Source organism: Lissotriton helveticus, chromosome 4_1, assembly GCF_964261635.1.
Source record: "Lissotriton helveticus chromosome 4_1, aLisHel1.1, whole genome shotgun sequence".
Taxonomy (NCBI): Eukaryota; Metazoa; Chordata; class Amphibia; order Caudata; family Salamandridae; genus Lissotriton; species Lissotriton helveticus.
Genome location: NC_136063.1, coordinates 154901039 through 155045217, shown reverse-complemented (window position 1 = coordinate 155045217; position 144179 = coordinate 154901039).

Genomic DNA, 144179 nt, shown 5'->3' with positions numbered 1-144179 from the left:
GAGTCAATGGTCTTGCTCGCCTGTCCCCGCAGTGGCCGCCATTAAGTAGGGGTCGGGGAGGGCTGGACAGCTGGGAGGCGGGAGCGGGGAGGGGAGCTGGATTGGGCCGGTCGTGCTGGGGGGGGAGGGGCCGCGGGGGGAGCAGCGGCGGGGAAAGGTAAAGGGAGGAAAGAAGGGATAAAGAAAAAAGGGAAAATAGGCAGAAATAAGGCACAAAAGAGAAGAGATGCAGAAAAGAGCAGAAAGATGAAAGATAGAAAGTGTAAAAAAAAACGAGTGAAAACGAGAGAAGGAGCAGAGGGAGAGAAAGGGAAAATGGGCAAGAATAAGGCACAAAAGAGCAGAGGTGCAGAAAGGTGAAAGATAGAAAGGGGAAAAAAACGAGTGAAAACGAGTGAAGGAGCAGAGGGAGAGAAAGGGAAATGGGCAGAAATAAGGGGCAAAAAAACAGAGGTGCAGAAAGGTGAAAGATAGAAAGGGGAGAAAAACGAGTGAAGGAGCAGAAAGAAAGAAAGGAGACAGAGGTCCACTGGACCACCAGGGATGAGGCGCAGGGAAACCTGCGGGTGGAGGAGGGCCTCGATCACCAACACTCAAGAGTGCAGGGGCAGGGGCACCTCACTTAATGGTGGAGCTGCGAGGGTGGGAGAGCAATTTCACTGACAATGAGTCAATGGTCTTGCTCGCCTGTCCCCGCAGTGGCCGCCATTAAGTAGGGGTCGGGGAGGGCTGGACAGCTGGGAGGCGGGAGCGGGGAGGGGAGCTGGATTGGGCCGGTCGTGCTGGGGGGGGAGGGGCCGCGGGGGCAGCAGCGGCGGGGAAAGGTAAAGGGAGGAAAGAAGGGATAAAGAAAAAAGGGAAAATAGGCAGAAATAAGGCACAAAAGAGCAGAGATGCAGAAAAGAGCAGAAAGGTGAAAGAGAGAAAGTGTAAAAAAACGAGTGAGAAGGAGCAGAGGGAGAGAAAGGGAAAATGGGCAAGAATAAGGCACAAAAGAGCAGAGGTGCAGAAAGGTGAAAGATAGAAAGGGGAAAAAAACGAGTGAAAACGAGTGAAGGAGCAGAGGGAGAGAAAGGGAAATGGGCAGAAATAAGGCGCAAAAGAACAGAGGTGCAGAAAGGTGAAAGATAGAAAGGGGAGAAAAACGAGTGAAGGAGCAGAAAGAAAGAAAGGAGACAGAGGTCCACTGGACCACCAGGGATGAGGCGCAGGGAAACCTGCGGGTGGAGGAGGGCCTCGATCACCAACACTCAAGAGTGCAGGGGCAGGGGCACCTCACTTAATGGTGGAGCTGCGAGGGTGGGAGAGCAATTTCACTGACAATGAGTCAATGGTCTTGCTCGCCTGTCCCCGCAGTGGCCGCCATTAAGTAGGGGTCGGGGAGGGCTGGACAGCTGGGAGGCGGGAGCGGGGAGGGGAGCTGGATTGGGCCGGTCGTGCTGGGGGGGGAGGGGCCGCGGGGGCAGCAGCGGCGGGGAAAGGTAAAGGGAGGAAAGAAGGGATAAAGAAAAAAGGGAAAATAGGCAGAAATAAGGCACAAAAGAGCAGAGATGCAGAAAAGAGCAGAAAGGTGAAAGATAGAAAGTGTAAAAAAAAACGAGTGAAAACGAGAGAAGGAGCAGAGGGAGAGAAAGGGAAAATGGGCAAGAATAAGGCACAAAAGAGCAGAGGTGCAGAAAGGTGAAAGATAGAAAGGGGAAAAAAACGAGTGAAAACGAGTGAAGGAGCAGAGGGAGAGAAAGCGAAATGGGCAGAAATAAGGCGCAAAAGAACAGAGGTGCAGAAAGGTGAAAGATAGAAAGGGGAGAAAAACGAGTGAAGGAGCAGAAAGAAAGAAAGGAGACAGAGGTCCACTGGACCACCAGGGATGAGGCGCAGGGAAACCTGCGGGTGGAGGAGGGCCTCGATCACCAACACTCAAGAGTGCAGGGGCAGGGGCACCTCACTTAATGGTGGAGCTGCGAGGGTGGGAGAGCAATTTCACTGACAATGAGTCAATGGTCTTGCTCGCCTGTCCCCGCAGTGGTCGCCATTAAGTAGGGGTCGGGGAGGGCTGGACAGCTGGGAGGCGGGAGCGGGGAGGGGAGCTGGATTGGGCCGGTCGTGCTGGGGGGGGAGGGGCCGCGGGGGCAGCAGCGGCGGGGAAAGGTAAAGGGAGGAAAGAAGGGATAAAGAAAAAAGGGAAAATAGGCAGAAATAAGGCACAAAAGAGCAGAGATGCAGAAAAGAGCAGAAAGGTGAAAGATAGAAAGTGTAAAAAAAAACGAGTGAAAACGAGAGAAGGAGCAGAGGGAGAGAAAGGGAAAATGGGCAAGAATAAGGCACAAAAGAGCAGAGGTGCAGAAAGGTGAAAGATAGAAAGGGGAAAAAAACGAGTGAAAACGAGTGAAGGAGCAGAGGGAGAGAAAGGGAAATGGGCAGAAATAAGGCGCAAAAGAACAGAGGTGCAGAAAGGTGAAAGATAGAAAGGGGAGAAAAACGAGTGAAGGAGCAGAAAGAAAGAAAGGAGACAGAGGTCCACTGGACCACCAGGGATGAGGCGCAGGGAAACCTGCGGGTGGAGGAGGGCCTCGATCACCAACACTCAAGAGTGCAGGGGCAGGGGCACCTCACTTAATGGTGGAGCTGCGAGGGTGGGAGAGCAATTTCACTGACAATGAGTCAATGGTCTTGCTCGCCTGTCCCCGCAGTGGCCGCCATTAAGTAGGGGTCGGGGAGGGCTGGACAGCTGGGAGGCGGGAGCGGGGAGGGGAGCTGGATTGGGCCGGTCGTGCTGGGGGGGGAGGGGCCGCGGGGGCAGCAGCGGCGGGGAAAGGTAAAGGGAGGAAAGAAGGGATAAAGAAAAAAGGGAAAATAGGCAGAAATAAGGCACAAAAGAGCAGAGATGCAGAAAAGAGCAGAAAGGTGAAAGATAGAAAGTGTAAAAAAAAACGAGTGAAAACGAGAGAAGGAGCAGAGGGAGAGAAAGGGAAAATGGGCAAGAATAAGGCACAAAAGAGCAGAGGTGCAGAAAGGTGAAAGATAGAAAGGGGAAAAAAACGAGTGAAAACGAGTGAAGGAGCAGAGGGAGAGAAAGCGAAATGGGCAGAAATAAGGCGCAAAAGAACAGAGGTGCAGAAAGGTGAAAGATAGAAAGGGGAGAAAAACGAGTGAAGGAGCAGAAAGAAAGAAAGGAGACAGAGGTCCACTGGACCACCAGGGATGAGGCGCAGGGAAACCTGCGGGTGGAGGAGGGCCTCGATCACCAACACTCAAGAGTGCAGGGGCAGGGGCACCTCACTTAATGGTGGAGCTGCGAGGGTGGGAGAGCAATTTCACTGACAATGAGTCAATGGTCTTGCTCGCCTGTCCCCGCAGTGGCCGCCATTAAGTAGGGGTCGGGGAGGGCTGGACAGCTGGGAGGCGGGAGCGGGGAGGGGAGCTGGATTGGGCCGGTCGTGCTGGGGGGGGGAGGGGCCGCGGGGGCAGCAGCGGCGGGGAAAGTTAAAGGGAGGAAAGAAGGGATAAAGAAAAAAGGGAAAATAGGCAGAAATAAGGCACAAAAGAGTAGAGATGCAGAAAAGAGCAGAAAGGTGAAAGATAGAAAGTGTAAAAAAAAACGAGTGAAAACGAGAGAAGGAGCAGAGGGAGAGAAAGGGAAAATGGGCAAGAATAAGGCACAAAAGAGCAGAGGTGCAGAAAGGTGAAAGATAGAAAGGGGAAAAAAACGAGTGAAAACGAGTGAAGGAGCAGAGGGAGAGAAAGGGAAATGGGCAGAAATAAGGCGCAAAAGAACAGAGGTGCAGAAAGGTGAAAGATACAAAGGGGAGAAAAACGAGTGAAGGAGCAGAAAGAAAGAAAGGAGACAGAGGTCCACTGGACCACCAGGGATGAGGCGCAGGGAAACCTGCGGGTGGAGGAGGGCCTCGATCACCAACACTCAAGAGTGCAGGGGCAGGGGCACCTCACTTAATGGTGGAGCTGCGAGGGTGGGAGAGCAATTTCACTGACAATGAGTCAATGGTCTTGCTCGCCTGTCCCCGCAGTGGCCGCCATTAAGTAGGGGTCGGGGAGGGCTGGACAGCTGGGAGGCGGGAGCGGGGAGGGGAGCTGGATTGGGCCGGTCGTGCTGGGGGGGAGGGGTCGCGGGGACAGCAGCGGTGGGGAAAGGTAAAGGGAGGAAAGAAGGGATAAAGAAAAAAGGAAAATAGGCAGAAATAAGGCACAAAAGAGCAGAGATTCAGAAAAGAGCAGAAAGGTGAAAGATAGAAAGTGTAAAAAAAAACGAGTGAAAACGAGAGAAGGAGCAGAGGGAGAGAAAGGGAAAATGGGCAAGAATAAGGCACAAAAGAGCAGAGGTGCAGAAAGGTGAAAGATAGAAAGGGGAAAAAAACGAGTGAAAACGAGTGAAGGAGCAGAGGGAGAGAAAGGGAAATGGGCAGAAATAAGGCGCAAAAGAACATAGGTGCAGAAAGGTGAAAGATAGAAAGGGGAGAAAAACGAGTGAAGGAGCAGAAAGAAAGAAAGGAGACAGAGGTCCACTGGACCACCAGGGATGAGGCGCAGGGAAACCTGCGGGTGGAGGAGGGCCTCGATCACCAACACTCAAGAGTGCAGGGGCACCTCACTTAATGGTGGAGCTGCGAGGGTGGGAGAGCAATTTCACTGACAATGAGTCAATGGTCTTGCTCGCCTGTCCCCGCAGTGGCCGCCATTACGTAGGGGTCGGGGAGGGCTGGACAGCTGGGAGGCGGGAGCGGGGAGGGGAGCTGGATTGGGCCGGTCGTGCTGGGGGGGGGAGGGGCCGCGGGGGCAGCAGCGGTGGGGAAAGGTAAAGGGAGGAAAGAAGGGATAAAGAAAAAAGGGAAAATAGGCAGAAATAAGGCACAAAAGAGTAGAGATGCAGAAAAGAGCAGAAAGGTGAAAGATAGAAAGTGTAAAAAAAAACGAGATAAGGAGCAGAGGGAGAGAAAGGGAAAATGGGCAAGAATAAGGCACAAAAGAGCAGAGGTGCAGAAAGGTGAAAGATAGAAAGGGGAAAAAAACGAGTGAAAACGAGTGAAGGAGCAGAGGGAGAGAAAGGGAAATGGGCAGAAATAAGGCGCAAAAGAACAGAGGTGCAGAAAGGTGAAAGATAGAAAGGGGAGAAAAACGAGTGAAGGAGCAGAAAGAAAGAAAGGAGACAGAGGTCCACTGGACCACCAGGGATGAGGCACAGGGAAACCTGCGGGTGGAGGAGGGCCTCGATCACCAACACTCAAGAGTGCAGGGGCAGGGGCACCTCACTTAATGGTGGAGCTGCGAGGGTGGGAGAGCAATTTCACTGACAATGAGTCAATGGTCTTGCTCGCCTGTCCCCGCAGTGGCCGCCATTAAGTAGGGGTCGGGGAGGGCTGGACAGCTGGGAGGCGGGAGCGGGGAGGGGAGCTGGATTGGGCCGGTCGTGCTGGGGGGGAGGGGCCGCGGGGGCAGCAGCGGCGGGGAAAGGTAAAGGGAGGAAAGAAGGGATAAAGAAAAAAGGGAAAATAGGCAGAAATAAGGCACAAAAGAGCAGAGATGCAGAAAGGAGCAGAAAGGTGAAAGATAGAAAGTGTAAAAAAAAACGAGTGAAAACGAGAGAAGGAGCAGAGGGAGAGAAAGGGAAAATGGGCAAGAATAAGGCACAAAAGAGCAGAGGTGCAGAAAGGTGAAAGATAGAAGGGAAAAAAACGAGTGAAAACGAGTGAAGGAGCAGAGGGAGAGAAAGGGAAATGGGCAGAAATAAGGCGCAAAAGAACAGAGGTGCAGAAAGGTGAAAGATAGAAAGGGGAGAAAAACGAGTGAAGGAGCAGAAAGAAAGAAAGGAGACAGAGGTCCACTGGACCACCAGGGATGAGGCGCAGGGAAACCTGCGGGTGGAGGAGGGCCTCGATCACCAACACTCAAGAGTGCAGGGGCAGGGGCACCTCACTTAATGGTGGAGCTGCGAGGGTGGGAGAGCAATTTCACTGACAATGAGTCAATGGTCTTGCTCGCCTGTCCCCGCAGTGGCCGCCATTAAGTAGGGGTCGGGGAGGGCTGGACAGCTGGGAGGCGGGAGCGGGGAGGGGAGCTTGATTGGGCCGGTCGTGCTGGGGGGGAGGGGCCGCGGGGGCAGCAGCGGCGGGGAAAGGTAAAGGGAGGAAAGAAGGGATAAAGAAAAAAGGGAAAATAGGCAGAAATAAGGCACAAAAGAGCAGAGATGCAGAAAAGAGCAGAAAGGTGAAAGATAGAAAGTGTAAAAAAAAAACGAGTGAAAACGAGAGTAGGAGCAGAGGGAGAGAAAGGGAAAATGGGCAAGAATAAGGCACAAAAGAGCAGAGGTGCAGAAAGGTGAAAGATAGAAAGGGGAAAAAAACGAGTGAAAACGAGTGAAGGAGCAGAGGGAGAGAAAGGGAAATGGGCAGAAATAAGGCGCAAAAGAACAGAGGTGCAGAAAGGTGAAAGATAGAAAAGGGAGAAAAACGAGTGAAGGAGCAGAAAGAAAGAAAGGAGACAGAGGTCCACTGGACCACCAGGGATGAGGCGCAGGGACACCTGCGGGTGGAGGAGGGCCTCGATCACCAACACTCAAGAGTGCAGGGGCAGTGGCACCTCACTTAATGGTGGAGCTGCGAGGGTGGGAGAGCAATTTCACTAACAATGAGTCAATGGTCTTGCTCGCCTGTCCCCGCAGTGGCCGCCATTAAGTAGGGGTCGGGGAGGGCTGGACAGCTGGGAGGCGGGAGCGGGGAGGGGAGCTGGATTGGGCCGGTCGTGCTGGGGGGGGGAGGGGCCGCGGGGGCAGCAGCGGCGGGAAAGGTAAAGGGAGGAAAGAAGGGATAAAGAAAAAAGGGAAAATAGGCAGAAATAAGGCACAAAAGAGCAGAGATGCAGAAAAGAGCAGAAAGGTGAAAGATAGAAAGTGTAAAAAAAAAAGAGTGAAAACGAGAGAAGGAGCAGAGGGAGAGAAAGGGAAAATGGGCAAGAATAAGGCACAAAAGAGCAGAGGTGCAGAAAGGTGAAAGATAGAAAGGGGAAAAAACGAGTGAAAACGAGTGAAGGAGCAGAGGGAGAGAAAGGGAAATGGGCAGAAATAAGGCGCAAAAGAACAGAGGTGCAGAAAGGTGAAAGATAGAAAGGGGAGAAAAACGAGTGAAGGAGCAGAAAGAAAGAAAGGAGACAGAGGTCCACTGGACCACCAGGGATGAGGCGCAGGGAAACCTGCGGGTGGAGGAGGGCCTCGATCACCAACACTCAAGAGTGCAGGGGCAGGGGCACCTCACTTAATGGTGGAGCTGCGAGGGTGGGAGAGCAATTTCACTGACAATGAGTCAATGGTCTTGCTCGCCTGTCCCCGCAGTGGCCGCCATTAAGTAGGGGTCGGGGAGGGCTGGACAGCTGGGAGGCGGGAGCGGGGAGGGGAGCTGGATTGGGCCGGTCGTGCTGGGGGGGGAGGGGCCGCGGGGGCAGCAGCGGCGGGGAAAGGTAAAGGGAGGAAAGAAGGGATAAAGAAAAAAGGGAAAATAGGCAGAAATAAGGCACAAAAGAGCAGAGATGCAGAAAAGAGCAGAAAGGTGAAAGATAGAAAGTGTAAAAAAAAACGAGTGAAAACGAGAGAAGGAGCAGAGGGAGAGAAAGGGAAAATGGGCAAGAATAAGGCACAAAAGAGCAGAGGTGCAGAAAGGTGAAAGATAGAAAGGGGAAAAAAACGAGTGAAAACGAGTGAAGGAGCAGAGGGAGAGAAAGGGAAATGGGCAGAAATAAGGCGCAAAAGAACAGAGGTGCAGAAAGGTGAAAGATAGAAAGGGGAGAAAAACGAGTGAAGGAGCAGAAAGAAAGAAAGGAGACAGAGGTCCACTGGACCACCAGGGATGAGGCGCAGGGAAACCTGCGGGTGGAGGAGGGCCTCGATCACCAACACTCAAGAGTGCAGGGGCAGGGGCACCTCACTTAATGGTGGAGCTGCGAGGGTGGGAGAGCAATTTCACTGACAATGAGTCAATGGTCTTGCTCGCCTGTCCCCGCAGTGGCCGCCATTAAGTAGGGGTCGTGGAGGGCTGGACAGCTGGGAGGCGGGAGCGGGGAGGGGAGCTGGATTGGGCCGGTCGTGCTGGGGGGGGGAGGGGCCGCGGGGGCAGCAGCGGCGGGGAAAGGTAAAGGGAGGAAAGAAGGGATAAAGAAAAAAGGGAAAATAGGCAGAAATAAGGCACAAAAGAGCAGAGATGCAGAAAAGAGCAGAAAGGTGAAAGATAGAAAGTGTAAAAAAAAACGAGTGAAAACGAGAGAAGGAGCAGAGGGAGAGAAAGGGAAAATGGGCAAGAATAAGGCACAAAAGAGCAGAGGTGCAGAAAGGTGAAAGATAGAAAGGGGAAAAAAACGAGTGAAAACGAGTGAAGGAGCAGAGGGAGAGAAAGGGAAATGGGCAGAAATAAGGCGCAAAAGAACAGAGGTGCAGAAAGGTGAAAGATAGAAAGGGGAGAAAAACGAGTGAAGGAGCAGAAAGAAAGAAAGGAGACAGAGGTCCACTGGACCACCAGGGATGAGGCGCAGGGAAACCTGCGGGTGGAGGAGGGCCTCGATCACCAACACTCAAGAGTGCAGGGGCAGGGGCACCTCACTTAATGGTGGAGCTGCGAGGGTGGGAGAGCAATTTCACTGACAATGAGTCAATGGTCTTGCTCGCCTGTCCCCGCAGTGGCCGCCATTAAGTAGGGGTCGGGGAGGGCTGGACAGCTGGGAGGCGGGAGCGGGGAGGGGAGCTGGATTGGGCCGGTCGTGCTGGGGGGGGGAGGGGCCGCGGGGGCAGCAGCGGCGGGGAAAGGTAAAGGGAGGAAAGAAGGGATAAAGAAAAAAGGGAAAATAGGCAGAAATAAGGCACAAAAGAGTAGAGATGCAGAAAAGAGCAGAAAGGTGAAAGATAGAAAGTGTAAAAAAAAACGAGTGAAAACGAGAGAAGGAGCAGAGGGAGAGAAAGGGAAAATGGGCAAGAATAAGGCACAAAAGAGCAGAGGTGCAGAAAGGTGAAAGATAGAAAGGGGAAAAAAACGAGTGAAAACGAGTGAAGGAGCAGAGGGAGAGAAAGGGAAATGGGCAGAAATAAGGCGCAAAAGAACAGAGGTGCAGAAAGGTGAAAGATAGAAAGGGGAGAAAAACGAGTGAAGGAGCAGAAAGAAAGAAAGGAGACAGAGGTCCACTGGACCACCAGGGATGAGGCGCAGGGAAACCTGCGGGTGGAGGAGGGCCTCGATCACCAACACTCAAGAGTGCAGGGGCAGGGGCACCTCACTTAATGGTGGAGCTGCGAGGGTGGGAGAGCAATTTCACTGACAATGAGTCAATGGTCTTGCTCGCCTGTCCCCGCAGTGGCCGCCATTAAGTAGGGGTCGGGGAGGGCTGGACAGCTGGGAGGCGGGAGCGGGGAGGGGAGCTGGATTGGGCCGGTCGTGCTGGGGGGGGAGGGGTCGCGGGGACAGCAGCGGTGGGGAAAGGTAAAGGGAGGAAAGAAGGGATAAAGAAAAAAGGAAAATAGGCAGAAATAAGGCACAAAAGAGCAGAGATTCAGAAAAGAGCAGAAAGGTGAAAGATAGAAAGTGTAAAAAAAAACGAGTGAAAACGAGAGAAGGAGCAGAGGGAGAGAAAGGGAAAATGGGCAAGAATAAGGCACAAAAGAGCAGAGGTGCAGAAAGGTGAAAGATAGAAAGGGGAAAAAAACGAGTGAAAACGAGTGAAGGAGCAGAGGGAGAGAAAGGGAAATGGGCAGAAATAAGGGGCAAAAAAACAGAGGTGCAGAAAGGTGAAAGATAGAAAGGGGAGAAAAACGAGTGAAGGAGCAGAAAGAAAGAAAGGAGACAGAGGTCCACTGGACCACCAGGGATGAGGCGCAGGGAAACCTGCGGGTGGAGGAGGGCCTCGATCACCAACACTCAAGAGTGCAGGGGCAGGGGCACCTCACTTAATGGTGGAGCTGCGAGGGTGGGAGAGCAATTTCACTGACAATGAGTCAATGGTCTTGCTCGCCTGTCCCCGCAGTGGCCGCCATTAAGTAGGGGTCGGGGAGGGCTGGACAGCTGGGAGGCGGGAGCGGGGAGGGGAGCTGGATTGGGCCGGTCGTGCTGGGGGGGGAGGGGCCGCGGGGGCAGCAGCGGCGGGGAAAGGTAAAGGGAGGAAAGAAGGGATAAAGAAAAAAGGGAAAATAGGCAGAAATAAGGCACAAAAGAGCAGAGATGCAGAAAAGAGCAGAAAGGTGAAAGAGAGAAAGTGTAAAAAAACGAGTGAGAAGGAGCAGAGGGAGAGAAAGGGAAAATGGGCAAGAATAAGGCACAAAAGAGCAGAGGTGCAGAAAGGTGAAAGATAGAAAGGGGAAAAAAACGAGTGAAAACGAGTGAAGGAGCAGAGGGAGAGAAAGGGAAATGGGCAGAAATAAGGCGCAAAAGAACAGAGGTGCAGAAAGGTGAAAGATAGAAAGGGGAGAAAAACGAGTGAAGGAGCAGAAAGAAAGAAAGGAGACAGAGGTCCACTGGACCACCAGGGATGAGGCGCAGGGAAACCTGCGGGTGGAGGAGGGCCTCGATCACCAACACTCAAGAGTGCAGGGGCAGGGGCACCTCACTTAATGGTGGAGCTGCGAGGGTGGGAGAGCAATTTCACTGACAATGAGTCAGTGGTCTTGCATGTGCGGATAGCAAGAAAATCACGTGCTATCACGTATCTGGCAGAAGTGATCCGGTGACCATTAAGAAATTTATGAACTGTCTGACACCATTTGTTGTTTACTGTCTGATTTGCCCGTGTGGCCTTAGATATATAGGGAGCACAATACACCCAGCCAAGATCCACATTTTGGAACATCAAAGGGCAATACAGAATAATGACAGTAATTATCCGGTAGGGCGTCATTTTCTAATCCATCATAACAGCAACCACAAACTTCTGAGTTATTTCTGTATAGACCATGTAGCTAGAGACTCCAGGGGTGGAGATCGAGAGAAACGCCTTAGGAGACTGGAGTCTCGCTATATTATTGATTTGGCAACAAAAACCCCTTTGGGACTTAACATGGGGGAGGAACTGAGAGTACACCTGTAAACACTGTAAATATTGTATATAACATTTGTCACTAACTTTTCTGCCTCTCACTGGGACCCAAGGCCACAAGCGATGAATTGAATTTCTAGATCAAGGGTGTATCTGCAATTATGAATTTTTAATTAAATTTAGTTAATTTCGATTTGGAGATGAGAAGTATTATGTTGATAATTTAACTTCTAAATTGTGTACAACAATTTTTGCATTATCTAATTGTGTCCTATTAGCCCATCAGAGGGCTTCATCATTAATTGGTTCACAAAGGGAGAGACCGGGTTAATATGCATTTGCCAAATGAAATGATTTGAAATGTTGTATAATCAGTTAATTGGTCTCCCAACTCAGAACCAAGTGTATTTGCGTAATCTATACTTTGAATTTACAAGTGTATTATTTGGACACTTCTAATGCACACCTCCATTGTCAGTAACATGTTTCTTTTCATCGTGTTGATATCTGTGTTGCCTGACCATGTAATGGCGTCTTATAGAGACAGATCCCAGGAGATTTTGTGAGGTGGTTTTGTTTATATTCTGCGTCATGGCGGCCGCCTGATACTGACGAAGGCGTACCGCCGAAACGCGTCTGTTCTTTGAAATCTTTGTGTGCAAAATAAATCCGACTTGGATTTAAACCCGTCGTGAGTGCAATCATCTTTTCTCGGAGCTCAGTATATATATTCCTCTCAATTGTCCCCATCACAGAGGGAACGCTTCTGTTGGTGCCCGCGTCCAAGACCGGGAGCGTGTCTTAGTTAATTCCGATAACAAAAAAAGGTTGACGCGGCACACTTCTTGGCAGATAAATCACGATTTATTCACACAGGTCTCTAGCAAAACTCCTACGCGTTTCGAACAAACGTTCTTGGTCACGGCAGTGTTCTACAAAGCACTGCCGTGACCAAGAACGTTTGTTCGAAACGCGTAGGAGTTTTGCTAGAGACCTGTGTGAATAAATCGTGATTTATCTGCCAAGAAGTGTGCCGCGTGAACCTTTTTTTGTTATTGGGATATATATATATATATATATATATATATATATTTTTTTTTTTTTCTTCTCCTCCAGCTACGCGAATCTCTTCGTGGGCTGGTGGGAGAAGCACGAGGCATGGGGAGGAGTGAATGACAGTTGGAGTGACAGAATACTCTTATGGACCAGATACATTGACGATTTGTTTATTGTTTGGAGGGGGGACTATACCTCGGCTGAGGAGTACATCGCCACTCTTAACAACAACAATCTTAACCTGAGATTCACCAGTACAATTAGCCCCACCAGCGTATGTTACTTGGATTTGGAGGTGTTTATCCACGAAAATACCCTACAGACCAGACTGTATAGAAAACCTACAGCGGGGAACACCGTGTTACACGCGGCAAGTTTCCACCCGAAAAGTCTGATCAAAAATGTACCCTACGGTGAACTATTGCGACTAAAAAGAAATTGTTCTGCAAACACCGATTACCATCATGCCCATATAGAGGCTACTAAAAGACTTCAAAATAGGGGGTACTCCAGTAACATTCTAAAATCAGCAGCAGAAAAAGTTGATACAGTGAACAGGAGGGATCTCCTGGTGGTAAAAGAGGCTAAGAAGGAGGAGGATCAGGTACGAATGATCACCAACTTCAACACAAAGTCTGGTGAGCTGGTACAAAGTTTCAAAAAGAATTGGCATATTTTATCCACAGACAATGTACTGAAAAAATATCTTTCGGATAGGCCTTTAATAACATACCGCCGATGCCAATCATTGTCGGACCATCTGGTCCATAGTCACTTTTCTTCTAAAGTCCAACCCACAAATCTGGCAGGTGTAAATGGATTTTTTCCTTGTCTCCGCTGCAAAGCCTGTAAATTTAGCAAAAAAACTACTTCTTACCCTGGTAGAACAGGAACAGATGCACCCACCAGAAAAATAACCAAACTCCTAAATTGCAATTTGGACTATACAATTTACTGCTTAGTATGTCCATGCAAAAAGCGATATATAGGGAGTACAATCAATCCCACGAAGCTCAGAATCCTGGAACATATGTGAGCAATTGCTAATAAGGATAGATCCTATCCAGTTGCTCGCCATTTTTCAGAAGAACACCAAAGTAATAGGGATCTTCTGAGCTATTACTGTATAGATCAAGTAACAAGATCGGAACGCGGGGGAGACAGAGTTAAGGCACTCCGTACCCTGGAGTCTAAATACATCATCGACCTTAAAACATTAACACCATGGGGTTTGAACAATGATGATGAGATGTGGGTTCACCTGTAACTTAAGGATATACATGGGAGCATGTATAATGAAAGCTGTATTGACTATGATGGGGAATTAGATGTTTTTTCTCTTATCTATAATGAATAGGTCACCTGTGATATTTAATAATGAGACAGAACCACTCAGCAGAAAAGAATAGTGCAGACACTGCCCATACAGGGCAAGAATTGGCTGTTAAACACATCCAGATAGGAAATAACAAATATAAGTTAAGTGGAGAACTGAGGTTTAACAGATTTCGATGCACTTTAATATCTGAATAATGAAATGTAATCAGAATTGTTTTATTTGTGGTTCCATACGCATTATTTTCTTTTAATATGAGCACTTATGCACTTTATCTGTCGCCGTTTATAACCCACGAAATGTAAAGTGAATTTTACACATTGTAAGATGGCCACTGCTTTTTACAATTGAAATCTCTCTTCTATTTTGGAGAATGCAAAAAGTGGGTGGGGAGGGTTTAAAATGGTGAACTCTGGCAATGCACAAACTGACACTGACGAAGCTAAGTAGAGCGAAACGCGTCTGTCTGGGCGAGGGGGGTTTGCAATAAAGAAATTTGAAAACTGGATACCAGTGTGCTGACCATTTTTGCGACAGGATTGAGTTGCATCGTGTTGGAATATATATATATGTATATATATATATATATATATATATACATATATATATATATACATATATATATATATATATACTGTATTCCCAAATTCTAAAGCCCCAACAGTCTTCCTACCCCACCCATCCTCCAGGGCCTTGACCATACACATCCCCATTGCAGGCAAAAACAAATTTGGACTATTTTAGGCGTAGTTTTCACATATGAGCCAGCAGAGAGGGGTCGATCCCAATGTCCTCACAATTGCTATGGTGAAGAACAGCTGGCAACCAGGGTATCTTATGAACCCTGGGTATTTCTGGAACCTAGAGGCAGAGGCAAATGCAGGGTGGTGTAACTTGCATGGACCCAGCTATGTTTTCTTTCCCACAATGCAGTTCCATACTCAAACTTTGCTAAATTAACACATTTCCTCACATTTCTGTGAGGGAAAGTTCCATAATCTGAAAGGATCCACAAAATTCCTAGCACCAACTGTTCCTACACTTCTACCGATAAAAACCGTCATCCCCCTAGAATGGGTGGGCCTAGCATCGTGAAATGAAGGAATGAAAACCGTGATCATACAAAGTCACTATGGCTTTTGCATGGTGCGTGGCTTGATCTGTACCTGTCACTGGCACTAGGCCCAGTCACTCAAGTGGGGTACTGCTTTTATCGGGAGAAGTGTGGGAATACAACGTGGTAGGAATTTTGTTGATCTTCACAGACTAAGGAGCTTTTCCTCACAGAAATATAAGGACATGCTTTATTAGTATGCAAAGTTTGTGGTTGTAGGGCATTGTGGGTAGGAAAACTTGGTGGAATACACACTACTCACACCACATTAGACTCCTGTGAGTGGCTAGTTTTCAGAAATGTCTGGGTTATTGATTTTCTTGGGTGGTGGCCAAGCCAAGGTCCAAATACACTACTACCTGTATCACCAAAGTGGGTCGATTTTGATAGCAAAAATGTAATATCTCCATGTTGCGTTTTGAGGTCATTCCTGTCACAGCTGCTAGGTCCAGTCACACAGGTGGGATACCATTTTTTTTATAAGAGAAGAGATGGAATTCTTGGTGGGAGGAATTGAGAGGACTAATGCAAATTCCGAAACTATCCCTCTCAGAAATATGAGGAAGCTATGTGCCAAGATTTGAGGTTTGCTGGGCATTCTGTGTCTATGTCTGTTATTCCAAACTGAAAAAAGTTAGGCAACTTAGCCAATATGCAAGGAATGGAATCTAAGCTGCCCCAGATTCTCAGTAACACGCTCATGGGTTTGTTGGCCATTAGTGGTGACTTTTACCCTGTCACCCAACTTAGCCCCCCACTAAGAAACTGCAAGCTCACAGCTCCTCAATGACGGATGAATTTCCAGAATTTGAAATCTTTAAATTGTATTCATGTTGGTTTGTCCCTATATCATATAAATCAAACATATAATACATTATCTAAAGTAATTTATTTATTTAAAAGACTTCCTTACTTGCTGGTGTTGGTACACACGCTGGGCCCGCAAGAACTTCTCCGAAGAGGCCAAGTCCGAATAGAAGAATTGTAAGAAACTCCATACTGTGGAGAAGAGAATATTCTATTAATGCGAGGTTCAACTGGTCCCCATCGCCCTACCTATAACCCGCGTGTCCAACGAGCACCATGTGCTGGAAGGTCCTCATATTTATTACACGATAATCAGCTGGCCCTCGCTCTACAGCCAGTATCTCATTTTTCAGCCACATGTACTCGTATTTTCCTTGAAGATCAGTTACACTCAATGGCTTGAAATGAGGCATGGAGACATGTCGTGAATGTAGACTCAAGTTCCCACATCTGGGCGTTCTGATGCGGAGGGCCACCTTCTCACCCCTAGACTCAGAGTTAAGCTCATGAAATGCCATCATAATGTATCTTTCTCTTCTGAAGAGTGCTCAGTTCGCCAGACTTTGCCGTGTTATGGGTGTGCACAAGAGAAGCTCTCAAATGTTACTGGGCTGCACAGGGATTTTTGAACTAGAGAACCTAAAACATCTATTTGACTTTAGGACATACCAAAAAGCAACCAATGGAGTAAACACTTACATGGACCCATCTCTCATGAGAAAAAATCTATAACCACTGAATGCCAACATTCCAGGTAATACTAATGCATCAATATATCTTACTCAAGATTCCCAGAACTCATCAGGGGAATACTTGCTGGTGGGCTGCCCTTACTTGAGCGAAATGTTATCAAAATGTGAAAGTTTGAACAGTTCATATACATGCATTAGGGAACATGGATATTATCCATTTGCTATTAGCAGTAAGGTTTGTGCTTTCGAGGCATCCACCTGGCAGGCTAAGTAGGAGGGGAGACTAAAGATGCTTAAGATAAAGGTCACTTTGCCTCAACCCCCTGTATAGGGGAAGCCACAGAGGGAACCCAAAGATTTCTTAAAGGTATCTTTAATATAAATATACCTTTTAGCAAGGTTATTCTGTGTTAAGGGATTCCCCATTGGAAGTCTGTTTGGGGGTGGGCACTGGGTGCAGCAGCTCAGACAACCATTCAGCATTAGGAAGGGTCTGAGGTGGGCTGCACTAGTATAGTGCAGAATTCCTCACCACTGATTTACCTTTAGAGATTTCTTATTTTCTACCTCTATGTAGATTTCCAAACAGGCGAGAAGGCCAAGAAGCTTAGACCTTTACTTTCAGTCACTTTTCCTATCATTGTCACATTTCTCTTTTGGAGGATATGTCTTCAGTTGATTTTAAACTGTTAAAACATAAAAGGGAGAAAGGTAAGCGAATTGTAGCTTTTTACCAATTTATCGAAAAGTTAAAAAAGGCTTGGGTAGCATCGTTTTGGCATCTGGTGCACAGCCAACAAAGTTTGATTATGTAATTATATTATTCATTAATACATGTATTTATAGAAGTAAATAGAATGCAACATCTAGATATAGGCTGCTGGGCAAGATAACCTCCCCACAGTAACTATTAGTCAAATACAGATTGGAGGACTTCATCTTATTCCAGTTTTTCCTTTGGAATGCAGACATTTTTCAGACTCTTGGAAGGGTGCTGTGAATAAACCAATACATAAAATGATAGTCTGTCCCTTTCTAAAAGCTATAGATTTATCAGCCTCATTAGATCATTTTAAATCTGTTTATAGAGTAGATGGAAGAGAGCAATCTAATTACAACTGAGCAGGGGTTTCAGATGGGGTCATTCCACTCTTTTTCTCTTTTATAGATTTTGAGTAGTGTTTGATCTCAGTGCCTGAGAGACCCCATGGCAGGAATCTGAAGGGTGGGATATCCCTGGAGCCTCTTAGTTCTCAGAACTCGGCATTCTGCAAATTGGGCTCAGTTTGAAATGGTTTTTCATAACAGTTTGGCTAAAAAAAATCCTATAATAAATTGTCCACTCTTCAAGATTATTTGTTTTAAAAAGAAATATAACAATACATTTAAACAGCCAAAGATGTGAGTGTCTGGCTTTAAAAGAAAGACCTTTTCTTTGTTTTTAGATGTCATCAAATTGCAGGAGGTGGGATCTTATAAATACTTGGGCTTGACCTTCCACAGATATTTGAGATGGTCCCATCATCTCGGGCAGTCAGGGGTGCGGCTCGGGCAAGCATTGCAGGACCGCAGAGATTTAACAAGGAGTATGGAGGTCTCTCTTTGGATCCTTTAACCTTGGGGTTTAAAAGTACATTTCCTCCAAAGCTTTGTATGACTCAGCACTTTTAACGCTGGAGTCAAAGATATCTTGGGAGGGGATAGAGAGTGGTGGTTATAAACCATGACTCACTGTCCTCTCAGAGCTGTGACACATATATTAAGATTGCAATCGAATATAATATCATGAGGGGGTTAGCTTCAATGCTCACTGTGAGGTTCTTGCACTCTCTCTCCTGGCCAGATCTAAACCAATATCTGGACTGCGCTGGTTGGAACTAAATCATCGTGAACTCAGTTAGGCTACCTTCACCACCCGCCACGCAAGGCAGGACGTGGTTGACACAAGTTCAAATGTGTTTCGAAATTCCAAAATTTTACCTAGGACTCAATCCCACATTTTCGACTCCTTTCACTGCTTGCAAATTGAAATTATAATACTGGTTTTTTTCATGTAAAATGTACTCGCCCTGATGTTAATTATTAGATTGTGTGTGTTTTCATCCTTTCCATCCTTCATTGTTTTAAATGACTATTTTATTAAGTACGGTACAATGTCTCATGAATCTGTTAGGTCGCTGCTGGTTGATATGCAGTGTTTGTATGGGGGAGTACTTCTTAATGTCTTGATTTTGATGTCTCAACTTTTATGTTTGCTCTTATTTGTTTATTGCACGATATCTTTATTGTATGCTATTTACAATTCATGTTGTTTGATAGGCTTTCGTCTCAATAAACACAACTCTAAGTGTCTGACTGACCTGTTGTGTACATCTCATGGAAATGACAAAAGTGTGGTGTAAAGTAAAGTAGAAAACATTATTTGTACCTCTTCATGAACCCTCTCCTTCTGAAACTCAAGGTGAAAGTCCTCCTCGAGATAAACGCGACAACGTTCGAGGCCTGGAAGGCAAGTGAATATGGATGAATGGTGCAGTGATCATTCATGTGAAGAAAAACTTTTCATCCTTGAGAGAGGAGCGTCAGAGTTCATGCTGAATGCATCCGCGCATGCGCGCTGGGTGTGCCTTGTGTGCATTCAGCTCTGTGCTTTTTTTCTCCAGTCCCTTTGATTTTTTGCGGTAAATCGTGGTTTGCGTGTGTGCTCTTGGAACTAAAAGGATAATGATTAACACTTCGGTACAAGCGCTTTTTTATACCACTTTCAATTAAAAAGAAAAGGAAGAAGGATGGCAATGTCGTGTACAAGTTCCTGAATTATTAAGTCTCGCGGCAGTAGCCACAGCCCTCCGTACAATGTTAACCTGCCTTTATTGTTTAGTTCACAGCAAAACGTCACTGAAAGAGAGACACACGAGAAAAGGCAGGATACGGCAATTAGGTGGGCCAACTACAAACCTTCCATTCATCTTTTATTGGCTACCTTTGCATTATGTCCCACCATATGCTGGCGGTTCCACCAGACCGCAAAAGAAGAAAAATACTACACACCCCTTTCTCTTCGCAGATATTATATATATATATATATATATATATATATATATATTTTACTAAACACTCTGGAATAAACAGTGAGTGCAGTTTAAAGTGTTACGTTTTACTTTTAGCAAATTAAGAACGGAATACAACATTTTTTTTGTTCTACTAATGACTCTGCAAGTTTACTACTATGACAGCAGAGTATGGCGAACATTTCTGCAGATTTTGGCCATGTTTTCTCCATGTTTGGACTGATACAATATGTAAGTACCATGATGTGCACTAGAGGGACTTGGACCAGTATTTAGGACCAGTACACAGGACCAGTATAGAGGACTGGTATTTAGGACCAGTATATAGATCATAGATCACACAAGCACAACATTAAAAGTTCAGAAAAAGCAGAAGTACAGGAGCTCCAGTGGGACTTGTTAAGTGACTGCATCATAACAGCCTTCCAAATACAATAAGCAGGTCCCAGAGGTGTGTAGTTGTAGTTTACCATGAATGCATCTTTATTTACCCTGGATCAGCTTAAGGGTGAGTTGTAGAGCGGCTGCAAACAGGTCAAAGTCCAAAGATTATTCTTGAAGAAAATCCCTTTAGATTCAGCAACACTCTGCCTCCTTATAAAGCACTCTTAAAACGCCATATACTCCTAGGACACAGGAAAAGGACAATGCACTGGGACACTTTGGCTTTTCAAAGTAGTGAGGCTTACAATGTGCACCTCAATTGTACTGAGCGAGCGTGAAAGAGCAGAGAGAGCCTCACTCACTCCATTTGGGTTCAGAGTGCCTCTGCCCCAAAGAAATGCTTGAAAAACACAGGGTCAAATTGTGCCTTTTAGAGCACAGTTTCCGCATTAAATTGCTGAAACCCATACTTTCTGAAGGGGCACAGAGGAAATATTCCAATATTCTCACTATGTGCAAAAAGTCAGTCTCTTCTCAAGACAACTTTGTTAAATGGTGGCAAAACAGTGTATTTTTCAGCATAAATTGCCTAAGTGGTGTCTGAAACGTTATACATACATTCAAATAAAATGCTAAGTATGCAATTTCTTATGGCTTTACATTTGGAAAATAAAGGTATATAGTATGTTTCTTCATGTCTGTTACATTTCCTTTTAGTTTTCTATGCTATCCCTTCCCAGTATATTTTCAGTCATATAGTATGACTGGGAATCTATTTAGAAAGAGCAAGATGGAAAACTGCAAGTTTAGCCGGATTTTACAATGTGTGGCCTTAGACCAACTGAACTAGACAGAGGACATTGGCTTGTACAGCAGAGCTACAGCTCAGGGGACAGAGACATGGCAGGTTCAGATAGCAGACAGGTTAAGCCAGTCTTATAGGCCTAGACCTCAGATAATAGCTAGAATAATGTCATAAAAATACATTTTGCAAATAGAAGATGAAATGTCTCTAAACTTTGATTCATGCTGTGCACAGCACCAATGTCAGTGACCCTTGTAGTAGAGGACTCAGGCAGCTCACTTGACGAACCATTCAGAAAGTTCTGCTGCATTTATCGTGGCAGCCAGCAGATGGCGCTGCCTCCGTGTTGAGGGTCCTTCATTAAACCAGGCGAAAGTGCTTTATAGATGAATGCAAGCTAAAATCATTGGTGGGAAATGAACCCTTTGACACTATTAATACGCAATTGGTTAAGGCAATCACGGCAGATGTATTGGGTGTAACCAGACTGTGGCAGAACTGAATTCTGGTTGGAGCAGTGGGGAATAGTGACATGTATTTATAGTGCTACAAGTTCAAAGCCTGCAACTGAAAGCACAATGACTATGGCAGTCATCATTTTAAAATGACTATTAATGGACCGCTATTTGTCTAACCTGGCCCTTGGTTCTTGAAAAAAGTCAGTTTCACAGCAGGTGACAATCAGCATAACAAATATCATACAAGCTTGCTTTGCTTTCTACAGAAGCAAAAGATCAAAAATGTATTTATCACATACTAGTCACCAAATAATATTTACAATGAAGGCTATATGGATTCTCTATGTCAATCTAATGTAGAAATATTAGTTTTATTAGGGTAGAAACTCATTAAGTAAAAGCTCCAAGAAGCCACAGGTGGTATGTAAGCGCTCAAAACACCATAAAGCAACCCTGGGCAGAGTCCTAGTTACAGTTCAGAGAGGATAATAAAGAGAGGGTTACCTGTCAGCTTGTGGGTGGCTTCTGAATGCTGTAGTCTCATGTCAGTATTTATGGCCTTTCTGGTATGTTTGCACGCTGGACAAAAACTATTCCATGAGTAGGGGCACGATTCACCCTAGCATGAACTAAGGTGTGGTTCACAAATCATAATTTGTCTAAATAAGGAACTTATTATCTTTATTATAATCAGATATTGAGATCTTTACTGTGAGAGGTTAAAACTGTCAGGCCTGTCGAGTGACTCCTTAAACCTATAAAATGTCTGATTCCTCAGAACTGTTGTGGAAACAAAGTATTCTTGGACTCTGGACAACTCAGAGGGAACAGCTGCCAGAAAGAAGGCATTAATGAAAGTCAAAAGAGGCCTACTCTGTTGGGACCTAGTGTGTTTGCTGGTGGCTGCATTCCTAGGAATTTAAATTTTAAAAAAATGTCTGCATGTTGCATAAATAGCAGGTAGACATATCTGAAAATAACCTGCCATCTTCTGAATGATCTGAATATCTCAAAAAATATCCTTGTTTCTAGCTCTGATTTTATTAAGCTGCTGCCTATGGAATACAACTACGGAGATTGATCCCGTGGCTTTGACCAGAGTACGTTTTCGAGTGAATCCCCCTATCAGGAAATGATCTTATTTGGAACGTCAGTGAGAACGACGCGCTGTTCCATTAACGGGAAACCACATCGTGATTAGGTCCCGAGATTGCCTCCAGTCCCGATTGATTGTTCCTCATTGGTCGCATGAACAGACTTATGCACTGTTTACCTATCTGAAGAATTTGACGACCTTGGCAGTGTCTGTATGAAACGAAGTTACTTGATTATCGCGTGGAAATTAATTACTCCACCCACCATGAATTCCTAGTGTACCCTTGGGTTTCACGTTCTGTGTCCTGATGAAGACCCCGGTGTAAGGTTTCAACTACGCCTAAAGTTGTAGTGTGGGGTCGAAACGTCGACGGCTACTCCCTTTTACCTCAGTTGACGCCGCCCCTATTTTTGGATATTGAATACCAGCGTCATACACATGATTCTTGATGAATTGATGGAAATCAGTGATTCCATTTTTTGGCTCAGGGACCTGAAGCCAATTTAGTTTTACATGTTAATTTTGAAATAATCTGTGGTCACATTTACTATCTTTTCTTACACATCCTTCTTCTTCACAGCATCACGCTAATCCTTTCCTCCCCCCTTTACCTCCTCTTGGAGCACTATGATGAATGTATTTCTGTCTAATGTATTGTAGTTTTTGCCCATTGTGATTAATTGCCAATGTGCCCTGTTTAGTGTCTGCATCTACTGTTATTGTGAATAAATGTGATTAATGTTTAATGGTTCACTGGGACCCCCCTTTTTGTATACTACATAGCACCCAGGTCCCCAGTGACTTATTTGGGTAAAGCCCCCCTCTATTTATCTATGGAATACAATGCAGCACTTGATCCTTTGCAAAAATAAATTGGTCACAAAATGTTGCATACCCAAGCATTGGAGAACATCTACGTGTGTGGTGCATACTGCTCTGTTCCATATGAAATGTAACTGCAACAAATTATGGATGGAATGCTGAATGATTCAAACATTCTCTCCCAGTCAAGAGATCTGGGTTAAATCCATCGTTCTTTTGCCCTCTACGCCACCACAGTTTGGACCCAGCCATATGCAAATCAGTCTTGACCTTGTGCCTCATGGGAATAGTACATATCGAACTGCCAAGCCAGGTCCTCCCTGGACCGGAAACAAGTATCCTGGGACCGGTTTGGGGTTATGTCACCCTTCATCAGCAAGGCTAGCTTCAATCCAGTGGCACAGTGAACAAGGGACCCACGTCTGGGCATACACGTCCCAAGTAGGGCGAAAAGTGTAACAGCAACAAATGATGGACGAAATGCTAAATGATTCAAATCCATCGTTCTTTTGTCCTCTACGCCACCCCAGTTTGGACCCAGCCATATTCAAATCAATCTTGACCCTATGCCTCATTGGAAAAGTCCCTACCAAACTGCCAAGCCAAGTCCTCCCTGGACCACAAACAAGCATCCTGGGACCAGTTTTGGGGTATGTCACTCTTTTTCAGCCAGGCTAGCTTGAATCCAGTGGCACAGTGAGCAAGGGGCCCACATCTGGGCAGACCCATCCCACTTAGGGTGAAAAGTGTAACTGCAACAAATAAGGGACGGAAAGCTGAATGATTCAAACATTCTCCCCAGTCAAGAGATGTGGGTAAAATTCTTTGTTCTTTTGCCCACTATGCCACCCCAGTTTAGAACCAGCCACATGCAAATCAGTCTTGACCCTGTGCCTTATGGGAACAGTCCAGACCGAGCTGCCAAGCCAGGTCCTCCCTGCACTGGAAACAAGCATCCTGGGACCGGTTTCGGGGTATTTCACCCTTTATCAGCCAGGCTAGCTTAAATCCAGTAGCGCAGTGAGCAAGGGACCCACTTCTGGGCATACCCGTCCCACTTAGGGTAAAAAGTGTAACTGCAACAAATGCAGGGCGGAATCCTGAATGATTCAAACATTCTCCCCCAGTCAAGAGATCTGGGTTAAATCCAAAGTTCTTTTGCCCACTATGCCACCCCAGTTTAGAACCAGCCACTGGGACCCCCCTTTTTTGTATACTACATAGCACCCAGGTCCCCAGTGACTTATTTGGGTAAAACCCCCCTCTATTTATCTATGGAATACAATGCAGCACTTGATCCTCTGCAAAAATAAATTGGTCACAAAATGTTGCATACCCAAGCATTGGAGAACATCTAGGTGTGTGGTGCATACTGCTCTGTTCCATATGTAATGTAACTGCAACAAATTATGGATGGAATGCTAAATGATTCAAACATTCTCTCCCAGTCAAGAGATCTGGGTTAAATCCATTGTTCTTTTGCCCACTACGCCACCACAGTTTGGACCCAGCCATATGCAAATCAGTCTTGACCTTGTGCCTCATGGGAATAGTACATATCGAACTGCCAAGCCAGGTCCTCTCTGGACCGGAAACAAGTATCCTGGGACCGGTCTCGGGTTATGTCACCCTTCATCAGCAAGGCTAGCTTCAATCCAGTGGCACAGTGAACAAGGGACCCACGTCTGGGCATACACGTCCCAAGTAGGGCGAAAAGTGTAACAGCAACAAATGATGGACGAAATGCTAAATGATTCAAATCCATCGTTCTTTTGTCCACTACGCCACCTCAGTTTGGACCCAGCCATATTCAAATCAATCTTGACCCTATGCCTCATTGGAAAAGTCCCTACCAAACTGCCAAGCCAAGTCCTTCCTGGACCACATACAAGCATCCTGGGACCAGTTTCGGGGTATGTCACTCTTTTTCAGGCAGGCTAGCTTGAATCCAGTGGCACAGTCAGCAAGGGGCCCACATCTGGGCAGACCCATCCCACTTAGGGTGAAAAGTGTAACTGCAACAAATAAGGGACGGAAAGCTGAATGATTCAAACATTCTCCCCAGTCAAGAGATGTGGGTAAAATCCTTTGTTCTTTTGCCCACTATGCCACCCCAGTTTAGAACCAGCCACATGCAAATCAGTCTTGACCCTGTGCCTTATGGGAACAGTCCAGACCGAGCTGCCAAGCCAGGTCCTCCCTGCACTGGAAACAAGCATCCTGGGACCGGTTTCGGGGTATTTCACCCTTTATCAGCCAGGCTAGCTTAAATCCAGTAGCGCAGTGAGCAAGGGACCCACTTCTGGGCATACCCGTTCCACTTAGGGTAAAAAGTGTAACTGCAACAAATGCAGGGCGGAATCCTGAATGATTCAAACATTCTCCCCCAGTCAAGAGATCTGGGTTAAATCCAAAGTTCTTTTGCCCACTATGCCACCCCAGTTTAGAACCAGCCATATGCAAATCAGTCTTGACCCTGTGCCTATTGGGAACAGTCCAGGCCGAACTGCCAAGCCAGGTCCTCCCTGCACAGGAAAGAAGCATCCTGGGACCGGTTTCGGGGTATGTCACCCTTCATCAGCCAGACGAGCTTGAATCCACTGGCGCAGAGAGCAAGGGATACAAGTCTGGGTATACACGTCCCACGTAGGGCGAAAAGTGTAACTGCAACAAATGAGGGACGGAATGCTGAACGATTCAAATCCATTGTTCTTTCGCCCACTACGCCACCACAGTTTGGACCCAGCCATATGCAAATCAGTCTTGACCTTGTGCCTCATGGGAATAGTACATATCGAACTGCCAAGCCAGGTCCTCCCTGGACAGGAAACAAGTATCCTGGGACCGGTTTCGGGTTATGTCACCCTTCATCAGCAAGGCTAGCTTCAATCCAGTGGCACAGTGAACAAGGGACCCACGTCTGGGCATACACGTCCCAAGTAGGGCGAAAAGTGTAACAGCAACAAATGATGGACGAAATGCTAAGTGATTCAAATCCATCGTTCTTTTGTCCACTACGCCACCCCAGATTGGACCCAGCCATATGCAAATCAATCTTGACCCTGTCCCTCATTGGAAAAGTCCAGACCAAACTGCCAAGCCAGGTCCTCCCTGGGCCACAAACAGGCATCCTGGGACCAGTTTCAGGGTATGTCACCCTTCATCAACCAGGCTAACTTGAATCCAGTGGCGCAGTGAGCAAGGGGCCCACGTCTGGGTATACCCGTCCCACTTAGGGCGAAAAGTGTAACTGCAACAAATGATGGACAGAATGCTGAATGATTCAAACATTCTCCCCCAGTCACGAGATCTGGATTAAATCCATTGTTCTTTTGCCCACTACGCCACCCCAGTTTGGACCCAGCCATATGCAAATCAGTCTTAACCCTGTGCCTCATGGGAACAGTCCAGACCAAACTTCCAAGCCTGGTCCTCCCTGGTATTCCCAGACATGGGTCCCATGCTTACCACACCACTAGATTAAAGCTAGCCTGGCTGATGAAGAGGGATGCCCGGAAACCAGTCACAGAATGCTTGTTTCTGGTCCAGGGAGGACCTTGCTTGGCGGTTCAGGCTGGACTGTTCCCAAAAGGAACAGGGTCAAGATTGATTTACATATGACTGGGTGCAAACTGGGGTGGTGTGGTGAGCAAAAGAATGATGATTTAACCCAGATCCATGTGACTGGGGGTGAATGTTTGCATTGTCCAGCATTGCGTTCATCAATTGTTTCTTTTGCATATGTCGCTAACTCTACCAAAAAAAGACTATAGGGCACATTGGTCAACCATACCAACTGGAAATAGAGAATGTCGACTGTGTCAATACCACACAGAATCAGCAGAGCATATCATCTGTTGTTGTCCAACGTTGGAAAGTCCGAGGCACAAATACTTAAGGGCAATCTATAATCTAAATAAAGTAAGAACATGCTTGGAGACCTTAACGCACATATATACCACAACAGTACCAATGGAAGTTCTTTGCCACTGCTGGAAAGATATTATGTCAAACGCAAAGTACAGAAAAATAACAGCATAATAACAATCCACATGCCAACCGTCGATGAGCATCTACAGCATCAATAGTGACCCTTTGCTAATTCCAATGGTCAAGAACATTGCCACTCTCATTGAGCAAACAATAAATAAAGCATCTTATGCCCATCAGTGATCTGGTACCAAACCCGATAAGTTAAGATGAACTGACACTAGGGCACTGACTTTCCAACCCGATGTATATGTATATGCTTTTTTTTCTTCTCTTTTAAATCCCTCTGCAATTTCAATGCTTTTAAATGTTTTTCTTTGATCAATTTTCTGTTTTAACCAAGATCGTAATATGTATCGATTTTGTAAATGATTTTAGGTAATCATACAGTAAAGTATCAATTCATTCATTCATATGTCGCCCTAAGTGGGAAGGGTATGCCCAGACGGGGGTCCCGTGCTCACCACACCACCGGATTCTAGCTAGGCTCGCTGATGAAGGGTGATGCCCTGAAACCGGTCCCAGGATACTTGTTTGTCGTTCAGGAAAGACCTGGCTTGGCAGTTTGGGCTGGACTGTTCCCACAAGGAACAGGGTCATGACTGATTTGCATATGGTTGGGTCCAAACTGGTGTGATGTGGTGAACAAAAGAATGATGGATTTAACCCAGATCCTTGTGACTGGGGGTGAATATTTGTAGTGCCCGGCATTCTGTCCATCAACTGTATCTTTGGTGTATGTCACCCTAAGTGGGAAGGGTATGCCCAGACGTGGGTCCCATGCTCACCACACCACTGGATTCAAGCTAGCCTCGCTGATGAAGGGTGATGCCCTGAAACTGTTCCCAGGATGTTGTTTCAGGTCCAGGGAAGACCTGGCTTGGCAGTTCAGGCTGGACTGTTCCCACAAGGAACAGGGTCAAGACTGATTTGCATATGGCTGGGTCTAAACTGTGGTGGTGTGGTGTGCAATAGAATGTTGGATTTAACCCAGATCCCTGTGACTGGGGTTGAATGTTTGCATTGTCCAGCATTCCGTCCATCAATTGTATCTTTTGCATATATCGCCCTAAGTAGGAAGGGTATGTCCAGACGTGGGTCCCGTGCTCACCACACCACTGGATTCAAGCTAACCTGGCTGATGAAGGGTGATGCCCTGACACCGGTCCCAGGATGCTTGTTTCCGGTCCAGGGAGGTCTTGGCTTGGCAGCTCGGGCTGGACTGTTCCCACAAGGAACAGGGTCAAGACTGATTTGCATATGGCTGGGTCCAAACTGGGCTGGCGTGGTGAGCAAAAAAATTATAGATTTAACCCAGATCCTTGTGACTGGGGGTGAATGTTTCCATTGTCCAGCATTCTGTCCATCAACTGTATGTTTTGCAACTGTTCCATAGGAAAGCATGTGATCCACACCGGGCAGTGATTGCACTAAATCAATATTTAACGCCTATATGATGACGGGTGAGGCCCTGAAACTGGTCCCAGGATGCTTGTTTCAGATCCAGGGAGGTCCTGGCTTGGCAGTTCGGGTTGGACTGTTCCCACAAGGAACAGGGTCAAGACTGATTTGCATATGGCTGGGTCTAAACTGTGGTGGTGTGGTGTGCAATAGAATGTTGGATTTAACCCAGATCCCTGTGACTGGGGTTGAATGTTTGCATTGTTCAGCATTCCGTCCATCAATTGTATCTTTTGCATATGTTGCCCTAAGTGGGAAGGGTATGCCCAGACGTGGGTTCCCGTGCTCACCACACTACTGGATTCAAGCTAACCTGGCTGATGAAGGGTGATGCCTTGAAACCGGTCACAGGATGCTCGTTCGGATCTAGGAAGGACCTGGCTTGGCAGGTCGGGCTGGACTGTTCCCACAAGGAACAGGGTCAAGACTGATTTGCATATGGCTGGGTCCACACTGGGGTGGTGTGGTGAGCAAAAAAATGATGGATTTAACCCAGATCCTTGTGACTGGGGGTGAATGTTTGCATTATCCAGCATTCGTCCATCAATTGTTTGTTTTGCAACTGTTACATATGAAACCATGTGATCCACACCAGGCAGTGATTGCGCTAAATCCATGTTTACTGCCTAGTCTCCGCACTGACAGGCATGATTTCATATTGATAGCGATATGGGCTAAATTGGAGATTTCCCTAGCTTAAGTGAAGGAAAGTCTCGATTGCTTTAAGGACACAGGGGCGAGTATTATGCTTTCTTTTATTGCTTTAATTTAATAGTAACCAAGTTAGACTAAAGAAACTTCTTAACCCTTGAGTGACAGGGAAACTAACTACCAGATTACATCAATAAGGCTTAACCAATCAGCAGTAACCGCTGGTAAAAAAACAGTCCTGACAGCGACCAGCAATCCCTCTTTTCTTGTGAGAGCAGGTAAGAGTGATGTAATAATGGAAAAATAACAATAATACTAATGACATCAATGAGAAGAGAAAAGAAGTCTTTAGCCAAGGCCAATTTGAACGTATCTGTAGGGTGCAAGGAACGTTGATCCAGCAACATTGAGCAGTCCACCGAAACAGGACAAGACTGAGGGATTCTTTAGCATATTCAAGGAATTAATTAGTTGTAAAAGTTCCTTAAGAGAAAGGAGCTGTTGGTGGAGATGGCACTATGAAGAGAAAAAGGTAGGGTTAGATAACAGTGGTGGGATAATACTCTCCGCCATATTTTTTAAATAAAATCTGAACTTCCTGTCAGTAAAGCTAGGGAAATCTCTATTTTAGTATAAGACCAGAGGCTCCTATTATGCTTTTCAACGCATTGACACAAAAGCATTTTCCAAGTGGGTTACAGATTGCAAGACAAAGTTTTAAAAGTTGAAACATCCGATCTGAGGATATCCTGTAGTCTAGCACCAGCTCAAAAGGTTTTAAAAGCCATGGTGTGCACCAAAGGTGGATGTATCAATACTTGCTAAGACCATTACTCATTTGACACAGTGAGCAAAGGTAGTAGAAGATACAGGTGGTGATGTTTCTGAAACAAGTTCAATAACTGGGCAGAAGAGGATTTTCTAAATTTTGTGGTTCGAGTGATGTAAACTTTTAAATACCTTCCAACTCAATATTATGGTTGAGAAGGAAAATAAGGGTATTGCAACAACAATAAATTAATTTTAGTCTGTTTCGGGACTAAAAAACAAACATCCGTAGGAGTATATTAAACAGAAGACACATCTAAAGCTATCACATCCGAGAGGCGTTTAGGGAAAGGTTAACACAATAGCATAGTGAACTTAGCAGACAAATATTTCAACGAGAGGTCAACATTATCCTGCCAAGAAATAATTAATTTAGCACCCTATTAACATCCCACGTGTTATTAAATTTAGGTAAATGGGAGTTAGACAATCTTACTCTATTTAAAAGTCTGCAAATCAACAGAGGTTCTCTGATGGGTTTCCAATCCATCCACTCTGACGTGCACTTTTAACCCATAAGTACTTTTTGTTCTATAAGCCTTTACTTGGGAAAGCAAGAAAAGCAAGAAAGTTACTGATCAGAGTTCCAGCCACTGATATCTGGCACACCAATCTGCTATAACATTCAGAGTTTCTGGAGTAGTGTGGCTCACTGGTTAGAGGCGGCAGGCCTGAGAGCAGAAGTCAGCCTGGGACCAGGGTTCAATTCCCGACGCGGCAGGGTTGTGGACCTTGGTCAGCGGACTCGATAATTCTCGCTTCGGTGCTTACTCTAATCAGGGGTTCCACTTGGCAACTCTGGGCATTAGCTTGCCTAATCTCCACAACGGCCCCACCAATTCTGGGGATGCCTGGCTCCACCTTGGGGACTCCCAGCAAGGGACCATCCCACAGGGAAAGCCAGGACGGGTTCCCCAGAGTTATACAGCGCCGGGACGCCCCGTTGCTGGGGCAGCTGTGCGCTTTACAAGTATACTACTACATACTACAAGATATTCTGCCTGAACCAATAATTTTGCTGAGGCAGATGTCCCAAAAACATTTGGCTTATTCTGCTCCAGGCTTGGATTTCTTTCCTCCTAGGTGATTAATGTATTTCACAGCAGAGAGATTGTCCATACAAAGAAGAATTGAACAACCTATCCTGTGCTTTGCAAATGTCCAGAATTCAAAGAAGCCTGCAAGCATCTCTAAACAGTTGATGTGCAGAGATGACTCATATTTTGAAAAAGTACCCCAGTTGAGAACTCACCACATCTTGCCCCTAACCCATACCTCCTTGCATCGGATTGTAAAACAAGATCTGGGGCGGAAGAGAAAATGTTCTGCCTTTCCATGGATTCAGGTAATTTAGCCACTAGTAGCGTTCCTAATGGGATTCTGAATCCAATTGAATGTTTTCTGAATAGGAGAGGCCCATAAAAAGATGACATATTTTTAACCACTGAAGAGCTCAATAATAAAGTGGTCCCGGAAAAATGGCCTTAATTGAAGAAGCTAATATGCATACCAAAAGTGCTATGCACCTTAAGGAGATCTGATAGATGTAAGGTGTGCTGAATTTCCTTTTTCCATCAACAGAACTTTGGGTTGAGGTAAGTAAAGAATGGATTTTTCTGTATCTATTATGGAACCCCAACACTTGACTTGAGTTGAGGGACTGAGAGAATATTTGTCTGTATTTATCAAGAAACCTAAACTCTGAAGCAGATGGATACATGTGTATAACTGGCATTGTAACTGGACTTTGTCCTGGGCCATTAGGAGGAAGTCGCCTTGACAATTAAACATGTTCCCTGAGCCCTCAAATTAGCTACTACTTGTTACATTATCTTTGTGAAGTACCATGGTGCTTGTAACTGTTGGTATTTTCTGTAATCCAAGGGTACTGGAATAGCTAAATAATTATGAAATGGCATTCTATTCCAGTCATGCCTTAGCGTTCTATCATACGTCTTGTAATTTCACTTCAGATCGCTACAGTGTACAAGAGAAAGTGCAACCCCTCCACTTTCATTTCATACTGTTACAGCGCAGAGGAAGGTAATGCATAGGAGCTACACGCACGGGTCTGAGAATTATAACAGTAAACTAAAGTACTGTGTAACTTTCATTGGCTGATGCTAAAATTATGCTGTGACTATTAAGAAGTGCTATTTGTACTGATTTGTCTGAAATATCTTTACTAAGTGCCATGAGGGGTGTAAAATATATTTATTGGCATTCCTATGACTCATCACCCCGACAACAGTGACTGACTACTTTTGTTACCTTTGTGTGTAACTTTTGTTATTTGTGCTGTGTAACAGTGAAATATTATTACTCTTAACATTTCTAGAACACTTCTATCACCATTTTTCTTGCTTCGCTGGATGACCCACTAATTCATTGGAATGTTGAGTGTGAGAAGTTCCCGGCCTGTGGAGGTGTTAGAGGGAGATAATTGTACCCCACAAAGGAAGATTCCTTATTAAAGAACTGTTTGAGTGGCCAAGAACTCAGGAAATGCAGTCTACTGTCTTTTTTGGGAACATACCACCAATGTGAATGTATTCTACTATAAAATAGAGCAATTATCATTCAGCTATGAGCACATAATCAAAGCTGTAATGGAATGCTTCAAGCTGTGTTCTAGGGAGCAAGAAATTGGTAAGTCTATTAAGGACTATGTGGTAGCTCTAAAGGCCCTTGCATCATATTGCAGCTTCAAGAATATTAATGATGATGACAAAGTTCTTATAGATTACATTCTAATTAACATTTTATTAATACGGTTCAGGAGAGGTGTTGGGCTGAATCACACCTCACACTCAGTGCTAACATATTAAAACAAAAGGAATCAAGTCATCAGAGAAATTTGTGGAGGAGATTACGGGTCCACAAAATGCCCACTTTTTTGCCATCAGTTGGACTACATGGAGAACCATATAACAATTAAAGGACTCCTCATTCTGTAGCAATCACATGTGAAATTCTGATATTTGTCCCTATGTTGAAAACGTTTGTAAAAATATGAACAAAAAGGGGGCCACTTCAGTAGGTAATGCTAAGGATTAAGGATCTTTATGGTCACTGAGATGAAGGATAATAGTAGCTTGGATCTGAATCCCAATGTAATGTTGAGTGAGGTGTGAAGAGGACATGTAGTGGCTGCCGAAATGCGTCCTTCAAGTTGACGATAAAGATGTCAAAGTTATTGCTGACTCCGACTCGTGTGAATGGTTTACCACTTTTTGAGCAGCCCAAATTCGAAAAATGTGGAAGAAGAGAAAACTGTGACCTGCAGATAGTCACCTGAACGATTACACAGACAATAATACAAAGATTATTTTAGGATATTTCTGGGGTGATAAGAACTTTAAAGAATAAAGAACTAATGATAAAATGTACGACGCAGTGGGTGCTGTGGCAAACTCATCTTGGGTTTGCCGCACCAGGAAGAAATGGGAACCAGGTTAAACCCTAATCTTAACTCCCCAGGTCACATGAATTTCTGGATGGAGAAATATCACCAAGGTGAAAGCCTTGGGGGAAGTGTGGACATTGTGTATGTAGAAAATCTATGAGAGCGGTCTGATGATTTTTTCTTAGCAATAAATTGGGGCGATGCAGGGATTTTGAAAACTGCATCATATTGAAAGAGGGGGCAAATCCTGTGAGACATTACAGTTTATATGCTTCCATGACCTATAAAGGGAAGTTCAAAGACATCCTTAAAGAGCTTTTGTACCAAGGACATCACTGAACCTATTGAGTGTCCACTTTGGTTCACCACTGTAGTCATTCCCCTCAAAAGTTCAGGTGATCTGTTTTTATGCATTAATTTTCAAAGTTTAAACAATGTGATCTACGTAGACCATCTCCCCCTCGCAACAATATCCACTTTCGCTGGTGCAGCAGTCTTTTCAACTTTGCACATAGTAAGTGTCTGCTATCAATCAATCAATCAATCAGAGCATTTATATAGCGCACTACTCACCCGGAGGGTCTCAAGGCGCTGGGGAGAGGGGGTCCGCTACTGCTCGAACAGCCAGGTCTTGAGCTGCTTCCTGAAGGCGAGGTGATCCTGGGTCAGGCGGAGGTGGGTCGGAAGGGAGTTCCAAGTCTTGGCGGCCAGGTAGGAGAAGGACCTTCCTCCTGTGGTGGCTCTTCGGATGCGGGGGACGGCGGCGAGGGCGTGGCTGGTCGATCGAAGCTGGCGTTTGGGAGCGTAGAAGTGTCGTGTATTTCTATAGGTTCTGAATCGATCCCCCTATTCCTGACCCTATTCTGGTTAAACTACCTAGCTAGTTAACTAACAGTCAGCCCATGAGGCAAGAAATTCCCCATGATGCAGATACCGTTATCTGACGCAGTCACACTACGGCACAGGAACGTGTTATCTGATTAGGTCATAACGCTTGAGATCTAATTAGACAAGCGATATTCCTCCAGCCCCTGATAAGGCATATGACGTTCTCATAACAAATCAAACCTATGACAACCTGGATAATCCGTGCGGCCATTGTTTTGATTTCACAGAGAACTTTAGTAAAGAATGTGCTAACGAGCAAGTCGTATGACATCTTTATTGACGTACCTATGTCCATCCTTACGTCAATCCCGGCACCTTTAAGGTATAAATATTGCCGATCTTGCCCTATGCAAAACACACGCGTGGTGACAAGACGGAGCAGCCACACTTGCCGAAGCCGAGAGCAGAAGCAGACCCCGCAGGCAGCAGCCCCGCCTTCCTGACGCGCTGAGAGACGCGCTGCTATCTCAAGCCGAGAGACCCAGCACCGGCGCTTCCGGGTAGCCCTCGCAGGCAGCCTGGAATATCGAGAGCAGAGAAAGAGATACCATTCCTCATTCATCCTAAATTCCAGGTACAGAACTGAATAACCCCTCCTAGAGAATTCTTTAGTTATTCACTTGGCAAAAACAAACTTAACTTAAACTGTAACTTTCTATTCCCGCCCACGCATTAGACTTAGGTCAGGTACACGGGGTAGGCGTATTTAGAAACACCAGTTGAGCACGTTTAGTCAAATGTATATGTGTATGTAAATATATTTTAATCATTTTAAACATCATATGGCTCAGAAACCATATCAATGTTTTTACAGTATTATTTTATACTATTGCTTTTAATGTATGCACTTTACTTAACTATAAGTATCGCAATAATATCGATCCATTTCTCTTGTACGAGAAAAGAGACTGATCAATAAATAACACCTTTTATTGAACACGCCCGTCTCTTCCTTTTCTCTACATTCTGATGAGACTAAGAATGCACGTACTGACTGAGTAAAATAATTGCCTTGTGCTCACACGACTCTTGAGATTGACTCTTGATTAGGGGAGAGCAAAGTTGTCATGTTCTATGGTTGTCAGAAACTAAATCCCTTCTTGTCTAATCAGGGAAGTTAATCCTTCCTTGAACATTCGAGAAAGTTTCTAGCGAACTCTGAGCTTAGCTGGCAAACCCAAAAATTAAGTCTAGTATCGACAGTAGTAGACCTAGTTAACGTCTGGCCTAGGCCTTTACTGCTGTAGGTACTATTCCAATGCGCAGAGCCTATTGGGAAAATAGGAACTACACTACATGGCGCCCAACGCGTTTGGAAAGGGCGATAAAACTAACGTAAGACATTTAGAGTAACTCAGTCGTGCTTTCTCACTCAGACCCCTTTTTCCAAAATACTCCAAAGACGTCTGGAGTGGGTGAAAGGTTATTATATCCTCCAAAACCTCGCAGGAGGGAACTCCTATGTATGGTTCTTGGTCTAGTCAACGTTGAAGGATAAAACAGTTCCAGAATATTGTGCATCTAATCTCTGTTTTCATAAAGAAACCTGATCTGCAAATAAAAATAATACCATCCTGTCAGTAAAATGGGAGACAGTGATGGAGAAAGAGAGGCAATTAGATTAGCTACTGAAATAGCAGATGCTGATGCTTCCATGCAAACAGCAGACCCGGATATAATACTCATCCAGGTCGCCAAACGAGATCTATAACCTTAAAACTTATAGAAAATGGACTGACACCTAGAGGTGGCACAGTCATATTCGTAATTGAGGCACACGAATATCGGCAGACAGAGGTATACTATACATGGATACATTTTCCAGCAGCAAATGCTGTAACAAAGTACTTCCACTATTACAAAGTAGAGGAACCTCCTGAAACGTACACTCCTTTCGAGGAGGTGGAAGTACCACTCAAATTCCAAGAGCATTTGCTCTTATTTGATGGCGCCCTAAAACATAATAATCACATTACAAGGCTCGGTCCTTTAGGAAGACCAGGAGCAACGTGGCCGGTCTTAGCCGGATACACACCACATCCAGACATCGACGAGATGACTGCACCAGAGCTATTAATACAGCTAAAACAACTACTAAAAATTCACAGACAATTAGTTCAGTATGTAATGCGGACTTCAACAATTCAGCCAGCGATTAAACTTCCACAGCTGACCCCTCACCAGGGGAACACAAATAAAATTACACCACAGAACATCCAATCCTGCCTAGGTAAGGTTCCAGCTAAAAGGGAACAGATACCATTCTGGTTGGCACAGAAAATTACCCAAATAGAGGCGGTGTTTCCTGACACCACCCCGCTAGAAAAGCACAGGATTCTGACTATATGTCTCCCAATGGGAATCGCACCACACATTGAGGACTGTGACACTTGGGGTACAGTCTTTGCTTCCATCTACACAAAAACGCACGGTGTCCCATCCATTTCGGTGATACCAGATGTGCTAAAACAAATTCAAGATGAATATGGTCCAGAACCTGCTTTAACTCTTGGTATGAAATTACTGAAAGACTTCAAGCAGGTCTCGGCTATATTACTAGCCAACATAAAGGGTGAAGCAGCAAACGTGGCGATCCGCCAGAGGTTAAAAGAGACAGATATAGCAGACCAACCAGCTGAAATTGCCAGAATCATAGAAAAATCCTATGAAGAACTAGGCAGAGATAGTCTAGGTGGAATACCAGTAAAACCGCAACTGACTACAAGTCCAGAAAAAATGTTTTTTAATAATAATAATAATTCACCAAAAAAGAACTGGGATGGGAACAAACAATCCAATCCTAAAGAAAAGAAATTCCAGTCCAGAGGAAGGTCTCCTAGGCGAAGAGAGAAATCTCCAAACCCGAGACAAAGGTCACCTCAGAGTGAACCCTCTGGGAATAGATATAACCTTAGAAATAGGGATAATATTAAAAAACCTGATAGATATCAAGACATTGATACACGTCCCTCTCAATCTTTTCAGAATTCCTCGCAGAAATCGGAAAGAAGAGGACGATCAGAAGAGCACGCCAAGTCCAAAGACAAGGAACCTGCTCAACTGAAAAAGAAATCACAATTTCCAAAAAAGAAGGTAGCCAGTATCAAGGTAGTTAACAATGCCGAGAATACTGAGGACACAATTGAAAAACGGAGAGTGGGCTCAGACAATGCTAGACAGCGCAGCAGAGGTGAGCATAGCTCGCAAAGTCCTTATGAATCATCTGGAGACAGTGGACACGAATGAATACCTTCAAGTGGAAACTGCAGATACCAGAGTTAGCAAGCCCCACAAAATATACGAGATAACATTACGTATAGAGGGAGATAAGACTAGGAAAATAAGGGGACTATTTTGGGATAACCTATCCAAGGGCTATGACATCCTTCTAGCTGAAAAAGACTGGCCACCAGAGTTTGTCAGGGAGTGCCCTCATGGCGAAGAAGTAATTATGCCTGCCTTCTCGAATCAAATACCGATTCATAAAAAATACACACTTGCTAGAAAGTGGGCAGTGGCCTTAGCACCTGCTTTATATAAAAATCATGTAGGATGGGATGAGGATTCTCCTCCTCACAAAGTCCAGTTAAAATCACAACCAACTGCACAAAGGCAGTACCCAATTAAGCAAGAAGCTAAAAAACAAGTAAATGAAATACTAGATCAGCTAGAATACCAAGGGGTGATTGAAACTTGCACCTCACAAATGAACAATCCTTTGTTTCCGGTCTCCAAACCAGACAATTCGTACCGTCTAGTTTTGGATTACCGACACCTTAACACATGTTGCAAAACTTTTGCAGTGCAAAACTCACACAGTGCTGCACTAATGAATAACATAGTGCGCAAAAAATACAAAACAACCTTGGACATCTCCAACGGATTCTTTTGTCAAAACATAGCACCAGAGAGCAGATATTTAACTGCATTCTCAGTAAATGACACTCAAAAACAATTCTGTCGGTTAGCCCAGGGGTACAAGAATAGCCCGGGGGTATTCTCAGCGAGAGTAACAGAATTACTACAACAATATGATGATGAAGCATTATCTTATGTCGATGACATTTACTTAACAGATGATGACTTGGAAACTCACTTGAAAAGAGTGAACACCATAATACTTGGTTTCGCTGCAGAGGGTTACAAATTCAACTTCAAAAAATCCAGAATTGCCCATCTGAAAATCCAGTACGGAGGATATGAATTATCAAGTATTGCCTGGTTGACAGTCTTTTAAGAACTAGAAGAATTGAAAAATCTTAAATATGAAAAAACGTATCCCCTGCCAATCGACATTCTGCCTCTAAGACATTACGCCTGTGTAATCTATACAGACGGACATGCTCAACCCTCCGTTTGGGGAGAACATGCATACAATCCCACATGTGAGATTACAAAAGAAGTGTGGCACGGAGGTAAACTAAGACCTCTATTAACAAAATCACACTCAGTAGAAACTAATTCAGAACTGCAAACTGAAATATTAGCTTTGAAAATGGCGCTAGATAATGCGGATCGCGAATTCCCGACGCTTATAGTATCAGATTCATATTTCTGCGTCAAAGCATATAACAAGGATTTGCAGACATGGATTCAGAACGGTTACAAAGATGACACAGATGCACCAATAAAGCAGAGACTTCTCTGGGAACAAATAGCTCTTTTGAAAAAAGAACTACCAAAGACTCACGTGACTCACTCACTGAGTCATCAGCGTGATGGCGTTCACGTTGTGGGGAATTCATTGGCTGAGACAGCCGCAGCGGCAGCCACTAAATCGGCTCCCGTAGATCGAAAAAAGCGTACATTAAAATACATTGACGGCGAAACATTGCTGGCGGTGAAAACGTCATCAAAAGGCGACTGCTCAGCGTTACCGATCAACTATCCACTCAATTATACATACATAATCGATGCAAACTCCGTCCCTTTTGCTCGAATCCCTGGAGTGGGGGATAGAGTGATTCCAAACATGGACAGGAGAAACTTGTTAATCGCAGACGCACACATGGGCGAGGGTCACAGACACCTTAAATTAAAAGATTCTCTGGAAGAATTACAATCACGGTACTGGTGGCCAGGCATGAGCCTGCACTACACCATGTTTGTAAAAAACTGCCCAAACTGCAACAGAGATCGCAGTGGGGAGAGAAGCAGTTTAATACCTCGTCGTATCAAGGCAGATAACATCTCCACTAAAAAGAATGGCTTGCGATTAACATATACAGGCTAGTTCCCACTTATAATGTAGATCCACAGCACTCGGCTGACGTCCGGACTGTTATACAAGATTTGCGAGTCTAAATGGCATATACGCTAAGAGCATGCTACGTTCGACCATTTTTTTTCTTTTTCTCAGGCAATCCAGCCTGGGGGGGGAAAGAATGGCCAAATGAGCACAGCCCAGCGGGAATCTTCTCACTTCCTTCCTGAGGGTATGGGATGGTGTAAAGAAAAAACCAAGACAGAAAGCAATCTATAATAGAAAGGATACTAGGTTCGGGAGCTTGGTGGGTCAAACATCTAATAAGTGTCCAACGTAGTCTAAATAACTTGCCAAGAAATTCTCTGAAGGGATTCAGTCCGTACGAATTATTATTCGGAACTAGGATGTTGATCTCTGACCTTGATAGTCAGACTTCAGTGGTAATAGAAAAAACCTTTGATGTCAAAGACCGTTTGGCTATTTTGCAGGACTTAAACAAAACAAGAAAAGACCTGAGCAACATACAGTTGAAACAACAGCCAACAACCACTGAAGAATCACCACCTGTCCCAGCAAGACCTGTCTGGATTCCAAAAGTCGGGGATCTAGTCAGGGAAAAGATCGCGGTAAAGAAGGAATTTGGGCCTTCTTACAGAAAAGCAGTTCCTGTCTTGTCTGTCAACGGGACAAGATCAGTTGTACTACCGCCACTTGCTGGAAAAAAGGAGAACCGAGTTGTATCCATCGACCTGGTAAAACCACAACATGTGGCCGATAACAAACAGTAGGCCAAGTGGACTCCCAATAAGTAGCAGAACACCAAGGTTTGCTACCAGTACAGAGGTCCTATCAAAGAGGCTCATCACATTCGAAACGCCTACAGAAGAACAACAAGGACTATGCAACAAGGCAATAGAACTTAGACCTCTGAAAACCCAAATAAAGACATTTAGTAGAGACACACCAATCTATACAGAAGTACCAAGTGAAAATGCAAGAAACAAAAATCCTGAACCAATTGGAACAATTGACAGAACTGCATCCGGTTACTTCATCAACTTCGATGATTCCTCTGACGGTTTCAGCGAACAAAAGACACAGCCATCATCAAAATCCTTTAAATACAAAGCGAAGGAACTTTTGAAACAACTAAAAGAAACATATCTGATTTCTCCATGGATTGAATTTTGGGTGGGTTTTGGTGCATTTATCCTCATACTTTGGCTCATCATGGTATTTACCTTGGGACGCTTCATTGAGGGAAAATATGCTAAAATGGACACAGCAAGTCAGAACATCAACTTGGTCCTCAAACCACACACATCTTCACACGTCGAGAAAAGAGAACTTTCTTCAGAACTTTCTTCAGCCAACTTCACAGCAATTCCAATACCTGTTGGGGTAGCCTGGGACAACACTGACTATGAAATTTATGGTCCGGTCGAGATCCTGAAATATCCACACCAAATCAAGATCTCTTTGAGTGACTTTGCAAAACCAAACTCATTTGCTGATGATTGGGACTTTGAAAGTATTAACAATATGATGTCTGACTTAGTAATGTCTGCTAAATTTACAAAACATGATTATTTGCAGGGTTCTACAAATTATGATAGTATGTATTGCTATAACCATTATGGTAACCATTTCTTGCATAAATCTGCACAACCTAGAAATGTTTTAAATTATAATCAATGGGAACATTGTGCTACACCTCCAAAAGGGAGCTCTAGAACCGTATATGACAAATATTCATATTTTTCAGGTTTTAACATAACTAATGCTGAAACATTTTATTACAAATTGTCAAACAAGACAGGGATGAAAACCATGATAACCAACACAAAATTGATATATTCAGATTCATTCTTTGAAAAAATGAATACTTTTGGATTTGATTATTGGGACAAAAATGTTGATTTGAAAAGTGTTTGGGGTACAAAAGAATGGCAAGTACAGGGTATAGAAGCTTTGTTTAGAGCCTGCATGATCCCAGAACAAATGATATTTTTAAATGACACTGTTCAACAAACCACCTGTCTTGGCCTAGCAAAAATCAAAGATTTAAATAACCTATCTATTCCAAAGCCAACAATGTTTAGCAATAACTCTGATACAGATGAAGGAATAGACATAAACCATATACTTAACCAAAACAGAACACATCCTGATTGGAAACAATGGTTGATCTGGCCCACAGATACAAATAACTGTCAAGATAGATTCCTGAATAAAACACAGGGTTTCAAAATGACCAGGCCAGACCCTAGATATCCCCAAAGACATCACCCAGGGATAATAACAACCTACAGTGTGGGCAAATTATGCCTTCAATGGCTACAAACTTCCACACTGCCTGAAATTAAGCAACACCTAACTTTACTTACTGATGGTGCTGACTTGCGTGATTTCATACTGGGACCACGCAAACAGCGTCATAAGCGTTTCATAGCAGCCTCTGTATATGCAGCATACAATGAGGCCTGGAAGGTTACTCAAATTGAAACAGCAGAGAGAATACGTGAAATTGATCGTATTAATTTGGAAAAATCACTTTCTGTAGTGGACAATGGGTTAATGACTCTGTCCTCCAGAATATTTTCATTGGACAGCATTGTGTCTTCAGCAATCGATATATTATCGCAAGACTTACTGTTATTACAACATGGTCAGTCACAATTGCGTTCTATCGTACAGCTTGGCTGGACGTTACAAAATCTTCGTTCAGGCTATGTGCCTTGGCGTTTAATCAACACTACGTCACTATTCCAAATCTTTAACCTTACTGATAGACAAATCGGTATGGCGCAGAAGGGTGCTGATTATACAATCTTGAGCATTGAAAAACTAGAAAGATTACCAATGACAATGTCAGAACGACCTGTCAGTGAATGGATAATCCACGGAATCATAAATATTCCAATCTCAACCTTCAGGTTTCAATACTGCCAAAAATATATACAGGCTGGCATGTACGAGAAATTGGGAAAAGGGTACCTTAAAACAACTTGGAACCTGCCCTATTCACATGCATGTGTCAGTAACAAAGGACAGAAAGTGTTTCTTAGTGGCAACAATTGTGCTATGTCACTGAGCGGCACGCTTCTGTGTAACGGTATTAGTTTGCACGGAGCCTGTGAAGGGAATTCATACAACCTTTCATGTCACCAGCAAGGCGCACCTGCAACTGAAATAGAACCATTCTTTCAAAGACTCTATAATGGGAGTTATATTCTTATTGTAGACCGCAGATGCTGTAGTCTTATGCCCGGGACTCCTTATCTCGTCACTACGACGGCGAAGGTCAAGTGCTGTGGACGTTCTTTGTTCCCCAGCTCCTTTCCAGACAGGGAGGCAAGGGCATGGCCCGGTCTGAAAATTACTTCTATTCGAATAGACACTTTAAGCAGAATGAAAACAGTGCTTCTTCAGACGCCTACGAGGCTCACGTCATCTAAAGAAACGTATGATATACAAGTCGCAAGGACGACTGCAGAGATACATACATTATTATCAACCAATTCCCCCGTACATTTCGCGGAAATCCTGAGCGAAATCTTAAATATTTCTGATACCACAGGGTCTCAAAGGTATTTAAGACAGTATTTTCGATGGCATTAACACCATTCAAAGCCATACTGGGTATTTTTCCAGATTTCGTCCATTCGATTTTTGGCGGACTTCCCCTGATCCTAGGACTAATTGCAGGAATCCTATTCCTAGTCCTTATTTTTCGTTATGGCAACCCATGTCACAGAACAAAATCTCACGACAATGGAAGATACGATCCTAGCCATTGGATACCGGGACCGGATATCAAAAATCCTGGGACTCTCCCGGCTTAGAGACCTAAACATGACTTGGTTTCTATCATTTCGACCAATGTGGCAAAGGTGTGTTTTACCTGTACTAAGGTGTCTGCTATGCGGAGAAGAATGCGTGTTAGACACCTGTCTGACGCTACAATCGGATGCGCCAGTGGATGCAGATACACTGTTGGTTCCTACCAAGGTTCACGCACTGTGCTGCCCTCAAAGGCTGCCAATTCTGATGACGGCATTCCTGGAATCTTCACCACTGCGATTGAAGAGTAGTGAAGTTCAAGATGAAAGCAGCATCGAACAGGTACGACCTTCTGTCAGCAATGCAAATCAGAATGTCAATGGAGACAATCATGCGCATGAATGCATGGTTACCCCTATTTCCGACTTAGTGGAACTTTCCCATGAAGCTGTTGACAGTTTTTTCGAAAGCCTGAATGATATGATGTTCTCTCCGGAACAGAAATAGAGACTTTTGAGTAAACTCGCACACGGCGTTCCCTGAATTCGGCCTTCAACTTTAAAAATAAAGTCACATGAACAATTACGATCCAGTTCACGGACAGCAACTTTTTTCAGCAAGCCCCTAAAATATTTTTCTATATATTTTTTCCCGGGACACTGATCTTCTGCTTAAAGTAAGAAACTATTTCTAGAGAACTAAGATTTCTATTTTTTTAGATTCTTTATAGACTTTATATAGACTTTAGCTGCCCACTGGTATGTTCACAGTATATTTTATGTGATGAAATGGTTTCGACTTTTTTCTGTATAGCCATATTAAGAGCCATTTCATGTGTATTTCTCATATACCAACAAGCAATAATGCATAACAATGCGTGTTTACTTTTGCATTTAATTCATAGCTTAAGTGCATACGATATATATGACTGCAATTTTTCAGTATATTTGAAAATTTCAAAATGCATTTATGTATTTTGGGGTGGTAAGGTATACACTATACTCTATAGTATGTTGTACTATGTTATACTATGCATAGATTAGTAGATATGACCATAGTTAGCGTGGAGTGGGTGTCGTGTATTTCTATAGGTTCTGAATCGATCCCCCTATTCCTGACCCTATTCTGGTTAAACTACCTAGCTAGTTAACTAACAGTCAGCCCATGAGGCAAGAAATTCCCCATGATGCAGATACCGTTATCTGACGCAGTCACACTACGGCACAGGAACGTGTTATCTGATTAGGTCATAACGCTTGAGATCTAATTAGACAAGCGATATTCCTCCAGCCCCTGATAAGGCATACGACGTTCTCATAACAAATCAAACCTATGACAACCTGGATAATCCGTGCGGCCATTGTTTTGATTTCACAGAGAACTTTAGTAAAGAATGTGCTAACGAGCAAGTCGTATGACATCTTTATTGACGTACCTATGTCCATCCTTACGTCAATCCCGGCACCTTTAAGGTATAAATATTGCCGATCTTGCCCTATGCAAAACACACGCGTGGTGACAAGACGGAGCAGCCACACTTGCCGAAGCCGAGAGCAGAAGCAGACCCCGCAGGCAGCAGCCCCGCCTTCCTGACGCGCTGAGAGACGCGCTGCTATCTCAAGCCGAGAGACCCAGCACCGGCGCTTCCGGGTAGCCCTCGCAGGCAGCCTGGAATATCGAGAGCAGAGAAAGAGATACCATTCCTCATTCATCCTAAATTCCAGGTACAGAACTGAATAACCCCTCCTAGAGAATTCTTTAGTTATTCACTTGGCAAAAACAAACTTAACTTAAACTGTAACTTTCTATTCCCGCCCACGCATTAGACTTAGGTCAGGTACACGGGGTAGGCGTATTTAGAAACACCAGTTGAGCACGTTTAGTCAAATGTATATGTGTATGTAAATATATTTTAATCATTTTAAACATCATATGGCTCAGAAACCATATCAATGTTTTTACAGTATTATTTTATACTATTGCTTTTAATGTATGCACTTTACTTAACTATAAGTATCGCAATAATATCGATCCATTTCTCTTGTACGAGAAAAGAGACTGATCAATAAATAACACCTTTTATTGAACACGCCCGTCTCTTCCTTTTCTCTACATTCTGATGAGACTAAGAATGCACGTACTGACTGAGTAAAATAATTGCCTTGTGCTCACACGACTCTTGAGATTGACTCTTGATTAGGGGAGAGCAAAGTTGTCATGTTCTATGGTTGTCAGAAACTAAATCCCTTCTTGTCTAATCAGGGAAGTTAATCCTTCCTTGAACATTCGAGAAAGTTTCTAGCGAACTCTGAGCTTAGCTGGCAAACCCAAAAATTAAGTCTAGTATCGACAGTAGTAGACCTAGTTAACGTCTGGCCTAGGCCTTTACTGCTGTAGGTACTATTCCAATGCGCAGAGCCTATTGGGAAAATAGGAACTACACTACAGAAGTTGAGGCGGCTGTTGAGGTATCCTGGTCCTCGGTTGTGTAGGGCTTTGTGTGCGTGGGTGAGGAGCCGGAAGGTGATTCTCTTGTTGACCGGGAGCCAGTGCAGGTCTCTCAGGTGTCCGGAGATGTGGCTGCGGCGGGGGATGTCCAGGATGAGTCGTGCTGAGGTGTTCTGGATCCGCTGGAGTCTTTTCTGGAGTTTGGCGGTGGTTCCAGCGTAGAGGGAGTTGCCGTAGTCCAGACGGCTGGTGACGAGGGCCTGGGTGACCGTCTTCCTGGTCTCGGTGGGGATCCATCGGAAGATCTTTCGAAGCATGCGCAGGATGTTGAAGCATGACGAGGAGACGGCGTTGACTTGTCTGGTCATGGAGAGGGAGGAGTCCAGGATGAAGTCCAGGTTGCGTGCGTGGTCTGTTGGTTTGGGTGCGCTGCCCAGGGCGGGAGGCCACCAGGAGTCGTCCCAGGCGGAGGGTGAGGATCCCAGGATGAGGACTTCCGTCTTGTCTGAGTTCAGTTTCAGGCGGCTGTTCGACATCCATTTGGCTACGTCTGTCATCCCTTCGTGTAGGTTGGCTCTGGCGGTGGCGGGGTCGTTGGTGAGGGAGAGGATCAGCTGGGTGTCGTCGGCGTAGGAGATGATGTTCAGGTTGTGCTGGCGTGCGATGTCTGCGAGGGGGCTCATGTAGATGTTGAAGAGTGTTGGGCTGAGCGAGGAGCCTTGAGGAACGCCGCAGATGACTTCGGTGGCTTCCGATCTGAACGGGGGGAGGCGGACTCTCTGTGTCCTTCCGGCGAGGAAGGAGGTGATCCACTCCAGTGCCTTCTCCTGGATTCCGACGTTGCTGAGGCGCTGTACTAGGGTACGGTGGCAGACAGTGTCGAAGGCCGCGGAGAGGTCCAGGAGGATGAGGGCCGCTGTTTCTCCGTTGTCGAGCAGGGCTCGGATGTCATCGGTGGCTGCGATCAGGGCGGTCTCGGTGCTGTGGTTGGCCCGGAAGCCAGACTGCGAGTGGTCGAGGGAGCCGTTTGTCTCGAGGAAGGCGGCCAGTTGCTTGTTGACGGTCTTCTCGATGACTTTGGCCGGAAACGGGAGCAGCGAGATGGGGCGGTAGTTCTTGAGGTCGGTTGGGTCTGCTGATGGTTTCTTGAGTAGAGCGCTGAGTTCGGCGTGCTTCCAGCTCTCCGGGAAGGTGGCGATGTCGAAGGAGGTGTTGATGATGTCCCGCAGGTGGGGTGCGATGACAGCGTCGGCCTTGTTGAAGATGTGATGAGGGCAGGGGTCTGTCGGAGATCCGGAGTGGATGGAGTTCATCGTGCGGATGGTGTCTTCAGTGCTGATCGGGGTCCAGGCGCGGATGGTGGTGGTGGGGGGCGGTGGTTCGGTCGTGGCGTGCGTAGGTTGAGTGCTGAAGCTGTTGTGTATGTCCGCGATCTTGTTGTGGAAGTAGGAGGCGAGGGAGTTGCAGAGGTCTTGCGAAGGGGTGATGTCGTTGTTTCCGGCGTTGGGGTTGGAGAGCTCTTTCACGATGTTGAAGAGTTCCTTGCTGTTGTGTGCGTTGTTGTCCAGTCGTTCCTTGAATGCGGTTTTCTTGGTGGCATGGATCAGCTGGTGGTGTTTTCGGGTGGCGAGCTTGAGGGCAGTCATGTTGTCCGGTGTTGGGTCTCTGCGCCAGGTTTTCTCGAGTGCTCTGCAGTTCTTCTTGGAGCTCTTGAGTTCGTCGTTGAACCATGGGGCTTTCTTGCTGCCGGGTCTGCTCGGCGGGGTCTTCAGAGGGGCGAGGTCGTCTGCGCAGTCGCTGATCCATTTCGTGAGGTTGGTGGCTGCTTGGCTGGGGTTGGTTGTGCTGGTGGGGGGGTTCTTGCTCAGGGAAGTTGCGAGCTGGTCTGCGGTGATCCTGTTCCAGCTTCTGCGGGGAGCCTGTTGCTGGTGATGGTGGAGCGTGGTCCTTCTGAAGTTGAAGTGGATGCAGCTGTGGTCCGTCCAGTGGAGCCCCGTGGCGTGGCTGAAGGCGATGTCCTTGCTGGAAGAGAAGATAGGGTCGAGAGTGTGTCCGGCGTAGTGTGTGGGGGTGGTCACCAGTTGCTTGAGTCCGAGGTTGGCGAGGTTGTCCAGCAGGGTGGTGGTGTTGCGGTCGTTGTTGTTCTCCAGGTGGAAGTTGAGGTCCCCGAGGAGGATGTAGTCGGCGGAGGGGAGGGCGTGCGGGCTGAAGAAGTCGGCGACGTCCTCGCTGAATTGTGTGCGTGGTCCCGGGGGTCTGTAGATGAGGGTGCCTCTGAGGGTGGTCTTGGGGTTGACGTGGATCTGGAAGTGCAGGTGTCGTCGGTGTTGGTCGAGATGCGGATGGTGTTCCTGTGGATGATGGCGATGCCTCCTCCTGTCTGGTTGGCGCGGTCCCTCCGGGTGATCTTGTAGCCCTCTGGGATGGCGATGGCGATGTCGGGCGCGGAAGAGGCGTTCATCCAGGTTTCCGTGAGGAAGGCGACGTCAGGGTCTGTGGTGTCGAGCAGGTTCCAGAGCTCGACGGCGTGTCTGTGGACGGAGCGGGTGTTGAGCAGGATGCACTTCAGGTGGGTGCTGCTGGAGTTAGGCTTGGTGGGTGCTGGTGTGGCGTGGGTCCGGTTGCAGGTGAACTTGCAGGAGTGACAGCTGAAGGGTCCGTGGGTGCGTCTCGGTGTGGCTCGGTAGCAACCCGGGGTTCGGCCGGTGTTGAGTGCGTTGAGTTCGGTGGCGTCGTAGGTCCGTCTGGTCGGCTTCCGGCGGTGGGGGCCAGGGGTCCTGGCACTGGGCGCGGTCCAGGCGTGGACGGGCGCAGACGGGCTTACCTTTGGCGCACCTTCGGCGCTCAATCGGTGCTCCCGCTGCGCGCGTCCGCTGCGCGCGTCCGCTGCGCGGTCGCTGAGGGGGCGTCATATGAGGGGAGCAGGTAGGGCGGGTCAGCTGGGAGGTGGGAAGGGGTGCCCAATCGTCTGGCGAGGGGGCGGGGCCGCAATCAGGAGGCGCGGGAACGGGACCGGCAGAGCGGGCGGCCCAGCGGCGGCTGGGGCGCTGCTGACGGCGTCGGCGAGGAGAGGTCTCGGCGAGGGGGCTCGGTGTGCAGGTGAGCAGGGGCACAGAGGCAGGCGCGGCAGGGAGCAGGGGGGCGACCAGGCCAGAGGCGCAGTGGTCGCTCCCTAGATGCAGGCGAGGGTCCCCTTAAGAGGGGAGCAGGTAGGGCGGGTCAGCTGGGAGGCGGGAAGGGGTGCCCAATCGTCTGGCGAGGGGGCGGGGCCGCAATCAGGAGGCACGGGACCGGCAGAGCGGGCGGCCCAGCGGCGGCTGGGGCGCTGCTGACGGCGTCGGCGAGGAGAGGTCTCGGCGAGGGGGCTCGGTGTGCAGGTGAGCAGGGGCACAGAGGCAGGCGCGGCAGGGAGCAGGGGGGCGACCAGGCCAGAGGCGCAGTGGTCCTCTGTGGTGCTATTAGTTTGTCTCAGGAGTTTTGAGACATTTGACAGCATTTGTAACTCCTGATCTAGAATAAAACGGACGCCCTTCAATCTGACTAGATTTGCATGAAAGTCGAGGGGGTGGATGGAGCCATTGTGTTTCAAGACAACATACTTGCATTTGATGTGGGTCAAGCACAACATATTGGAAAGCTTGAAAGAGGACTTTAAGCAGTTTCTGAAAAGGGATTGCATCATCTGAAACATGACAAGTGCAAGTCACTTCAAATTTGTAATATTTAGGCCAAACAATTTCTTAAGGCCATCTCAGAATCAAACTTTGTTATGTTACTGCAATTCTGGGAGGCCCTAATCTCATCTCTAAAGATCAGTTGGTGTCCTTTTTAGAAATCTCAGAATCTTATGTAAATTTTGTTGAAGACTATTCTTAGCAAATGCTTTGAACTCCTTTCTTAAGAAACATTCCACATTTCTTTGGGGGGAGTAGACTAAATAAAAAAATAAAAAATTGTACTGGCACAGTACCTTGATGGCTAAGTCAACTTAGATGTTTCTTTGGTGGGTTGAATGTATTCCCCAGACATATCACAAGCCTCTCATAAGTATTGTCCCAATTTATAATTCGGTGGATGGCCCGATGTTTCGCCAGGTGGATAGAGTAGATTACTATGGCCCCTTGGTGGAGCGACTGCCCGCGGAATTTATAAATGGCCGCCAAGCTGGCAGTTAATTAGAAAGCATTGGCAGGAACCACCATCACAGCAGTTCCTGCCAATTCTTTTCACTGTTTAGTGCACTAAACATTTTATTTTCAATTTTCAAAATAAGATCCCAAAATGGGATTTTCTTTTTGAAAATAAAAAATAAAATGCCGCCCTTGCCATTGGAGTCATCTCCCATAGCGAGTGGGGCATTATTCCTTCTTTAATGTGCCTTACCGCCCGGGTTTGCCTAGCAGTGACAGAAATAAAAATGACGGCGACATTTAAGATCATCCTAATTGGGTGGGCGGACATATAGCCATTTCTCCAAAGGCCCTTACTCAGTCCAACCATCAGAGAGGTTTGGCTATAGTAGTGATGGAATAGTCACTGCTTTAGCTGAACCTGTTGTTTGCCTGGGTATAAATCGTGCAGACGGATCATTATCTTGGCGGTAAGCATACTCCTTCGATGTTGTGACAGAGTATGGTTACCGTCAAGATATAAATCAGGCTCTATATTATCACTGTGAGTTGGTAGCAGTTTTAGAGCTAGGCTGGCCAGATTGGCTGCTAAGCTTCAGTCTTTTCCAGCTTGAGATAGAACATGTGCCGGTAAAGAATTACCTGTAGGCTCACTGCATGTCCTGTCTCCTCCTGTCTCTGTTCAAGAATTGCAGGAGAATGAAAGTGAGTGTGAGATGGCTTTCACTATTGAAGGTATTAAGCTAACTAAGAGCCATTTGTTCAATGTGATTTTCACTGAAAAAACCTGGGATTATGCCATGCACAGGCATCTCACTTTTAACCTCTTAGATGCTAGGCCTTTCCCCCGCGAACCCTTTTTTTGGCTGTTTAGGGAAGTTCATGCTTAGGCCTCTGTAACTTTGTATCCACATAAGGTATCCTCGCCAAATTTGTGTCCTTTACCTCCAACATCCTTAGAATTCTAAAGCTACCCAGGGTTTGTGGATACCCTCGGAAGGGTCTGAGAAATTAGCCAAAATACATCTAAATTTGGGGGGGTTTTGGGGAAAAATGCAAAAAAAGTACTGCAGAAGATACCTTTTTCCCCCGCAAATGGCATCAATGAAGAGTTTGTGGTACTAAAATCGCCATCTTCCCAGCTTTTAGTAACAGGCAGTCTTTTGTCACAAAACCAACATTTTCTATGCAGTTTTGGCATTTTACTGGGACATTTTCTTATATTCTGTGTGCTTTCAACCTCCTTCCAGTTAGTGGTAGAAATGGGTGTGAAACCAATAATGGATCCCAGAAAGCTATTAATTTCCAAAAATTACACAAATTTAGCAAGGGGTCATTTGTGTAGATTTCCTATAGAAAGTAAAAGCTGAAATAAAAACATATTGAAATTGAGTTAAAAAAACAGCCATTTGGAACTACGTTTTAAGTTGTAACTTCTGATAGATGTTTGAAGGCAATACACTGTTATGTCCACTGGACCCTTCTGCTTGGTTTGATACATAGGACATGTAGGTTCACTGAGATTCCGAGGTACCCAGAGCCAATAACTAAGCTGCGCCTTGCATGGCTTAGCCGGCTACAAGATGGCCGCACTTTATTGGGCTCTGCAGGCTAAGCCTTATTATCCGCGACAATCCTGCAGACTACTACATCGCATCTGCCTTGCGATCCAAACTCACCTCGCCCTCGGGCACCGCCTATTGTAACTCCTAGCCCCCTACGTTGTTGCGGAGCCGTCTTCTGCTATCCGGTCTCAATCTCGAGCCCGGGCGCCCCCTGCTGGTGTGGCCCAGCCTTTCTGCTGCTCCGCTTTTGCGGCCCCTCATTAATGGAGTGTTGGCCTGGGACCAGTCTTTAACACGGGATCGCCGGAGCCGGTGAGTGCTGCGGCCGGCAGGGGTTCCCTGCGGCGGGCTTTGGGGGCGCACAAGCCGCACCGTCTGGCTCGGGCCTTCCCACAGCGTGGGTGCCATTTTTTCTGCTATTGTCGACCGCCGCGACAGCCCACAGCTCCGGATTCTGACAACGGGGGCGGCGTGCCTCCCGCGACTCCCCGCTGCTCGCGATTCCCCGCCGGCGCGGCCCCCGGCTCCCCCCTGCAGTCCGCCACAGCTGCTTGGTGTGGTGTTTTCCACGTAAATGAATACGAAGAATAAGTAAGGGTTAAACGAGGTAAGATTTATTAGACCTCATCCACAAACAGCTCAAGATCAACTGCCAGGAATCCTGGCTTAACATTCTTACACCAGAATGATCCAGAGTCCTGATTCTATATTCTAAAAGGAATACAGACGAAGGAAAGCAAAGATGTACACAAAACTGGGCATTACACATCTCCCTTCTCAACAAAATAAAGAACAACATGAAATAAAATTAAAGACAAGTAAAGGAGATCATACATAATCATTCATGTAGGCAGGAGCCCTGCGTATTCGTTGACTCCTTGCACGGATTCCGGGAGAATTACTGGAACAAGATGGCGCAGCACTGATTGAACCAAACAAATGATTATCAGTATCAAAACTACCATGCTCTCCAAACTTGGATTTAACTACTACAACACGACTTTTGTTCCAAATTCTCCCATCATTAGTCTTAATAGCATTCTTAAAAACTTTAATGACAGATCTAACATTGGTGTATTTAGACCAAGCTTTTCGTCCCACAGGTGCTTTTATTTTAACCAAATCACCAATCTTGACCTCTTGGAAAAGAACACATTTCTTATCATCATAATACCTTTTCCTACTGGCTTGCTTCTCCAACTCCCTCTCCCTCCATGGACCAATGAGATTATCTACAATCCCTTTATTCAACTTCATCCAACCAGGACACCACATGGTATTGGGAACTCTCCCTTTGAATTATTCAAAAGGAGACCTACCCGTGGTGGAGTGAGGCGAACACCGATAGGCATCTATCCTTTCCTTGAGAGCTAATTTCCACCGTAAGCCATTAGCTCTTGCAAGTTGGATACACTCTTTCAAAGTTTTATTCACTCTCTCAACAGCACCATTGGTCTCGGGATGATACAAAGAAGATTTCTTGTGAACAACCCCACGATTGTTCAAGTACTCACTAAAAACACTAGAACAGAATTGAGGACCATTGTCCGACAAAATACTGTTAGGAAAGCTTTCCCTTTTGAAAATCTCCTCCAAAAACGTAATTACTGAATCAGAGGTAATGTCATTAACAGCGCACACCTCAATCCATCTAGAATACAAATCAATTACAACTATCAAGTAAGGAGTGTCAGACACCCCAGAAAGTGGCCCTAGGATATCAATGGCAATCTCATCCCACGGATGATTAGGTAAATTCCTGCAAACCATGGGCATGTGTTTTGTCTTAAGAATTTTATCACTTGCGGAACACTCCACACAATCTCTAACCATTCTATCAATTTCTAAATCCATTCCATGCCACCAAAACTGTGTTCGTAACATCTCCTTAGTCTTTACTATACCCAAATGACCACAGTGTGCATGCGACAACAATTTTTTCCTCAAGGTAGAAGGAGGTATAAGTCTCACACCACGTGTCAACATTCCATCAGATATAGATAACTCTTCAGAAACAAGAGACCAAGGTTTTTCCAAACGTTTCCCTCTCAACATACCCATAACCTTGACTAAATCCTCATCTTTCTCCAATTCATTTTTCCACTCATGTTCCTCCACAACACCTTCCGTAACTTCACAGACGTTTATGGCATCATCTTCCTCTTCAAACACATCCTCAACACACATTTTGTCACTTTTCACCAATCTCGAGAAACAATCAGCAGATTTATTTGAAACACCAGGTATGTACTGTACCTCAAAGTCAAACTCCTGCAAAGAAATAATCCATCTTCTAATCCTAGATGAAATAGAATCTAATCCTTTTTTACAAAAAACCTCTTTTAAAGGCTTGTGATCAGACATAACAAAAATCTTAGTTCCCCAAACAAAATTTTTAAATTTACGCAGTGCCCAAAAAATTGCTAAAGACTCTTTCTCTATGACAGAGTAATTTAATTCTGGCCCTCTAAGACATCTCGAAGCACAAGCAATGAGGGAATCCTTAACTTGCTTCCTTTGAACCAAAACTGCCCCCAGACCTTTATCACTAGCATCAGTGAATAAATAAGTTGGCAAACCTGGAACAAATGCTGGAAGACATGGAGCTTTCTTCAACTCCTCTTTAATTTCTTGAAATTCTTTCTTGCACTCATTAGACCATTCAAAGACCACACACTTGGCAGTAAGTCTCCTCATACTCTTAGTTTTATCTGCAAAATGCATGATAAATTTTCCATAAAATTCCACCATGCCAAGAAAAGAAAGTAACTTCTTATTATTCACTGGCTCAGCCATATTATCAATAGACTCCACTAACTCATTTTTTGGAAAAACACCTTGACTCTTTATACAATGTCCCAGATAATTCACTTCTTCCAGCCCAAACTTACATTTTTCTCTCTTAAGTGACAACCCAGCTTCACTCAACCTCTCTAATACCGCACATACTCGATCGTTATGCTCAAACTTATCAGCTCCATAAATTAATAAATCATCTTGATAACACTTCACTCCACACAGACCTTTGAGAATACGAGCCATAATCCGTTGAAACACTGAAGCAGCTGAAATGAATCCAAATGGCATCCTTTTAAATTTAAACGTGCCCATTGGAGTAATAAATGCTGTTAAGTCTTGACAGGATTCATCTAACTCTACCTGGTGGTAAGCAGATGCCAAGTCTAAAGTGGTAAAATACCTGGCACCTTCCTGGGTCCCAATAATTTCATCAATATTGGGCAAGGGGAACCTATCAACAACAACCTCTTTATTTAAGACACGTAAATCAATACATAAGCGAATCTCACCAGTGGGCTTCTTAGCTATCACAATGGGTGCCAACCATTCTGTGGCTTCAACAGGCTCAATAATTTGATTCCTAATGAGTTTATCGATTTCCTTCTGTACCTTATCTTGTTCGCCTAAAGGAATACTCCTAACTTTTGCAATAATCGGAACAGCATTTCTCTTTAATTTAATACAATGCTTGTAACCTTTCAAACATCCTAAGTTCTCTTTAAAAACATCTTGAAATTTCTCCGCAAACATCGAAGAAAAATCTTCCACCTCCTGTATCTGTACTTGAGGCGAAGCATTTGGATTAAGCTTGACTCCTAGGTCACGTTGATTTGTCTCCAACTAATCAAAGCATCACCCACTTTGGTTACATACATTTTCCCAGGAATAATGCGACTTCCCAATTCAATGGTAGCCAGAAAATAACCCAACAATTTGATAGGTTTATTTCCATATCCCAAAGGCAAAATGTCACTTTTTAAGAGCTTTACATTTTTGCCAACATTTTTGTGTAATAATGTTTCATCAATCATGGTAATTTGCGAACATGAATCAAATTTGAATTCAATTAATGCATTATCTATTTTCACCAAATGAGAAGGGTGTTCTAAGTGGCTTCCATTAACTTGAAAAGTAACTGTCTTCACTTGAGGTTGAGACCATTTTCTATTAACATTGTCTCTCTTGTTGATTTTAGTTCTACAACACTTTGAGAAATGTCCCCTCTTACCACAATTATTGCAAATAGACTTCAAGGCAGGACAATTTGGAGAATTCGCGAGATGACCAATATTCCCACATCTAAAACAGGAAAATTTGTTAGTATTTGAGACATTAGAATTATAACTATTTGACGTAGAGTCACTTTTATCTAAAGTTGCTTTGTCTTCTTTTTTTACTTGACAAATAACTTCTTCAACCTTTAATTCACTCTTATCTCCTGAAACGGATGCTTTTTCCTTTTCTCCTTTCAATTCATCCACACATTTAGTCATATGCTCAACTTGTTTTGCAATAACTAAAACTTCTTCCAGCGGAGGTTCGTCCTTAAGCCAAAGTTCCTTCCGGATACTGTCATGTGCACATTTTAAAACAAACTGGTCTCTTATTCTTTCTTCTAACGTCTGACCAAATTTACATGAAGAGGCCAATTTCCGTAGCGCAGAAACGTATTCTTCCACCGATTCATCTTTCTTTTGACCTCTCAAACCAAAATGATATCTTTCCATAATAGTACTCAATCTGGGAAGATAATGTCTATCCAATTGTTCTATCGCTATCTCATATTCATTTAAATTCCTTTGCTCAGACGCACTAAGTTCCGGTAGATGTTCTAGTACATCCTGACCTTCACCTCCTAAGCAATGAAGTAATAACGAATGTTTTCTTTCAGCACTTAAATTTGTTTCGCACACTCTTGCGTAATTAGCAAATATTTTTTTCCATTTTTGCCATTTTACATTAGGCTCTCCTGGACTCGTTAAAAAAAAAGCTGGTTGAGTTACATTCTGCATGCTCCTTTTTTAGGTTTCGGCTACCGTCCCACTGCGTGAGCAGTGGGTGGGCGGAGCCGAAATCTTATGTCTCTACATATGGGCTTTGGTCCCGCCTTGTCTTCCATTGGCTAGCTCCATAAATGGAGGCTAGCCATTGGAAGACACGGTTGTCCATCACTCTTTCCCGGTCAGAACGCGAATCGTGGGCGTTTCTGACTCTTTTTTTAAGTTCTGCCCTCTCCTCTTCCCATTGGCTGGAATTTTACCTTCCAGCCAATGGGAAGGGGAGAGCACGAAAAACACGCCCCCCAGCTCTTCTACCGCCGCCTTGGGTGAGTGCTTGTTTAATCGCTCATCACCTGGGTGGGTTAGCAAAACTCTCCATGTTCATAATTATCCAGAGTTTCTGAGTTAGGATGATAGATGTGCATTCCTTGCCTCGAGGCTGTGGCAATAGAGTGGCTCAAACTCAGATGAGTGATCGAGCTGCGCGTTGCTGGAGTAGCCGAGGGCGCTCCGTAGTGCTGGTGGCCAGAATACGCCTCGCATTGCCCAAAAAGCGTTAAATCAACTGAGCGCTTTTAGAATTGTACTCCACGTACTGGGCGTTCTGTTTCCTCCCACCTGCAGATTAATTGTAAGGTCCGCTGCGTACTCACCTGAACTGTACACTTCACATTGGGTGGACTGTGCGCCTTGCAAGATACGCTGCGTACCCCTCTGAACAGTACGCTTCGTTCCTTCAGTACGTCGCGTACCCGGATTCACGCGTGATGCGTGAAAGTTGGTAGGGCCGTAGGTACGCGACTCACGCGAGATGCGTGAGATTTGGTAGGGTGCCGCGATTTCTCCCGTTTAAAGCGCACAGAAGCGCTATGAAGCACCCAGAAGGCCTAAGACTGGCCTGAAGTCCTAGAAACCGCCCCAGAAGTATTTTTAGTGGACTTCCAACCTTGCCAACAAAGAACTGTGGCATTATCCTGTCTTTTTAATCCCTGTATTTATTAGGTCCTGGCATACACTTGCTTTTTAAAGAAAACTATAGCTATAAACTAGCTCCAGATTTTGCATGGCAAAGTTTAAAGCAGCCCTGCACACACTGCCTGACAAATTAATCCTGTTATAAACCGTTTCCGCCAGGGGTGGAAGCGCGTGCGCTGTGCCACCAGCTGCCAAGCGCTCCGCTCCCTGATTCCCAAAGTTCGCCACAACGCTGAGAAAGAGTGAGGTGGGGACGGGGGAGGGGGGCGGAGGGCTGTCTGAAAGGGGTGCCTAATGGTCGCCACTTGCTCACAGTAACAATAAGCAAGGACTTGATCTAAAGTAGGGCACCAATACTGCAAAGTTAGAAGGGCCTGTCGAATGAACACAAAGGTCACCGTTCGTCACTCGGGTGGGCGAGTGTACGGTTGAAGTTCACCAATCTCTGGGTCAGAATCACCCTCTGCCAAAGGCGCGTGGTCGGTCCCACTAAGGCAGGGCAGCACAGTGGACACCCTATGCTGACCTCCGTGACTGCGAGAGACAGAGGGGGCGGAGAGTACCCCAGTAATCTGTAGGAGGGGTGACGTCCCTTGGGGAACACTGAGCAAAACCCAAGCGACGCCAAGAAAGAGTCCGGACACTAACTCGCACTAACCAGGAAAGGAGCCTCCGAGCCATGGCCAGAGTCGGACCAGTATCTATCTACATGTCACGAAGTGCCACACCGTTCCCCAACAGCAGCTGGCACCAACGCCCACTGCACACCAGGCGCTTCTCTCCCTAATGGCCCGCCTATCTGACACGCATATTGACTCTTGCGCCAAGGCCGGGTTATCAGCGCGCAGGCAGGGTGGGAGCCGAAGGGAAGCAGGCGGAGCCCGTTTAAGAAATAGAGTGAACTCTCCAGCCACCTCAGCTCGAGGAACCGAAGCCGCGGCGGCTGCTCTGCGCCTGGAAGACGCGGGCACCGTCCAACGCCTGCATCAGAGGCAGCTGTGAGGCAACGTCCAATCCTCGCGGTGAGTACCACCGGATTTTCAAACTAGAAATTATATAATATTTGTGCTCGGCTCGTACTGCAGATGAACACCACAGATTTGGGGCATGAATGTCGCGTGTGAAAAAGTCCTTTCACATGGCTTTAGGTGGGCCGGGTCTCACCGGTGCAGAGCACCGGCAGTTTTTTTTAAGGGGGCCTTGAAACGGGTCCTTATCAGGCTCTGTTTTGTGCCCTGGCACAGGCGGTCCGGTTTTTTGCCAGACTGTAGTGGCATCAGGCACATCATATCGCTGCTCACACTGCTCACTTGTGTGTGTGTGTGACTGCTCCTGGGTGTGTGTGTGTGTGTGTATGTGACTGCTCCAGTGTGTGTGTGTGTGTGTGTGTGACTGCTCCTGGGTGTGTGTGTGTGTGACTGCTCCAGGGTGTGTTTGTATGCGACTGCTCCAGTGTGTGTGTGACTGCTCCAGTGTGTGTGTGTGACTGCTCCTGGGTGTGTGTGTGTGTATGTGACTGCTCCAGAGTGTGTGTGTGTATGTGACTGCTCCAGTGTGTGTGTGTGTGTGTGTGTGTGTGTGTGTGTGCGTGACTGCTCCAGTGTGTGTGTGTGTGTGTGTGTGTGTGTGACTGCTCTGGTTGTGTGTGTGGCTGGCTCTGGGTGTGTGTGGCTGGCTCTGGGTGTGTGTGGCTGGCTCTGGGTGTGTGGGTGGGTGGTAGTAATTGCTGTCTGCTGAGCTTGTCCGTAGGGTACAATAGTTCTCACATTTGCGAGAGATTAAGCTATTGGCAATGTAAAAGACAATGCCATTTATTTATCTGTTTTCAAAACCAACACATACATACAAATTTTGTCATTTACAATGCCAATAGCTCTAACTTCTCCAAAGGCGAAACCGTTGCATTGTAAATGCTTGTTCTTTTTTGAATTTACTGAATTATAAATATTATAATAGAATTTTTCCTGAAAATAACCCTATTTTCTTTGAAAATTTATCATTAAGCATACATGTATTTTTCACCCTTTTTTTTTTTTTACTGTTCTTGAATGTTTATATCTCTTTTCTTGAGCTGTATTATGCCAGAGTCTTATATTATATTTATATCTTGAAAAGGAAACTCAAAGAAGCACAGTGTCGATAATATGTATATTCTTAACTTAATATCTCTTATTATCTCGAGAGGAATGCTGTCCGCTTTTCCCTAGACGAATACTTTTTTTTTTTTTATTCGTCATAATCCGAGGAAAAGCGCGTAGTTGTCATGGAGATCTCCTCGTAGTGCGCCTTTTGACACGCAGAAGCCGATTTCACAATAGAATCTCCAACGTTCCTTTTTCCGGAGGATTTCAGTGGAACGCACACGCTCAGGATAACGTCACTGAAACGCACAGCGTTCGAGGATGAATTCTCTCGACTTCTCTCTTTTAAATTAAATAAGCTCTTTTAATTTTCCCTCCCGCTATACTCCTCACCGCTTAATTAGATGAAAACAGGGCAGCCGCTGGGAAGAATACGCTTCCGTAAAAGTCGATCAGCCGCTGGAGGAGCGATGATACGGCACGGGAACGGGAACAGGCTTTGTGTTGAGGTAGGCAGGGTTCTTCCGATCGTCGCCAAATAAATGTGGTGTTTTCCACATAAATGAATACGAAGAATAAGTTTGGGTTAAACGAGGTAAGATTTATTAAACCTCATCCACAAACAGCTCAAGATCAACTGCTAGGAATCCTGGCTTAACATTCTTACATCAGAAGGATCCAGAGTCCTGATTCTATATTCTAAAAGGAATACAGACGAAGGAAAGCAAAGAAGTACACAAAACTGGGCATTACACTTGGCGCTGCCCCTCGCCGGCTCCGTCCTCCTGACGGCCTGCTCTTCCGCCTCATCCTGCGGCCGGCCTTAGCGTCCGATATTCTGCCTGGTGTCGGGCCTCCTGCCCCTCCTATGCTGTGGCTGCCCAACTGCCTGCTTATGCCGGGTGCTGTGACCAGCAAGCACCACATCTCTCTCGCTGTGCCTTACACCGGCCTGAATACTTTCGTGCATGGGCCCCCTGGCACTTGGCCACCTGGATCCAGCGTGAGGGCCTGCTGCAAGCCACGCTCCTGAGGCCGCCCTCTGGTGCCCACCTGTTGCTTGACATTTGTCACCGGGGTAGGTGCTTTCGCTGCGGGAGTTACGCAGCGGGATTGGGGGTACACGTGCCAATCCCCGGGGCCTCTTATTCCACCACCGCTGTTGTGATATATTTGCAGCGCCCTTATTCGCTGGAACCGTTCATTGGCCCTGCGCCGGGGGTCGTGTGCCCCCCAAGTCTCCTGCTGCTGCCGCCCCCACAGTTGGGCTCTCCTCTGTGCTGCTTATGCCTGGATACTTGAGGGGCCTCTTCATACTGGGCAGCACCTAGCTCCATGGGCTCTTCGCTCTCCTCCAATAGCCCACCGATGCTATCGCGTTGCCCTCCTACATCCCATCTGGGACCTTCGGAGCTGTTGGGAACCCGCTATACTTCGCCATTGTGGGCGGCGCGGACTGCAGCTTCTCTTTGGCACCCTGCATCTGCCCTGGCTGACGCCTGCTCGCCTAGGGGCTGCACCTCTGACCCGTCTCCCTACCCGCTTGATCCTTTCTCCACTCATCCGGATAGCGTCCTCTACACCCAGGGCACTGCTTCTCCCCTCCCAGCTGCGACCTCCTCTTGACATTTGGCCGGTTCCCCAACCCGCCTCCTCCCGGACATGGGGAAGACTGACCCCAAACAGCCAAAGATAGCCTTCGACCAGCGCCGGCAGACACGCCACGATGGCGCTGTCGCTGAAGGGGGTGACCCCACTGCTCCCACAGAGATGGCCTCAATGCGAGAGGACGACCTGAAGTCCATCATGCTGGAAGTCAAATTTGCTGTTTCTGGCATTGCTGCCCAACTTAAACAGTTGTCATCTTGTCTTGACGCAGTTAAGTCCCGCGTGGACTCTCATGACGCCTACCTGCTACACGTCGAATCTAGGGTTTCCGACGCTGAAGATGCCACCACCCAGGATCGTCAAAAGCTTGTTCAAATGGACAAGATACTGGAGCTGATACGGAACAAAAACGAGGATTTGGAGGCGCACTCCCGGGGGAGCAACCTCCGCATCACGGGTGTGCCCGAATCTTAACGTTAGGGACTGCGATGCAGTTCTCCGAGTGGCCAGGGAGAAGGGCGAGATCCGGCATCAGGGCAACACCTTGTCCTTTTACCCCGACTACACCATGGCGGTGAAGGCTCCTGCCGCGAGTTCCTTCCTGAGAAACGCATTCTCCAGAAGCATGAAGGTTCATACTCCTTGGTGTACCCTGCTAAACTGAGAGTCAGGCAATGCTCCAAGATGCTCACTTTCCCTGACCCTAGGGATGCTCTGGCCTTTGCAAAAAAACTAGACCGTTCACATCGATCCTCACCAGTGAATTCTCAAGCCACGGCCGACTGCAACTTGGGCGATAATGACTGAACTGGCATGATCCACCATCCTTTTTGCTGGCCAGTCATCTTGTTGCCGGATCACATGCTTTAACTTGGTCCACTCACATCTCCTTATCCCACAGGACTACTCTTTTTGCAGCTATGCGATGGGCCAGGCGCCTCTGAACCTTTGCCGTTCCTTCTTCTGCTGTCTGCTACGACACAGCTTGGCCACCCTGCCTCCCTGGCAGGGGTGTATGCTGAGTGACGCCATGCCGCCACGGGATGATTCCCTCCTTGGACATAGACTTTCCCCTTCCCAGTTGTGGGTCCCTGGGGTGGGTGTGGGTGGACTCTCAGCCTGTTTGGGGGTTTGGTGTGGGTGGCAGGGTCGATGGTTCTAGGGGTTTGTGGTCTCCCTCTGAGGCGGAATTTTTTGTTTTGGCACACTCTGTTGTTTTACTGCACTTTAATTGCTGCTGCACTGTGTATCTCCCTTCACCATATGCTGCACGGTTCTATGCATCTCTACAAGGTCTCCTCCTCATTCACCACCTCCCTTGTCATTATTTTCCTGTATAAGACACCATAACAGACACCACCTTTTGGACCTGGAACGTTTGTGGCCTTAATGACCGTCGCAAGGCCCACCTTCTCCGGCACAAGGTGGACATCTGTCTTCTTCAGGAGAATCACCTGCTCCCTACGACCACCTCCAGACTTCTTTCCCGGCACTGGGGCAAATCACACTCCTCCTTCTACTCTAACTATTCTCGGGGGTGTCCATCCTTCTACGCAGAGGGCTCCCATGGCAAACTTCCCAGGTAGTGTTGACTTCGGGGGGCGTTTTTTATCCTCCATGGTACCCTTCAGGCCTAACCACTGACAATCACTGCGTTGTACAGTCCCAATAGTGACAACCCTGACTTCTTTGCACAAGTTTGGCACCATATTTCATCCCTGGGCCCTGCAGCGCTCCTTTGGGGAGGTGACTTCAATGAAACACTGTCCACTGCATTAGATTTTTGAGGCCCCCACGCTCCCCACCCGTGTGCTGCTATACTCCTTAGCTCCATTCTTGCTGATAACTCCCTGTTTGATGCATGGCGTCACATCCGCCTGAATCTCACAAGGGCACTTGCCGCACTGGCTCTCATGGTTGTTGGTCCCGGCTGGACATCTGGATCACCACTCCTGATGCTCTCTACTTGCTCACCTGTGTTGATCACATGGCGCTCACCCTCTCAGATCATGCACCTGTTTATCTCTGCTTACGTCTCCCCATTCCCATTGTCGCGCATTCTCCTGGCTGCTTTCCCCAATGCATTGCGGGACTCAGTCTTCTGTGACGAGATTCAAACTGCGATCACTAACTACTTCGAGCTTAACGAAGGTACAGTAGACTACCCTTCCACGCTCTAAGAGGGTTTTAAAGCCATTATTCGCGGGGAATGTATCTCCAAACAGTCTAGTGTCTTACGCTACATCCGCGGAGCTCTTGACAAATTGGAAATGGAGATAAAATCTTTGGACTCCTCTCACTCTCGGGACCCTAACCCTGATACACTAGCCCAGATTTGGGGGAAATTCACCAACTATGCTGATGAGGCCAACAAAGACTCTCGTTCCTCGGTAGGGAGGCGCCGCTTTGGCTAGGGCGACTGCCCTGGTAAAACCCTTGCCAACCTCCTCCGTACACCTCGTGCCGCGTCCTCTATAACCGTCCTTCAGGATGGTGGCCCTGCTAGAACTACTTCCCCATAGGAAATTAAGGTACGATTTGCAGCTTTTTATACACAACTGTACATGGCCGGATCTGTCCCCGCGTGAGGTCCTCTAGCAATATTTTGATACCCTTCAACTCCTTTGGCTCGATAACCATCACCGGGAGTTTCTTGGTGAGCCCTTCTCTAAAGAAGAAATCCTAGCCGCCATAAATGGAATGCCTGGTGACAAGGCCTCCGGTTTGGATGGCCTGCCAGTCTCCTGCCACAAAACCTTCACTCAGCTTCTGGTCCCTCACTTGGCCACCTTGTACAATGAGTTCTACGAAAACAGTCAATTTCCCCCCTCGTTTTGCGAGGCTATGCTCACTTTACTCTTTAAATCGGATGAACCCCCTGAACTGCGAGATTCCTCTCGCCCCCTGTCACTTATTAATACAGACAATAAAGTCTTTGGCAAATTACTCGCTTCTCATGCCGCACATTGCCCTCCCGGACCAGTCTGGTTTTATCCCCAGCCGCGCGACTTCTCACAATCTCCGGACCATCTTCTCCGTCCTCCATCAAATTAAACCAGCGCTCCCTGCAGTGGCCGCCTTTCTTTACGCCACCAAAGCCTTTAATACCCTAGAATGGCCCTTCTTTTTTTATCTCCTTCCTCTCCTGGGCTTCAGTCCGGTCTTCATATGCAAAATATTAATTCTCTACACCCTTTCCACTGCCCGTCTCCGGATCAATGGTCAAATATCTGATCCCATTTCCAACGGGCGGGGCACCCGGCAGGGGTGCCCGCTGTCACCTATGCTTTCACCATCGCGATGGAACCCCTTGCGGCTAGACTCCGACAACATCACACCCAAAGAGGCATTGGCTTCGCAGCTCGCACCCTTTTAGTCTCCATGTACGTGGACGATGTCACTCTATATGTCCACAACCCCCAGGAAAACCTCAGCCCCCTGGTTTGGGAGCAATACGGTTTGGTGGCTACTCAAGAATACAGGTGAACTGGAATAAGTTTGTGCTATTCCCTCTCACTAAGTTTGTGCTATTCCCTCTCACTGATGCCATGACGCCTTTCACCCTGGACTACCCCTTTGTGCGAGCGTCGGGCCCCACTAGATACTTGGGTATCTGGCTGAGCAGGGACATGGCCGAACTCTAGAGAGCTTACTTTGGCCGTGCTCTGGACTGGTTTGAGTCCAAGATTCCCCTCTGGAGCCGGCTGCCTTTGTCTTTGGCCGGTCGAATAGCAATCGCCAAGATAGTTGTGCTTCCGATATTTTTATATCTGTCCGCCAACATACCCGTCCCCCGCACTGCCCACTTTTTCTCAAAGTCCGCTCGTTGCTCATCTCTCTGGTCTGGGCCAGGAGACAGCCTAGGATTGATTGCGTATAACATTCTCACTCTTCCCATGTCACGCGGCGGTCTTGGCTCCCCAGATTTTAAACTCTATGTACTTAGTGCTCAGGCCAGTTTTCTGCATTTTTGGCTCTAGCCCACTGTCTTCCAGCCACATGTTATGGTGGAAGCCAATCGTGCTGCCCGTGGCCGCTTACTACCGCCCAGTTCGTCAAAGCGAAACTCCCACGCACTGAGATTGATACGGTTGAGACCATGCGCTGAGCCTGGGAGGGGTTCTGCTGATTTTCAGGTGCTGGTATGCTTTCTGCGAATACGATGCCAATCGCTCATCATCCGGCTTTTCCTCCTCTCCAGACTTCTGGGATCGATAAACACGCCACTCGCTTTGGGCTGACTACATTAACGGATCTCTTTCTCTCTCGCTGCTGATTCCCTTCCCATGGACACCTTACTCTACTATCAACTTAGGGCTGTCTGCAGGGAGCTGCACCCTTCATTTCCCCAGCCCCCTTCCTTGATGGCCACGCTCAATTTCCTTTATTCGTCCCCCTCCCCTCGGAAGCTAGTGACTAAATTATACGCCTTTACACTGGCAGCCTCTTCCATTTCCAATGACCGAGTGCTTGTGGCATGGGGTGAGGACCTCGGTATGGAAATATCTCAAGCTGACTGGCTTTATTGTTGCAATCAGATTAAGCGCCTGTCCCCAAATTACTGCCTGCGCTTTATTCACTTTAAATATTTACATAGGCTATACCGGACTCCTGTCCAACTGCACAAGATGGGACTTATCCCCAATGATAGATGCCTGCGCTGCTCTGCTCTTGTTGCGGACTTTTCCCACCTTGCCTGGCTGTGCCCCCAGGTCTCCTTGCGCGGCGTAGAGTCTCCATGTGCTGGGTCTGCAAAAACGCGCCCAAGGTCGCCCTTTGGCTTGAGGATGCATCGCACTGCCCGACTCTCCTGTTCGAATTCTGGGACCTCATGCCAGCCAGATCCCGCCCACATGACATATGGGGCCCACTCGTGTCTTACCTCCTAAGTCGTAATTCCCAGCGCCCTGCGACCGCTCCCGCGCTCCCCGCTGGGCCCCGCTCATAGCGGCCGCTGGTGAAGGCCAGTGAGTAGCTTGCCCCCTGACCTTACTCCCCCCACCTCGTTCCGTCCCTCTCCCTTGTATACGGTGCTTCTTACATGACTCGTCCCACTGTCCTGGTGCTCTTACATTATATCTGTTATGTTTTGCTCTCCAGTGATATGTACTCAAGGTTAACCTTGCTGAACTATATTGTATTCATGTACATGGTGCTTTTATATGGTGCAATCTTTTAACTTTGCTCTGGAATTTTGTTCACTAAATGTTTTTGAAAAAAAAAAAAGCTGCGCCTTGCAACAGTTTTTCATTCTTTATCGGGTACACAACAATTAATTTCGTAAAATGTAAAGAGTGGAAAATAGGTATCAAGAAAACCTATGTATTTCCGAAATGGGAACAATATATGGAGTTTAGAAGCAGTGATTATTTTCACATCTCCAAATTTGTGATACTCATACTCGCATATGAATTAGAGGGCATTTTTCAAATGACTTCTTTTTTTTTACACATTGTCTTACATTTGGAAGGCAGAAATGCATAGAAAGTCAATTGGTAATAAAACTTGTTCTTCTATTCTGTATTCTCCCAATTCTACTGATATAAATTGTACCTCACTCGTGTGGTTAGGCCTAGTGCCTGCAACAGGAAACAGCCCAAAATGCAACCTGGAAACATCACATTTTTCCAGTGAAAACTGACCCTTTTTCTCAATGTGCCTGGCTGTAGATTTTAGGCCCTAGGTCAGCCGGCACCTAAGGAAATCTAGCAAACATGTATGTTGTTGAAAACTAGACATCCAGGGAAATCCAGGATGGGGTAAAGTTTGTGGCTCTCTCCAGGTTCTTTTACCCAGAATCCCTTGCAAATCTCACACTTTGTAAAAATAAAACCATATTTTACTCATCTTTCTGTGATGGAAAGTTCGGGAATATGCCGGGAGCCACAACTTTCACCCACACAGCATTTCCCCAAGTCTCTTGATAAAAATGGTACCTCACTTGTGTGGGTAGGCCTAGTGCCCGCGACAGGAAATGAGCCAAAATGCAGCATGGACACATCACATTTTTCCAGTGAAAACTGACCCTTTTTTCGCAATTTGCCAAGCTGTGGATTTTAGACCGTACCTCAGCCGGCATCTATGGAATCCTAGCAAGCATCCATAATTGATTCAATATTACATTTGTTGTGTTTAACCTTAAGATAACTTGCCAATAGTTTTCCAGCTTTGTTTTGGCCACCATAATACTTTGCACTAGATTCTGATAAATAAAGTGAGGCATTATTTGTCGATTCCTTATTACTTTGAAACTTGCCATTAATAAGCTCGGATAAACAATATTTCCATTTAGAAGAATAATAGGAATGCACAATCTCTTTATCTTTGCTAATAGTTCTTTAGCCTGCTTATGTGAAGTATTCTGGGGCATATTTACAATACGTGGCGCATCCCTGCATATCAGCAGGGATGCGCCACTTATTGTGCGCCATGCCTCCACCACCATGGATGCGCTGCATTTACAATGCGGCGTACCATGGGCAAAAACGGCACAGATGCGTGACGCATCTGTGCCTTAAAAGTGACGCATTGCTGGAGTTTTGTCGCAAGCGCGACGCAGCTCCAGCAATGCTCTGGGGGGCCCTATCTTGTTAATGCTGCGTCAATCCTTACGTCTTCTTGAAGCAGGCGCAGGGTTTTGACGCAGCATGGGCCCCAAAGTGACTTGTAGATTTCACTCAGCCACTTTTAGAAGGCGTTCCGGCGCCGGAACGCCCCTCCCTGCGCACGAACGCCTGCTTCTGGCGCAGGGCTTTACAACGTGACACATCTCCCAGATGCGTCACGTTGTAAATACCCCGCTCCATATCGCATCTTTTGCGCCGCCGCTGCGTCTCAAAAGTGACGCAACGGCGGCGTAAAAGACACGCAAGGGGCTTGTAAATCTGCCCCTCTGTTTTTTGGAAATGTATCCAATAATTAAATCACGAGCTTCCACTTTAAACGCATCCCAAAACACAGAGAAGGGTACGCTCCCTGTTTGGTTGAAGGAAAAATATTCTTTAAAATGGACAAAAAAGATTATGTAAATATAAGGGCTTACAGAAGTGAGTTATTAAACTGCCAATGTTTAGGCATATTGGGTTTCTGCAAAATATTCAATTGAATGGAAATGGGAGCATAATCAGATATTTGGAAATAACCAATATCCGCAGCTGTTAAGGAGTGGTAGATAATGTGTGATATAAAGAAATAATCTATTTGTGATTGAGTCTTATGAACTAGTGAGTAATAAGCATATTCTCTCAGGGTGGGATTGCAAACTCTCCAGGTATAAACAAGCTTACCTTGTTGAATAGTTTGAACAAAAAATGTATGAGTTTTGTGTGGTATGAATAAGCAACAACACTGGTACTTTCCAGTGTTTAGGGGGTAGAAGAGGAACAACAAATTGGAGTATATCCTCCCTGCAATTTTATATCACTAGAAATACTCCAAAATGACACACCAGTAGCGTAATGCGGTGGTATGTACCCTGTATTACTAAATCGAATACAGGGTCCTGCTTAGGAGGAACCTATGGGTATAGTGAACCTCTAAAGGGTAGATGTATACTATTCAGAACTGTGGATGGTTATCCTAACCATAACCATGTGTAGGGGAAAAAACCTTTTGTTGTTAAATTACTCTCACACACCCTAGTGGTGTCATGCTTCATCATCGGGTCACCCCGACTCCTAAAAGTCGGGATGGGCTCAACCACACCGTTGGGTAGCTCTTTAGATAGATGAAGGGGGGGCCTTAAAGATAAAAAGATAAAAAACCTCAGTCAGACCCCTGGTTTTCCTTTATTCATGGGTCTTGCTGGGTCAATAAAATTCTAAAAGCGGGCCTTGTTGGGTTTTTATGGTCCAAAGACCCTAGTGCCGATATGTTTCGGTCCAAAGACCCTAGTGCCGATATGTTTCAGTCCAAAGGCGGTCTTAAAGGTCCAGGACTTTCTTCAGGGCAAGATCAGAACCCCCCTATATGTGTGGGGAATAATAGGATGGGAAGTCCCTATCCTCACCGTGAAGCGAGGGAAGAGTAGCTTCTCCTCGTGTAATGTACAAGTGTTACTGTGTCTGCGTGTTGCCAGGCTCCATCTGTAGGGTGAAAAACAGCAGGACACATTTGCATAGACCACAGATCATTATTCAGTACTTTTTCTTTTAGGTGAGTTGTGCGTAGCATGCCAATCTTTGTGTACATGCTGCTTATTCGGGGATAGTCCCCCACACTGTGCCACTCATTATGGATTCCTGTGACAAACTGTTCGACTGTGACAGGTCTATGGTGTGGCGATATGACTCGCATTCTAACACTAGATATGTGTTAAAACATGTATCAAAAGTAGTTACCACATATAAAATCAATCTCAATTGCAACTGGTGGAGCACCGATTTTTTTAAAAAAAAAAATGGTTTCACCATACATAATATGTGCACTCATACATCCATATCAATCACCTGTTAGTATTCATCATGGCACTTACCCAAATTGTGGGGGCCTCGCGCTTTAAAACAGGACCAGAATGATGCTAAGGGTGGTCCTAAAGGGGGTGCCAAAATTGGGTTTGTCGTGAGTTTCTAAAGAAAGAGATGGGCTACCCCTATTGCAGCCAGAGTAAGCCTTCTCAACATGGATGGGAATCCGTACTCACGGAAAAAACCTTGTGTTTCCCAATTGAAACGCTTGCGCACTTACTCCAAATTATGGTCTCACCCAGCTGTCACACCTATTGCGGTTCCCGGTCCTCGGCTACTGCAAGTGAGAGGCTCGGTGGGAGGATTTTTAACCGCCGGATTCACTGTACACCGCCGGGAGGGGGTGTGTCACTCTCGAGTAAACAGTAAATGACATCACAACATGATAACGTGACTGTCAGGAGGTTCGCGTGGCTAGTAAGAATTATGGGAGTTGTGGTCCCATACCCTCGAGGTTTTGTCAGATAGTAGCGCCTTTTGGTAGTCGCATTAATGAGACGTGTGGCACCACCAAGGTGCTTTTTTTCTGAGAGCACTGCATTAAAAGATATTGAAGCACACGATCTTGAAAAGGTTTTAAGGCAAACCAATAAAAATAGAAAATATTCCTTAAGGGGTGTATTTCAGTATATTGAACGTGTGTATCGGTTGTACTGACAGTGGGGAAACCTACACGTGGGTGCCCGATATGATCGCTATTTTTACGGGTTTGACTATTGTGTTTTGGGAATAGATAGAGTACTGAGCCATCACGAATTACTCAGGAAGTTACAGATAGTGGCACAGGATAATCTCCAGATGGCGTGATCTCATGAGGATTTATAAGGTGAACTGTAATGATGGTCAGTTCAGGTTGGGCAGAGGGTACCTGTAATGGGGTAGAGGAAGAGTTAGTGATGAGTACAAATAAATATCTTTCGTTTCAGCTATGCTCATTTGTTTAATAGGCTCCATGGAATATCGTCATTGAGTCCTACTTCATGGGTTCTCAGACGATACAACCATCGCTGCTCCTTGTCTAGGAGTCTTTTTTGTAAGTTACAGGTGCCTTTCACTTTTTCAATGATTGTCCACCATATGTCTGTGTCCTTATGTTGTTTTTCCACATAGTGAGCGGTCAGTCTTGTAGCAGTTACTGCTCTCCTTATGGTGCTTCTGTGCTCGCAGATGCGGATCTTGATTTTACGGGAGGTCATACCCACATAGGACAGATGGCATGGACATTTTATGAGGTAGATCACTTCTTCTGTATTACAATTGGTATGAGATCTTTGTTCCCATGGGGAACATAGGCCTATATCAATAGATTTCGTGTGTTCAGTGAATTCGCATGCTACACACGTTCCACACGGAAAATGGCCGGTGACTGGGGGGGCATTCCAAAGTGTAAGTTGGTTGTCATTTCTAGGTTGATAACTGTCCGTATGAACAAGCGAGTCTTTTAAACTCCTGTTCTTCTTGAATGAGAACATTGGTCTCTCATAGTATAATTCTTAGTTGTAAGTATTGGCCACTTCTTATTTATGATCTTCTTCACCTGGTTTGATGATGAATTAAAGGTCGTGACACATATCATTTGTTGTGGTTGGGTCCTCTCATGTGTGTCCAGAAGGGTTTCTCTGGGAGTGTTACGCGCTCTCTTCTGGGCAGTTTCAATGATTCTAGTGGGATATTTCTTGTCTTTCAACTTGTTCGTTAATATCTGTGCTTCCTTTTTGTAGTCCATTATTTGAGAGCAATTTCTCCGGAGTCGTAAAAATTGTCCCACCGGTAGGTTCTCTCTGAGTGATCTCGGATGGGCACTGTCAAACCTCAACAGGCTGTTTTTGTCGGTAGGTTTAGTGTATAGGGAGCTGCTCAGTGTGCCATTGTCCGCAATGATGTTGACATCCAGGAAGGAGACCATTTCCCTGTCTTTTGTTACTGTAAAGTTAAGATGTGGGTCAAGTTGATTGATCCAGTTGGTGAACTCCAGTAGACCCTCTTCATCTCCCTTCCAGACCATAAGCACATCTTCTATATATCTGTACCACTTACAGATGTTATTGGTATATGGGTTAGTGGTCCATACATGTAAGTCCTCGAAATGGCTCATATACAGGCAGGAGATGCTAGGAGCAAATGTACTGCCCATTGATGTTAGTGTGGTATGAAAGAGACAGACGAAATAAAAAATATATAAAAGGGTCAATAACTGCGAAGATGTAATTATCCTCCATGTGTAATTTGCTGAGTAAGATGAGACCAAAAAGAAGGGTCTTCAACAGTGGGAGCATAAATATTAAACACAGAAATTGGAGCATCCCTAATCAACATTTTAGTATATAACTATCTCCGATCATCATCTGAATCTTGAGAGAGCAATTTAACAGAAAGTGATTTGTGACAAAGAGTTATAACTCCTTTTTTTTACCATCTCCTGGAGAAAAAAATACTTAACCTACCCATCCCCTTCTCAACATTAAGGATTCATTTACCGTTAGATGGGATTCCTGTAAAAAAGCTATATCTACCTCAAGCTTTGGCAAATGAGATAAAACACGTTGTCTCTTTATGGGACAATTTAAACCTCTGACATTCTAAGAGTCAATTTTCATAGACATAAAAATGTTACAGAAAAAAAGAGACCATGATATAGACCATCCATATAAGAAGCAAGATACAAACCATACAACAACCCAAATGTTCAACGAAAAAAATAAAAAATTGCACATAAAGTAAGAAAAGTGAATATAGGTAGAAAAGTATGAAAACAAAAAGAAAATGAGTGCAACAAGAGAAAAAGAAAGAGAAAGGACAGATAGAGCGAAAAACAGAAAGGAGAGAAGACAAAAAAGGCAAATATGCCTACAAATTCCAGAAAATGATGGGGTTGACAACAAGGAACCGATAACACTCCCAAGCCCTGCGAATGGAGGATGAGCAGGGGCTGCAGCACATAGAACATGGAAAAAAGGCAGGCACAAACATAAACAATCCAGTAAATGAGAACAAAATGCAGTTAATATAAAAGAACTTTGTGAATATATTCAGATATAACATAACCAATGCTGAAATAGTCATCAACACACTAAATTTGAAAACAAATCTAACAAGCCAAGAACTACTGAGAAAGTCCAATGAAATTAAATGGCCTGAGATATAGATGTTCCAGAAGTTTCCGTAGACTCTTAATTTACCGAAATTGATGACACTCTTCAACCTGAATTGAGTCATCATAAGTTGTGGTTTTATTTTTAAAAGTAACTTTAAATAGGCAAGGATGAAAAAGACCATAACAGCTCCAAGAGATCGAAGATTAGGTCTCATTCTAAGAAATTCCTTCGTCTATTTGCTATGCTTTAGGCATAGTCTCGAGAAAAATAGAAAGTGTTACCCGACCATGAGATACGTTGAATTGACGTAACCACTGCAAGAACTTTAAGAAAGTCAGTGTGCTCCAGAAAGTACAAGATAACTCCTCTTGGTCTCCGTGAATTAAAAGCTACAGCAGAATGACGACCTAATCTATGAGCACACTGGATATTAAGAGCAACCTATGGAGGGAGGATTTGAAGAAAGGGAGGGAGTCAGTGACCTCCGTGCCTTCAGGTAGTCTATAGATGTGAAGATTATTTCTTCTGTTTCTGTTTTCAAGGTCCTCAACCTGTTTCGGAAGTGAGGAGACTTGATATTGAAGTGCGTTGACCTTGACATCAGTAAGCCCAAGAGAGGATACACTTTGCTCTACCACGGTAGTCTGTCATCCATCCGAGACCAGTTCCTAAGAAATTGCAGCTTAGCATTGGACTCTTCCATGTAGGGACGCAGAGCACATATCTCCTCCAACAACAAATCCAAGGAGACAGGAGAAGAAGACTTTGGTGGCAAATGTGGGTCTTTTTTCAGCTGTTTTGTGGGGGCCTTCCCTGTACTAAGAGATGCAGGAGCCATGGGAGAAGAGCCTTTAGGAAAAGAAGCTAAGGAGTCTTCAATTTTGGAAAATTGTGTGTAAATAGCAAAATTATTAATGAAGGAGTGCGTGGAGTGTGACACAGGAGGACCTGCTTTTTTTAGTCTACCCATTGAAAATGAAGGCAGGCAAGAGTGGAAATCCAAAGGCTGCAGCAAAAATAGGTAAACACTGCCCGATAAGAAAGCTTTTGTAATGATCAAGCAGCGTTAATACAAAATGCAATTTGCTAGTTTTATTAGTTGCTGGGCAAAACATGTTGAAAAGTCAGTAAAAATGACCAAGCCTGTAGGATATGCCATTAGGAAAAAAGAAGCAGCCAACTCTGCAAATTAGAAAGGAAGATAACAATATTAGGCATGTGAATGGTCAAAGGACCATGAGCGCCTCCTCAGATGCGCCACATCGCAGTGAGGAGCCGTTTCATCTTAAAATGGCAGCCACCGCCTCAATAAGGAGACTCGCATCTCCTGTACAAAGCAGAATGCAAGACATGGTACGCAGCTGCAGGGAAAAAACAGAGCTACCTCCTATGGCACCAAGACATCTGCAAGCCAGGGCGCCTCTCAAAAAATGAAGAAAATGATGTTCTGCAGCCGTCGGTCTGCTACGCTTCAAGGAGAGTCACTCAGACACTGCCATCTTCGGCAGACGTCAAACCTCGCCCCCTAAACAGATTTTTTAAGTTCTGTATTTTCCCACTGTGGCTCCTGAGTTATTGTGTTTAACTCTTTGGTCTTTTCACATGCGTTTTGGATCAAAAAGCCTTATACACTATGTTGGTTCTCACAATAAATTCTCAGTTTTATACATTTCAGAAAGTGTGTCAAATGTGTTCTTACATGAACAATTCATTTACAAAATATCCTAGACATTATATGTCTATGAATAATTAGAACAGTGGAATGTTGAGAGCCCCACTGAAGACAGTGGAGTGGCTCCAGGCTTATAGTGTCCAGTATAAGCCTTCTGCTCCAACATTCCAATATATGTCTTTCAGTTTATCCCTTTTTAATTTAAAATATTCTACCCATAGTGGGTGGAATGTTCCAATGGCCTTATAGCCCTCCTGCCTTGGGCTATACCCGCCTGTGGTGCGGGGCCTTTAACAACCAGCATAGTCCTAGATAGCGGGCTATATGGCTATCTATGAGGTTATAATGAATATATTGAAAATAGGAGGAAACTCATTGTCTATTTTTCTAGTTTGTATGGGAAATATAAGCTCAACGTGTAAGCATTTTCTCGACTGATAAAGCCCAGCAGTGGTCTCTGTACATTGACAAAAACAACTGTCATAGCAGTTCCTGTCAAGATGCAAAAGGTTGGTGGATAGCGGCTGTTAGTTTAGAAGAATATTCTCCTAATTTTACCAAAGTATTTGTTAAAAAAAACTAAAAAAACTTCCAATCTGAGAATTTGCTTTTGAAAGCAAATAACTAATGACCCCCTGTTGGAAACTGAAGCATTAGTTGTGAGGCTTGGAAAAATAATGGGTCTATGTTTGTCCTTCACTGGGAACCAAACACCCCATTGCAGTGCTTGACTCTCAGAGGGTAGCGTTGCAGGTTAGTCTAAGGTTTACTCAAGGGAGGTGGTGTGGGCTAGTACTCGCCGTTTATAGGTATGCAGAAATAACACTCAATAATTGATTGTCCAGTCTGTATTTTTCTTTATAAAAAGGAAGAGTACATTTATTACATACACACTACTCAATACTATGCATTAATTTACAAATATACATAAGCTGTTGGAAACAATTCTCGACATTGCATAACATCCCGACCCCTCCCGCAGGGGGGTCTAGTACCACCACTCACATGTATGAACATCATCTTGCCCCCAAATGCAACGGGTTAACCATAACCTGCGGTGAGGGCCCTTCCTACTGCCACCATCCCAGTGGCGACTCACCCCATTATTTCAGGAAGGATTTATAATGGGAACTCCTGCCATCTCACACTGACTATACAGTATGCACACTTAAATCACAGTGGCTGACAGTCTGTTTGTTCATCTAATGCAGTAGCAAGAATACACGTCTAAGTATACCTTGGAATGAGGGGTACTTGTCATATCTGGTAACACGTATAATGCAAGTCAATCACAGCCCCTAAAAGGCATAGTTATAATCACATGGCTTATGCAATTACAACTAGGCACCCTGGCTAGGATGCTTGGCAACATATTTCCAATTTATTTATTACTTTACATATTGTATGTGACATCCAGACCCCAAAAGGAAAAGTATTACGTAAATGCACCACCTGTGCAATTATACATTTCCACCTTTAGGGGATGTCTCCAAGAAGACAATCTATGTTCAAAACTTCAGTGTAGTCCTAAAAATCAGCTCCCAGCTGAAGAACAAAAGTTCTAGTATTAGAAAGGCTTGTAAACAAGGATCAATTCTTGATGAGTTTTTTCCCCCCCAAAAACCTTTATTCAACAAAAGTTGCGTAGCAAAATTACATACGGATATCAATGCAAAGCACCATGGATATGCACTCAATTGAGTCTGACAACTTGGATCATAATCGCGGCTTGAATGAGAATCTGTCCGTTACGGCCGGGATTTGGCCAGTCTCTGAATCACGGCAAGGATAATGAAGTGCGCCTTATCCACCCTTCGCCCAATAACTTTGTTCACAAAAAGAAGGGAAAACCAATATTAAACAACATAGGAACTCACCCGTCCCCCCCCAACCCCTCCCCAAACTCCCCCCCCCCCTTGCTGCCGGGTCTAGGAATGAAGGAGAAAAGCGTAAACGAAAAATTGGGCCTATGCCACCCCTTCTCTATGGTGGGTCATCATGTATCGTGCCGTCCTGTGTCGGGGTCTCCCGCTGTCCCATGTACATGGAATCCGGGCTATTTTGGGACTGCAGGGCATCCAGTCCCACTAGTTCCTGAAACATCACACCCCAAGCCTGCAGGACCTCCGGTTGCTTCCCGTCCCTTCTTGTGTGTCTCATGTGCGCTTCTTCCGCCAATGCCCACTCCCGTAGATCCTCCCTCCATTTCTGCAATATTTGGCCCTGTGGGGACAGCCAGTGGATCGCTATACGCCGGCGTGCTGTGACCAGGCCTAGTATGAGGAACCGCCTGCTCCCTTTCCGTTTGGTGTCTCTGAGGATTAAGCCCAGGAGGCAAGGGCGCAGGTCCAGCTCTATCCCCCACCCCGAGACCTTCGTCAAGACCTCCAAAACCGATTTCCAATAGGATTGGAGGGTAGGGCACGCCCACACCATGTGGACAAAGTCCGCCCTGGGACTGCGGCATCTTGGGCAATGGGAGTCCCTGGTGGTATCAATAACCTGGAGTCGCCTAGGGGAGAGATAGGTCACGTGTATGAGATTATATTGAATTTGTTTAAAGCGGTTGCTCACCGACACCTTCCGCACACTCTCATGTATCTTTTCCCAGTCACGGGGGTGATGTCCTGCGGACACGCCTGCTGCCATCTGTCTTCTATCGCCAAGGGCTGTAGTCTCTTATCCTCCCGCAAAGCCCTGTAGAGGTGAGTCACGAACTTCCGGCCCCCCGCCATCGCCAACATCGTGACTAAGGTATGGGTGTGTGTTGGAGCCTCTGGGAATGAGGGCCATAACTGGCGCGCGGTCGCCGCTAGTTTGGCGTAATGGAGGAATTGCCCTGGCCCCAGCTCAAAGGTAGTGACCGCCTCTTGGTAAGTGATGAATTTATCATTTGGATACAGATCGGCCAACATCAGGCAACCACCCTCCATCCATTTGTCTACCGACATAACCTGTGCAATCCGGGCAAAGGGCGGCATCAGCCACAGATCCATGCCGGGGGCAAGTGGCGTGCCGCAGATGTGGCGGCGTGTCACGCGGTCCCAGATTGCGGCCCCCAACTGAACTAACGGGGGAATGTGGTCCCTTCGTCCCCTCTCCTGCCAGAGCAGCGCTCCTCGGTGTTCACTCCCATAGGACCCTGCCAGCAGGGACCGTTCCCAGGAGGGATCCGTGTCCAACCATGCAATGGCATGCTGTAGCTGCGACGCAAAGTAGTACAGCTCTAGGTCGGGGACTTCCAGTCCACCTGTGCCCCAACTACGCTTTAGGACCTCTAGACTTACCCTACATCTCTTCCCATTCCATAACAGCAGGACTAAGAGGGAATATAATTCCCCAAAAAACCGATGCGGCAACTCATAAAAGGACCCCTGCATCGTGTACAGGCAGCGTGGGAGGACCACCATCTTGATTAAAGCGATCTTCCCCATCAGGGAGATCTTGAAGGTGTTCCAGAAGGCAACACTTCCCTTCAGACCCCGCAGTATCCGTCCCATATTATGGTATAAAAAGTCAGTCAGGTTACGACCAATCCAGATTCCCAAATAGCAAAGTGTGTCATCCACCCAAGGGAGTCCCACCTCCGGGCGCTGGACCCCCTCCCATTCCGACTTCTCCCCGATCGCATAGAGCTGGGACTTTGCCCTATTTACTGCGAGGCCAGAGGCTGCCGCAAAGTGTGACAGCTCGGACAGCAGGATGGGCAGTGATTGCGCCGGTTGATTCAGATAGACCAGGGCATCATCTGCGTATAAGGACACCACATGCTCCACTGTCCCTATTTGGATACTCTGGCCCTGCAGTGCTATGCCGAGATGGCATGCCAACGGCTCCATTGCCAGGGCAAAGAGCAGGGGGGAGAGGGGACACCCCTGACGTGTTCCCCTCGATATAGGTATCTCATCTGAGACACAGCGCCCCGTGCGGACTCTAGCCACGGGTCTGGTATATAGTAGCTGAATCAGAAAAGGGGGTGGTGATGAACAGAGTGTCTGAATTAAGCAGACCACTCTTACCCAGTCCAAAGATCAGGGCTTGATCCATCACCGTTATTTAGCTCACTGCCCCATCCCAGCTCAGAACCTGGCTATATGCAAACTAGTCTGTCCCTGGCCCAGTGCATCATGGGAACAGGGCAGACCAAACTACCAAGCCAATTCTTCACCAGAAAGGAGACAAGCTACCGGGGACCGGTTTCTGGCATTTCAGCCTCGTCGGCCCGGCTTGCTTGAATCCTGATGGAGCAGTGAGCAAGGGACTCATGTCTGAGTATACCCTGCCACACCTATAGTGGCCAAAAACGATTCAGAAAAGGGGGTGGTGATGAACAGAGTGTCTGAATTAAGCAGACCACTCTTACCCAGTCCAAAGATCAGGGCTTGATCCATCACCGTTATTTAGCTCACTGCCCCATCCCAGCTCAGAACCTGGCTATATGCAAATTAGTCTGTCCCTGGCCCAGTGCATCATGGGAACAGGGCAGACCAAACTACCAAGCCAATTCTTCACCAGAAAGGAGACAAGCTACCGGGGACCGGTTTCTGGCATTTCAGCCTCGTCGGCCCGGCTTGCTTGAATCCTGATGGAGCAGTGAGCAAGGGACTCATGTCTGAGTATACCCTGCCACACCTATAGTGGCCAAAAACGATTCAGAAAAGGGGGTGGTGATGAACAGAGTGTCTGAATTAAGCAGACCACTCTTACCCAGTCCAAAGATCAGGGCTTGATCCATCACCGTTATTTAGCTCACTGCCCCATCCCAGCTCAGAACCTGGCTATATGCAAATTAGTCTGTCCCTGGCCCAGTGCATCATGGGAACAGGGCAGACCAAACTACCAAGCCAATTCTTCACCAGAAAGGAGACAAGCTACCGGGGACCGGTTTCTGGCATTTCAGCCTCGTCGGCCCGGCTTGCTTGAATCCTGATGGAGCAGTGAGCAAGGGACTCATGTCTGAGTATACCCTGCCACACCTATAGTGGCCAAAAACGATTCAGAAAAGGGGGTGGTGATGAACAGAGTGTCTGAATTAAGCAGACCACTCTTACCCAGTCCAAAGATCAGGGCTTGATCCATCACCGTTATTTAGCTCACTGCCCCATCCCAGCTCAGAACCTGGCTATATGCAAATTAGTCTGTCCCTGGCCCACTGCATCATGGGAACAGGGCAGACCAAACTACCAAGCCAATTCTTCACCAGAAAGGAGACAAGCTACCGGGGACCGGTTTCTGGCATTTCAGCCTCGTCGGCCCGGCTTGCTTGAATCCTGATGGAGCAGTGAGCAAGGGACTCATGTCTGAGTATACCCTGCCACACCTATAGTGGCCAAAAACGATTCAGAAAAGGGGGTGGTGATGAACAGAGTGTCTGAATTAAGCAGACCACTCTTACTCAGTCCAAAGATCAGGGCTTGATCCATCACCGTTATTTAGCTCACTGCCCCATCCCAGCTCAGAACCTGGCTATATGCAAATTAGTCTGTCCCTGGCCCAGTGCATCATGGGAACAGGGCAGACCAAACTACCAAGCCAATTCTTCACCAGAAAGGAGACAAGCTACCGGGGACCGGTTTCTGGCATTTCAGCCTCGTCGGCCCGGCTTGCTTGAATCCTGATGGAGCAGTGAGCAAGGGACTCATGTCTGAGTATACCCTGCCACACCTATAGTGGCCAAAAACGATTCAGAAAAGGGGGTGGTGATGAACAGAGTGTCTGAATTAAGCAGACCACTCTTACCCAGTCCAAAGATCAGGGCTTGATCCATCACCGTTATTTAGCTCACTGCCCCATCCCAGCTCAGAATCTGGCTATATGCAAATTAGTCTGTCCCTGGCCCAGTGCATCATGGGAACAGGGCAGACCAAACTACCAAGCCAATTCTTCACCAGAAAGGAGACAAGCTACCGGGGACCGGTTTCTGGCATTTCAGCCTCGTCGGCCCGGCTTGCTTGAATCCTGATGGAGCAGTGAGCAAGGGACTCATGTCTGAGTATACCCTGCCACACCTATAGTGGCCAAAAACGATTCAGAAAAGGGGGTGGTGATGAACAGAGTGTCTGAATTAAGCAGACCACTCTTACCCAGTCCAAAGATCAGGGCTTGATCCATCACCGTTATTTAGCTCACTGCCCCATCCCAGCTCAGAACCTGGCTATATGCAAATTAGTCTGTCCCTGGCCCAGTGCATCATGGGAACAGGGCAGACCAAACTACCAAGCCAATTCTTCACCAGAAAGGAGACAAGCTACCGGGGACCGGTTTCTGGCATTTCAGCCTCGTCGGCCCGGCTTGCTTGAATCCTGATGGAGCAGTGAGCAAGGGACTCATGTCTGAGTATACCCTGCCACACCTATAGTGGCCAAAAACGATTCAGAAAAGGGGGTGGTGATGAACAGAGTGTCTGAATTAAGCAGACCACTCTTACCCAGTCCAAAGATCAGGGCTTGATCCATCACCGTTATTTAGCTCACTGCCCCATCCCAGCTCAGAACCTGGCTATATGCAAATTAGTCTGTCCCTGGCCCAGTGCATCATGGGAACAGGGCAGACCAAACTACCAAGCCAATTCTTCACCAGAAAGGAGACAAGCTACCGGGGACCGGTTTCTGGCATTTCAGCCTCGTCGGCCCGGCTTGCTTGAATCCTGATGGAGCAGTGAGCAAGGGACTCATGTCTGAGTATACCCTGCCACACCTATAGTGGCCAAAAACGATTCAGAAAAGGGGGTGGTGATGAACAGAGTGTCTGAATTAAGCAGACCACTCTTACTCAGTCCAAAGATCAGGGCTTGATCCATCACCATTATTTAGCTCACTGCCCCATCCCAGCTCAGAACCTGGCTATATGCAAATTAGTCTGTCCCTGGCCCAGTGCATCATGGGAACAGGGCAGACCAAACTACCAAGCCAATTCTTCACCAGAAAGGAGACAAGCTACCGGGGACCGGTTTCTGGCATTTCAGCCTCGTCGGCCCGGCTTGCTTGAATCCTGATGGAGCAGTGAGCAAGGGACTCATGTCTGAGTATACCCTGCCACACCTATAGTGGCCAAAAACGATTCAGAAAAGGGGGTGGTGATGAACAGAGTGTCTGAATTAAGCAGACCACTCTTACCCAGTCCAAAGATCAGGGCTTGATCCATCACCGTTATTTAGCTCACTGCCCCATCCCAGCTCAGAATCTGGCTATATGCAAATTAGTCTGTCCCTGGCCCAGTGCATCATGGGAACAGGGCAGACCAAACTACCAAGCCAATTCTTCACCAGAAAGGAGACAAGCTACCGGGGACCGGTTTCTGGCATTTCAGCCTCGTCGGCCCGGCTTGCTTGAATCCTGATGGAGCAGTGAGCAAGGGACTCATGTCTGAGTATACCCTGCCACACCTATAGTGGCCAAAAACGATTCAGAAAAGGGGGTGGTGATGAACAGAGTGTCTGAATTAAGCAGACCACTCTTACCCAGTCCAAAGATCAGGGCTTGATCCATCACCGTTATTTAGCTCACTGCCCCATCCCAGCTCAGAACCTGGCTATATGCAAACTAGTCTGTCCCTGGCCCAGTGCATCATGGGAACAGGGCAGACCAAACTACCAAGCCAATTCTTCACCAGAAAGGAGACAAGCTACCGGGGACCGGTTTCTGGCATGTCAGCCTCGTCGGCCCGGCTTGCTTGAATCCTGATCGAGCAGTGCGCAAGGGACTCACGTCTGAGTATACCCTGCCACACCTATAGTGGCCAAAAACGATTCAGAAAAGGGGGTGGTGATGAACAGAGTGTCTGAATTAGGCAGACCACTCTTACCCAGTCCAAAGATCAGGGCTTGATCCATCACCGTTATTTAGCTCACTGCCCCATCCCAGCTCAGAACCTGTAGCTGAACCCATTTTACGAATCCCTCCCCTAGTCCTAGTTTTAAAAGCACCTTCCAGAGGTAGGCCCAGCGAATCGAGTCGAACGCATGTTCGATATCCAAAAAGACCAGCGTGTTTTGTTTGGCCTGTCCCTCTAGAGTTCGCATGACGTGTGCCAGGCGACAGATATTCCGTAAGGTGTTCCGGCCAGGGATGAATCCTGACTGGTCATCATGGACCAGGTGACGAAGGTGGGGGAGGAGTCTGGAAGCCAGCACCTGGCTGATGATCTTCAAGTCCACGTTTAACATGGAATTGGGTCGGTAGGATCCGGGGAGGAGAGGGTCCTTACCCGGCTTGGGGATCATTACGATCGTCGCTGCCCGCATGGAGTCAGGGAGCGAGCCCCGGTCATAGGCCTCCATTGCCACCTCACGCAGTTTTGGAACCAGAACCTCCCTGAGCTCTTTATATAGTTCGGCTGCTAAACCGTCCATCCCCGGGGATTTTGCTGTCTGCAGATGGGCTATTGCAGCACGTAGTTCCTCCTCTCGGAGTGGCCCCCCAGGTCTTCCTGGCTATCCGCTTCAATCTCAGGGAGCTGTATCCCCTTGAGGTACACCTCCATGGTCTCGGCGCCCGCTAACGGCTGCGTTTCCGTGTATATTTTACATAGATGGGATCGGAACACCTCGTTAATCCCCTGTTGGGTATATACCAGGCATCCCCCCGATGGGGCGGGGGAGAGGAGAGCAACAACAACCACACTTCAGGCCACTCACGTCCTGCGGGCCCTTTCTCCGGTCACTCTGCCGGTGCCCCCGGCGTCGGGACATGTCTAGGCCGCTCCTCCTCGGCCTCGCGTAGGAGGGGTGCTCCGAGGCCTGCGGCAGCTCCCTCTGCAGTCTCCCCCGATCTCTATTGGCTGGGGTTTTTCGTCACTCCGGGGCTCGCGCGTCTCCCCACTTACCTCCGCGGGTGCGCACAGCCACTGCCCAGGGTCCCACAGCCACTGCACTGAATCGCCTCAGCGCGAGGCAGCCGCCATTTCCCGGCCGCAGGCGCAATCAAGTCCGTTGCCGGCCGCCGGGCCCCCTGTCTCCACTTGCGGTAATTTCTGTCCGCGTTAGATGCGGTCCAGGTCCGGGGGGGCTTCTCACCCCAGGAACAGCGGTTTTCACTCCAAAAGTGCCAGGATATCGGAGAATATTAGAACTCTAGGGCAGGAGCTAGGCTCAGACACGTCTAGCCGGCCATTACGTCAAGCCACGCCCCCCAATTCTTGATGAGTTATTTCCTTTAAGTCCCCAGAGACTTGGGATGGGGACATTCCCCTTTTGTGATGGGGAAGTCTGCGTTGCTCTTGCAGCCCCCCCTTCACCCTGGCATTCAATTGTGGCGACCCCATCTTCATGGGGTCACCACATGCCCAAAACAAGCCGGATTTCTTTGCCTGCCTTTCCAGGCCCTACAAGGCATAATGGGGCGCTCATCCTCCAGAGCTTGCTTATGTGAGCAGCGTCTCTCCCGCTGCTCTGGGGAGAGCTGTGCTGCCTCAGGGGAGAGCCGTGCTGCCTCTCATGGCTGCCTCACGCCTCATCTCCACTTCCTCAGGGGCCCAATCCCAGCCAGGCACCCCGTATTCAGGTAAGATGGAGAGCAGCTCGGGGAGCCCACCCCCAGCTGCTCTCGCTGGCTCTCTGCCTAGCTAGCACCTTCACGTGTTGCCGCAGGAGCCGGCCTTTCATTCTGGTTGGGCAGACACGGACTCTGCAGCTGGACAGGGGTGGGCTCAGGGAAGTACTGCATACCCCCCTCCTTATACTTGCTGCGGGGGAGTGCAATGGCACCCCCACCCCCTCTTCCCTGACCCCGGAGCTCAGGGATAAGATCCTGGGCCCCACCCACCTTCAAGGGGAGTGCGACGGCGCTTCTTGACTTCATCTTCTGCCGGGCTGGATATGGGATCCCGGGTCTCTGTAAACTCACGGGGAACGCAACGGCGCTACCCGGCTTTCTCTTTGGTGGGGCCCAGAGATGGGGTCCCAGTCCCCTGAAACCGCTTTGTGGGGGTGCGATGCTGCTCCCTGGCTTCCTTTTTCGTGAGGGCCCAGGGTGGCCTCCTAGGCCCTGGGGGCCAATTCACGGGAGTGCGACGGCGTCTCCTACTTTACTTCACGAGAGCCCAAGGTTGGGATCCTGGGACCCTTAGGCATCTTCACTGGGGGCGCAACAGTGCTCCGTGACATCACCTTTTTCTGGGGGCAGCCCAGGGGACCTGACCCACCCAGGGGGCACATCAGAGACCGGCGGCTGAGCCCCACGCTCTTCGTTTTTGGTCCAATTAAAGGCCAAAGGTCTCTTACCTTCTAGGGGGAATATCTCGGTCCTGTGGGTCTGATTTCAACCATATTGGCCTCTTCTTGCTCCTAATGTCCAGCCCTTGCCACCTGGAGCACTGTTTGCCTCTCTCCTGGTCTCCAAGAGGGTGAACTCAGCAAGTAGCTGTCTTCAATGGGTCCCTGAGCCAGACTTTCAGCTGGCTCTCCTTCTGGGCCTCTCTTCTCCTTGCGCAGAGGCCCAGGCTTCCTCTCGTTGGTCCTGGACTCTCTCACAGGCACAGTCCAGAGTCACAGCTGGGTCTGTTGGCTTAGTGAACTAATTCATCCACTACATGGGCCTGTGTTCAGTCAGCAATCAGTCAGCAAAAATGTGTATAGCGCGCTACTCACCCGTAAGAGTCTCAAGGCGCTGAGGGGGGGGGGGGGGGGGGTCGCTACTGCTCGAACAGCCAGGTCTTGAGTTGTTTCCTGTAGGAGAGATGGTCCAGGGTCAGCCGTAGGTAAGTGGGGAGGGAGTTCCATGTCTTGGCTGCCAGGTAGGAGCAGGATCTTCCTCCGACGGTGGATTTCCGAAATTGTGGGACGGAGGCGAGAGCGAGGCTGGCGGATCGGAGCTGGTGGGTGGGTGTGTAGAATGTGAGGCGGTTGTTGAGGTACTTCGGGCCCGTGTCGTGGAGAGACTTGTGTGCGTGGGTGAGGAGTCTGAACGTGATCCTATGGTTGACGGGGAGCCAGTGAAGGTCTTTCAGGTGGGCAGAGATGTGGCTGCGGCGAGGGATGTCCAGGATGAGTCGTGCTGAGGCGTTCTGAATGAGCTGGAGTCTTTTCTGAAGTATGGCTGTGGTTCCAGCGTAGAGGGTGTTCCCGTAGTCCAGACGGCTGGTGACGAGGGCCTGGGTGACCGTCTTCCTGGTTTCGTTGGGGATCCACCGGAAGATCTTTCGGAGCATGCGCATGGTGTTGAAGCAGGATGACGAGACGGAATTCACTTGCTTGGTCATCGTGAGGGAGGAGTCCAGGATGAAGCCCAGGTTGCGTGTGTGGTCCGTTGGTTTGGGTGCGATGCCCAGGGCAGGGGGCCACCAGGAGTCGTCCGCAGAGGGAGATGGTCCGAGGATGAGGACTTCAGTCTTGTCTGAGTTCAGTTTCAGATGGCTGATCTTCATCCATTCTGCGACGTCTTTCATTCCTTCCTGGAGGTTGGCTTAGGCGTTGGCGGGGTCGTTGGTGAGGGAGAGGATCAGCTGGGTGTCGTCGGCATAGGAGATGATGTTGAGGTTGTGTTGGTGAGCGATGTCTGCGAGAGGGCTCATGTAGACTTTGAAGAGGGTGGGGCTGAGTGAGGATCCTTGCGGAATGCCACAGATGACTTCGGTGGCCGCGGATCGGAACGGGGGGAGGCGGACTCTCTGGGTTCTACCGGCGAGGAATGAGATGATCCACTCCAGTGCCGCTCCTTGGATTCCGGTGTTGCTGAGGCGCTGCATCAGCGTGCGGTGGCATACGGTGTCGAAGGCTGCTGAGAGGTCTAGGAGGTTGAGGGCAGCAGTTTCCCCATTGTCCAGCAGGGACCTGATGTCGTCGGTAGCTGCGATGAGAGCGGTCTCGGTGCTGTGGTTTGCTCGGACGCCGGACTGTGAGGGGTCGAGGGATCCGTTGGTCTCGAGGAAGGCGGAGAGTTGTCTGTTGACGATCTTCTCGATGACTTTGGCTTGAAGGGGGAGGAGCAAGATGGGGCGGAAGTTCTTGAGGTCCGTGGGGTCCGCGGTGGGTTTCTTCAGGAGGGCGCTCAGCTCGGCATGTTTCCAGCTCTCCGGGATGGTGGCGGATGCGAAGGAGCTGTTGATGATGTTCCGGAGTTGGGGTGCATTGATGGAGTCGGCTTTGTTGAAGATGTGGTGTGGGCAGTGGTTGGTAGGGGAGCCGGAGTGGATGGTGTTCATCAGGCGGGTGGTGTCTTCGGTGCTGACAGAGGTCCAGGTGCAGAGGGTGGTGGTGGGGGGCGTTGGTTCGGTGGTTGGGTGCGTGGTCTGTGCGCCGAAGCTGTTGTGTATGTCGGCGATCTTGCGGTGGAAGAACGAGGCGAGAGAGTCGCAGTGGTCTTGCAAGGGTGTGATGTCGTTGTTGCAGGCGCTGGGGTTGGAGAGCTCTTTAACAATGCTGAAGAGTTCCTTGCTGTTGTGGGTGTTGTTGTCCAGTCGTTCTTTGAATGCTGTCTTCTTGGTGGTACCGATCAGCTGGTGATGTTTGCGGGTGGCGTTCTTGAGGGCTGTCATGTGTTCAGCTGTCTGGTCATGGCGCCAGGCTTTCCCGAGGGTGCTGCAGGTTTTCTTGGAGTTTTTGAGGTCGTTGGTAAACCACAAGGTTTTCCTGTTGTCGGGTCTGCTGGGAGGATTCTTTAGTGGTGCGAGTTCGTCGGCGCAGTCGGTGAGCCACTGTGTGAGGTTGCGGGCTGCTTCGTCGGGGTCCGTCGTGTTGGTGGGCGGGTTCTGGCCTTCGGGTGGTGTCGAGCTGGTCGGCGGTGATCTTGCTCCAGCTTCTGCGGGGAACCTGTTGCGGGTGGTGGTGGTGGGTCGTGATTCTCCTAAAATTGAAGTGGACGCAGCTGTGGTCTGTCCAGTGTAGTCCGGTGGAGTGGCTGAAGGAGATGTGCTTGCTGGAGGAGAAGACGGGGTCAAGCGTGTGGCCGGCGTAGTGGGTGGGGGTGTTCACCAGTTGCTTGAGTCCGAGGTTGGCGAGGTTGTCCAGCAGGGCGGCGGTGTTGCAGTCCTTGTTGTTCTCCAGGTGGAAGTTGAGGTCCCCTAGGAGGATGTAGTCTGTGGAGGTGAGGGAGTGCGGACTGACGAAGTCTGCGATGGCTTCGCTGAATTGTGTGCGTGGTCCCGGGGTCTGTAGATGAGAGTGCCTCTGAGGGTGGTCTTGGGGTCTGTGTGTATCTGGAAGTGAAGGTGCTCAGCGGCGGTGAGTGTGTCGTCGGAGTTGGTAGTGATGCGGATGGTGTTTCTGTGGACAATGGCGATGCCTCCTCCGGTTTGGTTGAAGCGGTCCCTCTGGGTGATCTTGTAGCCCTCCGGGATTGCTATGGCGATGTCGGGGGCTGAGGAGGCGTTCATCCAGGTTTCTGTGAGGAAGGCGACATCTGGTGATGTTGTGTCGAGGAGGTTCCAGAGTTCGACGGCGAGCCTGTGGACAGAGCGGGTTTTGAGCAGGATGCACTTGAGGTGGTTGTTGCTGGTGCTCGGCTTGGCGGGTGCGGTGCAGGTTCGGAGGCAGGTGAATTGGCAGGCTTGGCAGTTGAAGGGTCCGTGGGTGCGTTTCGGGGTGGCTCGGTAGCAAGCGGGGTTCCGGCCGGCGTTGAGTGCGTGGAGGGTGGTGGCATCGTAAGTTCGTCGGGTGCGCTGTGTTCAAACTCATGGTCACAGGTTCAAATCCCGGTGGGTCCACTCAGCCTTTCATCCATCTGAGGTCGATAAAATGAGTACTATTGAGTTGGGTAACAATAAACATCTGTTATTCAGCGCCAAGAGACCTTGTTGGGGTGAACGTGTGCTTTACAAATACACATGTTATGTCATGCTATGTAGAGTCCTGGGGCAGTCAGGGAGTTCCTCCTTACAACTGCCTATGGTGCCAGTCTCCAGCACCAGTCTTCCTCAGCAAGACCATATCCCAGAGAAAGCTCCTCTTCCTGTGCAAGACCTTTTAGGAGAAATTGGAGGGGGCTGGCAGGAATGCACTACTGCCCTATCCTGCAGTGGGAATGTTTGCAGTGAAGGGCTAAGCCTCTGTTGCCACAGCTAGGGGAAGAAGGTAATTAATTCAGCCTGGCAGAGTCACACCCAGCCGGGCTCTGGTTCAAATCGATGACTTTTTGTGAATGGAAATTTTGTACAGTCATCTTTAGTGCCTGGTGCTCACTGGTGTTACTGACAGGCCAAGTCGGTGAAGGGTCACTGCCACTTTGGTAATTCAGGCCTGCTCCACAAGGCCTGAAGCCTCGAAGAGGTGCCCAGGCAAAACAGCCAGATAGAAGTGGACACCAGGGGGTAGCTGCTAGTCATGCAACAGGTGCTGTGGTACAAGGGCCCAGGGCTTCAAGGGGCCAGCTCCATCCATTTTATGGCTATATTTAGCCACCAAATTGAGGTTAGGAGTTCAATTTTCCTTGCATTAACTGTGGCCCCATGGCCCTATTGCTGTGTCACTGGTTGGCATCTGTGGTTGTTTATGTGGGAGCATGGGTCCTTGGTATTGGCAGCCAGGCCTGTGTGCCCTGTAGGACATAAGATGCTGACCTTTAAGATTAATGACACTGGACAAGGCGGGTCCTGAGAACAAACTCTTGTGGAGTGTCAGGAGGAAAGCCTGGTAGGCAAACAGCCAATAGAATGAATGAACAAGAGAAGTTCCTGGTTAAATGCTGGCTGTTTTGAGGCAGACATGCTGCACTTTATGCAAATACTTTTTTTAAGTAGTGTTTCTTTTATTATTGGCATTATAAGTTATTTGCTCTTCGAAGTCTAAGAGTTGACTCATTTCCAGTCTATTTGCTCTCCTCGGTTCTGCTGTAATGTTTAGTTTTGTCCACAGTGCTGTTCTTTGGAAGAGATTGCACCACCCTTGTCGTGTGTGGCTACCTAGTGTAGCGCCCTTTTCAGAAGGGATGCCAGAATTAATTACTTTCCGCACTGGGAGAAGTATTACCAGATGTATCTTTTTCTGAACAAGAACAACTAATAACATGCTGTGATTGTATTTAGTGTCAGACTTCCGCTGTTAGGAGCCTATTCACAAACTGCATGTTGTGCTATGTCTACTAGCACTATACACATACTACAAAATGTTATTCACTAATCGAAAGGTGGAGGTCTTCGCCTCTGCCTCCTCTGCCTTTTCTGTGCAGAGAACTCCACGCATGCACATGTACGGTTTAGTAGGAAATGTCAGAGCGACTGGGTGGTGTGGCTGGAAAATGTGGAATACTTATGACTAAATGGGAGGGGTTTGGAAAGGACTCATTAGGGGTGAAGGAAAGGCTATAGAAGAGTCTATGGAGGGACATACACCCACCCAAATAAGAGTATGGCCCCTATTTACAAACGTATGTAAAGAAACGCACCCAGGCAAACAGTATGACTACTGGCGCAAGTTAGATGGCAAACAAAACAGGATTAATGATACACAACTGTATTAGCATATAAAGTACATTTTAATGAATTTCATAAAAAAAGGTCATGAGTGGAATCATTGACATAATGATAAAATTTGATAAAAGGATAAGTTCATTATCACATTTGCATTGATTATATAAAAATTGTTAAACTAGCATTGGGATGGTTTCCTGTCTACGCGTTTCGACACGTTGGCGGTGTCTTCCTCAGGACTTTACCATCATGTTTCTGTAAATAAATAAATAATCTTTTAAATTTTGTCCTTATGCTAAACAGTAAATAGTGCTAACTGCAGTTTGCCAATTTCTAGGGGCCAGTAATATATTCAGCTTTCATGATATACCGCATAACAATGGCCAGTAATATATTCAGCTTTCATGATATACCGCATAACAACACTTCTAAAGTTACTACAGCCAGAAAGGACTCCCCACAGTAATAAATACACTCCTCCTCAGACCTGGAGTTAATCTAGCACTGCTCATGGCCACTCACAGGTCTTGTAACACCCTCCCATAGAAACTATGCAGATTTGTAGAGGGCACTATGACTCAGGGTGGTACCTTGCTACTGAGCAGGTGTGAGCCTAGCCAAACCTAGAGCCTAGTGGAACCACTCAAAAAGAACAGCTTGCGGAATCTTGCAAGTGAGGAGGAGAACTTATGTGTAGTGGCATGCCATTCTACATGTTAAGAGTCATGTAGGAGAAGGCTCGACCACCGGGTCTAGTATTCTGTATGCGTGGGAAGTGTGCAAGTAGGAGTCCAGACAGGTGGAGGTGTTTGGAAAGTTTGTGAAAGCAGGTGCAATTGCTGAGGTATGCTGGGCAAGTATTATGTAGTGCCATGAATGTGTGTGTGGGGAGTTGGAATTGTTCTAGTTTGTGAATGGGGAGCCAGTGGCGCTCCTTCGAGTGTGGTGTGGGAGGTTAAGAGTGATTCTGGCTTCCAAGCTCTGAATGGTCTGCAGCCTTCTGGTGAGTTTTGTGTTGATTCCAGTATAGAGAGTATTCCTGTAGTCCAGCTTGCTTGATGACAGTTTTCTGGGTGCTGATTGGGAGCTATTTGAAAACGCTCCTCAGCATCTTCAGGGTGTGGAAACATGAGGCTGTGTGGGCATTGAATTGGGGAGTCAGGTCGAGGAGGTAGGGAGGTAGGGGCTTCAAATAAAACGCCATAGGTAATAATTACAATAAATGTATTTATTTCAACTTAAAATATATATATATATATATACATATATATATCCAAACCAAAAGCTCACCTCCAAAGAAAGTAAGCAGGACACAGCTCCGAGTGCTAACAGAGGATTTATTTAGGCAAACCACAGCTTTGTCCTCGCAGTCCGTGAAACGCTATGGCAGACGCGTTTCTAGCCGGAAATGGCCGTCATCAGTGCCGGCTTCAAAGAGACTGCCCCCTAAGTAGCAGTCTCTCGGCTCCTCCTCCTTAATGCAGGTACTTGGGTGGATACTTGTGACTCAAAGAGTGGTGCATGGTGGGATCTGGAGTCCATCATGGTGCCGCATACAGTGATGGGGTATATATAATAACTAATATATATATATATTAACTAAAAAACCAAAGGTTACAGGGGGGTTCTAGTTAGGTTCAAATTTTACACACACAAAACCATCGAAATTCAGCAGTTATAGTTATCTCAAGTTACAGTAACTCATGTCCTAAGGAAACACCCCCATGCAGTTTTCTCATCAATAATTCTACAGCAAATGTTGCAGTGATATTATCTATGCTGCCATAGAAGATGTCATAAGTGATATAATATGTGGGTTAATTAACAGTGCATGGCGAGATTAATTGAGATTACTATAACTGCCGAATTTCTACGGTTTTGTGTGTGTAAAATCTGAACCTAATTATAAAGTCCCTACCACCAGGCCAAGGGTTCAGGTTATTCCTACCTTGCCCCATTGTGCTTTTCTTGCATTTTTCTTGTGACTTAGGCCCGTCCCGAGTCTGAGGATGGCTGCCCCCACTTCTTTGTTGAAATGGTAGCAGCCAATCAGATCTAAGCTTGAGATCTGTCAGATAAGCGGACCCTCCATGTCTCTAGATATACATACATTTTTTTCCTATTACTTAAAAACTACTGAATTGATTTATACCAAATTACAAAAGTATTCTTACTGGACCAAGGGCCAGATGTACGAACATTGGATTATGCAACTCACAAATTGCGACAATTTGTGAGTCGCAGTTTGTGAGTCACAAAATCCAATGTACAACAGTGTCTCAGACACTGTTTGCGATTCCCAATGGGGTCAAAATTGCATGCCTCATGAAGATTAATGAGACTGTCGCAATTTGCGACCCCATTGAGTATGGCTGGCTCTCCCAGGGATGGTGGCTGTTGTACCTGGGGTCTCCAGATCACATAGGGTAGCCTGGCCCAGTATAAGACAGTCAATCCTAGAGGCAAAAGTGTTAAGTTTGCGTCACACCCTCACAATAACTCAGCGTCCATCCACCAAAAATAATGACACTACACCGTAATTTATAAAAATAGGAAAAGCTTTATCTTTCCTTAAATTAGTTTAGCTGCTGCAGGTATTCAATTCCGCTAGCATTTAGTCTACTTTCCAGTTACACTTGTTTCTGAGAACATATGAGAAGGCATAGGACAAGCTTCAAAGACAACCCTCCCTTGTATTTAAACTGTGAGGTTGTGAATTGGATATACTCCTAAAATCAGTACATTTCCTAATAGGAAAGAAGTTAGATTCTGAGGTTATTTAGTTACAGTAATACTCTGAAAAGAAAGGAATTTATCAGTTAACCGCCTAGCATGCTAACTGTGGATCAAGAAAGAACATCATTACATTTCCTCGGCACATTCTCTATTCCTTTGCTTGAAGTCATTGATCAGTTTCCCCTTTCACTCAAGCCTTTGAAATTCTAAAGGGATTCACCCCCTTAAAGGGGCAACTCCCAACACAGTCAATCACCAGGTAGAGGAGTTTGTCCACTCGATGTGCATTGACCTCGTGTCTCTCTCAGCGCAAGCCTCAACCCCCCTCGGTATGGCTCCTGAGCGCTCAGTTCAGTTGGATTCTCCCCTCCGGCTCTCCTGTAAGTTTCTTCGATTCCAGCCGGGGGAGGGGTAGAGAACAGGCTGATTACCACTCAGCTCAACCGCGGACCCCAGAGCACTGTCGGGCCTCTGTCAAGCCCAATCCCCCACCTTACTTGATGTCAGAGGCGGCAATGAAGGTCCGGTGAGCTCCGTAGGCGGTGCCTCCCAACTCCGTCGTCCGTCGTTTTCCTCAGCTGTCAGGGCCCTTTGCGGCTGGTACACGGAAGGGGATCTCCGCCGACTTCGATTGGCGAAGCCGTCTCCTGGTGTCCCTTCCCTTCCGGTTGCCGAGGAGTAGGGAACCTCCCCAGGGTCGACCTCCTGCGAGCTCGTCCCGCCTCCCTGCACTCTTTCCTGACAGCGCTGGGCGGGACTTCACTCGCTTACGCCACTGTTCTCCTGACAGAGAGTGCGGCACCTCCCCTCTCCGTGCCGGTCCACCACAGTGGGACAGACGCTCCGGTGGTTAGCGGCCCCCTCTCCCCTGCTCCTACGCTCACCAGACCCAGCAACGGATTTCAGCGGATCCGGCACCCGGCAGCACCACCATGTACACGCTAAGCTAGCCGGGGGCTGTGGCAGTCAAGGGGGGGGTAAGACCCGCGTTGGAGCGCAAGTTCTGAGGAGCGGTGATAGGATAAAAGGAGTCTGGGTCTCCGACGTCACCTGTGGCAGTTCATCAGAGTAAAGGGGGGGTGATTGAAGAAGATTAGTCTCAGTTCCCTTCAGGGAAAGATAGTTCTCACCACTCCTCCTGTCGGCTGGTATGCCCTGACTCCCTAACACCAGATTTCCTCTCAGGGGAGCGTTGAAGGAGGGTAGAGGGATTTTCTCCCAGTCGAGGGCGGTAGGGCTAGATCCACAAACAGGGGATAATGTCAATCATGAGGGATCAGCAGCCCCAAGGGGTAGTCGAAACCCTCCCACATTGCACTAACCTCCCTGCCCAGTAGCCTGAACTCCACACTGTACTCTCACTCTGACTCTAAAATGGCCGCCCTAGTACTGACCCTTTTATAGGCTAACCTCAGGCTTCCAGAACCAGCTGGAAGGTTCTGGAGTTCTCCTATGTTGTTCTATGGGTCTATTCCTTGAGGTAACAGTCATGGCAGTTATAAGCCACCATTTTGGGAAACTAAATTCTCCCTCAGAAAAGGAGGGATTTCTAGGCCTATGTGGACAAGGAGCACCTGACCCCCTAGGACAACATAAAAAAGTTCCAGTGGACATTAAAAATGAAAGGTTTGAGGGGTAAAAAGGGGACAAAAATAAATAAATAAAAGGAGGGACCACCCAAAGGGCTGACAGGTCTAACACGCGTCCCCCCAGCTGAAAGTGGGGAAAGCTACCCAACCCCTTGGGAGTCCTCATCACTAAGGCGGAAATACCTAGAGAGACCGTCTGCATTGGCATGGCCCACTTCAGGCCGATGTTCCACCCGGAAGTCCATTCCCTGTAGGGAGATGGACCATCTCAACAACTTGGGATTCTCCCCCTTCATTTGCATCAGCCAACGATGGGGTCGATGGTCGGTCTGAACCAGGAAGTGCGAGCCAAACAGGTATGGCCGCAACTTCTTCAGAGCCCATACCACTGCAAAAGCTTCCCGCTCAATTGCCCTCCACTTCTGTTCCCGGGGAAGCAGTCTCCTAGATAGAAAGACAACACGTTGATCCAGACCCTCTTCATTGAGTTGCGATAACACTGCCCCAATGCCATGCTCTGATGCATCTGTCTGGACGATGAACTCCTTGGAGAAATCTGGGGCCCTCAGGACCGGTGCTGCACACATTGCCTGTTTCAACTTCACAAAGGCTTGCTGACAAGCCTCCGTCCAGACTACCCGTCGAGGTTGTTTCTTGGAGGTGAGCTCAGTGAGGGGCGCCACAATAGTGCCATACCCCTTCACAAAGCGACGGTAGTAACCTGTGAGGCCCAGGAAAGCTCGGACCTCAGTTTTGGTCTTGGGGGGTTCCCAGGCCATGATTGCCTCAATCTTTGCCTGGAGGGGCTGCACCGCTCCCCTGCCCACCAAGTGGCCTAGGTACACAACCGACCCCTGCCCGATCTGACATTTGCTGGCCTTGATTGTCAAGCCAGCTTGTTTCAGAGCCTGGAGAACAGCTTGTAAGTGACACAAATGGTCCTCCCAACTGCTGCTGAAGACAGCTATGTCATCCAGATAAGCAGCGGAGAAAGCCTCCATTCCAGAGAGGACCTGTTTCACCAACCGCTGAAAAGTGGCAGGGGCGTTCTTGAGCCCAAAGGGCATCACACAGAACTGGTAGTGGCCCTCAGGCGTGGAGAAGGCTGACCTTTCCTTTGCTCCATTTGTAAGGGAGATCTGCCAGTACCCTGAAGTAAGGTTGTTAGAAGCGGCTGTCTCTAGTTGGCAGAGGTATACACTTCTGACAAATAGGGACACACCTTTTCTAGTCAGGGCAAGGGGATCACACACTTAGATAACCCCTGCTCACCCCCTTGGTAGCTTGGCAAAGCAGACAGGCTTATCTCAGAGGCAGTGCGTTAAGCATTTATGACCACATACAGTAATAAAGTGAATACACTACAAATGGACACGACACAGTAGTATTATAAAAATAAGGATTTTTATATAAGGCTTAGCACAAGACCAAATAACGACAAAAATATACCACAGTCTTAATAAATACTCTTGGAAGGAAAAATAATAATTCAAGCACGGTTTCTTCTTAGCACAAAGTCTTTAGTATCAAAAGCAACTCTTCTTCTCTAAAACACAGTTCTTGGCAACAATGTAACCCACACGGGAGTCACACGACGTCGAGGCAAAGTTAATCCAAAGGTTCGGCGTCGACCGCGAGGAGCGCTACGTCGAGCCCGGAGTCGCACAGACCCCAACAACACAGTACCTTGGAAAAGTGAAGCACTCGATGATCAGCGGCGTCGAGGTGTCCGTCTTCGGCGTCGATCGGGCCTCGGAGTCGGGGCGATCTGCAGCGGCGTCGACCGAAGTCAGGCAGGAGCAGCGCTCATGAGGTGAAGCAGGATACGGCGTCGTCGATGTCGATGTTGCAAGAGTGAGCAGCGCTCACGGCGTCGAGAGGGCTCGAAGTCGATGCGATCAGCAGCGGTGCCGACACGAGGTCACTTGGAGCTGGAGCCGAACTCACTACTCACTGGCGTTGTTGCTGGCGTCGGCGGCCGGCGTCGAGGAAGCGGGACACTGGAGCCGTTACTCACGATGTCGAGCTGGATTCGGAGGCGTCCGTCGGCGTCGAGATTGCTGGATTCTTTCAGAGGTGCTGGAGTCACAAGTTCCAGCAAACAGCACTTTAAGCAGATGAAGTCCTTTAGCCCTGTGACTTCAACAGGAGACTGGCACTCTTCCAGCCCTTGGAGATTTTCTTAGCAAAGATTGAGAGTACACACACAGTTCCTCTCTCCTGGTTCCTTGGCAAAAATAAAGAAGCAATGCAGGATTCCCCCAACAAACAGCACTCTGGCAGAAGGGGTAGGCAGTCCTTAGATCAGCAGGCTTCTTGTCCTTGGTTCAGGTTTCCTTGTCAGAAGTGATCTAAATTCTTGGTTCAGGGGTCCTTTCTCTTATACCCCTTTTTGGCTTTGATCCCTTTGTCCATGCAGGGGAATTTCCCCCCATCTTGGGTTTGTTGTGGGTGTTGCCAGGCCGAAGCACCTGGCCTATTCACTGTGCAGGGCAGAGTCTTCAGCCGCCCAGCAGGAGCGGAGCCAGCATTGTCACTGGCAGGGGCAGGGCCATCAGTTGCCCGGCAGGAGGTGGGCCAGGAAAGTCCCAGGCAGGCACAGAGTCATCAGCCGCCCGGCAGGGGGGCGGAGCCAGCATTGTATCAGGCAGGGCAGGCTATCAGGAGCTACTCTTCCCCTACTCTCAATGCAAATGCCCCACTCACCCCACACTGACTCATTCAGACCTCTGGAGCCACCCAGCTCCTGTCACACGCACACCAGAACCAGCAGAGTCCGGTAGACAGTTAGACAAGAAAATAGCTACTTTCTAAAAGTGCTATTTTCAAACACAGAGTCCAAAAACCATCCACACAAACGGATGCGTTATTAAACCCTGAGTTCAGGGATACCAAACTCGACATTGCACCATGCTCCCCGAGCCCGCTAGGATTATAGCATTAATAATCCTGGCAGCCCATTCTAACTGATGGAGAGCAGGTTACCTTACAATAGCGAAAAACGAATATGGCTGTAATTCACTATTAGGACATGCCAACCTTGTCAGGCTTGTCCTACCTTATGCTTACAATGCACCCTGCCCGTGGGCCTACCATAGGGGTGACTAACATGAAGTTAAGGGAAGGTTTAGGGACTGGCAAGTAGGTGTACTGGCGCAGTCCTCGTGACAGTCAGACTGCACGTGGTCTAGCAATGGTAGACCTTCAGACATACTTTTACTAGGCCGCTCTTGTGGGTGGCACAACACGTGCTGCAGGCCCACTAGCAGCATTTGTATTTACAAGCCCTGGCACTCCTGGTGCACGCTACTAGGGACTGATAGTAAACCAAATAAGCCCAACATGGAATTCAATCAATACAGCAATTACACATAGGGAGCACTTGCACTGTGGCACTGATCAGCAGTGGCACAGTGCCCAAAGCATTTACCAGCAAAAACATCGTAAACAGAGGAGGCAAACAGAAAAAATGGAGGAGAGACTCATGCCAATGATGTCAGGTCTAACACGTGTCCCCTCCAGCTGAAATGTGGGGAGAACTACCCTTACCCTAGGGAGTCCTCATCACTAAGGCGGAAAAATCTGGACAGACCATCAGCATTGGCGTGATCTGTGCCAGGGCGGTGTTCCACCGTGAAGTCCATCCCCTGTAGGGAAATGGACCACCTCAACAGCTTTGGATTCTCACCCCTCATCTGCATCAACCATCTGAGGGGCCTGTGGTCTGTCTGAACCCGGAAGTGAGTCCCAAACAGGTAGGGTCTTAGCTTCTTCAGCGCCCAGACCACAGCAAATGCTTCTCTCTCTATCGCACTCCACCTCTGTTCCCTGGGAAGTAACCTCCTACTGATGAAGGCTACAGGTAAGTCTCGGCCCTCTTCATTCACCTGAGCTAGAACAGCCCCCACGCCATGCTCTGAAGCGTCCGTCTGGACAACAAATTCTTTAGAAAAGTCAGGTGCCTGGAGTATGGGTGCTGTGCACATTGCAGTTTTCAGGGTGTCAAAGGCCGTCTGACAGGCGTCAGTCCAGATCACAAGTCGTGGCTGCTTCCTGGAAGTCAGCGAAGTCAAGGGGTGCACAATGTTACCATAATCCTTGACGAACCTCCGGTAGTAACCCGTGAGACCCAAGAAGGCTCTCACCTGAGTCTGGGTTTTGGGCGGTGCCCATGCCAGGATGGTATCAATCTTGGGTTGTAGGGGGGCCACCTTGCCGCTCCCTACTTGGTGCCCCAAGTACACCACTGAACCCTGCCCAATCTGGCACTTACTGGCTTTGATTGTGAGGCCTGCTCTGCGCAGGGCCAACAACACTTCCTGGAGGTGGCGCAAGTGTTCCTCCCAGCTGGCGCTGAACACTGCGATGTCGTCCAGGTAGGCGGCACTGAAATCCTCCAGTCCAGCCAAGACCTGGTTGACCAACCTCTGGAAGGTGGCAGGGGCATTCTTCATCCCAAAGGGCATAACCCGGAACTGGTAGTGCCCATCTGGTGTGGAGAATGCTGACCTCTCTTTTGCCCCATCAGTCAAGGCGATCTGCCAGTACCCAGACGTTAAATCAAACGTACTAAGGTACCGGGCAGCCCCCAACCGATCTATGAGCTCATCAGCTCTGGGGATGGGGTGCGCGTCAGTCTTTGTGACTGAATTGAGTCCTCGGTAATCCACACAGAACCGAAGTTCCGGTGAAGCACCAGGCGCTGCAGCCTTTGGGACCAAGACCACTGGGCTGGCCCAAGGACTGCTAGAGGACTCAACCACCCCTAAGGCAAACATTTTGGAGACCTCCTCCTTGATGTATGCTCTGACCTTGTCAGTCACTCTGTAAGCCTTGTGCTTGACAGGAGTGCTGTCCCCGGTGTCCACATCATGGACACACCACTGAGTGACACGAGGAATCAAGGAAAACAGATCAGGGAATTGTCCCAACTGTTGGCGACAATCCTGCTGCTGTTCAGGGGTCAGTGTGTCAGAGAGGACAACACCATCCACTGACCCATCTTGCTCTTTTGCATACAGGAGGTCAGGAAGAGGCTCACTCTCCTCCTCCATTCCAGCATCTGTAGCTAGGAGCATGCCCACTTCGGACCTTTCTAAGTGGGGCTTCAAACGGTTGACATGCAGGACCCGCAAGGGGTTCCTGGGAGACTTCAAGTCCATCATGTAGGTGACATCGCTCTTTTTCTCCACAACCTCAAATGGTCCAGTCCACCTGTCCTTGAGCGCACAAGGTTCCACAGGGGACATAACCCAAACTTTCTGTCCAGGCTGAAGCTCTACCAGAGTGGCCTTCTGGTCGTACCACCGCTTCATCTCTTCCTGGCTGGCCTCCAGATTTGCCTGAGCAAGATCTCTGAAGCGCCTAGTCTGGTTCCTAAAGGCCAGCATGTAACTGTATACATCCTGGGAAGGTTTCCTGGGAGATTGCTCCCAGCCTTCTTTGACCAGACTCAAAGGTCCTCTTACCGAGTGACCATACAAGAGCTCAAAGGGGCTGAACCCGAGAGACTTTTGTGGCACCTCACGGTAAGCAAACAACAGGCATGGCAAGAGGACGTCCCATTTATGCCTCATTGGTTCTTCAAGACCCATAATCATGCCTTTAAGGGTACGGTTGAATCTTTCAACCAACCCATTACCTTGAGGGTGGTAAGGAGTGGTGAACTTGTAAGTTACTATTATTCTATTCTATTATTCTATTAAAATAATTTATAACGCGCACTATCACCATCGGTTTCTTGGCGCTCATTGACATATAGCGTTGATCCAGGGTGAGAGGGTTAGTCATAAGCGGCTTGAAAGAGCAGGGTTTTTAAAAGTCTGCGGAAACAATCGTACTTTGGGCAGAGACGGAGAGAAGGAGGTAGGGAATTCCAGACGGAGGGGGCCAGGACAGCGAAGCTCAGGCCACCATGCTTTTTTCTTTTAAATCTAGGGACCTCGAGGAGGTTTAGTGATGCTGAGCGAAGGGCTCTAGAAGGGATGTGACGGGACAAGGCCGAAGAGATGAACATGGGGGCTGCATCCGAAAGGGCCTTAAAGGTAGTGCATGCCAGTTTGAAAGTGCAGCGTTTAGAAACAGGGAGCCAATGTAGACTGCGGAGGAGGGGAGTGACGTGCTGATGTTTAGGCTGGTGGAATATCAGGCGAGCAGCCTGATTCTGCACCAGCTGAAGTCGGTTAAGGTGGCATGCAGGAATTCCTGCATATAGAATGTTGGCATAGTCGAGCCTGGAGGTGATGAGCGCAATGACAACTTGGGTCAGGGCTTCTTTGGTAAGAAACCTACTGATCTTACGAATCCGCCTGAGGTGGAAGAAACAGGCGGAAGTGACCGCGTTGATATGCGGTCTCATTGATAGATCTTCGGAAATGATCACCCCCAGGCTTTTGACTGAGCTCACAGGAGTGGGTGCAGTCCCCAGAAATGTAGGCCAGAAGGTGTCATTCCATGGGTGATTGGGTCCTCCTACCAGGACGAGCTCAGTTTTGGTAGGGTTCAGCTTTAAGTGGCTGTGATACATCCACTCCGCAATGGTCAGCATGGTAGACTGGAAGTTAATATGGGAGGAAGGGAAGGAGTCTATGGGAAAAATTAACTGAAGGTCGTCCGCATAGTTGAAAATTGTGACCGGGGAGTTACGGAGGGAAGCTAAAAGTGGTTGGAGATACAAATTAAAAAGGAGAGGGGATAGTGCAGAGCCCTGTGGGACACCGCAGGGAAGGGAAGTGTAGGGAGCGGAAAAGGTGGAGAGGTGAACGGACTGTGAACGCTGGTGAAGGAAAGATCTGAGCCAGTCAAGGGCCACTCCCAGAATACCGGCGTTGTGGACACGGTCGATCAAGATGGTGTGATCGACCGTGTCAAATGCCGCCGAGAGATCTAATAGGACAAGGGCTTGAGAGGTGTTTTTGTCAGCACCTTTCCTGAGGGTGTCCATGACTGCTACTATGACCGCCTCGGTGGAGTGGAGGGGTCTGAAACCCGCTTGTTGAGGGTCTAAGAAAGAGGATTTCTCTATAAAAGAGCTCAAGCAGCGGGTGACGTAGGTCTCCAAGATCTTTCCTAGGTAGGGGAGGAGGGAAATGGGTCTGTAATTACTAAGTATTGTGGGATCTGCATTGGGTTTCTTTAAGATAGGTAAGACTGCAGCTTGCTTGAAAGAGGATGGGACCTCCCCGTTAGCAAGGGAGTTGTTAAGTAATGCTAGAGGGGGACCTGGGCATTCAAGAAAGGACTTGCGGGGGGCAGAAATCATTGAGGGGATCCCGAGCTAACTTTATGAAGGAGGGAGATGAACTCTTGTAGTGATATAGGTGGGAACTCAGTCAAGGTGCTGGTGTTTGTAGGGGGAAGAGGTGGAGGAGTTGGAGATGCCGGGGTCGGGATATTATTTTTTATTGTTGTTATTTTTTCTATGAAGTAAGAATTAAGCGAATCACAGAGGGTTTGGGTCGGCTGAGGTTGGGGGGTGACTCTATCTGGTAAGGAGAGCTCATTTACAATTGAGAAGATATCTTTCGTTTTGTTATTTGAATTCAAGATTTTTTGTGAAAAATATGCTGTCTTGGCTGCCAAGATTGATTGTTTGTAAGATTTTAAGGTCTCAGTGTAAACAAGTTTGAGCTGAGGATCATAATGGCGACGCCAGCGGCGTTCGGTTTGCCGCAAAGCAACTTTGTCCGCTTTAAGTTGGTCCGTAAACCAACGTTGAGCGTCGTGGGGGCGCTTATCTTTAATTCTTTTAAGAGGGGCAGCTTTGTCGCTAGCCTGACGCAGCCAATCATCAAGTTTGTCAGCCTGATTCTCTAGTGAGGTCAGCAGCGTGGGTGCAGTGAAAGCCAGAGAGTCGTGAAAATCAGGCAGATTGACCCTTTTCCAATTACGAGCCATAATATTCTTAGTACGGGGGGGAGGACACGGAGTGTGCAGATGTAAGTGAAAGGAGAAGAAATAGTGATCAGACCAGGAGCAAGGGAAGACTGAAGGAGGTGAAATGTCAAGGTTTGATGTCCAGACTTGGTCGAGGATATGACCTTTCAGATGGGTGGGAGTGTGAATATGTTGGGAGAGATTCATGCCTTTTAGAAGGTCTGTGAATTCCACCGACGATTGGCTTTCGTGGACATCAGATGGCCAATAATTAAAGTTACCGATAACCACGATATTAGCGTGGTTGATTGTTAATTGAGCGATAGCGTCGCTGAAGAGTTGGGGAAAGAGAGGCATAGAATCGGGGGGTCTATATACGAGGACACAAATGAAAGACGATTTAGGGGAGGTAAAATTTAGTGCCAGGTATTCAGTTTTAGGGATAAAGGTCATCGTGATCTGGGAAAAGGTGTGTTCAGAGCGGATGATGGCCGCCACTCCGCCACCAGTCTTCCCAGCGGGCCGGTTGGCGTGCATAATGTAGTATCCCGTAGGGATTGCTGCGAGAATGTCGGGGGCTGAGTCTTCGGTGATCCAGGTTTCTGCTAGGAGAAGGATATCGATAGAGCTCTGATGCAGTAATTGAAAGATCTCGAGCTGATGGAGAATGAGGGAACGGGTGTTAAGATAGTAAATCGATAGAGAGGCGGAGATCTGAGGAGCTAAGGGGAGAGGGTCGTGGATACAGACCCGTGCCGAGAAGGCAGATGGAACAAGAATGCCACATGTCTGAGCCGCTTTGACAGCACGGGCAGGAATAGATCCTGAAGATTTAAGTCTCAGGAGATCGGCGGAGGAATAAGAGTAGAATTGGGCATTGCGACAGGGCCCTGGGCCTGGTCGGCCGCGGACGGGCGCAGACGGGCTTGACTTGTGCGCGACTTCAGCACGAAGTCGGCGCTCCCGCTGCGCTCGTCCGCTGCGCTTCCTCCATGTCATCATAAATACACTGCAGGTGAGGGAGCACTAGACCGCTGACCTGCAAAGGTTGCGTGCAGGGAGGAAGTGCTGTAGCGAGCAAGAAGTGACGCTCTGGAAACTGACCCTCCGCAACAAACGGCACCAAGCCGGGCGGAACGGGGCCACGAGCGGCTGTCAATGCAAGTAAGACGAGTTTTAAAAAGAAGTTACAATTGCATACACAATATATAAAATTAAATGCTTTTGTCAAAGCGTGCTTTTAAAATCAGCAGCAGCGAGTACAATAAACAGCAGCAGCCTCTGTAACCCACATTAGCAGCCTTGATCCCCGCGTTTGTCAATGGGCGGAGGCACAGAGCAGGAACTAAATACCGAAACAGGCTCGGCAGCACTAGACCGCTGACCTGCAAAGGTTGCGTGCAGGGCGGAAGTGCTGTAGCGAGCAAGAAGTGACGCTCTGGAAACTGACCCTCCGCAACAAACTGCACCAAGCCGGGGCGGAACGGGGCCACGAGCGGCTGTCAATGCAAGTAAGACGAGTTTTAAAAAGAAGTTACAATTGCATACACAATATATAAAATTAAATGCTTTTGTCAAAGCGTGCTTTTAAAATCAGCAGCAGCGAGTACAATAAACAGCAGCAGCCTCTGTAACCCACATTAGCAGCCTTGATCGCCGCGTTTGTCAATGGGCGGAGGCACAGAGCAGGAACTAAATACCGAAACAGGCTCGGCAGCACTAGACCGCTGACCTGCAAAGGTTGCGTGCAGGGCGGAAGTGCTGTAGCGAGCAAGAAGTGACGCTCTGGAAACTGACCTTCCGCAACAAACGGCACCAAGCCGGGGCGGAACGGGGCCACGAGCGGCTGTCAATGCAAGTAAGACGAGTTTTAAAAAGAAGTTACAATTGCATACACAATATATAAAATTAAATGCTTTTGTCAAAGCGTGCTTTTAAAATCAGCAGCAGCGAGTACAATAAACGGCAGCAGCCTCTGTAACCCACATTAGCAGCCTTGATCGCCGCGTTACCCCACACTCCTTCCACAGAGACTTCATATAGTTGGAAATGAAGTTGGTGCCCCGGTCTGACACCACCTCTCTGGGGAACCCCATTCGGGAGAAAACGCCCATCAGTGCCCGTCCCACCACGGGGGCCGTCACCGTTCTGAGAGGGATGGCTTCCGGGTACCGTGTGGCATGGTCCACCAAGACCAGGATGAACCTGTTGCCCAGGGCTGTCTTGGGGTCCAGGGGCCCAACAATGTCAATCCCCACCCGGTCAAAGGGGGTACTGACCACGGGAAAAGGTTGGAGGGGAGCCTTCTGCTTCTGCCCGCTTTTCCCACTTGCCTGGCAAGTTTGACAGGTCTTGCAATGGATATCTGTATCCCGTCTCATCTGAGGCCAATAAAAATGGGTGACAAGCCTGTCATAGGTCTTGTCCTGCCCCAGATGTCCAGCTAACGGAACGTCATGAGCCAAACCCAGTAGGAAGGCTCTGAAGCGCTGGGGTACCACCAGCACACGGGCTGACCCAGGCTCAGCAGCCTTAGGCTCGCTATACAGGAGGTCGTTCTCCCAGTAAACAAAATGTGACCCTGACTGATCACCTGAGGTTTGGGCTGAGGCCTGCTGCCTCATACCCACAAGAGAAGGGCACACTTTCTGTTCTGCACAGAATTCTTCCCTGGAGGGACCACCATCCTGCTGCCAGTGGGTCAGCTCGGGCAGGTCTCCCAGTTCAGCAACTTGTTCACCTGTGGGTTCCAGGGCATACCCCTCAAGGTCTGCCTCCTCCTGGACCACGGGAACTACGGGGGACGGTTTCCCGCGCCCCCTGCCTCTTCTCTTCACAGCTGGGTCCTGGGCCATACTTTCAGGCTCCAGAACCCCATCAACACCCTTACTTGCTGTCATGGATCGAGTGGTTGCACACACCCACTCTGGCACACCCAACATTTTCAAATGTGTCTCCCTCTCCACCTTAGCCCAAGGGGAGTCTTCCAAATCGTTGCCCAGGAGACAATCAACAGGCATGGCGGGCCTTACAGCAACTTGAAGAGTACCTGAAACTCCCCCCCATTCAAAGGAAACTTGAGCTACCTCACACTCTCTCTGGGAGTTGTCAGCAGCTATCACAGGGTAGAATGCGTGGGGAACAACCTGCTCTCTGGACACCAAGTGACACTTGACAGCTGTCACACTCGCTCCGGTGTCTCTGAGAGCTTCCACTCTATGGCCATTAATGGTCACCCACTGCCTATATTTCTTAGTATTACTAGGCAGAGGGGGTGGAGGGACCAATTCCATGTCTCCTAGAGAGACCAGGGACATCTCTGCGGGACCCTCCCCACCATGGGCAACCCTCTCCTCCCCTCCCAGGGCTACACTCGCCAACTGACGGGGGCGGCACGTGGTGGTGCACTGGGTGGTGCACTAGAGTTCTTCAAGGGACACTGAGGATCATAAAAACGGTGTCCCACCTGCTTACAAGCGAAGCAGGTCGTTGGGCCCCTACGAACAGGTTTACCTGTCGGGGCCTCTGATTTCTTATCTGGGGGAGGCTGGGGACCCTTCCCTTGGTTCCCTTGGGGATTACTTTGGGGCCCTTTCTGGAACTCCCTCTGTTTACCCTTGTCCCCCCACTCTTCTGCTGGGGACCCTGCCCACCTTTGGCTGAGTCTCCCACTGGACCCTTGTGGACCCTGGTGCTGACCCAGCAGTCCGCCTCTTCAGCAAGTTTTCTAGGGTTAGATATCTTGCTATCAATAAGGTGCTGGCGCAGCTCTGGAAAACAGTTATTAGACAAGTGCTCCCAAGCAAACAAATCATAAAGAGCATCATAACTTTCCACTTTGCTGCCCTTTACCCAACCATTCATGGCTCTGCAAAAATATGACACATATTCCACCCACGTCGTACCAGGCAATTTCTTACATTCTCTAAAGGCCTGTCTGTACTTTTCTGGGGTTAGGCCATACCTTAACATTAAAGCATCTTTCATATGAGCATAAGACATCCTATCCTCCACAGGCATGTCTAACAGGGTATCTCTTCCCTCATTCACAAAGCGACCCCACAACCCGCTCCCCAATCCTTCTCAGGGACCCGGTGGGCCAACAATGCTAACTCATATGCTTTAAACCATTGACCAATATCTTCATTCTTCTGAAAATCTTTGATCACATCTTTAGGAAAATAAAACCTACTTTCTGCAGGCACAGATGGGATGCTGCCACCAGAGGGATTCAATTCTAACTCTTTAGCTTTGAGCTCCAACTCCCTCATCCTGGTATCACGCTCAAAAGCTAACTTCTCTCTTTCAAACTCTAACCTTTTGATCTCCATATCAGCTTCTCTCCTGCCTCTTGCATTCTCTATCTCCAACTGCCCATTTATCTTAAGTTTTGCCATTTCCATGTTGTATGCTCGCTCCTTCGCCCTTTCTTCTCTTTCTTCAGGAGAAAGACCTTTGGAGGAAACACTGCTGCCAGGAGGGGAGGGGGGCCCATTCACTGGCACCTCCTCTTCCCCTTCCCCTGTCGGTACCACCACCGGATCAGAGGAATCTCTGGCCTCTAACCAGGCCTGCAATGCTTTAAGATAATCTTCCTTAACTTTGAGGCCTGTTGTAGGAACTTTAAATTGCTTGCAAAAGGATTTCAGCTGCTGTGACTTGTAATCCTTTATCTTACTCCTATCAAACTCCTCCACAACAACAGGGGCAGTGACTCCGGCATCACTCATGGTCAAAACTGGCAGTTTCAAAAATCAAGTTCCAGGAAAGCGGAGAACAAAAATAGAATATCCAACCAAAACAGATTGTGACTGCGCTATGGTCTGCTTTCACTATGTAGCGTACACTAATCACTGCACATGGGTCATAAATGCAAAGTTCAAATCCTCACCGCTGACCCACCAATGTTAGAAGCGGCTGTCTCTAGTTGGCAGAGGTATACACTTCTGACAAATAGGGACACACCTTTTCTAGTCAGGACAAGGGGATCACACACTTAGATAACCCCTGCTCACCCCCTTGGTAGCATGGCAAAGCAGACAGGCTTATCTCAGAGGCAGTGCGTTAAGCATTTATGACCACATACAGTAATAAAGTGAATACACTACAAATGGACACGACACAGTAGTCTTATAAAAATAAGGATTTTTATATAAGGCTTAGCACAAGACCAAATAACGACAAAAATATACCACAGTCTTAATAAATACTCTTGGAAGGAAAAATAATAATTCAAGCACGGTTTCTTCTTAGCACAAAGGGCCAGATGTAGGTAGGCTTTTACCGGGTGGTAACGGCCGAATTCGGCCGTTACCACCCGGTAAAAGCAATTTGACATGTAGGGCCCTGTAATTTACAGACTCGGTAAATTTACCGGTAGGTAAATTTACCGAGTATGTAAAATACCGAGTCGGTATCATTACTGATTCCGGACAATTGGTATGTAGGTGGGACTCTTCTGAGTCCCACAAGCAGTACCACATCGGTATTTTACCATCAAATACTACTTGATGGTAAAATACCGTTTCTGGTGTGCATGCACATGTGTGCATGCACACCTATGCCATATGACAGGCAGACCTGCCCTTAGGGCAGGTATGCCTGCCACATGGCACCCGAGCCTCTTTTGGGGGTGCCAGAGGGTGTCAAAGTGACACCCCCTGCACCCTTGTGACAGTCGGTATTTTCCGATGTGGTAAATACCGACCGGTATATGCCCAATCAATCCTATGGGCTTCAAAGCCCATAGGAATGCATGGGCATTAACTGGTCGGTATTTACCACATCGGAAATTACCGACTGTTTCCGATTCGGTAATTGCACATCTGCAATTACCTACATCTCGGTATTTTTATTTTCCGACCTCTTAAATACCGAGTCGGTGTGACTCGGTATTTAAGAGGTCGGTAAATAAAAATTACCTACATCTGGCCCTAAGTCTTTAGTATCAAAAGCAACTCTTCTTCTCTAAAACACAGTTCTTGGCAACAATGTAACCCACACGGGAGTCACACGACGTCGAGGCAAAGTTAATCCAAAGGTTCGGCGTCGACCGCGAGGAGCGCTACGTCGAGCCCGGAGTCGCACAGACCCCAACAACACAGTACCTTGGAAAAGTGAAGCACTCGATGATCAGCGGCGTCGAGATGTCCGGCGTCGCGTCTTCGGCGTCGATCGGGCCTCGGAGTCGGGGCGATCTGCAGCGGCGTCGACCGAAGTCAGGCAGGAGCAGCGCTCACGAGGTGAAGCAGGATACGGCGTCGTCGATGTCGATGTTGCAAGAGTGAGCAGCGCTCACGGCGTCGAGAGGGCTCGAAGTCGATGCGATCAGCAGCGGTGCCGACATGAGGTCACTTGGAGCTGGAGCCGAACTCACTACTCACTGGCGTTGTTGCTGGCGTCGATCGGGCCCGGCGGCCGGCGTCGAGGAAGCGGGACACTGGAGCCGTTACTCACGATGTCGAGCTGGATTCGGTGGCGTCCGTCGGCGTCGAGATTGCTGGATTCTTTCAGAGGTGCTGGAGTCACAAGTTCCAGCAAACAGCACTTTAAGCAGATGAAGTCCTTTAGCCCTGTGACTTCAACAGGAGACTGGCACTCTTCCAGCCCTTGGAGATTTTCTTAGCAAAGATTGAGAGTACACACACAGTTCCTCTCTCCTGGTTCCTTGGCAAAAATAAAGAAGCAATGCAGGATTCCCCCAACAAACAGCACTCTGGCAGAAGGGGTAGGCAGTCCTTAGATCAGCAGGCTTCTTGTCCTTGGTTCAGGTTTCCTTGTCAGAAGTGATCTAAATTCTTGGTTCAGAGGTCCTTTCGCTTATACCCCTTTTTGGCTTTGATCCCTTTGTCCATGCAGGGGAATTTCCCCCCATCTTGGGTTTGTTGTGGGTGTTGCCAGGCCGAAGCACCTGGCCTATTCACTGTGCAGGGCAGAGTCTTCAGCTGCCCAGCAGGAGCGGAGCCAGCATTGTCACTGGCAGGGGCAGGGCCATCAGTTGCCCGGCAGGAGGTGGGCCAGGAAAGTCCCAGGCAGGCACAGAGTCATCAGCCACCCGGCAGGGGGGCGGAGCCAGCATTGTATCAGGCAGGGCAGGCTATCAGGAGCTACTCTTCCCCTACTCTCAATGCAAATTCCCCACTCACCCCACACTGACTCATTCAGACCTCTGGAGCCACCCAGCTCCTGTCACACGCACACCAGAACCAGCAGAGACCGGTAGACAGTTAGACAAGAAAATAGCTACTTTCTAAAAGTGCTATTTTCAAACACAGAGTCCAAAAACCATCCACACAAACGGATGCGTTATTAAACCCTGAGTTCAGGGATACCAAACTCGACATTGCACCATGCTCCCCGAGCCCGCTAGGATTATAGCATTAATAATCCTGGCAGCCCATTCTAACTGATGGAGAGCAGGTTACCTTACAATAGTGAAAAACGAATATGGCTGTAATTCACTATTAGGACATGCCAACCTTGTCAGGCTTGTCCTACCTTATGCTTACAATGCACCCTGCCCGTGGGCCTACCATAGGGGTGACTAACATGAAGTTAAGGGAAGGTTTAGGGACTGGCAAGTAGGTGTACTGGCGCAGTCCTTGTGACAGTCAGACTGCACGTGGTCTAGCAATGGTAGACCTTCAGACATACTTTTACTAGGCCGCTCTTGTGGGTGGCACAACACGTGCTGCAGGCCCACTAGCAGCATTTGTATTTACAAGCCCTGGCACTCCTGGTGCACGCTACTAGGGACTGATAGTAAACCAAATAAGCCCAACATGGAATTCAATCAATACAGCAATTACACATAGGGAGCACTTGCACTGTGGCACTGATCAGCAGTGGCACAGTGCCCAAAGCATTTACCAGCAAAAACATCGTAAACAGAGGAGGCAAACAGATAAAATGGAGGAGAGACTCATGCCAGGTCTAACAAAGGTCAAAGGTACTCAAGTATTGAGCAGCTCCCAGCCGGTCAATAAGTTCATCCGCCCTAGGGATCGGATGTGCATCAGTCTTGGTCACTGAGTTCAGTCCCCGGTTGTCCACGCAGAACCTCAGTTCTGGAGTGGTGCCCGGTGGGGGCAGCTTTTGGTACCAGAACCACCGGACTGGACCAGGGGCTACTAGAAGGTTCAATGACTCCTTGCTCCAGCATCTTGGTAACCTCACCGTGGATGCTGGCCTTCACCTTGTCGGACAGCCGGTAGGTCTTAGACTTCACTGGTGGGCTGTCTCCTGTGTCCACATCATGGGTACACAGGTGGGTCCTTCCCGGGACAAGGGAGTACAACGAGGAGTACTGCTCCAAGACCTGGCGGCAGTCCCCTCGCTGCTCAGGAGTTAGGGATGGGGAGAGAATCACTCCCTCCACCGCCCATCCTTTTCCTGAGACGAAAAGAGATCAGGAAGAGCCTCGCTTTCCGCTTCCTCTGCTCCATCAGTCACCATCATCAAGATGACCTCGGGCCTCTCATGGTAGGGTTTGAGGCGATTGGCATGCAGCACCCGTAAGGGTTGTCGAGGGGTCTTGAGATCCACCAAGTAGGTGGCCTTACCCTTCTTCTCCACCACCTCAAAGGGGCCTGTCCAGCGATCCTGGAGGGCACTTAGCTCCCCAGGTTCCATCACCCACACTTTCTGGCCAGGCTCCAACTCCACGGGGTGAGCGTTGTGGTCATACCACTCTTTCATCACTGCTTGGCTGGCTTCCAAGTTGTCAGAAGCTTGCTTCCACAACTTTGCCATTTGGCTCCGGAAGGCCAGCATGTAACTCACCACATCCTGGGGAAGCTTTCTGGGAGACTTTTCCCATCCGTCCTTCACCAGGCTGAGAGGTCCACGCACAGGGTGCCCATACAGAAGCTCGAAGGGGCTGAAGCCCACTCCTTTCTGTGGCACTTCCTTGTAGGAAAACAGCAAACAGGGTAGGAGGACGTCCCATTTCCTCCGCAGGCTCTCAGGCAGACTCCTTATCTTGCCTTTCAAGGTCTTGTTGAACCTTTCCACCAGACCATTGGTCTGGGGGTGATAAGGAGTCGTGAACCGATAGGTAACTCCACACTCCTTCCACATAGCCCGCATGTACGCTGACATGAAGTTGGTCCCCCTGTCGGACACAACTTCCTTGGGGAAACCCACTCGGGTAAAGATCCCCATCAGGGCCCTAGCCACTACAGGCGCAGTGACAGTCCTCAGAGGAATTGCCTCTGGGTACCGCGTGGCGTGATCCACCAGAACCAGGATAAACCTGTGACCAGCTGTAGTTGGTGGATCCAATGGCCCCACAATGTCGATGCCCACCCTTTCAAAGGGGGTGCTAACGACTGGAAGTGGTTCCAGGGGAGCTTTCAGCTTCACCCCTGTCTTCCCACTGGCTTGGCAGGATACACATGTCCGACAGTATGTGTCGGATGCCACTTTCATCTGAGGCCAGTAAAAGTGGGGGACAAGCCGGGCAAAGGTCTTGTCCTGTCCTAAGTGTCCTGCCAATGGAATTTCATGAGCCAGTTCTAAAAGAAAGGCTCGGTACCGTTGAGGGACTACCAAGGCCCGGGAGGAACCGGGCAAAGGTACCTTCGGTTCACTGTAGAGGAGTCCATCCTCCCAGTAAATATGGTAGTTCCCAGCAACTGGGCTTCAGCCTGTCGCCTCAGTCCCTCAAGGATAGGGCACTCCTTCTGGCCCTTACAAAACTCCTCCCTGGTAGGCCCTCCTTCCACATGCCACTCAGCAGGGATAGGTAAGTCCTCCAGGGAGACTACTTCCCCCTCCATGGACTCCTGGTCCACCACCCAGGTGGCCCATCTGTCTCATGGGGCGTGGAAGCCGAAGCAGGCTTCTCCTGTCCTCGGTTCTTTCCCTTTTTGGCAGCGGGCTGGGCCATTGTTCCAGGGTCCAGCCCAGGCGAACTCCCCCTCCGGGTAGTCGCGGACCTTGTGCTAGCACAGGCCCAGTCAGGTGTACCCAGCATCTCAGAATGAGTCTGGTATTCCACCTTCTTCCAAGCATTGTGCTCCATGTCATTCCCCAACAGACAATCGACTGGCACGGCAGGGCTTACGGCAACTCGAAGTGAACCTGCAACCCCTTCTCACTCAAAGGGAACCTCAGCCACAGGGTAGTGGCCCAATCTATAATAATAATAACAACTCTTTATTCGGTTTATCACAAAGACAACCATAAAAGACACAATCAAAAGTACAAATCCATAAGAATACAGGTTTAAAAAATAAAATAAAAAAAGATTTCATAGAAAGCGATATGCAATAAGTACAAACAGACACTTTGTAATGACATTGCATTTAAAGGTTGTTATTTTTTCATGAACACATTTCTAAAGATTTTTTCTGTGGTTCATGATGGATTTTAAAAAGTTTAAAACAAAATAGCACACTTCTTCAGACTCTAAAGATTGTAATCGGTAAAAAGCCGGTCGGCACTGTCTGAGGCCCCACCGCCTAACCAGCGGAAGAATCCAAAGTTTTCTGTGGGGGTGGTAAAATTTACAAAACATAATCACGTGGATATTAGATTGTGAGGATTTCCCATCACAGGGACATAAGGGCAAACTTGGTTCCCAGGCCTTGTTCGTTGGAAAAACCATCAGGCTGAAGAAAAGGTCCAGTCTGAGCCTAGTCAGCAGCATCCTCTCATATGTTTTGAGCTGCAGAGTTAAATAAGGTTGAATGCCGTATGTTATCTGGACTATATTCGCATGGATAACTGAAGGTTTTGCAGCGTCAGATGTCAATCTCAGCGTTTCCAGATGTTGTAGAGCTAATTGCTTAAGGTCCTTTTTTGACAGGCCAACTATCGTCTCTGGTTGAAGGTAATAATTCACAAGTCCGAGATCGATAAGAAAGTTTCTGACGTAGGAGAGCCACTTTAGACTACAGGAATGGTCAAGTGACATAGTATCAGCCAGTATTGACTGTGTTAGCGTGTTCATGTCAGATGACCAAACACGCCTCCACAGCATCAATGGCTGGATTTTGAGTAGGTCCTGCAAATATGGAATTCCCAGTTCCACGTGGGAAGCATAAGTTGAGGTGCCCTTTGGGGTGGCCAAAAGAAATCTTATGAAGGTGTTTTCAATAGTCTGTAGGGCTCTGACGTCAGTGTGACCCCACACTCCTGCTCCATAAAGGGCAATGGCCTGACACTTGGCGTTGTAAATTTTCAACAGCTCTACTGGGGCCCTCCTCCCTAGCCTCCGTGAAAATGTTTGCAGGGCCGCTATCGAGCGCTTAAATAGATGACATCTCGTTTCCACTGCCGGTTTCCATGTTAGTCTGTCGTCTACCATGATCCCAAGGTATGGATATTGTTTGGTGGTCTCTAATGCTTGGTCTTCAAGGTAGATCTTTTTGGTACCTTTCTACGCCCCCCCCCGTGATCATGACAAACGTTTTTTTTACGTTGACCTTGAGATCCAGGCTGTTCATAAAGGTCGTGTATCTGTTTAATGAGTTCTGGAGTTCGCGCGGAGTTCGAGCCAAGATGACGGCGTCATCCGCGTAGAGTAGTGCTGGGATCAGGCGCTGCTCTACTATTGGGAGGTCCTGGGCCCCCCTCAACATCTCCCCCTCCAAGCCATTGGTATAGAGTGAGAAGAGGAAGGGGGCCAGGACACAGCCCTGCCTGACTCCCCGCTCCACTCCAAACGACGCCGTCATCTCGCCGTTTCTCCCGAAGCGGACTCTCGCCGAAGCCCCTGAATACAGCTCTCTCAAAAAATCTAACAGGGAGGGATCCACGTCCATTTGTTTTAAGACTGTCCAAAGTTTGGAGTGTGAGACGCAGTCGAACGCGGCAGACAGGTCCACATAGACCATGTATACCGTGCTCTTCTTTGCCTGCATGTACTTGCCCATTATCAGACTGAGGTTGAGTGCCTGCTCTACCGTCCCAAAACCTTCACGGAACCCGAATTGCAGGTCCGAGATAATAGCTCTTTCCTCGGCCCACTGTTGAAGTCTTCCCAAGATGACCCTCCCCACCACTTTGCCTAGAGAATCCAAGAGTGAGATGGGGCGGTAGCACTTCACGTCCTGGCGGTCCCCTTTCTTGAAAATGGGGACCATAATTGACCTAGTCCAAGAATCTAATATGCCCTCACTAGCTGCAGCTACACATACTCTTGTTAAAATAGGGGCCCAAAGGTCCTGGTTAAATTTAAAAAGGTCAACTGGGACGCCATCTGGGCCGGGAGCTTTTCCTTTCTTACTTTTATCCAGGGCTGCTAAGACTTCGGAGATGTCAAAGGACAATGGAATTGGATATTGTACCTCATTATGAATATTCAATGGGGAGTCTGGACACCCTTGGTCTTTGAAGATATTTCCAAAGTGGGCTACCCAGGTATTCTCGTCTATGGCCACCTCTATCTTAGGGGAGTTGTTGTCTGTAAGATATGGGGATCTGACCGTTCTCCAGAAGGCCTTACTATTTTTCAAGAAAGCACTCTTGTTTAGATCTTCCCAGAGTTTCTCTTTCAGTTGTTGCACTCTTAACTTACGTTCCTGGATGTATTTCTGTCTCAACAGTTGGATAAGGGCCGCATCTCTTGGTTTATTGTGAAGGGCGGATTTTAGATCAGATAAAGCTCTCGTGCATTTGTGGTCGAACCATCCTTTCTTGGTGGGGTGATTGTTTGTTGTTTTTGCCGTAAGCAGTACCTTAATTATTTCCAAAATTTCTTTAAAATTATTCAGTACCTCAGCGTTGTTTAACGTTGGATCTAGGCATTTAATTATGTTTGAATAGGCCTGGTCCACTAACTTTTTTGTGAGCTCATGCGGGTTAATCTTTTCCCATTTTATAGTAAACCCATTATGTTTTGCTAATTCTAGTTTATCTTGGGTGAGCACGTTTACTATGTCAGTGACCTTGGATTTAAATTCTGTTATATGAAGTTCCATCTTTAAAGCAGAATGATCGCTTAATAGGTTATCCATAACTTGATGGGCTTTGGCCATCGAGAGAAGTCCTGGAGACAGCAGAATATAATCCACTGTTGTGTGGTGGCTTCTGCCAACATAAGTTGGGTTAAACAAATTTTTTCCCAAATTTGGGGAATTAGCGATTACTAGGTCGAAATCAGAGAGCGTGTTGTTCATTGCGGTTCCCGTTTTATTGTGGACGAAGTGGGCTAAAGGTGCCTCGTATTCGTCCACAAACCCACAGCGTTGGGAATCTATCATGGGGCATGGATGAAGATTAAAATCGCCTCCCCATAGGAGGTGGATCATTCTGGAGTGGTCCTCCCTCTGTAGTAGACTTCTTAGTCTCTCCTGCATATTACTAACAAAGGTCAAAAAATCGTTTTCAGCTAGATTATTGTACGAGTTAACTAGAATAATATTGTCTCTGTTTACAAGAGAAAGAGATAGAATCTGGCAATTAGAGTCAGTAAATAAGTTGGACACTTTTAAAGAAGGAAGGGTGTTAGCAATATATATAGTCAGTCCTCCCTTAGGTCTGCCTGATGTGCTACGGGCGGCTAGAGATGAATAGGTTTTGTAACCCAGAAGATGAAGCTCTGTCGTTATCCAAGTCTCTTGGAGACAAATTATTTCTCCTTGTTGCAAAAAGTTCAGGGCCGTAGGGTCTTCGAGCTTTGTTCGTAGACCCGCCACATTCCCAAAAAGAAATGGTATAATTCGAACTTTGGCTTTAGGAGTTAATGGTACTGGAGCCTGCGTCATATTATCACTACGGGGCGGGGAGTGTGGTAAGTTAGTGCTAGTATGCTCCATATCCCTTGATGGTCAATCGACCATTTCCAAGGCATTATATCTATTGGCTATTGGGATATTGTACCAGGGGTCCCATCGAGGCGGTTCTCTGTGGACCATCCTCTGCAGTTGGTGTCCCCATTCCCCCCAATTCGCTCCCTGGTGGCGTGGTCTTACAATGTGCCAGGGGTTCTCGTACTCGCGGGAACGGGGGGGTCCGTATTGTCTATCATCATAAAATGTAGCCTGACGGGGAGGTGGTTCAGCCCAGGGAAAGACGGGGTCGTCAAAGAAGTTCTTATTATTAATTCAATTATGGGATAAAAAAAGGACAAGGGTTTGATTCTAATTCCTCCGTTTACGTTAGATTGGTCCCAGGAGCTGATATAATCTGCCGCCCAGGAATCCTCGAAGGTAATGACGATGCAGTCCCCTGGAGACTGTTTACAACCTTTACCCACCCAAGGAGTCCTACGCAATGAAGAAATCCTTCCATGGCAATTTGGTGGCATGGGGCGGTTTGTCTGTAGCCAATGATGTACTTTGTTTTTTAAGGACCAGGGAGGTTCCACTGTATTGGGAGCTAACTCGGGTACACCAATCATAACCGCTACATAGGGTGCGGCCTCAGGCGGTAGCTCTAAGTGAGCTCTCGCCTCTCCGGGACCTCTTAGTGTGTTTCTTTGGATTGGTTGAAAAAAGCGATTATGTGCCGGAGTTTTGGGAGGTGCGGTTTTCCTTGGCGCTGGAGGTTGCGACAAGGTAGTTGTAGGTGCCACTATGTTGCCTTGTTTTGATGTAGCTGTTGTGGTAGTTGTTGGGTTTGGTGTGGTTAGACTGGTCGTTACTGTAGGTTTTGGAATGAGAGGCAATGGTATAGATACTACTGTCTGTGGAGTGATCGTTTGGGAAGTTGTAAGTTGAATTGTAGGTTTTGGAGTAGCACCCAAAGTATTCGGAAGCGGAATCTGCGGAGGGTTTGTTCCCCCTTTCGTCCGTAGGACAGGCCCCTGTTTATGTTCTGATATAGTAATAAGCTTCAGCATCTGGGTCTCTAATTTTACCAGTTTTTGTTCTATTGGATGTAAAAACTGTTTTAGAACTTCGGCGAGTTTGTTAAGCGTGATAGGATTGTCATAGTCAGTCGGGCCCTTATTTGTAAGTACTAGTATTGGTGAGTCCAGTGCTATGGGAGTAACAGCTTCCTGAAGGTCGTGATGTATCAATACAGTGGCAACTTGTTGATCTGGTCTTGGGGGAGGGGTGTGTGGGGCATTGGGAAGGAGTAGCGTTGTGAGTCTATTGGGGTTTACGTGGGTAGTCTTATTTTTACTTATTGCACCTTCTCTCCTTCCCCTAGCTTGAGTTTCCTCCAAGATTAATGTTTGAATGGGGGATTGAGCGGGTAGCTCAGGGTTTTTTTCTAAGTCTGAAGCTAAGGGTGAATCTGCAAGCTCGGACACTGACAGATCTACATTATTTGGCAAGCTACATCTCCCCTCTCCCGCAGGCCTTGGTCCATCTTTGTTGTTACTCGGGAGGGGTGTTCTTGCTTCAGCAAGATTTCCCAAGGAGGATCTTTTAGCAAAGTCTAGATCCAAAGAGACCCTATTCTCCATTAAGGATATACTTTGGTCAATGAACGAATTTGCTTTTGTAATAAAATCGTCCATGGGGCCCAAAAGATTTCCTACACTCCCCGGGGCCAATGTCTTCTTTCCTCTCGTGACTACCATAATGGGAGGTTAAAAGTCGCAAAATAATGTTGGTGGTAGTGGGTGTCGAGCAATCCTACTTGAGTAGTGGATATTTAGGGGATTAAAGCTTTGCTTACAAAAGGGGTGGGCCAGTCCAGTCTCTCTCAGTCTCGAACGGCCTCAAACGGCCCGCTCTTTGCCCGGTCTTCGCTCCGGTCTGCGACCCGCGCGCGTCCCGCGATGCGCATTGTGGAACCAGATTAAATCCGGTTTAGGAGGGTAGAGGCGGGCACTGGGAGGGGGCGCGGCTCACGCGGGAAGAGGACCCAGCTGTTGATGGTGAATGCTGGTCCTCGCAGTCCCGGGGCCGCGCCTCTCACCTCCTCTGCGGCCACGCAGTTGGTCTTCTCCTCAGCTGCTGCAGGACGGCAAAAAGCAGGTCAGGAAAGCTACTCCAGTAGCGGAAACAGGGTCACAAGGCAATGAGCCTCTATGCGAGCGGCACCCCAGTGGCCCAATCTGCCGTCAGCCATCGCGGCGGGGTGGAGTACATGTGGAATCACCTGCTCTGGAGACACCAGTTGACTCCTTACCATAGTCATACTGGCTCCTGTGTCTCTCAGAGCCTCCCCTCTTTGGCCCTTGATGGTGACACACTGCCCATACTTTACAGTATTTGAGGGCACCTGGATCTTAGGAACCATCTCCTGATCTCCCAGGGACACTAAGGTGACACCCGCCCACTCACCCCCCTTATCTAAGGGCAACTCCTCCCCGAGCACTACACTAGCTACTCCCGGGGCTTTTCCTCCGGTGGGAGGGGGTGGTCTCTTTGGGCACTTGACATCTCCCTTATAATGTCCAACACCACCACACTCAAAGCAGTGGACAACCCTTGGCTGCTGACTTTGGCCAGGATGAGGGTTTCTGGGCGGGTTAGCCTTAGGGGTGAATCCTGTTCCCTTTCCCTGAAAAACTGTTTTGGGGGCCTTTTGAGAACTCCCTCTTTTTATCTCCCCCCTCTTTCTTCTGGGGGGCGCCCTGTCCGGTCCTTTGGGAATCCCCTCAAGTCCCCTTTGAGGACACCCGAGTACTAGCCCAGATGTCCGCCTCCTCAGCAAGCTTCCGGGGGTTGGTCAGCTTGCTGTCCACCAGGTGTTGACGCAGCTCGGGAAAGCATTTCTCGAGTAGGTGCTCCTTGAGAATAAGGTCATACAACCCCTCATAGTTCCTCACCTCGCTGCCTTGTACCCAACCCTCTAATGCCTTCTTTGCGTAGTCCAAGAAATCCACCCAATTCTGTGTGCCTAATTTGTGACTACCCCTGAACCTCTGCCGATACTTCTCTGGGGTCAGTCCAAACTTTTTGATCAGCGCCACTTTCATGGTGGGGTAGTGGGTCTGCTCTTCCTGCTCTAGGGCCAAAAGTGTATCCCTTCCTGCAGGAGGCATGTATTTGTACAAGCCACCCCCCCAGTGTTTCTCCAATATCCAATGGGCTCTTAAGGAGACCTCATAGGCGGCCAGCCACTTGGCGATGTCATCCCCTGTACTGTAGCTGGGGACTACGTCCTTAGGTAGATAAGGTCTAGGTTCCCTGGTCACATCCTTAGATTCGCTGCCACCATTTGGAGAACTGGGAGTCCCTGCCTGTAGGGCCTTGAGATCTAACTCCCTGAGTTTCAACTCGTGAGCCATCCTCTGCTCCTCCCTCTCCTTTTCTAACCTGGCTAACTCCCACTTTAGCTGTCTTTTTTCCCTCCTGTCCGCTAGTTCGGCTTCAGTCAAGCTTCTTACGGAGACGCTGCTGCCCTCTCTTGAGAGTGTTCTGGGACCTGTCTGTAGGTTCCCCCTCTCAGACTGGTACAACTCATCTATCCCGATGACTGCATCCCGCTCCTCCTCTTCCTCCTCCTTCCCCTCTGGGTGCGCTGCCACCCATGCCCTCAAACTGGTTTGGAGTTCCCCCTTTTTAGCACCACGCTTGAAGAACACTCCCATATTTTGGCAAAAGTCCCTAAGCTGGGCCACAGTATAGGTCTCCAATTCTTCCAGAGCAAATTCCATTTTGCCAATGAGAGACAAGGACAGCCACTTGGAAGGAATTAAATGAGAAGGTGTAAAGAAGCTACCTCCACCCACCACCAGGAGTAAATTTGAAAAAAAACAAAAATATAATTAGGGTGTCCGCAAGGAGAAAACTCCAGGTGTAGGCCTATGGAGTACACTAGGTTACTATAGAGTGGACGCAAACACAGTTCTCATCCCACCGATGGACACCAATTATGTTGGACCTGGGGTCTCCAGATCACATAGGGTAGCCTGGCCCAGTATAAGACTGTCAATCCTAGAGGCAAAAGTGTTAAGTTTGCGTCACACCCTCACAATAACTCAGCGTCCATCCACCAAAAATAATGACACTACTCCGTAATTTATAAAAATAGGAAAAGCTTTACCTTTCCTTAAATTAGTTTAGCTGCTGCATGTATTCAATTCTGCTAGCATTTAGTCTACTTTCCAGTTACACTTGTTTCTGAGAAGATATGAGAAGGCATAGGACAAGCTTCAAAGACAACCCTCCCTTGTATTTAAACTGTGAGGTTGTGAATTGGATATACTCCTAAAATCAGTACATTTCCTAATAGGAAAGAAGTTAGATTCTGAGGTTATTTAGTTACAGTAATACTCTGAAAAGAAAGGAATTTATCAGTTAACCGCCTAGCATGCTAACTGTGGATCAAGAAAGAACATCATTACATTTCCTCGGCACATTCTCTATTCCTTTGCTTGAAGTCATTGATCAGTTTCCCCTTTCACTCAAGCCTTTGAAATTCTAAAGGGATTCACCCCCTTAAAGGGGCAACTCCCAACACAGTCAATCACCAGGTAGAGGAGTTTGTCCACTCGATGTGCAATGACCTCGTGTCTCTCTCAGCGCAAGCCTCAACCCCCCTCGGTATGGCTCCTGAGCGCTCAGTTCAGTTGGATTCTCCCCTCCGGCTCTCCTGTAAGTTTCTTCGATTCCAGCCGGGGGAGTGGTAGAGAACAGGCTGATTACCACTCGGCTCAACCAGGGACCCCAGAGCACTGTCGGGCCTCTGTCAAGCCCAATCCCCCACCTTACTTGATGTCAGAGGCGGCAATGAAGGTCCGGTGAGCTCCGTAGGCGGTGCCTTCCAACTCCGTCGTCCGTCGGTTTCCTCAGCTGTCAGGGCCCTTTGCGGCTGGTACACGGAAGGGGATCTTCGCCGACTTCGATTGGCGAAGCCGTCTCCGGGTGTCCTTCCCTTCCGGTTGCCGAGGAGTAGGGAACCTCCCCAGGGTCGACCTCCTACGAGCTCGTCCCGCCTCCCTGCGCTCTTTCCTGACAGCGCTGGGCGGGACTTCACTCGCTTACGCCACTGTTCTCCTGACAGAGAGTGCGGCACCTCCCCTCTCCGTGCCGGTCCACCACAGTGGGACAGACGCTCCGGTGGTTAGCGGCCCCCTCTCCCCTGCTCCCACGCTCACCAGATCCAGCAACGGACTTCAGCGGATCCGGCACCCGGCAGCACCACCAGGTACACGCTAAGCTAGCCGTGGCTGTGGCAGTCAAGGGGGGGGTAAGACCCGCGTTGGAGGGCAAGTTCTGAGGAGCGGTGATAGGATAAAAGGAGTCTGGGTCTCCGACGTCACCTGTGGCAGTTCATCAGAGTAAAGGGGGGGTGATTTAAGAAGATTAGTCTCAGTTCCCTTCAGGGAAAGATAGTTCTCACCACTCCTCCTGTCGGCTGGTATGCCCTGACTCCCTAACACCAGATTTCCTCTCAGGGGAGCGTTGAAGGAGGGTAGAGGGATTTTCTCCCAGTCGAGGGCGGTAGGGCTAGATCCACAAACAGGGGATAATGTCAATCATGAGGGATCAGCAGCCCCAAGGGGTAGTCGAAACCCTCCCACATTGCACTAACCTCCCTGCCCAGTAGCCTAAACTCCTCACTGCACTCTCACTCTGACACTGACTCTAAAATGGCCGTCCTAGTACTGACCCTTTTATAGGCTAACCTCAGGCTTCCAGAACCAGCTGGAAGGTTCTGGAGTTCTCCTATGTTGTTCTATGGGTCTATTCCTTGAGGTAACAGTCATGGCAGTTATAAGCCACCATTTTGGGAAACTAAATTTTCCCTCAGAAAAGGAGGGATTTCTAGGCCTATGTGGACTATAGGGTCAAGGAGCACCTGACCCCCTAGGACAACATAAAAAAGTTCCAGTGGACATTAAAAATGAAAGGTTTGAGGGGTAAAAAGGGGACAAAAATAAATAAATAAAAGGAGGGACCACCCAAAGGGCTGACAGGTCTAACATGCGTCCCCCCAGCTGAAAGTGGGGAGAGCTACCCAACCCCTTGGGAGTCCTCATCACTAAGGCGGAAATACCTAGAGAGACCGTCTGCATTGGCGTGGCCCACTCCAGGCCGATGGTCCACCCGGAAGTCCATTCCCTGTAGGGAGATGGACCATCTCAACAACTTGGGATTCCCCCCCTTCATTTGCATCAGCCAATGAAGGGGTCGATGGTCGGTCTGAACCAGGAAGTGCGAGCCAAACAGGTATGGCCGCAACTTCTTCAGAGCCCATACCACTGCAAAAGCTTCCCGCTCAATTGCACTCCACTTCTGTTCCCGCGGAAGCAGTCTCCTAGATAGAAAGACAACAGGTTGATCCAGACCCTCTTCATTGAGTTGCGATAACACTGCCCCAATGCCATGCTCTGATGCATCTGTCTGGACTATGAACTCCTTGGAGAAATCTGGGGCCCTCAGGACCGGTGCTGCACACATTGCCTGTTTCAACTTCACAAAGGCTTGCTGACAAGCCTCCGTCCAGACTACCCGTCGAGGTTGTTTCTTGGAAGTGAGCTCAGTGAGGGGCGCCACAATAGTGCCATACCCCTTCACAAAGCGACGGTAGTAACCTGTGAGGCCCAGGAAAGCTCGGACCTCAGTTTGGGTCTTGGGGGGTTCCCAGGCCATGATTGCCTCAATCTTTGCCTGGAGGGGCTGAACCGCTCCCCTGCCCACCAAGTGGCCTAGGTACACAACCGACCCCTGCCCGATCTGACATTTGCATGCCTTGATTGTCAAGCCAGCTTGTTTCAGAGCCTGGAGAACAGCTTGTAAGTGACACAAATGGTCCTCCCAACTGCTGCTGAAGACAGCTATGTCATCCAGATAAGCAGCGGAGAAAGCCTCCATTCCAGAGAGGACCTGGTTCACCAACCGCTGAAAAGTGGCAGGGGCGTACTTGACCCCAAAGGTCATCACACAGAACTGGTAGTGGCCCTCAGGCGTGGAGAAGGCTGACCTGTCCTTTGCTCCATTTGTAAGGGAGATCTGCCAGTACCCGGAAGTAAGGTCAAAGGTACTCAAGTATTGAGCAGCTCCCAGCCGGTCAATAAGTTCATCCGCCCTAGGGATCGGATGTGCATCAGTCTTGGTCACTGAGTTCAGTCCCCGTTAATCCACGCTGAACCTCAGTTCTGGAGTGGTGCCCGGTGGGGCAGCTTTTGGTACCAGAACCACCGGACTGGACCAGGGGCTACTAGAAGGTTCAATGACTCCTAGCTCCAGCATCTTGGTAACCTCACCGTGTATGCTGGCCTTCACCTTGTCGGACAGCCGGTAGGTCTTAGACTTCACTGGTGGGCTGTCTCCTGTGTCCACATCATGGGTACACAGGTGGGTCCTTCCCGGGACAAGGGAGAACAACGAGGAGTACTGCTTCAAGACCTGGCGGCAGTCCCCTCGCTGCTCAGGAGTTAGGGATGGGGAGAGAATCACTCCCTCCACCGACCCATCCTTTTCCTGAGACGAAAAGAGATCAGGGAGAGCCTCGCTTTCCGCTTCCTCTGCTCCATCAGTCACCATCATCAAGATGACCTTGGGCCTCTCATGGTGGGGTTTGAGGCGATTGGCATGCAGCACCCGTAAAGGTTGTCGAGGGGTCTTGAGATCCACCAAGTAGGTGGCCTTACCCTTCTTCTCCACTACCTCAAAGGGGCCTGTCCAGCGATCCTGGAGGGCACTTACAGCCTGATTCATGTAGCCAATAGCGCTCGCAAAAGGGCCAGATTCTGAGAATCTGGCCCTTTGCGAGTGCGATTTTTGCATTTGGTATTCACAATCCCAAATGCAAAAATCGCTATGTAAGAATTCGCATATTTGCGAGGAATGGCATTTAAGGAATCTCTAATAGAGATTCCTCAAATGCTATTCATGACACACAAAAAAATTGCGATTTTGCACTTTTGGGGCCGCTATTTACCGAGAGGTCAGACCTCTCGGTAAATAGCAAATACTCAGAGAAATGCTTTTAAAGGCATTTTTCTAAGTTGCATGTTGCACACACACATGTCCTTTGGACATGTGTGTGCGCAACACCTGTTCAAATGTGCTTTTTAGGGGTGCTACAGGGTGTCCTTTGGACACCCCTGGCACCCTTAAAATCGCTATCTTATTTGCGAGTAGCAAATTGCTACTCGCAATTAAGGGATACTCCCCATTCATTCCTATGGGCCTCTTGGCCCATAGGAATGAATGGGGAGTTTTTGCGAGTAGCAAATTGCTACTCGCAAATAAAGAACATGTAGGAATCGCTATTTAATTAGCAATTCCTACATGAATGCCGTTTTGCGTGTCCTCAATAGCGAGTCGCTATGATTCGCTATTAGGGCCACGCAAAACGGCCTGTACATGAATCAGGCTGTTAGCTCCCCAGGTTCCATCACCCACACTTTCTGGCCAGGCTCCAACTCCACGGGGTGAGCGTTGTGGTCATACCACTCTTTCATCACTGCTTGGCTGGCTTCCAAGTTGTCAGAAGCTTGCTTCCACAACTTTGCCATTTGGCTCTGGAAGGCCAGCATGTAACTCACCACATCCTGGGGAAGCTTTCTGGGAGACTTTTCCCATCCGTCCTTCACCAGGCTGAGAGGTCCACGCACAGGGTGCCCATACAGAAGCTCGAAGGGGCTGAAGCCCACTCCTTTCTGTGGCATTTCCTTGTAGGAAAACAGCAAACAGGGTAGGAGGATGTCCCATTTCCTCCGCAGGCTCTCAGGCAGACTTCTTATCATGCCTTTCAAGGTCTTGTTGAACCTTTCCACCAGACCATTGGTCTGGGGGTGATAAGGAGTCGTGAACCGATAGGTAACTCCACACTCCTTCCACATAGCCTGCATGTACGCTGACATGAAGTTGGTCCCCCTGTTGGACACAACTTCCTTGGGGAAACCCACTCGGGTAAAGATCCCCATCAGGGCCCTAGCCACTACAGGCGCAGTGACAGTCCTCAGAGGAATTGCCTCTGGGTACCGCGTGGCGTGATCCACCAGAACCAGGATAAACCTGTGACCAGCTGTAGTTGGTGGATCCAATGGCCCCACAATGTCGATGCCCACCCTTTCAAAGGGGGTGCTAACGACTGGAAGTGGTTCCAGGGGAGCTTTCAGCTTCACCCCTGTCTTCCCACTGGCTTGGCAGGATACACATGTCCGACAGTATGTGTCAGATGCCACTTTCATCTGAGGCCAGTAAAAGTGGGGGACAAGCCGGGCAAAGGTCTTGTCCTGTCCTAAGTGTCCTGCCAATGGAATTTCATGAGCCAGTTCTAAAAGAAAGGCTCGGTACCGTTGAGGGACTACCAAGGCCCGGGAGGAACCGGGCAAAGGTACCTTCGGTTCACTGTAGAGGAGTCCATCCTCCCAGTAAATATGGTAGTTCCCAGCAACGTTCTCTGCTGCCTGGGCTTCAGCCTGTCGCCTCAGTCCCTCAAGGATAGGGCACTCCTTCTGGCCCTTACAAAACTCCTCCCTGGTAGGCCCTCCTTCCACATGCCACTCAGCAGGGATAGGTAAGTCCTCCAGGGAGACTACTTCCCCCTCCATGGACTCCTGGTCCACCACCGCAGGTGGCCCATCTGTCTCATGGGGCGTGGAAGCCGAAGCAGGCTTCTCCTGTCCTAGGTTCTTTCCCTTTTTGGCAGCGGGCTGGGCCATTGTTCCAGGCTCCAGCCCAGGCGAACTCCCCCTCCGGGTAGTCGCGGACCTTGTGCTAGCACAGGCCCAGTCAGGTGTACCCAGCATCTCAGAATGAGTCCGGTATTACACCTTCTTCCAAGCATTGTGCTCCATGTCATTCCCCAACAGACAATCGACTGGCACGGCAGGGCTTACGGCAACTCGAAGTGAACCTGCAACCCCTTCTCACTCAAAGGGAACCTCGGCCACAGGGTAGTGGTCCAATCTGCCGTCAGCCATCGCGGCGGGGTGGAGTACATGTGGAATCACCTGCTCTGGAGACACCAGTTGACTCCTTACCATAGTCATACTGGCTCCTGTGTCTCTCAGAGCCTCCCCTCTTTTGCCATTGATGGTGACCCACTGCCCATTCTTTACAGTATTTGAGGGCACCTGGATCTTAGGAACCATCTCCTGATCTCCCAGGGACACTAAGGTCACACCCACCCACTCACCCCCCTGATCTAAGGGCAACTACTCCCCGAGCACTACACTAGCTACTCCCGGGGCTTTTCCTCCGGTGGGAGGGGGTGGTCTCTTTAGGCACTTGACATCTCCCTTATAATGTCCAACACCACCACACTCAAAGCAGTGGACAACCCTTGGCTGCTGACTTTGGCCAGGATGAGGGTTTCTGGGCGGGTTAGCCTTAGGGGTGAATCCTGTTCCCTTTCCCTGGAAACTGTTTTGGGGGCCTTTTGAGAACTCCCTCTTTTTATCTCCCCCCCTCTTTCTTCTGGGGGGCGCCCTGTCCGGTCCTTTGGGAATCCCCTCCAGTCCCCTTTGAGGACACCCGAGTACTAGCCCAGATGTCCGCCTCCTCAGCAAGCTTCCGGGGGTTGGTCAGCTTGCTGTCCACCAGGTGTTGACGCAGCTCGGGAAAGCATTTCTCGAGTAGGTGCTCCTTGAGAATAAGGTCATACAACCCCTCATAGTCCCTCACCTCGCTGCCTTGTACCCAACCCTCTAATGCCTTCTTTGCGTAGTCCAAGAAATCCACCCAATTCTGTGTGCCTAATTTGTGACTACCCCTGAACTTCTGCCGATACTTCTCTGGGGTCAGTCCAAACTTCTTGATCAGCGCCACTTTCATGGTGGGGTAGTGGGTCTGCTCTTCCTGCTGTAGGGCCAAAAGTGTATCCCTTCCTGCAGGAGCCATGTATTTGTACAAGCCACCCCCCCAGTGTTTCTCCAATATCCCATGGGCTCTTAAGGAGACCTCATAGGCGGCCAGCCACTTGGCGATGTCATCCCCTGTACTGTAGCTGGCGACTACGTCCTTAGGTAGATAAGGTCTAGGTTCCCTGGTCACATCCTTAGATTCGCTGCCACCATTTGGAGAACTGGGAGTCCCTGCCTGTAGGGCCTTGAGATCTAACTCTCTGAGTTTCAACTCGTGAGCCATCCTCTGCTCCTCCCTCTCCTTTTCTAACCTGGCTAACTCCCACTTTAGCTGTCTTTTTTCCCTCCTGTCCGCTAGTTCGGCTTCAGTCAAGCTTCTTACGGAGACGCTGCTGCCCTCTCTTGAGAGTGTTCTGGGACCTGTCTGTAGGTTCCCCCTCTCAGACTGGTACAACTCATCTATCTCGATGACTGCATCCCGCTCCTCCTCTTCCTCCTCCTTCCCCTCTGGGTGCGCTGCCACCCATGCCCTCAAACTGGTTTGGAGTTCCCCCTTTTTAGCACCACGCTTAAAGAATACTCCCATATTTTGGCAAAAGTCCCTAAGCTGGGCCACAGTATAGGTCTCCAATTCTTCCAGAGCAAATTCCATTTTGCCAATGAGAGACAAGGACAGCCACTTGGAAGGAATTACATGAGAAGGTGTAAAGAAGCTACCTCCACCCACCACCAGGAGTAAATTTGAAAAAAAACAAAAATATAATTAGGGTGTCCGCAAGGAGAAAACTCCAGGTGTAGGCCTATGGAGTACACTAGGTTACTATAGAGTGGACGCAAACACAGTTCTCATCCCACCGCTGGACACCAATTATGTTGGACCTGGGGTCTCCAGATCACATAGGGTAGCCTGGCCCAGTATAAGACAGTCAATCCTAGAGGCAAAAGTGTTAAGTTTGCGTCACACCCTCACAATAACTCAGCGTCCATCCACCAAAAATAATGACACTACACCGTAATTTATAAAAATAGGAAAAGCTTTATCTTTCCTTAAATTAGTTTAGCTGCTGCATGTATTCAATTCCGCTAGCATTTAGTCTACTTTCCAGTTACACTTGTTTCTGAGAACATATGAGAAGGCATAGGACAAGCTTCAAAGACAACCCTCCCTTGTATTTAAACTGTGAGGTTGTGAATTGGATATACTCCTAAAATCAGTACATTTCCTAATAGGAAAGAAGTTAGATTCTGAGGTTATTTAGTTACAGTAATACTCTGAAAAGAAAGGAATTTATCAGTTAACCGCCTAGCATGCTAACTGTGGATCAAGAAAGAACATTATTACATTTCCTCGGCACATTCTCTATTCCTTTGCTTGAAGTCATTGATCAGTTTCCCCTTTCACTCAAGCCTTTGAAATTCTAAGTGGGGGCAACTCCCAACACAGTCAATCACCAGGTAGAGGAGATTGTCCACTCGATGTGCATTGACCTCGTGTCTCTCTCAGCGCAAGCCTCAACCCCCCTCGGTATGGCTCCTGAGCGCTCAGTTCAGTTGGATTCTCCCCTCTGGCTCTCCTGTAAGTTTCTTCGATTCCAGCCGGGGGAGGGGTAGAGAACAGGCTGATTACCACTCGGCTCAACCGGGGACCCCAGAGCACTGTCGGGCCTCTGTCAAGCCCAATCCCCCACCTTACTTGATGTCAGAGGCGGCAATGAAGGTCCGGTGAGCTCCGTAGGCGGTGCCTCCCAACTCCGTCATCCGTCGTTTTCCTCAGCTGTCAGGGCCCTTTGCGGCTGGTACACGGAAGGGGATCTCCGCCGACTTCGATTGGCGAAGCCGTCTCCTGGTGTCCCTTCCCTTCCGGTTGCCGAGGAGTAGGGAACCTCCCCAGGGTTGACCTCCTACGAGCTCGTCCCGCCTCCCTGCGCTCTTTCCTGACAGCGCTGGGCGGGACTTTACTCGCTTACGCCACTGTTCTCCTGACAGAGAGTGCGGCACCTCCCCTCTCCGTGCCGGTCCACCACAGTGGGACAGATGCTCCTGCTCCCACGCTCACCAGACCCAGCAACGGACTTCAGCGGATCCAGCACCCGGCAGCAACACCAGGTACACACTAAGCTAGCCGGGGGCTGTGGCAGTCAAGGGGGGGGGTAAGACCCGCGTTGGAGGGCAAGTTCTGAGCGGTGATAGGATAAAAGGAGTCTGGGTCTCCGACGTCACCTGTGGCAGTTCATCAGAGTAAAGGGGGGGGTGATTGAAGAAGATTAGTCTCAGTTCCCTTCAGGGAAAGATAGTTCTCACCACTCCTCCTGTCGGCTGGTATGCCCTGACTCCCTAACACCAGATTTCCTCTCAGGGGAGCGTTGAAGGAGGGTAGAGGGATTTTCTCCCAGTCGAGGGCGGTAGGGCTAGATCCACAAACAGGGGATAATGTCAATCATGAGGGATCAGCAGCCCCAAGGGGTAGTAGAAACCCTCCCACATTGCACTAACCTCCCTGCCCAGTAGCCTAAACTCCTCACTGCACTCTCACTCTGACACTGACTCTAAAATGGCCACCCTACTACTGACCCTTTTATAGGCTAACCTCAGGCTTCCAGAACCAGCTGGAAGGTTCTGGAGTTCTCCTATGTTGTTCTATGGGTCTATTCCTTGAGGTAACAGTCATGGCAGTTATAAGCCACCATTTTGTGAAACTAAATTCTCCCTCAGAAAAGGAGGGATTTCTAGGCCTATGTGGACTATAGGGTCAAGGAGCACCTGACCCCCTAGGACAACATAAAAAAGTTCCAGTGGACATTAAAAATGAAAGGCTTGAGGGGTAAAAAGGGGACAAAAATAAATAAATAAAAGGAGGGACCACCCAAAGGGCTGACAGGTCTAACAGTGGCCTGCTGGGGTCAGCAAACCACCATGTCTGGGACTGCTTTGTCAATAAAGCAGTTTCTTTTTTTTAAATGCAGCCCTTTTTCCTGAATGGAAAATGGGAGGCATTTAGAAAATAAAAAAAAAACATTTCAGTTTCGTTTTTTAAGGGCAGGCAGTGGTCCCTGGTACCACTGCCTGCTCTTAAAAAATATTTGTGCATCCATTCCCAAAGGGGAAGGGTTCCCTTGGTGATCCCTTCCCGTTTGCGAGTACTTTACCACCCTACTGAGAGCGGTGGTTAACTGCGAGTGTTTTGCGACCGCAATTACGGTTGCAAAACATTCATACGTAGGTTTTAGACTTGCTATTAGGAAGGGGCGTCCTTGGCATGCCCCTTCCTAATAGCGAGTCGCTAACCCTTTTTTGCGTGTCGCTAATTGATTAGCGACTCGCAAAATAGGGTTAGTACATTGGGTTGACCTATTTTGCGGTCGCAAAGGTAACGAAATCCCCTTTGCGACATCAAAAAATGTCATACATCTGGCCCCAAGTTCTAGCTTTCTGACAGTTTGTGTATTTCCGTTCAGAGGTTCAGCTGTAGTCATGTCTCAAATCTCTATGGAAATTACCTGCAGAAAAAGTGTTTTGGGACACCCCCCTTTTTCTTGGCATCCGCTTGACACATCACCCCTAAACATTCCAGACAGCAGCTGAATTGAGTGGCAAACTAGTTTTGAAACGTTTGTGAAGATTTGTGAAATGGTGCCAAAGGTATTAGCAAAACAAAAACACTATTCCTATGGAAACTAGGTCCTACTATACCTACCTAATGGTGACTGCCAGTACGTAATATATCTGGTCTGGGACAGCCAAAAAGGTAACGCTAGGTGAAAAGATTGTAAAAATAGACAAGGAATCCAGCAAATATGCTGGTCAGCCCACTGGAGGGCGATAAAACCTTTGCAAATAAAGCTCACTGGAAGGAGAGAAAATGTTTGATATACTGGTTGATCACATATTCTAGCATGCATTCCGGAAGTATGCAAAGGGCTGACTGAAGAGTACATCGTCAGATTTCCAGCAAATTGTTGAATGTGGAATCAAATATCAAAAATGTGTTGCACATAAGGATAGGTAATGAATAATGGGCATGCTAAAAGATCACTAATGAACAGTCCTTTTCAAAGCAATTTTACTAATATTGATTTGTGGTCATAAATAGATTAAATGGACATCTAACATCATACCTGTGAACAAGGTCCAGGCAAGCCAAAATGCTTCAGGGAATCACATGAAAGTCATGATTGGAGTTGGACTCAGCTAATAAAATAAACAAATAGCCTGAATGGGGAGTGTTACTCATTCTTTCTTTTCGGAGATGGAGTTATGCTTCAAGTGTGAATGGCGTGTGCCTGCCGTCGAGTTTGCACCACTGTCCAGAAATTGCCCGAATTTGGACCTTCCTTTGAACCATATAACAAACTTGGACCGCTGAACCCTGACAACTACAGACCAATTACAAATGGACCCTTCCTGGGCAAACTGATGGAAAGAGCAGCATTCGCCCAGATGTCACAATTCATTGAAGACAATGCTATGCTTTCAGACTTCCAAATGGGATTCCGTCTGGGAAGAGGCCCAGAATCTGCACTCCTTGCCATCTGGGATGACCTGAAGAACATAGTTGACTGCAACGGGGTTGCTGCGCTACTTCTCTTGGACCTCTCTGCTGCCTTTGACACGGTTGACCATGACACTCTGATTCAAAGAATCTACGAAGTCGGCATAGAGGGGACTGCTCTAGACTGGATTGCATCCTACCTTTATTTATTTTATTTTATGCATTTATAAAGCACCTGAATCACCCCAAATGGGGTATCTCTGCACTGAGGACAAAAGTGGTACAACATAAGGAGGGTAAATAAAGTTAGAAAAGGTGAGTCTTGAGCTTTTTTCTGAATGCCATATAGTTGGCACTGAGGCGAAGATCCATAGGTAGTTGATTCCATAGCAAGGGAGCCATGTAAGTAAAAGATTTTCCTCCTAGTCTAGATAGAGTAATACGAGGTACCACCAGTAGGCCTTTTCCCTCGGAACACAGTGTCTGAGATGGGATGTACTTGGTGAGTTTTTCAGCCAAATAGCTAGGGGCCATCTGATTGAGGCCTTTAAACACAAGGCAGCACACTTTAAAATTAATTCTCTTCCGAATAGGAAGCCAATGTAAGTTGTGTAATAAAGGAAGAGATGGGGAACGCCAGGGGGCGCTGGTCACCAGACATGCTGCAGTATTTTGCACCACCTGCAAGCTTTGTAAGTCCGAGATCAGCAAAGCATTACCATAATCCAAGCGACTAAGGACTAAAGCATGGATTAGTGTCTTCCGAGTACTAATTGGGAGAAAATAAAAGATTTTACGAAGCAAACTCAGCGCATAAAAACAAGATTTTTTAATGGTTGCTATGTGTTCTTCCAGGTTAAGGTCACTATTTATTACGACCCCCAGATTTTTGGCAACTGTCTTTGGAGTGGGAGCTATCCCCAGTTCTTCCGGCCACCAATTGGGAGACCACCCACTAACAGCGTCCCTGAAAAGCATGATTTCCGTTTTTCCAGCATTTAGCTGCAGGAAATTGATCTTCATCCAGGAGGTAATGGTTTTCATGCCTTCCAAGAACGGGTTCTGGATGTTGGGGGTATATTTATTGTATGTAAAAATCAATTGCGTGTCGTCCGCATAGGAAATTGGGGAAAACCCAATTTTCCTAAGAGGAGCTGCTAGGGGGGGCGACATACACATTGAATAAGGACGGGCTAAGACAGGAGCCCTGAGGGACCCCTTTCGTGACCTGTCTGATCTTAGATTTAAAGGGGCCCAAGTTCACTGTTTGTGTCCTATCAGTCAGGAAATCTTGTATCTAGCTCAATGCAGTGTCCTGGACACCTATGGAGCATAGTCTTTCCAGCAGTATTTGGTGAGAGATAGTATCGAATGCAGCGGACAGGTCAAGCAGAACAAGAATTACTGCCTGACCTGCATCCGCTAGCATTCGAATATCATCCGTCACTTTAACCAAAGCAAGGTCGGTGCTATGTCTGGGACAGAAACCGGACTGAGAATAGTCCAGACAATTATTAGCTTCCAGGTAAGCTGAGAGATGGGTGTTAACATGCTTCTCTAGTAGTTTGCCATATAACGGCAACAAGGAAATCGGACGATAGTTAGTTATAATGTCCGAAGGCAAGTTAGTATTTTTGCGAATGGGCATAATTTGAGCCGACTTTCATGCTTTGGAAGTTTGCCTTCTTTGATAGAATGATTAAAAATAGAACTGATAGGTATTGCCAATTCCACCGCTAATTCTTTAATGTATGTAGAACGGATTAAATCAGTAGGAGATCTAGATTTTGCAAATTTTAATAAGAGTTCCGTATCCTGGGGTGTCAGCAATGGAAATTCTTTCAGGCTTCCCTCTCCACAATGGTCCAGAAATTGGACAAAACCCAAGTCACACTTGTTATTGTCAGATGAAATGAAATGAAATGAAATTTGATTTATAAAGCACATGGCTGCCCAAAAGCGTCCCAGCGCTAACAGAATAAAACAAAGAACAAACTGAGGAGGGTACCGTTACTTAGGGGTCCTTGGGAAAAAGAAATGTTTTAAGGGACTTTCGAAACTTAAAATAGCAGGGTTCGGTACGGATCCGGCTGGGGAGAGAATTCCAATTTTTTGCCGCATTTACCGAAAAACGGCGAAGTTCGACCGGAGAGCCCGGGAAGATTTGTAGGGGCAAATCAGGCTCCTGAGAACCGGGGGTCCTTTACCCTGGAGAGCCTTATGGGTGATACATAGCGATTTGAATATGATTCTTTCGCGTATTGGCAGCCAGTGAAGTGCTCTCAAGACCGGTCTGGCTGAAGATCTTCTTGAGGCACCCGAGAGCATCCTGGCTGCTGCGTTCTGCACCCGTTGAAGGATATTGATGGTAGCTTCAGGAGCTGCTAAAAACAGGGCGTTGCTATAATCCAGTCCGGAAATTATTAACCCCTGGATCAGTAATTTCCTGGACTGGGGAGGCAGGAGAGGAAGAACTTTCCGCACTGCTCGAAGTAGGCCAAAGCAAATGCCTGCGACTTCCTGTGCTTGCGTCCTAAAGGTTAGGTCGGGCTCAAACCACACCCCAAAGCTTTTAATTTTGTCTTTCGGTGCGGGCAACTCACCCAAGCAGGAGGGCCAGGAGGCTTTGGGGAGAGATGTAAAGTGATGGCCCAGGAGCATGATCTCCGTTTTTGCTCCATATAGTTTGAGCCGCGTACTGGTCATCCAGGAGAATATTCCGGCAAGGCATGCAGAGAGATTGTCCAGACGTCCCTCTTGTTGGGTTAGCGAGACGACTAATTGGGTGTCGTCCGCATAGGTGACTGTTTTGATCCCAAAGGAAGCCACCTCCTCCTCTAGTGGGGCCATATATACGTTAAATAAAGTAGGGCTCAAAGAGGAGCCCTGAGGGACTCCACACTGGAGGGGGTAGATTTAGACAGTGCACCACCTTCCCAGATCCTAAACGATCAATTATTCAAAAAGGATGTTAGCCATTTCAGGGCCATTCCTGTTACGCCCAATCTGGCAAGACGGTGAGTTAATATTTCATGGTCCACCGTATCAAATGCTGCACTTAGATCCAGGAGGATCACAACAGCGGATCCTCCTGAATCTAAGATACACCTTGCCTCCTCCGCCACCACTATCAGGGCTGTATCAGTGCCCTGCCCCAGGCGAAAACCCATTTGGGAGTTACTCAGCAGCTTATTGTTTTCGAGGAACCCAGAAAGCTGCTGGTTAACCATTTTTTCAGCAATTTTGCCAAGGCCGGGTAGCAACGAGATTGGGCGGAAATTGGCCAGTTCCGAAGGATCAAGCCCCGGTTTTTTTAAAAGGGTTTTGACCCTGGCCTGTTTCCAACTAGGTGGCACAACCCCGCAGGTAAATGAGGCGTTTAGAAGCTCTGTTGCTAATGGGGCAATGGTGTCTGCAATCCGCTTAAGGATATACATGGGCGCAGGATCAGACGGAGAGCCACTTTTCAAGGAAGATAGAGCTTTACAGACGTCATCCCTGGTAATACAACTAAAGGAGTCCAACAAGGGGCCAGAAGTGGGCGCCAGGTGAATGTCACGATAAGGAATAGAGACATTCTGTGGTAGACTATCAAGGATTCTTTGTATCTTGGAATCAAAGAAATCCGCTAGCTGATTACATCTTACTTCTGTGCATTCCTGGGTGCTTACTGGAGAAGGAACCTTAAGTAGTTGTTTAACTATTTTAAAAGTTTCTCTCGCGGAATTGGATGACAAATTAATTTCATTTTCAAAAAAAGCCACCTGAGCTTTTTTCAGAGAAGTTTTATAGAGTCTCAGGGCAGATCGATAGGCCGCTTTGTTATTAACCGCCCAGTCTTTCCTCATCTGCGTTCCAATTTTTTGCAGATTTTTCTGAGATCTCTAAGCTCTGGAGTGTACCACGGTGATTTAAAAGTACTACTTTTCTTTGTGACTATTTTAAGAGGTAGTACCGCATCCAGGGAGTTGTTTAGCCAATTACGAAAGCTTATATCTGCCAACAATGGATCTGGTTCTGTTGAAGGGGCAGTTTGTTCAAGTGTAAGAGTCAGCCTTTCCAGGGATAGCTTGGGCCAAGCCCTCTCTAGAGTGCGAGGTATTGCTGCACGTCGCACATCAGTGCAAGTTTTCCAGGAGAATGGTACTATGAAATGATCAGACCATGGAACAGGAAGTGGGGGGCTAGTATTAAGCTGACTACTATTTGAGAATATAGGGTCTGGAAGGTGACCTTTAACGTGAGTTGCCTCTTTATTTATGAGCTTCAGTTCAAAAGATTTAAGATCAGAGCAGAGATCTTTGGCAACTTTATCATTCGGGTCATCAAAATGAAGATTCAAATCTCCTAGAATCAAAAAATTAGATGATGAAGCAGCTGCAGCTAAAGTAGTGTCCAGTAAAGATCCTGTAAACTGTCTTATGCAGCCCATTATGAAGTTATGCTGTTGTATATGTCCTCTATTTTTTAATAGGAATTATCTGCAATCTTATCACAGAGGAGTTGGCTGGGGACCTCCTCAGTGTTGAGGGCTTTGGGGTTGACAAAGGTATTAAGAAGCTGAAAAAGCATTTTAGGGGAGTTGCCTGATTGTTCCAATTGCATAGTAATATGATGCTTGCGCGCGGCTTTAATGTTTTTATGATATTTAATCAATGCCAATTTATATAGTTCTTTATTTACAAAATCATGGGTGCGCCGCCAAATGCGTTCCAATTTTTTACAGTTACTCTTCTCCAGCCTAAGATCAGATGTGTACCAAGTAGTCTGAATGCGGCTTGATATAGTGTTAGATGTTTTCTCCGGGGTTAGCGCATCCAAAGTGGTTTCCACCCTGTTGTGAAAAGACACATAGTGGCTATCTACTGTGCCTAGACCGGAATCCAGCTCATTACCAGTGAGCAATTCACCAAATTTATTAGAAGATAGTTTGTGCCAGTGCCTAAAGGTGCTATTCACCGGAGCCTTCTTTGCAATCTGTTTCCTAGGATTTAAAAGATCGAAAGAGATCACAAAATGGTCTGACCATGTAAGCAGAACCGTAGAAATATAAGTTAAATCAAGTGAATTAGAGAGAACCTGGTCCATGATATGACCAGCAATATGTGTGGGGGCGTCATTCCTTATCGTAAGGTTTAAAGCTAACCTTTCCTTAGAGAAAATGCCTGCATCTAGGTCTTCCTGGTTATCAATGTTCACATTGAAATCACCCAAAAGAACAAATTTGTCTGATGATATGACATGGGGTGCTAGTATATCTAATAGATGTAAAATACAGTTGGAAATAGGTCCAGGGGGATGGTAAACAAGTGCACCCTTCCAGCTCAGCTGTGAATGAAAGTCGAGTCTGAAAACCAGAATTTCAATTTTATCAGTACTAAGTCTGTCTAAGAGAGTGGCTTTTATAGGATCTTTATAAATAATAGCGACTCCGCCACCTACTTTAATCGGCCTATCCAGTTTTAGTATATAATAGCCATCCGGTACCGCAATGGCAATATCAGGGGTAGAGGATGGTTTTATCTAGGTCTCTGTTAAAAACTTGATATCCGGGATAGTGGAGGCAAAGAGATCTCAGATATCAATTGCATGTTTAGGAAAGGAGCGTACATTAGCCAACAAACAGTTCCAACTTATTTTCCAAGGGATGTTATCAGTGTCAAGAGTGGTAGATGACACCGCCTCCTGAAAGGCTGGTAAGGTCTCAGACTCACAATGCATGCAAGAGAGTGGACCCTCCATATTTAAAGGGAACTGGTTGGTACATGTATAGGTGTTATTTACCCCCTTAGCCTTGGCTAAACCCTTCCCAATGTTTAATAGCTCCTGTACAGAGTAAGTGAGATGCTGTTTAGGGCTTAAAGCATCATCTGAGGGGGAACTAACAGTGGGGGAACTACCTTTAAAACAGAACTAATGTAATTCATACCTCACCTCTGTCATCCAAACGGTACTACATAAAAGCATGGGTCCCTTAAGGCTCTATCATCTCACCAATGCTTTTCAACATCTACATGAATCATTATGAATGAAATGAAATGAAAATGGATTTTGTAAAGCGTAGATAGCTGCCCGGGGGCGTCCCAGCGCTGAAAGCTAACAAGTGTTCTCAGTAGGGCTGAAATGCAAAGAAAGAACACACTATTTATTGAACAGAAACGTTTTCAGATGTTTCCTAAAAGAGGTAAGGTCCGAGTTGGACCTTAGGTGAAAAGGTAAACTGTTCCACAATTTGGCCGCATTCAGGGAAAAGGAACGACCTCCTGATCTAGACCGTTTGACCTTTGGCACAACAGCAAGTAAGGCGTTAGTAGACCAAAGCTGTCTGCTGGGAAGATAAGGAGTAATTAAAGGGCGACTAATCAATGGACCGGTTTCCCAAAAGGATTGGTGGACAACACAGAGAGATTTAAAACTGATCCTGTCCTTCACCGGGAGCCAGTGTAGTCTTGTCAATCCAGCTTTCACAGAGGTCCTACGGGGGATTTGGAGCAAAGTCCGAGCCGCACAATTTTGAATCACTTGTAACTTTTTTAATGTAAAATCTGGGGCCCCAAGGTAAAGCGAATTTCCAAAGTCCAACCTCAAGAGAATCAGTCCTTGGACCACAATTTATCTTGCCTCAAAAGGTAACAACGGAAGAATCTTCTTCATCATTCTAATGAGGCCAAAACAGGTGGCAGATAGTACAACGGCCTGATGGTCAAACGTCAGGGACTTGTCCAACCAGACACCCAGGCTCTTGATGGCATCCCTGGGGACTGGGGGAGTGCCCAGGCACGCTGGCCAGATCTGGTCAATCGTAGATGGAGCTAGATGTCCCAACATCATGACCTCTGTCTTGTCCCCATTAAGTTTGAGACAAGACAGGGTCATCCATCTACTGACCTCGCTCAGGCATCCCACCAGGTCCACTGTGCCCACAGGGTCTCCAGCCCGCGTGAGAGAGACCACCAGCTGGGTATCGTCCGCGTAGGTCACGATCTTAATACCATACAGACCGACGACCCCAGCCAGCGGTCTCATGTAGACGTTAAACAACGTCGGGCTTAGTGAGGAGCCCTGCGGGACTCCACAGTCCAAGGGCCTGCTGGTAGAGATGGTCGCTCCCTCAAAGACCTGAAATTTTCTACCGGATAGGAATGAACAGATCCACTCCAGCGCTCCTCCTTGAATCCCAATCTCCCGGAGGCGCTGCAACAAGATTGTGTGATTTACAGTGTCAAAAGCGGCACTCAGATCGAGGAGGATGACTGCCACCGATCCTCCCCGATCCAAGATGCCCCTTGTTTCCTCCAGGACCGCCAACAGGGCCGACTCCGTCCCATGCTTAGCGCGGAAGCCAGTCTGCGAGGGATCGAGGAGGCTGTTTTCCTCCAGAAAAGTGGTCAAGAGGCTGTTGATATATTTTTCCAGTAGTTTACTGGCCCAAGGGAGCAGGGAGATTGGACGATAAATGCTGAAATTATTGATGCTCATATTAGGCTTCTTAACAAGTGCCTTCACCCTGGCTTCTTTCCACTTAGAAAGGACTATGTTGGTGGAAATTGAGGCATTGAGTACCGTCAGCCTAACCGGGAGGATGGTCTGACTGACGGTCCTTAAAAAACTAGGAGGGGCCGAATCACTGGGGGAGCCCGATTTTACCTGGGTCATTAGAATGGCTAATAGGTCCGACTGCAGCAAAGGGAAATTCTCCAGCACTGGTGATATATTATCTATCACACCATATTTGGAGTGGCCAGAAGTGGCTACTAGATTCTTTGGTTGGGTGGTTGGAAAAGCAGAGTATATACAGTCTATTTTATTAAAAAAATAGTCTGCCAACTCATTACAACGAACTTGTAAATCATCACTGTTTATGGGAGGCTGGGGAAGGACAGTGAGACTTTTTACTATCCTATGTATTTCCTTCGAATTGGACCTAGCATCATTGATCTTTTGCGTTTAGTGCTGGGATTGAGCTTTCTTGATCTCTAGCTTATAGTCCCTGATGGAATTTCTATATGCAGCTTTGTGGAGATCTGTGTAGCCCAGACGCCATTTTCTCTCCAGCCTTTTACACTTACGTTTAATCTCCCTAAGCTCTATGGTGTACCAAGGGGCTGACATCCTGGATCTTTTAGTCCGCGATTTTACTATTGGGAGAATGGTGTCCAGTGACTGAGTTATCCAACTACTGAAAGTATCATTGGCTACTATGGGATCTGTAGTGATAAGAGGGATTGTGGCTTGAAGTTCACGAGCCCACTCATCAGTTGATAGTTTGGGCCAATCTCGAGCCTCCCGTAATCCTGTCAAAAGAGCAGGCAGTTTGGGAATGCACCAAGTTAGCGGGATAAGTTGATGGTCTGTCCACGGGAGAACAATAGGGGGCTCTATCACTAGACCCGGGCAGTTGCTAAATACTGGGTCTAGTAAATGTCCTTTCACATGTGTGGGTGAGGAGACAAGTTGAATCAGCTGTAATGCAGATAGGCCGGTAATTAGTACTTGGGCAGCGTGATCAGCAGTATCTTCGAAATGCATGTTTAAATCGCCCAACAGCGTGAAATTGGCCGATGTAACGGCCAAATCTGCAATTGCTGAAGGCGCAGAGTCTAGAAACTGTCTGACCGGGCCAGGGGGGTGGTAAGCCAGAAGTTTGGTGATAATTCCAGGCTAAACGACACGCTTTCACAATCCAGAACAGAGGTGGAGTTGCATCGGCAGATGTAACTGTCTTTAAACACTATGGCTAAGCCTCCTCCCTTTCCTGAAGTACGGTCTGTCCTGGCTATTTGATAGCCCTGTGGTAATGCTTGGACAAGGTCAGGCACAGACGACGCGGTTAACCATGTCTCCGTGAAAAAGACTACATCCGGATTGTGCTCTTCGAGCAGTAGGGATATTTCAATTTGATGCTTGGGCAGCGATCTACAATTTAGAAGAAACATTTTAAAAGATTTCTGATGTTCAGTTGTCATAATACCTCTTGGGTGAAGATGGCAATGTCGGCAATGAAAGGGCAAATTTAAAGGGTGATGTAAATGGTCACATTCCTTTTTTACCAAGGGTCTCAGACTAAACAGCTCATTAAAGTTATATCTTATATGAGGGCCAAATGGATGGGCAGGGGTCATGGCCCCTGGCCCCGTCCGGTCGCGGACGGGCGCAGACGGGCTTGCCTTTGGCTTGGCTTGCCGCCGGCGCGCCCGCTGCGCCCGCCCGCTGCGCGGACGGGATGACGACATCCCTTTATACAAGTTAGAGGCGGGTGGGAGGCGACCAACAACTCAAGCGCCAACCCTGATTCCCCCCAATATGGCCTCCTAAGCCCTGCCTCACACAGCGTCAGCGCTGACTCTGCTGCGCTGGGAGTGGGGACAAGCACGAGAGAATCCCAAGTCTGGTGAGTTTAAAATTAAATTATAACGAAGGTAGAAAGCAAGTTATTTTTCCAAAATGCACACAATTTAAAATTAACAGCCCCTGGCTCACGCCTCAGGGGTCAAACACGCGCTAGCAATCAGCGCGCTCGCGCCACACTTCCGATTTTATACCTGGGCGGGCGGGAGGCGACCAACAACTCGAGCGCCAACCCTGATTCCCCCCAATATGGCCTCCTAAGCCCTGCCTCACACAGCATCAGCGCTGACTCTGCTGCACTGGGAGTGGGGACAAGCACGAGAGAATCCCAAGTCTGGTGAGTTTAAAATTAAATTATAACGAAGGTAGAAAGCAGGTTATTTTTCCAAAATGCACACCATTTAAAATGAACAGCCCCCGGCTCACGCCTCAGGGGTCGAACACGCGCTAGCAATCAGCGCGCTCGCGCCACACTTCCGATTTTATACCTGGGCGGGCGGGAGGCGACCAACAACTCGAGCGCCAACCCTGATTCCCCCCAATATGGCCTCCTAAGCCCTGCCTCACACAGCGTCAGCGCTGACTCTGCTGCGCTGGGAGTGGGGACAAGCACGAGGGAATCCCAAGTCTGGTGAGTTTAAAATTAAATTATAACGAAGGTAGAAAGCAAGTTATTTTTCCAAAATGCACACAATTTAAAATTAACAGCCCCCGGCTCACGCCTCAGGGGTCGAACACGCGCTAGCAATCAGCGCGCTCACGCCACACTTCCGATTTTATACCTGGGCGGGCGGGAGGCGACCAACAACTCGAGCGCCAACCCTGATTCCCCCCAATATGGCCTCCCAAGCCCTGCCTCACACAGCGTCAGCGCTGACTCTGCTGCGCTGGGAGTGGGGACAAGCACGAGAGAATCCCAAGTCTGGTGAGTTTAAAATTAAATTATAACGAAGGTAGAAAGCAAGTTATTTTTCCAAAATGCACACAATTTAAAATTAACAGCCCCTGGCTCACGCCTCAGGGGTCAAACACGCGCTAGCAATCAGCGCGCTCGCGCCACACTTCCGATTTTATACCTGGGCGGGCGGGAGGCGACCAACAACTCGAGCGCCAACCCTGATTCCCCCCAATATGGCCTCCTAAGCCCTGCCTCACACAGCATCAGCGCTGACTCTGCTGCGCTGGGAGTGGGGACAAGCACAAGAGAATCCCAAGTCTGGTGAGTTTAAAATTAAATTATAACGAAGGTAGAAAGCAGGTTATTTTTCCAAAATGCACACCATTTAAAATTAACAGCCCCCGGCTCACGCCTCAGGGGTCGAACACGCGCTAGCAATCAGCGCGCTCGCGCCACACTTCCGATTTTATACCTGGGCGGGCGGGAGGCGACCAACAACTCGAGCGCCAACCCTGATTCCACCCAATATGGCCTCCTAAGCCCTGCCTCACACAGCGTCAGCGCTGACTCTGCTGCGCTGGGAGTGGGGACAAGCACGAGGGAATCCCAAGTCTGGTGAGTTTAAAATTTAATTATAACGAAGGTAGAAAGCAAGTTATTTTTCCAAAATGCACACAATTTAAAATTAACAGCCCCCGGCTCACGCCTCAGGGGTCGAACACGCGCTAGCAATCAGCGCGCTCACGCCACACTTCCGATTTTATACCTGGGCGGGCGGGAGGCGACCAACAACTCGAGCGCCAACCCTGATTCCCCCCAATATGGCCTCCCAAGCCCTGCCTCACACAGCGTCAGCGCTGACTCTGCTGCGCTGGGAGTGGGGACAAGCACGAGAGAATCCCAAGTCTGGTGAGTTTAAAATTAAATTATAACGAAGGTAGAAAGCAAGTTATTTTTCCAAAATGCACACAATTTAAAATTAACAGCCCCCGGCTCATGCCTCAGGGGTCGAACACGTGCTATCGGCACTGATCATTCAATTTCCCCTCATGTGCTATAACTATGCAGATAACATGCAAATAATCCTTCAACTGGAATGCCCCAAAGACATTGGAAACTCACCAATTTTCTGTTGTTTCAGAGCCGTGGATCAATGGATGACATGGAGCCATCTCAAATTGAATGCTTCTAAAACAGAAATACTCAAGTGTGGTGATTGAAAACATATGACACACTGACCGCCTGGCCTGATGATATGAGAACACGGCCCAAAGTAGCAAATGAAGTAAGAAACCTCAGAATGACCATGGACTCCAAGCTATCGATGAATGCCCAAGTGAACAAACTAGCAAAATCAAGCTTTTTTACTATAAAATCTCTCTGCAACAAATATTCCCCCATTTGAGATTTCCTCACAAGGTACCATCTCCTGTGTTCTGTCCAAACTCGATTACGCCAATATCCTCTACCACAAATCATTTTAACAACCATGAAAAGGCTACAATTGATACAGAACTCAGCTGCCGGACTACGCTTACATATAAAACCGCAAAACCACAACTCCCAGGCCTTGAAAGCCCTGCATTGATTACTGGTTGCCAGAAGATCAACTCTCAACCTGCTTTGTATCACCCACAAAGCGATACATCGGACAGAACTGTTCTTCATCAGGAATAAAATCACCAAACATATTCAACAAAGGAACCACAGCTCAAAAGTGGCACCTCACCTCAAAATCCCAAGATACAAGACAAAAAAAAAAAGGGGTGGCACATCCTTCTCTGTTCAAACAGCCAAACTATGTAACTCATTACCCCCAACATAAGATCCACGGATAACCACCATATCTTCAGAAAACGACTCAAGAATTGACTCTCTTCCCTACATAAGCACCATATGCAAACAGAAATATACAGCATATCCCTCTGTGTATAAGCATTTATTTGTTCCATAGATAGGTACTTATATATGTCTATTGCTTTGTATAAACGTGTAGAATATTTATGTTTTTAAAACAAATGAATACAATAAATTTTAAGTACAACAGCACTTAAAAGCTGGAGTTTATTCAAGGCATCTTTAATCTACATATACTTACTTCCTTTATGCATCTATATACCCTCCATGTACTTATGGATCTCTATATTTATTACTTTTCTTCTAATTTAGCATATCCAATGCACTACCCTATTTCTCACCCTATGCCTTTCTCAATATTTCGTCTACCTCAACTCTCTGACTCATCTCAAACCTCTTTCTACTACTCTTTCCAGTGCACTATCAAATTTCTCACCCTATACCTCTATCAATATATCCTTTACTTCCACACTCTCTTTCATCCCAAATCCCATACCACTACTATGATCCCAAAAATAACCCTTTCCAGATTCTTCTTTACTCTACCCCTCCTTGCATCATCTCATACCTCTTTTACTATTCTAATCCCCCAAAACAAGCCTTTCCAAACCCTTTGCTTTGACTCTTCCCCCTATACATCCCTTTTACTCATCCCAAGCCTCCTCCTACTGCTATGACCTCCAAACCAAAAACTAAAAATAAACCAGAAAACAAAAAATAAACTAAATCCTTCCTTCTTCTATCCCTACGCTATCCTTCTTAATCCAAATAACTGACTAACATATCCACCACTCAAATTACTTTCACATTTCACTATACTAATTCACCAGTAATCCTTTATGAGTTCCGGAGTAGTGTGCTACTCGCCGAAAAATTGCTTTGAGGCCTCGTCAGGGGTAATAAGCACTATATAAATACATTTACAATACAATATAATATATATATTTAGATAACCTACTAGCGGTCGCCAGTAGGTAGGTATAGTTAGGACCTATTTTCCATAGGAAATTCACAACATTCTTTTTCCAATCATTTTGGTGCCGGTTGATGAATCTTCGCGAAATGTTCAAAACCCGTGGAGCGCTCCGGTCCGCTCCTATCCTGAAATTTTCGTGGTGATTCGTGAAGCGGGGGCCGAGAAAAAAGGGGGTCCCAAAGCATGTTTTCCCCATGCAATTTCCCATAGGAAACTTTAAACAAGGCTACAGCCCGAAATGCTGAACGGAATTACACCAAATTTGGCAAAGAGGAAGTTCTTGGTTCAGAAAGAACCCTTTTTGTTAAATGGTGTAAATCCGTTCAGTAAGTGCTGAGAAATTCAAAAGTAAAAACACATATATATCTAGGGCCACGGATCCTCCCGAGCCCGAGCTTTATGCTAATTGGCTGTCAACCCTCAAAACCAAGAAGTGTTACCAGCCATCTTGTACCTTGGTAGAACCTTGGCACAAGAAATCAGGAAAACAAGTGTGCAAAACGCAAAAAGGGGGCAGGGTAGAAATACCCTGACCCCCTAGGCCTGATTAAGGGGTGCCACAAGGACCCCAGAGCCCAATAAAATGTTTTGTTTTTTTTAATCGCAAAAACTGCGCAGGGTGCGCGGATCCTGCCGAGAAAAAAAAATGAAGCGCAGGCTCCCACGCTTCGTTATTATTTAGCCCCCGGGGGACCAATATATTTAATGTAATAGGGGGCCCAGAGGGGCCCCCAAGCCCCGGGGACCGCCACCC